Source organism: Aythya marila, assembly GCF_965140915.1.
Source record: "Aythya marila genome assembly, chromosome: 5".
NCBI classification, from domain to species: domain Eukaryota; kingdom Metazoa; phylum Chordata; class Aves; order Anseriformes; family Anatidae; genus Aythya; species Aythya marila.
Genome location: NC_139046.1, coordinates 10,417,401 through 10,546,629, shown reverse-complemented (window position 1 = coordinate 10,546,629; position 129,229 = coordinate 10,417,401). Strand labels below are relative to the sequence as shown.

Below are 129,229 nucleotides of genomic sequence, written 5' to 3'. Positions count from 1 at the left end.
ACAGTCTAAGAATCCCACTCCCATCCAACAGTAAACATGGAGCTGGTTTATCTGCTAGCCCTGATAAAGCTCAGGATATAAAACAAGATGTCATGTCACACTGCAAAAAGGTCAGTTTAAAAATATTTTTGCAATCTCTGTTTTCCGTATTCTCTCATCTCTAAACTATTGGACTTAAGCAAGATACAGTGATGGTTTGCTACAGGAACCCAAAACGGTCCTAAGAGAGAGCTAATCATCCTCTGAAACCACTGCAGAGAAAGTCTGTGTGATCACAATGAGAAGCATTAAATTTTTATCAGCAGGAGTTCAGGCTGAATAAAGCAGGCTTCCCAAATGCATGGCGATAAAACATTTACACTACACCACTGTGTTTTCTTCCACAATCAGAAAAGCATTTAGAGGAGATGTGGCATTAGAATATTCAGCACTGCTACACGATGTGGAAGCTCTGTGAGAGTCTTCAACTTTTTCTGACCCCTTCTTCTCTTGCAGGAAAGAAATAAATAACAAGAGGTTGGCAAAACTTTTGGGCTATGAGGAGGCATCAGATACAGGCAAGGTGAAGGAAAGGAAATGTGTCAGAATGTATCCCATCTTTCTGTTACTTCCTACTTCTCCACAAAGCACAGAGTGCTATATAAAGACTCAGGAACACTAACCCAGCTCCCAGGATCTGCACAGCACTGACTGTCAGCACATGAGCAGTGTTCATCAGCCGTGCTCATCACAACACCACCACCGGCATTCATCACCCACAGCAAGCTCTCCCCTGCAATGGAGAAAGATGTGGTCCTCAAGGAACAAAGATTAGAAAACTTTTTTAAGGATGTTTCTAAATTATCAAGAAAATAAAAATAAAAAGAATTTTTAATCCATCCTACACAAGCATGTTATCCATCATGTTGTTGTGACCTGAGATCTCCAGCACATGTTATTTGACTCTTGAAATTCAATTAATAAAAGCGCACTAAGGCCACATTCCAACAAAGGATTTAAGTGCACGACTGTTTCCTTTGGTTTCAAAGAGAACGTTCAGCCTTTTAGCTGTCCACATCTGTTTAATGAGCAGGAAGTCAGGCTGGAGTGCTGTTTATGTGCTCCATGGCTACATAACAATAACTATCTCAGAGACATTGAAAGTTACACAAATTGCAAACCAATTTAATATATCCGATCTTGATACAGCACAAAATCGTTGTATTTTAAGGCATCTGTCTGGAGCTTGATTGCTTGAATGATTGGGGTTTTACTGGAATTTTCTGCACACGTTTTTAATGTTGAGGTTCCAGGCACAGTAGTGGTTACGTGTTCACTAAGGTCTCCTTCACTGTTACCACACTGTTCACAGTTAAATACAACTTTGGTGGAAAAAGCAGCAGAAAAATTTAAGATTTCATGCTCAAAACCTTTTTTACATCAGGAAAAAGATGATTTTGTTGATGAGGATAAGAAGATGAACTGGGCTCTCCCTAGACCAGAATCCTACTAACCTTACCATGGGTAACCATTTAGGTCTATGCAAAGGGAAAGTCAAAAAACTGTAAAATATCTTCTGGATCAAAGCAGCTATGGATCACACTTTGTACAGGGGCTAATGGGGCCTGAGTCCTTCGTGTCAGCAATTGCCTCCCCGCACCCTTGCATGACCAAGAAAAAAAAAACATATTAACATTTTCTTTCTCCTTGTTCACAGTTTCAGGAGGGTCATCACACACATATATCAGGAACTCCAAGCTGGACCGTAGTCTTAGACAAAATATATAGCACAACAGATCTGCCTTGGTACAACTTGTTCCAGGAAGCAGATGTACCTTGTGATATTAATTTATTCTAACAGTATTGGAAGGGAAGAGTTGGAGAGAAATATTGGTTTGTATAGCAGGTACTGACTGATATTTAAAACCTTTGGCATTACCATATGTGCCTGGAAATAATTGCCAGTGTTATTAGTTGCTGTCATTAATGACAGCATGCAAATGACTATCTAATCTGCATATGCAATTACATAATTAGATGCCATATGTAAGAGCATATGTTATTTATAGGTGCAGAATCAGAGGCAAAATTTAAGCCCAGTCCTCATAATGTATTGTCTCATGAATCAGATCCTCCTGAAAATAGGTAGAGATCTTCATTACTGAGTGCCCCATCTTAGGTCAAAAGAAAAAAAAAAATCACAATTAATATTTCATATTATTGATTTTCCACTGTGATGCCCTGAATCAGTAATGGTGGCATCTAACCCGCTGACAGGAAGCTATAGCTGCTGTCCACAAAATGCCTGTCAACTTTAGAGGCTTGTTATGAACAAAACAAGCCAGGAAAAAAAATCTAGTCCTGCTGGAGACCCATCCACCCCGCTCAATGAAGGCTTGATCTATTCTTATGAACAGCTGACCTAGATTCTCTGCCTGAATGAGAGCATTTCCCAGCACTGAGGCTGCTCAGAGAGTCAGAAATTCATGTACCACTTATCATGAGAGAGGAAAAAAATAAAAAGGATATCATCTTAAGGGAAAGCAGCCGCACCAGTTAGTCATAAAAGAGCTTTATCCACATCCGCACAAAGCACTACCCAACATGCTTCTGCTCTCATTTTGGAGTCTGGAAAGGACCACAGCCTTATTTCAGCACATGCAGCAGGCTAGGCAGCCGCCAGCTCCTCAGAGAGGCTGGGATGTGCCAAAGCCATAGAGGACAGGACTGCACAGGCCAGCTTGCTGTTCCTGAGCCACCCGCAGCTTTCCGGCAGCTCAGAGGCAGCCCCTGGGCTGGCAGCTCGAGGACTGCTGGTTCATGCTGTGCCAAGAGGAAATAACCCGGCAAGATCTGCTGAGCCCAACACTGCCAGATCCTGATGGGATCCAGCTGCGCACGCAGCACACCTCCATCACCCCCTGGAAGCCAAGGAGGCCTTGATAAGACAAAGCTCTGTCATACCTACACAGTCCATGGGACAGGTTTCCACCTCCCAGTTCTCCAAGAGAAGGGGAGCAGGTCGTGTGGCACTCAGTAATGTGATAATGGTGGCATGTGGCTCAGAGGGACAGAAAGGATGGGCAATCCCAGAGTAAGGACCTTAGGAGTCCTTTTCTTCCTGCTTCTGCCCCTCCTCTCACTGAGATCCCAATAACCTTTCATAGTAACCAATAATACCCACAAGACTGGTATTCAGGGGACCCAAAGAGTGTCTCTTGCCACAAGAGTTGGCAGCTCGATGCCAGCCCTCGATGGCTGCGGTCACTGATGCGGAGCTGCCCACAGGGAGCAGCACCCCTGGCTAGGGTGAGAAGGAGCCAGCAGCAGACACAGTGCAGGCCTCTCGCAGCCCCACAGGGTCCAGCTCCCACCCCAGGGCCCTGCTGCAGTGCTGGCCACGGGGACAAGGGCTGCAGCATGGACCGAGTCCCCAGGCTAGGAGCTGGGCAGTCAAAGAACACCTCTGATACCAAAATGTTTCCATCTGGCTCTGCCTCATGGATGGAGATATAAAGCTAATTTCAAATACATAGTGCCCTCTGACCACAAACATGTTCTGCCTGTTCTCCAGCTCTGAACATCCTGGGCTGTGTCTGCAGAAGAGGATTTCTGCTCATATAGACCCTCAATGACTATAGCACACAGCACCCCACTGCTCTTGGAGCCAGGCACAATACCTACCTATAGCCCATGACCAAGGAAAGCGACTGCTCTGGGCCATCCTGTCAGCAATCACCCCCCCTTCCCCTCTTCCCTAAAGCCTCCAGAGGGGCCACCATATGAGAATATAACATCTAATTAACCACCTCTCAAATCAGATCTGGTTCAACAATTGCAAATATCACATCAGGCAATTGGGTTTTCCTCACTATCTTATCTTTTGCATGTGGTTAGCATGCAAAGTAGGTCAGTATTATTCCTACTGAAACACTTGCTATGGGTGTTATTTTTAGAAAACCATGTGATCGTCTGACTTTTATTTATGAGAGCACAGAAAGATCCACTGTATATTTTCCTGCCTGTCTTGTTTGGGGTGGTTTGTTTTTTCAGTTCTTTGGGTTTGTTGCTGAGATCTTTGGCCTCTTTTTAAAAGGCAAAGTCAGACTAAATCAAGAGACCAGGCAGTTCACATGCCTTAGTGGTCTATGAACACAGCGCACACAGCAGTGAGCAAAGCAAACCAGACAAGTGCACCGAGGGGCTATGAAAAGGCAAGGCAGTCGTGCAGGCAACGAGAGGTGAGGATATGGAGCAGAAAAGATGCCAGGGGATTTCAGGAGGTGGGGAATCAGGCAGAGTGAAAGATGACAGAAAGCATCGCGCTTAGATCTTTGTAACACCTGCAAGGATAGGCTCAAGATCTCAGCAGCCTGTGTAAAGTCAGCAGGAGATCCAAGCTTAACAACAGAAAACTCGTCCAGAGGTACAGATTTATTTTCCACGACTTCTTCTCATCTTCCTGCTGCAAGTGAAACAACTCAAGGCAACAAAACCCTACAGCAGTTTTGCATTCAGGAGGTGAGCAGTCACGACATCAACCAATACCCACAGAACAATCACCATGGGGTGGGAGGGATCAACCACGAGGGATCTGCCCTCAGGAGATCCCCATCCTGTGTTATATGGCCAGGGCCTAACAGGGACCTCTCTGGTCTCCACCTGGTTTTCACCTGGCCTATTGGGGAACCAGAGCCTTCATCCAGCGTGTGAGCTAACTCACAATTCACATCCTGGAGACACGAATCATTTCACTAACCTCATGTGGCCAGTGTGAAGAAGTCTGCATCATTACTGATAATCTAGTCTGCTTTTATAGCCAGCAAAAAGGTAGAGATTAGCCTGATAGCTAACGAGACTGAGCTCCTCAAGCTTCTTGTCAAGCCATTATGTTCCTGGGAGATCCCACTAAAATGTGCTTTCTTAATGATAGTTCATAATTTCTAATTGCATTTTGAGATAAAGTAGCCCAGTTGTATTCTATTTCAGAAATGCCATAATGATTTTAATACTTAGCATTCTTATTCTAAGTCAAATGCCCAGCAGAAAGTCTCTTATGTCAACCTACTTATTGCTTTACCAACTGAACTTGCAGTCCCATATTAATTGGCATTGCTTCTGTCATGCTCTCCAGCTTTATTAATTGGCATTGGTTTTATCACACTCTAATTCTTTATTAATCAAGTGTGTATCATCTGCCTTACTATATTTGAGATCAAGCACCAAATTACCTCAGTGTCCTGTTAATGCTTTTAAAAATAATTCTCCAGCTCTGCAGAATTTGCAAGTTTCTCAAGATATTTTAAAAATCTGGCTCATCTACTGAGAAGCTCAGCTAGTCTTCCGAAAATTGTTGATGTCATCTATTAGTTATTGGTAATTTAAAGCATCTGGTTTTAGCGGGTGTTATTTAGCATATCCTGAATTACTGTTAGATGGAGAGGACTTTAGTGTACTATTTTATGGTTGTGTTCTATGGCCTTTTCCCTCATTAGGAAATAGAAACTTTTATTGAAAACTTTTTTTTTTCTCTTTTTTTTTTTTTTTTTCCTCCAATATTGAAGTATCCATTGACAATTTCCATCTGGTAATGGTATCCAGAATTTTCATCAGTTCTCAAAGCCTTTGCCTGTCTAATATACCTTGAACATTACCCTTATAGCTCCTAATTCTATGGACCAAACACTTCTTTGGAGGTCATTTGGTTTTCCTTACTGACTTTCTGCAGTTATAACAATTGGTTTTTATTCATTACTATCACCTTTTTTCCCATGTTTCATGTGTAAGAATTTGCCTTTATTTTATTTTTTATAACTTCTCTCCACTTAGCTTGCCTGGACTTAAATTAGCACAATCCTCTCTGCACTTTGTTGCTTTTTGATCATAAACTAAAATATTCTTAGTCAGCTCTCACTTTTCACGCTTATTTATTCTTTAAGGTCTTCCTGCCACCTGAACCACCTCATGCTTATTTTCATCATTATAAAAACAGCTAATTAAAACATCGAGACTATACAGTGCTGTCCGCTGTTCTTTGTTCACATGTAGTTTGTTTACGTGTAACCATAATAAGCACCTGCATCTAGGCAACCACCCATTCTTCAGCCATCAATGCCTCCTCATCAGCTTGAAGCCTGTGTAATACAGAACAGGTTATGACACATTTTCAGCTAGGAAATTCCTGTGTATACTGTTTTAGAACTCCCCAGGCCACTTCAGCAGCAGCAGTGGAGCTGTGGACACGTCACTTCAGGGGCAGATGCAGCAGGTACCAGTCACTGTGCCTCTTGCATTATATCTTAGACCATTCATCCATAAGCATTCAAAACTGCTTTCTTCCTTGGAAACAAGAGTCATGCTGATTTTGAACCTGTCTTTCTCAATCCTCCTTAATATTACCTCCAGTGACTTCTGCATTCACATCAAACAAATCTGCCCACCAGACTGCAAGAGTATGGCTAGCTCTAATGAACAACTCGAGCTCTTCCTCATCCTTTCCTGTTTGTGAACCAGACTCCCTGAATAAGCTTACAGATAATGCAGCTATGTTTTCTTTCAGAGTCCTCAGTTCATTTTGTCTTCCTCTCACTGAATTTTGCTGTAAAGTTCTTATTTGTTCCTTCTTTCCATTCTTCCTTTGATTAGTAACACAAGAGGAATCAAGCACTCCTGATATTTTTCACTATAAGATTCCAAAAATCAACATGAAATGTTTGCCCACTTCCCCCCAGACAGCAGAATCAGCCCTCTCTCTGTATTGTCAAGAAGCCTGGGACTTTGAAGAATTATGTTGTATTTGGAATGAAAATGAGGGGAGCCAGGTAGCTATTTCTATTACCAGGATGTTTCCAACAGTGGGTTCAAACTTAAAGCTCTGAATTTCCCCAGCTTCTCTAAGTGAGGAATCATCATGCAGCAACCAGTCTGCACACACGCCTACAAAGCAGAAATCAAATGGTGAACATAACCAACAGAGCACTGCAAACCCCACAGTTAGACACTTCCACCAACATACTGTGTACACTTAAATTTGGAAAAACTGTTTTCTTCTGTCCTTATTAATTCATCTCAAGCTCTAAAGCTTGCATCACGGCCAGCCTGAGCTAACTGCTGGTACCGTCTAGGTGTCTACCCCCAGAAGAAACAACTCCAGAAGAAACAAGGTAGGCAGAGACAAAGATGACTGGAGCAGATCTAACTCAACTTCCAAGCTACAAATAACATTTCTTTCTCAAACAGAGACCAAGCTGTCATAGAGTGTTAGGTATGCACTGTAGCTAAAGCTGCACAAGCTGCATTCTCCACGCAGGGCAGGCAACTGTAGGTTTTCCTGCAAAGACAAGTGGTTCAAATGAATGAGGAATTGTAGGCTTCTGGCTAGGCGATCCTAAACACAGCACAGCTTGGGAACTCAACTCTGTGTTCCAGGGGTGAGTGGGAATCATATGCAGGGATGCTAAGAGGTGTTTTAAGAACGTGGGACATACCCTGCAAACTTGCTGGAATGGCCTGGGTGACACAAGCTGGCAGGATGGGCTAGTCATGCACTGCAGCAGCAGCACCAGGCATTGCTATGCCACATGATTCTAACATTGCTCCCAGGAAAACCAGTGTTTTGGGATAAAAATCATAAAGATGTCTAATTTTGCCCCAGACTTTCCATCCTTTTTCCCTACACCCTCACACAGACTTGCACATGGGTCACTTCCCCTACCTATCACCTGCAACACATTGTACATGACATGGAGCCAGCAGCAGGCTGAATTGCTGAGCAGGACAGGAATCTGCTCAGAAGTGCCTTCTGCATTGGACATTTCCGAAGTCTGGGCAGTAGGTCCTGTCTCCTCTTCCTGCAGCTGATTTTGACAAAATTTGTCAGAACTTTCATACTTTAGAGATTTTAACCCATCTGTCCAACCTGCCTGATACTGGCCAAAACACTGGAGGAAACAATCAGTTGGGGAGCTCAGATCTTTTTTCTTAAAGCCTTATGTTTTTCTGACTTAGCCAGAGCAACTGTGCTATCCAGGGAATAACCTTACAGGAGACAAACATGAGTTGCTTTGAATTTTCTGTAACTGTACTCTTTTGGGATCAATTCACACAAAAATAAAACATACTTTATCAGTCACTGACACATTCATTTTCCATCTTAATGTTAAAACCAGCAGATTAATCCTGCCTTGAAAAAGAACTGAAGGCAACAATAACTCACTGCATTCATTAATCGCAAAAACTGCTTTGCAGTTATTTCAGTTTCACCCTCCTGTAATTACACAGTTAGTTATTGGTGCCAGATTCCCATTTATCACAAGAACCTTTCATAACAGCAACAAACAATAGCTTCTTCTTAATCAGGTTTACCATGAAAGGAAGAACTCCTGTCACAAAGGAAGGGCCACATAATTGTTCCTCACTACCTCCAGGTACACGGGACTTTCACAAGCCCCTTAGAGATGCCAGTAATACACAATACCCAGGAAAGTTATGAACATCACAGGGAAAACTGTCTGAGCCTTGTAACAGAAGAAGTGCTAATGAGTGCAGGACAATAGAAACAGTCAGGCAAACAGAAAGCAGAAGCAGAAATGTAACGTGAGCCATGTTATCAGCTGTCCTGTAACTAGAGAGCTGGGCCACTTCTGCTCAGCCATCCACCAGCATCACGCACTGTGTCACCGAAGTTCACATAGGTGCCTCAGAGGCTGTAGCTACTGCAGCGGTGAGAAATGCAACTCTTTTTTTCCTGCCTATCAAAAAGCATGAGTCCTCTTCTAAGCCAAAGTATTGTTCCCTCACTGCTGCATTTCCTACAGGCAACATGCATGGGTCATCCCAGTGCAAAAATACTGGGAGAGTAGATTTAGGGTCACACCAGACTGGCAAAGGACAGCCCTGGATTCCCTCATTCTTTAAACATCCTTTCTTTGCTTTTTTATAAGCACAAAATGAAGACTTCATGTCTTTTTCAGGGACGGTAATGTTTTATTTAAGATGCCCTACTAACACCATGAATTTTACATGACAGCAGCTCCATCCCACATCATCCTCCAGCCTCTCCATGTTAGTCGGCAGGGCTCTGATCCTGCAGCCACGAGACGTGGCATCTCCCACGGGGAGCCCTGGCACGGGGCTGGGTCATGTTGTTCACCAGCACATCCCTTCTCCTCACCAACCACCTCTGAAATTCAGCCCAAACTGAAGTGTTGCATTAGAGACCTTCAAGGGAGACAGATCTGCTGCATCAGCTCCCCCTGCCCATGTTTCCCACAGAAATCCCCCTTGCAGGCTGTTCTGGGGTGCACAGGTGGGAGCAGGCCTAGCGGAGCACCCTAACCACTGCGGGGCCTCTGGTGCTCACAGGCAAGGGCAATGAAAGGGCACAGATACCTAAGCAAACCAAGACAGACAGCAGATCAGACGTACCTTCCTACGATTCTGGATCTAGTGCAGGACTCTGATCACATCTGTGGAGATATGTCTGGTAATAAGTGCTCAGGGAGGTAAGCTTTTACGGTAAACCAACCATATTCATGGTTGAATACATGCGAAACGTGTGAAAGAACTTCTTCACGGTGAGGGTGACGGAGCACTGGGACAGGCTGCCCAGGGAGGTTGTGGGGTCTCCTTCTCTGGAAATATTCAAGGCCGGTTTGGACGCCTACCTGGGCAACCTGCTCTAGGGAACCTGCTTTGGCAGGGGTGTTGGACCCGATGATCTCTTGAGGTCCCTTCGAACCCCTACAATTCTGTGATTCTGTGATATTCAACTCTCAGTTAGCCATGGAAGATTAACTGGGTTTGGGATTAACTGCACACTTCCTCCCCAGATCATGGCTACAGCACAGTGCCATGGCATACGTGACACAAGGTACCCGAACCTCAGGGCCACGTCCCACTGGGGGACCAGCAGCCTAAAGCTGTCCCTGCTCAGCACAGAAACCAGCAAGTTCATTACGAGCCTTTTAAAGGTAGAATACCTGACAATGCTCTTTCACCTAGCAAATATAAAGCCTGTACTAGCCAGGATTTGGTTTTATCCAGGCTACCCACCCCACATTGTCTTTGATGGCTGAAAGCTGCCGGTTTCTAAGTGAACCAGCCAATACCACTACGCTAAAACAAGAACATGCTGTGTAGCCTGCAAAAACCTTCCCAAGTGCCAGGCAGCTGGTGTGCTGACACCATTGCCTGTGTGCTGAGTAATGGTGTCTCGCTGTTTCTTTGTGCTCTCTTATCTCACTCCTTCCATCTGTTGTTCCTCGTCTTCCATTCGGATTGTTAGTTGTTCAGAGCAGGGCTTTCTTCTAGCACCCACCACCTAGGAGCTAATCTGTGCCAGGGCACCACAAAACCAGTCTGATTAACTCACCTAAATAAGTAATTAGTGAATTGGAATTGATGTTCAGGAATGTGTATATGAATGGATTAAGCACAGTGCACCTGGATGAAAAGCATGACTCAGAAGTGTTACTAACGTTATTCTTTTTCATGTCCATAAACCTGAGAAATGGGAGAAATGTGGGAGGGGGTAGAAAAAGACAAAAAGGCAAAGAGACAGCAGGCTGGCAGGCAAGCATCTCTCAGATACAAGTGCACTAAATGACTGGAACACAGACCAGATGCCGAGAAGAGCTGAGCATTTTGCAACTCCTACTCATATTCTCGTTTCTTCTTTTATAGCTCTTAACTTTGCATGCTTCTCCATTTTCTTTTTGCTTCATCTCTCACACGTAGCCCAAGACTTGGATCTTATCTTCATGTATCCAAGCGACTTACTATCATATCATGTGCACACACAGCTACACCCACAGGTCAAGGCATCTTTTTTGCTGCCTCCTGTACATGATGATAGTGCAACTACTCTGGTCACCAGGACAACAGTCACAGCCTGTCAGACTGATAAGAAGTTGGTCGGCTGGGCTCATGCTCTGAAGGAAAGCACGGAGGAAATAAATGTAATACACAGCAATGAACTGCAAATGTCATTTGGTTTTCCCCTTAGGAAGCTGGAATGAGGACAAATGTGATGGCAACAAAGAAAGAAGAGGGCCTAAAGAGAAGAGACTGGTTTAATTTTTAAAGCCCCACAGTTAATGGGAAATGGGAAGTATTAAATTAAGGCACAAGATTGGAGCGAACTCTTGGGGCTTATCTCAGCCTTCCCATGCAAAGGGAGTGACTTTGAGCCCACAGAGTCCCAAATTTCCTCAAGTGACCAAAGCTACTGTCATCCCAATGGGCTCAGAGGTTGTCTCTGCTAGACACCAAGGTAAGGGGTAATGAAAGGAAATAAGTATTACATTCTAGGCACTCTCTGTTGCTACAACTGCCTCTCACTATCAGCAGCCAGGATGGCTAAAGGACTCTAGTACCTTATGCCAACACTCAGCACTCAGCTGGCTGGACCTGAATTCCCTGCAGGACCAGAAAACTACCTTTTCCCACAAAACAGCCCCAACAAATACAGTTGAATCAAGAATCAGGACCTGTCACCCTAGAAAACTGTTTTGTAAAGCTGACATTTGGTTGATATGGAGGTCAAGCTATGAATCCAGACTTTCCAGTGCTGTCAAAATTCAGGGAAATATAGAATGGGTGTCTCTAATGTTTAGTCGTACAGCTTCAAGACTCACAGTCTGATCACTTCACCATCACAGGAATAGATACAAAAGACAGTCAGAAAAGAAAACTACTTGTAAATGGAAGCCAAATCCATTTTATCAGGCCATCTGTAGCCCATGGGGTGGGTTGAGGGGATATGTCTTAGGCAAAATACATCAAAGTGGTAAAGCCTAGTCAGAACAAGAAAGGCTTGTGCAAATCCAGCTGAAGTCAGAGAACTCTGATAAGACCATTCCTTGTAAAACTGATAAGAAGTGATGTCTTTGAGGGGTACTCATGGACACAGCAGGGCTTCTGCTGAAGCAAGGCTTTCATCAGCGATGTTCAAAATAAAGTCTGGAAATGCAGGTCACACTGGGCAAGATCTAATCTAAACGGGAAGAGGACAGCAATACAAATAGCCTCGTGCTGTATGACACGGGATCAGGCAGCCACACCAGGCAGCACTAAAGGGGCAGGTGATGGTTAAAGGTCTCCTCCCCACCTCTGCTCCCAACCCCTTCCTAGACACAGACAAAGAATTTCAGTCTCTTTATTCTGTCTCCCAGCTGTGATTCAGCAGTGAATTCTCTTTTTAGGGAGGCACTGCAGCCTTCAGCCACCCTCTCTATCCTCTAGCCTGCACTTTAGAGCAGGGAACTGCAAAGTCAGCTGTACAACTCTCTCTGCTTGGCTGGAGCAGAGAGATACACAACAGCCTAACATATTCAAGGCCTTTCTGAGCACAACAAAGCAGTGCCAAGAAACAGAGAAAAATGTCATCAAGGCCACATCGGTGCGTTTCTTGCATTTGTCCTGCATCCCAGACAAAACAGGCAGGCACAATGCACAGAGACAAAGAGGCCTTTCTCAGCAAGCAGTGCAGCGTGCGCTCCCGGGTCACACAAGCCGGCTGTGTGTCTGCCCAGTCCCCTTTCCCCTGTTTTGACTGTAGCTGCATCCTTTCTGTGTCAAGATGTGGATACTTAATGCGTTCTCACCTTTGCCCTCAGCTCCAAGCTGTTTCTGCTTAGCTAATGCTTTTCTTGGCAGGCTCAGCTAGGCAAGTCAGAGTTCAGTTTGCACCCTGATCAGCTGAAACACAGATGACTGGCTCTGGGAAATGCTGCAGAGATAGGGCCAAAACGAACCGGAGCCGCTTACATGTAGCTGCAAATTGCTCCGTGTTGGTTCTCAGCCAGCGAGATTCTGGGCAATGACCAGGCAGCCAGGCGCAGCCAAAGGACAAACGAAAATAAACAGAAAGGAGTTTCTTCCAGGGACATGTTACGAAGAGATTTTCAAAGCAGGATTTAACACAATCCTGTTGTTTGTCCTTAATGCCTTAGCACGGACTGTGGACGATGGCAGAGCCACTGAAAAGCTTTAGATGGTTAATGTAAGTGGGAAATGGGGAGGATATGAGGCACGGGATAAGAGGTAAGACAAGTAGGGCTTTTCACAGGTCTGGCACAGCTCTCATGTACAACTGATGCATGCCAAGCTTTCCAAAGTGGTCAGAATGAGTAGTTGAAGCTTAGCTGGTCCTGAGTAAAGACTTAAGAATTTGACTTCATTTCGTCCAATATTTTTGCTTATTTCTTGACAAGCTGCCATCCGTCAGCAATCCGTTAAAGAGACTGCTGTGGGAAACCCATGACTAATAACTCTCCTTTGATTCACTCATTTTTGTTAGCGGGTTTTGGGGGAAGAATGCCCATGTATGTACAGAGAATTTTCTCCACAATCCTGTTTTCCAAAGACCTCTCAGCAGCCCTGTATAGGTTAGAATCACTGTGGCAAACACAGCACTGCAGATCCAGATCACAACAAGCAAATCTGGCACAACCTGCAGTAAGCCACAGAGCTGCCTTCTTAAGACCTTTGCTAGGAAAAGAGAGAACGTTACTGAGCAGTTTACTCTGCAGCAGGGGATAAGGAGGTTCGGGCTGACTCTCAAGCAACCGAGCTAGCAGATTGTGACTTGGCAGCCCAGCGCTGCTTTGCCCCTTTCCCTGCTGCTCCAGGAATTGAGCAAACTGTGAGCGATCTGTCTGCACACGTCATAGCATATGGCTCCCCGTGCACCAGAATTAGCACCCTGCCGGACAAGCTGCACGGGCCAAATCGTTCACCCTCTCCTGCCCACCTGAACATCTTCCAGGGGGCAGAATGCGGTGGAACTGTCTGCACGGGACTGTCTGCAGGGAAAGCCATCCGAATCTTGCATCTGCAAGGGAAGATATTTAAAGCTTCGTCTGTATGAATCAGCTGCTTGCTGCAGGCCTCTGTGGGAGCAGCACTGGCACTGAGATTCATAATGAGTTATCTGTAAAGCAAGAAGTTTTATCAAATGTATACGACTAAACATTATCCAGAGTGCACTGACTCTCACAGAGGCTTGCCCTTGCAGCAGATAGACTGGACTATCAATAGTCCTTGTCACAGTACTCCTCGTCTCAGTGCACCCGAAAAACAAAACAAAACAACAACAACAAAAAAAAAAAGAGTGAAAGAAAAAACAAGCAGGAAAAATAAGGGCCTTCTTTAGCCACAGCAGGTGCTAATAGTCAAAAGAACCAGTGAACCGGTTACTTAAAAGGTAAAAATAACCTTTTATAAATACACATCTCCAGATATACCAGAGTTATATCTACATGGCATAATCCAGGATAAGTGAACAAATTGACTGCCAGGAAGGACTACCCAGAAGTACAGTCTTCGAGTTAAGCGGGTCCATCATCCACTGGTATTAACTGGCGCATCTCTGTGGGCTTGAATGAGCACACAAACATTTACATGGGCCCTTAGAGATCCCACCTGCATCCACACACCCTCCCTAACTTAATCCTGAGTGGAGAAATATTCTGAACTGGGTATTCATCCATCACCCAGTCATCCATTAATCTGTCCACTGTGCAAACAATCAGATATGAGAGGAGCTGTGTATTTATTACACATTTCTGAATAAGTCATGCCCAATATCTAGGATAAACAATACATTAAGCCCTAAAGAACCCTTTGAAAGCCTTTTGCCTGCTGGAGACAACAATGAAAAAGTAACGTGATAGAAAGGGAACAGTAAATCATTCATGAGAATGATTAAAAACAAACTCTGGGTGAGGTGCAGCCAAACAACCCTGGAAACAGCTCGTGTGTTCTTCCTGAGTACCTCAGCATTTACAGAGGGCAGCGTGGCTGTGAGCAACCCCAACAAGTCCCACTTTGTGGCCCGTGCAGGGAAGATGTACGAGATACAAAATCCAGGGAGATCTGCACGACTGCAAGTTGCCATTAATTTACACCCCCCATGACTCCATCGGGCACCAATGCAGAAAAACTACCGTGCCTGAAATTGCTAATGCAAAAAGGGCTGAACTGGCACGTCAAGGGCACTAGAGAGAGAAGAACAAATTAGATTCCCTGGGGCTGAATAATGTTACACACTCGTGATCTCTCTAATATGCACATGATCATTTTGGAATCCTTAAATCAGGCCCTGAAAGAGTTACTGCACCACAGCGTTCAAAAACACCGCCTAATCTGAGCTGGTGATACTCTGCTTTCCCAGATGAGTGTGGACAGAGATACTAGTCACAAATCATGTTATTGCCATTTATTTTAGATCCCTTCAACTCTCTGAAAAGGCCTGTTTCAGGGAATGCTTTTGAAGTTTGTTTCCTACAACCATTTCAGGTAAAAAGCTCCAGAATGATCAATATGGACTAGATTTGTTTTCTAAAGAAACATAGAATAACATCCTACAGCTTCAAGACAAAATACAGACTCCATTATGCATTTGAACATTCATTGACCTAACTGTGTGTGTCAAGAGCTTTCAAAAACTGACTTGGAGAAACAGTTCAAGGCAGTAATATTCCTGTAAGAAACTTCTGCCTTCAGTGTGTCCCCTGGGTCATTCTCAAAAAGAAAAATCTACATAAGGTCAATAAAACCATTGACGTGGATTCACAGTCAAGGGCATTTTCAGCCTGGTTTCTTAAATAAGGAAGATGTAAGTGACTGCATTCTGTGACTGTGTTAGCAGGCGTGCACACACCTGCCTGTCTCTTCAGTCCCATCCACCCGTTCCTGAACCCACCGGGCACTTCCAGCCACGCTGACACCCAGGTATGTGAGGCATGGGGAGCTGGGTACAGTGAGGCATCGTCGGTGCTTCAAGTCAGCTTTAATCAGCCGTCACAGAACCCAGATGGGCCGATGCCAGCCTTAATTCACTCCACCACTCTTGGAAACCGTGTGTGTTATCAGCTATATTCATATTGTCACTGGTTTGAGTAATAGCCTTAGCATACAGAACACTTGGCATGGGCAAACCGTAGAACTAAGTTGCTGTTTCTATTTTCTTCTTTTGAGTACCACTCCTTTTTTTTTTTTTTTCCAGTTTGGCAAATAATTTACATTAGTAATATAAATATTTGAGCTGCAAACCACCAGAGCATTCAAAGACTTTGGCACTGCATCGTAGCCATGTCTTATTTGCTTCATTACAAAAGGTAATCCCTGTATTTTTATTAAGCAGCTGCACCAGCTGTACTCAAGCTCAAGGCAAAACATATCAAACAAGCAGCAAATTCTAAATTACAGCCTACAAATTCAGCATTATCCGCCTAAAAGCCTGCAGTGCCCTGCAAAACACCTTTGATGTTGCAATACAGACAAGTCTGCAAGGGATATAAAATCAGACTTTAGAGACAAAACTTTTTCTGTTATCTCTCTAGCTGTCTGCTTCTAAATGCATGACTCTGCCCTCCTAGCCAAACAGCTCCTTTGAAGGTTTAGTTCTGGAGAACACAAAGATTCATCTTTGCCTTTAAAGCAGACCTTTCTTTGCTTTCAGCACGAGCATCAGGGGTATCTTCTCCTCTACCAGATCTGCCAGGAAAAGCATGAACATAATCACTAGCTGTTCCTCAGCACTGCCTCCAAACTCCAACTCTCCCAGCAACGTGATCGTATTATTTTAAAGCAGACGCTCCTCTGTGCCTGAATGAGCAGAACAGAACAGCAAAGGAAGATGTCATTTGTAGTGCAGACCCCTAAAAACTAGCTCTGCAGCCACATTTCTGCACATAAGGGAAAGGATTAATAGCATCTAAGATCTCTAAAGTGTCCCCAGACTGGGAAGAGTTTCTGGAGATATAGTCTCAAAATCAGAGGCAAAAAACACACTCCTCTTGGGAAAAATGGAAAGCCAATAGGTAACTCTAAGCACTTGTTACTCTTTTTCTACTACTTCAGAGTCAACATCTGCTGGGAAATCAATACTGATAATCACAGGACTGGTTGCCAGACCCTCAGAGACCAAAGGAAAAGGGTGGGAGAGGATCTATATGTGGAGGTGATGGCAAAGCACATGACAGCTGAGGAGGACCCGAGCAATTTGTTTAATGAAATGGAAATAAAAGTGTAAATGACTAAAATGCTACTGGGAGAGAGATTTAACTTAACTCACAAACACACAGATTTTGTTGTCTGAGACCCGACTATGACAAGCAGCGTGGAAATGTAAATGCAGTGGCTGCTAATGAGCATAACGAACAGGCAGGCAGCTCTGACAGCAGGTTCTCAGCTGGAAGCTATATTCCTCAAGGACTCCTTATCTTCCACATCCACTTCTTTCAGCAACCATATAAATGTTGCTGGCAGATTTGTCAACCACAAGCGTGCAGCTGCTGGATAATGCTAGTATTTGCCAGGTGGGCCTGTAGCCAAAGCTGCTACCTGGACAAAGCAGGGATACTTGGCTTCTCTGACTCCTATCACTGACACTTCCACCGATTGCTGAGACACAGGGATAAAAGACGTCTCTCCTGGTCAGGGCATCCCTCTTTTACAGACTCCCAAACCGTGCTGAATTCACCTCCTAATTGAACTTCCACCCCATTTGCACTCCCCATTCATTTCTGCGAGTTTGCCTTTGTTTATTTGCCTCTTTAAACACAGCCTGGTTTTATTTGCTCAAAAGGATACCTTATTTTGTCCTGTCCTCCAAAGAACTACTGTCTGTAAAATTCCCAACAGACTCCTCCCCCAGACAAAGAACCAGCCAAGCGCAATGCCAAAGGTAAAGGTACACGACTGAAAAATCAGGAATGGTAAAAATAGCAAGTAAAGCAAAGCACGCATACACATGTTAACAAAAAAAAAAAAAAAAAAAAAAAAGGAATACCACGGTGAAAATCTATGTTATCCTAGCCAACACAGACAGCAAGACCACTCTGATAGCCATTGGGTACACATAGCCCGAAAGCTCAAACATCCACTTTTCTAATGCATTGCTGAAGGCATGTGCTGCTTAAAATCCAGAGACGTGTGCTTAACAACGTGGGGGAGCTGCCAGTCCCCAGGCACTGTATTATTGCTCATGGGTTTTGTTAGAAAATTCATACTTGCACAGAGAGCACCAGTGAGGAGTACCCAGTGGTCAGGAGTCCACAACCACCCCGTGACAGCCCTTAGCCCTTCTCTCAGCACACACAAATGGGTATTGCCCATCTTTTCAGGAAGTTTGCTAGTTTTCCAGATGCATCAGTTGGTCTAAGAAAAGATCCGTTAGGACTGTTATTTAGGAAAGGGCATTCCAGCAAACTAACATCCAGAGGGAGTCAGGATATTCTCTGCCTGATTTAGATTTAGATTGAGATTTAGAAACACTGGGATACAAAAAAAAAAAAAAAAAAGTCCATTTCCCTTAACATTTACAGCTCTCAAGCACTAACTTATATTCTGCAGAGAAAGCTGGCTGCTGAGGCGCCTCCCTTACACACACAGCCACACGCTACAAGAGAAAGAGGGAGGGCAGGAGAGAGCTTCATGGTGTCTGCTGAAATAATAACAACAGATTTGGGGCAGAGCCTGCCTCGTGCTGCCAGCTGAACACCGAGCCCTTCTAGTGCACTCAGACCCAAACACGAGCTGGGATATTTTAGCACTTCTGCATAGATATAGAAGCCACAAAAATAACTGCTGGAAAATAATGGCTATATGTGTATTTTGCTCTCATCTTTTTTTTTTTTTTCTTCTCTGTTTACTAATTCCTGATTTACTAATGCGAATAGCTAACCATAATGTTACAGAGCATGGAAAGGAAGGCATTTTATGAAGCAAGTCTGCACAAAAGAAGAACAGCATGCTTGCTGCAGGGCAGCAATTATTGCAGAGCTCCTGAGCAGCAAGAACAGAACAAACCTCTGCCCTTGCCACTGATCAGGGTCCAATTCTGCTCAAAAGCAGGAATGACTGCTGAACAGTAAGGTCACAGCTATTCAATGTATTTATCTTCCAAATACCGATCCTGAAGGAATTTGGACTTGTGATTCCACAGAGGTTGCATATTCAAATCTGGCATGTAAATAATTAAACATTCTCTGCACATTTCCAAGACAGGCAGAAGAAATGGTATTGCTATTCAGGGTTCAGCACAATGTACATGATCTTGGCCTTCCATCTTCTGAAATTCCTAGAGATACAGCAGAAGCACGTCTGAGTGGCTTCCACGTATCAGCCTCCTCACTGTCAGAAATCAGCCACGTTTGAAGGCAGCCTCATCACCCTGACGGGCTGCATTTCAGTGCCTCCCAGGGCCCTGCTGCAGGAGCACGAGGAGCCCAGAGACACGGGGCACAGGAGAACCTGCAGCAGAGGCAGCACCGTGTGCCCGGGCACCCTGCAGCAGCAAAAGCTGCAAAGATGGCACAACGAGGAATCACCTCCTCAGCTGCTAGGGGTTCCTGCCGACCCTGGAAAAAATATCGGCTCTGAACCAGCCACTGGAAGAGAACGTACACAGCTTACAGCAGAGAAAAAATATTTTTCAAGAGCAAGGTTACCAGCTGAGTATTGAAAGGGGGTAATGTTTACAGCCAACCTCATCACAATGACAAACTAGCTGAAGAACAAACTGCAGAACAATGCACGGTTGTCTGTGTGAAAATATAAACACCTGTGATTAAATGACAATTTCTCAAGATTTACATTTTAAATATAGACATATTAATTCTTGAATGTTGGTTTTGCTGCCTTATCGCAGACATTAACTCTTTGGTATTTTTTAATAAAAACTAAGGCAACATAGAAAGAACTTGAATAGCCCAAGGCTGAACTGAACCATAATAAAGCATTCCTGTGATACGGAAACACACCATAAGATCCACTGCCGAAAACTTCCTGTTCTCAAACATTAGTCCACTTCCAAAACCTGACTTACTCATGCCATTTAAAATGTCTTTACAAGGGAGGATTATATACAAAAACTGCTTCGTTTACATCTGTGAAATGCAAAGCACACAAGTGGTTGTATCTTGAAGGTCACAAAAGCAATGCGAACTATGAACTTCAGGATTCATGAAACCATGACATTTTACAGTGGGAGGAGGATATTTTGTCCTGTCCAAGCCACCAGATACTAAAGCGAACAAACCATAAATATTATGATTCAGTAAAAGTATCTGGGATTCAACAGCAACTATCAATGAATTTTTCTGGTGAGAAAAACAGCAACTAGGGACTAAAGAGACAATAATCCACAAGTTTAGTCTATTTTGTATAATGTGAGAGAATATCTTCTGACTTCGTCTGTATGGGACTTGTTGTCTGAAGAAGGAAGACTATCTAAAAAGGTTACTCTTAATGTCAATTTATATACTATAAAATTTTTAAAAAATCCTTCTCTATACTACTAATCATAAATCTTCAGAGTTACTCATTATGTCAAATAGCACCAAATCCAGGGGCTTGTTTCCCTTTTGCTGTTCAATAAAGTGGTGTTGGCAGTGGTATGCTTTAACACTTGTAATTTATTAACCTCAGAGGTGTTGTAGCATGAAACTAAAGCCACAGAAAGGAGGCATTTAGCAAATTATACATGCTGCATATTTTTACAGCAAAGGAGTTCCTGCTGTGCTTTGCTTGCCTCCCACTTTTTTATGATTATTTTTTCTCCCTCATGATAACTTCCAAGCATCACATACTTTGGGGAGATACTTCCTTATTTTGTGCTTACACTCTTTCTCAGGTTTAAAAAAGTGTTGCTGTGTATTTATCAATCACAGAATCAGAGAACGGTGTGGGTTGGAAGGGACCTTAAAGATCACCCAGTTCCAACCCCCTGCCATGGGCAGGGATGCCACCCACTAGATCAGGTTGCACAGGGCCTTGAAGGAGGCAAGGAGGCATTTAAAGTATCCTGATTTTTTTTTTTAACTTTTTCAAATGCAGATAGTGAAGCCTAAAACAGACTTAACATAATGTTTTACAAGATGATATCCTGGCTGCAAAGACTTGTTATTCCATGGGCTGAAGGGAAACATACAACTAGGGCCATGATGTAGAGTGTCTTGTTAGAAAACATTGATGGATATGCACATTTATTTCTTCCAGGTCTGTTGCTCTGCTGCTCTAGCTGAAAGAGTAAGTTTTTTATTATTGTGTGTCCATAACAATAGCCCAGCTTTTCTTTTGAGATTTCTAGGAAAATCTCATTTATCAGTCACCTTACTATTTAAATGACGTATTTTTGCATATCAGACCAAAAATGTTCAAGGTATACTTAAGGCTCTATATGAGGGGTTTCCTCTGACCATGCCAACATGTTATCGAGTCAGATGGGAAAACTATGTTTCAAAACTAACTTAGGGAGAAATTTAGAGTATATGACAGTATATAATGTCACTACTCATTTTTATCTTCGTTACCTCTTTCTCCCTATACACCCACGTAGCCATCAAGAGGCTTCCCAACGTTGTTCACTAAGCCAGTGACAGGAACTGGAGTCTTCTTGTTCTGCCTGGCGGCATGGAAACAGGCAAGAGCATTGATTGATCGCTTGATAGGTAAAGTTTAAAAAAGCTCTTTGCCAACATTATTTATGTTCAGAAACACCCAAAATATGTAATTGTGTCATACTGGAGGGCTGAAGATGGAGGACGTGGAGAGAATAGAGCACGAAAAAGGACCCATGTTCCTGCTTTTAAGACATATAAATACAAAGTTGCTTTATCTAGGGTGCCGATTACGCTACGGAGGGCTGGCAACGTTTTATATTGAGAGCTGAAGCTAGGTGCACGCAGAATTTGAAGTATCCTCTGTAAGAGCCAAAGGTAGCCCTGGCACTCAGAGGTATGCAAAGCTGAGTTGCTGTGACAGGGACAATAAATAGGCCTTTTCCTGCACACGAAAGCAGGCCGTGCAGGAAAAAACACAACACATTCAGCATTTTAATTGTTTAGAAGTGTTTGTGACACCAATTAGCTGCCGCGATGCCAAGCTGCACCCCCCCAAATTGTCATTCCTCCAGCATTGCGGGTCGCGCTTCCCAACAAACCACGGCCTGCCCAGAGCACCCTCCCACGAGGGCCGGGGGAGTTTTTGTGTGGAAACAGAGCCGGGAGAGGGACCAGAGCCCTTCCACGGGGGTCTGTGTGTTTTTGGGGGTGTTTTTGGGGGTGCTTGTGGGGGACACGCGTGAGCGGGAAGGGGCCGCGGGAGGCGCGCAGCCCCCGCCTCAGCCCGCCGCCTCTCAGGGCGGTCTCGCGAGAGCCGCCCGCGTAGACGCGATGTCCTTTGGGGCACTGGCGGGGGGGAGGGCGGGGGGAGGGCAGCGAAGCGAGGGGCGGTTTGATTGACGGCGAGATGAACCAGTGAGAAAAGGGCAAGGCGAGCCAAGAGCCAATAGTTTCTCCCCGGGGCGAGCGGCGAGCCAATGGGAAGGCCGGAGGGGCGGGGCGCGCCGCTGGCTGATTGATCCCAGCTTTGGCGTTGTTCAGTCAGAGCGAGAACATTCTAGAGGTGAGTACGGGGCAGCCATTGCCGGGGTCCCGTCAGCCGCCCCCTCCTGCCTGAGCTGCGCGCCGCCGGCCGCCGCAGCTCCCTCCCCCCTTCCCTCTTCTCCCCCCTCCTCCTCCTCTTCCTCCTCCTCCTCCTCCCCCCCTCTCCTCACAGGTGCCGCCGCTAACGATGCCCCTGGTTGTGTCTTGCCCGCAGATCGCCCGGCACTGCTGTCCCTGCTGAGCACGCCCGCCTCAGGACGCCCGGACCCGGAGGCTGCGGAGTCCGCCTCCGCCTCCTCCTCCTCCGGCTGGATATAAGCGCCCCCACGGCCTCGTTCTCCTCGCACAATCGGCTTCGTCGCAGCCCGGGGCGAGCAGCGTTGGGTTTATGTCTTTATTGGACGAAAACGGTGAGCGCTGGGGGGCGAGGAGGAGCCGGGGAGGGCGGCTGGAAGGGACGGGGTCGGTGCGGGGCTGGGGGCGCCGCGTTGTTGACGGGGCGGGGGGCGGATTTATTTAACAAAACACCCAGGATCTTCCTAGAAATGAAGATATAGATACCTCAAACAACGATTTCTCACCCTTTATATTTTTTATTCGCTATTTTTTTAATTTTGAGCGCGGATTATTCCTTTGATCGTTGCCCCCCCCAGCTCCCCGCGCCATGCGACGAGACAAAATGGCGGCGGCTGGGCCGCGCCTCCCCGGGCTGGGGGGGTTGGGGTTGGAGGGGGGGGGGGGGGCTCGTTTTGGGGGGCTGTGCCGCAGTCACAGCCCCTCGGAGGGGGCGGGGGGCGCCCGATCGGCAAGGGTAAGCCCCGAGGAAGGGGAGGGAGGCTTTGGGGGCGGCCGGGGAGCTTCCCCCCTTGGTAGGGAGCGCATGCGTGGCTGGAGGTGACACCCACACCTCCCCCCCGGTTTTCTCCGGGGCTGACTCAGTGCTTAATTGCTGCATTTATGAGTCATCGCAGGCCTGAGCGGGGCGGGGAAACGGGGCTTTGAAGCTGGGAGGCTGTCTGCCTTCCCGCTTCTTGGGCTCTGCACAATAAATACGGGGGGTGTGTGCTTGGGATGAGGTGGCTTAGAGACCAGGAGAGGGAGCTTTAGTCTACAGCAGACAGACAAAAGCTGTAATATGGAAGGAGGGGAAACCACGCATTCTAAAAAGCTCATGCTTGGTCACCAAGATACCTGCTTCCTCAGTGCCGCTGCAAGCACGCGGTCAGATCACATGGTGGCTCTTTTTTAGACATCCTGGGGAAGGAAGCCTCGTGCTTGGAACGAAATCCGCGGTGCAGTTTTTGCTGAAGGGTAAAACTGCATCGGGGCTAATGTAGAATACATGGCATATGCAAAACACGCTTCTCGTGAAAGGATTTGTAAAGCTGACCAGAGGGACTCGGACTGTGTGGAATCGATAGGCACGCTCTTACACATTAAATACTAAGGAGGCTATTTTCATGTGTCAACACATCTGCCATTAACGATAACGTGATGACGTGTCAGAATAACCATGCTGTAGTCAGGGCTGCCTGTCTAGTCAACTTAACCAGTTGTGGTTTACGTAATGTTAGATCTGATTACAGGGACACGTGTTAATTTAAATATGTAAATACTGCTTAAGGCAACTTTAATAATAGGATTCATCCTCCTTCCCCTTCCTCCTCCCCCTTCCCCAAGAAAAAAAAACAACTGGAAAAGCTGCTGCACTGCTCTGTACCTCTGCATTGCTAGGCTTTCTACAGTGAAGCAACTTATGTCAGACTTTATCAGGCTTATTATTAAGTCAAAACTCAACAGAAGCTGCTATGAGAATCCATAAGTGAGAGGGAGAATTACCTAATTTTCAACTCTTTTCTACTCCGATCCAAAAAACTGGTAAGCCACGTAAAAATTATATTGGGCTAGAGATTGCTGCTGCTTCATCTTACTGACATTTCTCAACGTTCTGACGGGCTTCGGTTTATGTAATAGGCTCATGCTATGATGTGAAATCTGAAACCGTTCCAGATTTTTCTCCCACTTCTCTCTCCCCTGCAGCCAGAAACACACCACGTGACCCTCTCAGTGCGAGAGCCATTGGTCTTCCTAAATTGAGCAGTGTTCTTTCCCTTCCTTATTGATCACGGCACTCCTTCAGGAGTTAATTGTGCAGACAGTATTCTTAAGCTGTTCAATGGTTTGGGGGTTGTAAGAAAGGAGAGGGTGGAAAGCCATGTGGTGTAGGTGAGGCAGAGTTCCTCAGCAGTACAATTCAAGGCTATTGTCTTATGTTTCACAAGTTCATGAAAGCCACAGCATAACGAGGTTTACTTCCCCTTCCCAGAAATAGAGTCCCAGATATAGCTTTATAATAAGATTTCATTGGTGTACATAAAGATAAATTTCTCTTTTTTTTTCTGTTTATTAACACTTGCAGAGCTGTTGCGCAGCCACTGGTACCTGTATTGGGGAAACATAGCATACAAGCAAGAACCTTACAGCCTCAGTGGCGAAAATTTTTTCATGTCAGAGACCGAGAACTCTTGCAGTCGTTTATGTCATCCCGTCTTCTCCAGACAGAAGATACCAAAAAACTGCAATCAAAGATCTCTTCATCTTATTGATAAAGCTACTAATAAGGCAAAATGTCTGTCAACGTCAACCGCAGTGTTTCAGATCAGTTCTATCGCTACAAAATGCCCCGTCTGATTGCCAAGGTAACTTACTAACTAACCATTGGTCGTGAGTAGGCAGGGTGTTAGGTTAGTTGCTCTTCATGTAGCAGAACAGAGACAATGACACCGAGCTTAGCCAATGGTAGGGAGGGGGTGACTGCATTTTTCTGTCCAGAGTAAGCGCGCGTTAACTCGTCTTAAGAAGACACTTCAAAGCAGAACGTAGATGTAGCTAAATTAGAAGTATACGTGGGGTTGGGCTGTTGTGGTCATTTAAACTTAAAAGACTTTTTTCTTTTTTAGGTTGAGGGCAAAGGAAATGGAATAAAGACGGTTATAGTCAACATGGTTGACGTTGCAAAGGCGCTTAATCGGCCTCCAACGTGTAAGTAGTCTGCAGTGACACAGCATTTTTTTTTTTTTCTTAAGGCTTTCACTTTCGTTTGAAGTGATAAATAGGTAATAAAGTACTAATATTCTTTCAAGATTTTTAAGAAAAAGCGATTAAGGAAGAAGTAATGATCAGGAAGGAGCAATGGCTCCTAGAGTAGATATACTTGCAGTTCAATCAACAATAAAGACCCAAGGACTCCATTGATTATTATGATTTTTGTTTATTATTATTATTTTTTTTTGCAGATCCTACCAAATTTTTTGGTTGTGAGCTGGGAGCACAGACCCAGTTTGATGTTAAGAATGACCGTTACATTGTCAATGGATCTCATGAGGCGAATAAGCTGCAAGACATGTTGGATGGATTCATTAAAAAATTTGTTCTCTGTCCTGAGTGTGAGAATCCTGAAACTGATCTGGTGAGTGCTCTGTATTAATGGTGACAGTACAGAAACGCTGCATTGATGTTTGTGAAGGTGGTGCAGTGTTAAAAGCTGATTAAGATAACAATTAAGAGAAATCCAGTGACTTCTCTTTGTTAGTTTAGTTAATTTCTAATTTCTAGTGAAATTAAGAAATCTAAAACCCTCTCCCTCCAGGTTTTAGATTTACAGTCCTGAGCTAAATTGCTGTGTTTAAACTCAGATTTGTTAGGGCTGATTAAAAGCATGTAAATCTCTGGCTTAATGGTATGGAGATGATAAAGTAAATAGCAGGTCTAGTCTTTAATGTATATCTGTTCTCTAAATAGTATTTTAACTGGAGCTTATTCTCTCTTACAGCATGTCAATCCTAAGAAACAAACTATAGGTAACTCTTGCAAAGCCTGTGGCTATCGAGGCATGCTTGACACAAACCATAAACTCTGCACGTTCATTCTCAAAAACCCACCTGGTAAGTGTGTTCCTTTCTTTGTGGGAGTGGTAAAGGGAACATTTTTGGTGTGAGTGCTGTTAAGTAGAAGAGCAAATGGTTGGGGTCTAACAACTGTAAAACTGCTGTGGTGTACTGCTAGTGTACGTTTGTGGGTTGGGATGAAGTATATCAGCAGGTGCTCACTGCAGGTTTCCATTTAAGACCACACAAAGTGGAAGGCTAGTGTAGTTAACGTGAACTGTAATGGAGTTGTTTTTGCAAGCAACACTCTGTGGTAAGCATTTGGTTGCCTGCTGCAATTTAAGCTTGCTAAATTAGAAAAGTCTAACCTATTCCGGGGATCTCTGCTTTGTGAGGTCACTTGTTATATGGACTTGGACAGCCTTACACCAGGATGAGAAACAAGACTTCCACTAGAACCATGGCTTTAAGAGCTGTGTAGATTATCTTGTGAGTGCACTTGGAGACAGGCACTGTGCATCACCTGCTGTGAATAAAAGAATCTGAATCAGTTTACCTGCGAATTAGCAGAGGTGCTGTTGCAGGGTATCTGTGAAATCGAGAAAGCTAATACACTAATGTTCACTTTCAGAAAGTGGCGACACTAGTACAGGGAAGAAAGAAAAGGAGAAGAAGAATAGAAAAGGCAAGGACAAAGAGAATGGTTCTGTGTCCAGCAATGAGACACCTCCACCCCCACCACCAGAGGAAATTACTCCTCCACAGGTTGTGGTAAGTAGAAGGGAATGTGGGCAGATGAGGGTGTATGGTGTCAGCATCATATCAAAGTGGTACTATAATAAGAAGCCAACTGCTGCAATAGAAGTATCCCTGCACATCTGTTACAGTAGCTTTACCAACTTTTCAGTATACATGCTCCTTGCTGAGTGACAGCTGCATACTTTTTACTCCTCACAAGATTTGGATTGTATCTAAATGATGGTAGGAGAGAGTAGTGAGGCATGGCACAGTAACTACAGATGTCTACAAATGCACACCTAGTCCCCTGTTAGTCTCCTCTATCAATTCTTTCTCCCTCTCTGACTAGCTGATCATTGTGTAACGTTCTCCTTCTGTAGAGAAGAGTCAGAAATACTCCTAAAAATGCTCTCAGATCTGTATCTAGAGAAAACTCAACTGATTAATAAGTTTGTAGTAACACTGTGTGAATCTTGTTTTGTTTTTAGGAGGAGGAAGATGATGATGATTGGGGTGAAGACACAACAGAAGAAGCCCAGAGGCGCAGAATGGATGAAATCAGTGACCATGCAAAGAACCTCACACTTAGTGAAGACCTGGAAAGAACAGTGGAGGAGAGAGTCAACATACTGTTTGATTTTGTGAAGGTGAATATTTTATTTATTCACTGTTCAGCTGTAGCTGTGTAGAACACTAATAAGGAGATGAAGAGCAAGCTGCTTTTACACACACGCAGTGGAGTTTTAGGGCTTAAACTCATACAAAAGTACTGGTTAGACCATTGGTCAGGACGCGGAGTTCATTCGAGTGTTAATGCAAGCTCCAGTGGCTTTAAAATATGTATTTGTTCTATCTTCTAGAAAAAGAAGGAAGAAGGTGTCATTGATTCTTCTGACAAAGACATTGTAGCAGAAGCAGAGAGACTGGATGTGAAGGCCATGGGCCCTCTAGTTCTCACTGAAGTCCTTTTCGACGAAAAAATTCGTGAACAGATAAGGAAATACAGACGTCACTTCCTTCGTGTAAGCAACCTCTTGCTCTGCACTGAGTTTATTAACTTGTGTGTTTGGGATAACTACTGGAGTCAGTTCTGGATTGCTTTACTAGGGGAGGGATGGCTTTATTGCAGTTCTTAAACCAGTACTTCCCAGCTTGGGAAAAGTGCTGGGAGGAATAATAAAAGTTGTAGGTTTTGCTGCCTCATTGAGCTGTAAGCAGAAGCAGCAACTCATTTTAGAGAAGAAGGCTAACTTACCTGCTCTTGCTTTTCTCTCCTCATGATTGTAGTTCTGCCACAATAACAAGAAAGCTCAGAGGTACCTCCTCCATGGCTTTGAGTGTGTGGTAGCCATGCATCAGTCTCAGCTTATTTCTAAGATACCACATATTTTGAAGGAAATGTATGATGCAGATCTTCTGGAAGAAGAAGTCATCCTTGGCTGGGCAGAAAAGGTGAGTGGTGGTACGTAATGTACCGTGTGTGTTTTGCACCTGCTTCTGCCATTCTGGTCAAGTCTTTTGGGCAGATGTCTTCAGTCACCTACTTTAGCATGATTATCTGGGAGAAATGTCTTTAAAAAATGGCTTGTTCAAGGTAGCGGGGTGAGGTTAGGCTTGGTGTATTTCAGTGTGATCTGGTACAGATTGGGCTTAAATACTAAAGGGATTTGTATACTTGATCTTTCAGGCCTCAAAGAAATATGTCTCAAAGGAGCTTGCCAAAGAAATCCGTGTCAAAGCAGAACCATTTATTAAATGGCTAAAGGAAGCTGAAGAAGAATCTTCCGGTAATGAAGAAGAGGATGAAGATGAAAACATAGAGGTAGGAAAGGCTCACCTCCTGTAATTCTGGAATTACACCGCTCTGTATAGTTCTGGGCGCTTTCTTTTAGTACGCTGTAAAATAGCTCACTTAAAGTATTGCTCTGCATGTTCACAAGTATGAAACCTTGAGTTTTAGAAGAGCCTGGGGGGAGGTGTTAGAAAAGCTGATTAAGGAAGAAATGGCTGTTTTTCTTACAGTTTAGACCTAGGTTAAACTTGGTAGCTATATGCATGCATGTTTGTTTTTCTCTGTATTGCTTGCTCCTGGTTGAAACCCTGCTTCTTAAAGACGTGAGTATGCACCTCTAGTTGCTAAAGACAGGTGTGTTTGGGAGGGCTCACTAAGAATTCCTGACAGACAAGGGCAACAAAGGATGTTAGCAACTCGTGATATTAAAGCAAAAGTATTCCCTAGCACCCCCTGCCATTAAGTGCTAACAGGTAAATCTCTTGTCTTCACAGGTGGTGTACTCTACAACTGCCAGTGTCCCTAAAGTTGAAACTGTGAAGCCTGCAAACAGTAAAGATGATGACATTGATATTGATGCCATTTAAAGTGATGCAACATAGCTTCCAGCATAATCAAACTTCTCTGCGTTTTCTGCCAGAAGTGTGACTTGTATGTGCGCAAGCTGAAATGGCTTAACATCCTGCTACTCTTTGTACTCTAAAATGTATCTTTTTACTGTGACTGGTCTTGTGTAACTAAGCCTAATACCAAGGAGTCAGCACGTCGGTGAACGGCTCTAGTTTGCAAATGGCATGTTCTATTTTGTTTTTCTAACTTGTGTTGGACACATACTTGGAGCACATTTATACAGTTGTGGAAATAAAGGATTTGGTTTTGGTCAATCTTCACTCAGGGCTCCAAGCTTTGTTTCTTTTCCAAGTAAGTATACGACCTGGTGCAACTTACGTCATGGAATCAACCCTGCAATGGGGCTAGGTGTGACAGCTCTGCCTTGGACTGAAAAAGTGAAGTTTAAGAGGAATGTTACTTTAAAAATACATGTTTGGCACAGGTGTTTGTTTAATATGTAAATAATTCATTAAACACAGGTTTCAGTAGTTTGACTAGTTACATCACTGCCATTGCTCACTGAATTCAGTGCATGAATACCTAGCCCCTTCCTGAAGTGATTTGACGATGAGGAAAGGAAGGTGAGATCAGTTTCCTTGAACACAAGAAGCTGCAATGTTGACCTGCACGGCACTGGGCATGACCTTTGCAGTTCTAAAAGAACTGCCTAACTGAGGATTAGCGTTTAGGAATAGACTAACTTGTGTACCTTTTTAAGTAAGGAAACAAACGACTGAGCAGAAGCTTTTGACCTGGGAGAAGCATAGGCCAAGGCATGCCTGTTAAACACAGATAAACAAGTCACAGAGCCTGAATGTTTCTTGTAGCTAGGTCTTGGTGTGCCCAGACAGTGTAATTTTTGTCATCCACAACTCTGTTCTGGAAAGCAGAACCTCAACTTTTTTTTTTTTTTTCCTCCTTGGTGAGACTGTTGTGGCAGTCCAAGGCTCCAGAACACTGAGCTGCTTTTCCTACTAGCTTTAGCAGAGTTCAGGATCAGATGAAGAAAAAGGTGTTTGCTGGCTACAACAGGTGGAAGAGCTTTGACTTTTCCTCTCTAGGACTGTCAATACTATTGTATTGTATGGAATCTGGGAATCTAATTACATTTTTGTGCTAGCATATCTGGTAAATCATGTTACAAAGCTGGGATGAAGGTGCAATAGATGTTCTTCCTTTAGACAGCTATTTTGTTGCAGTTGTACAAAACATGACTAAATTTAAATGAGAAATTCTAAGAGCAAACTTGTTCTTTGTGTTTAAACGGCTTGTATTTCAAAAATATTGCTAATATTGGCTGGATTTGAAGAGGTATAGTAAATGGGGTTACTTAGAAACAGGCAGGTTTCCATGTACTAGAGTTCTCCAGGGCCAGTTCTCTTCAGTGTTCATAAATGATGCTAAGACGGGGAGGCCTGGTAGAGAGATCTTGACAAATAAAGAGGGCTGGGCCAAGGGGCTCCCTCACGAGGGGAGCGGAGGGGCAGGCGCTGAGCTCTGCTCTCTGGGGACAGCGACAGGACCCGAGGGGACAGCATGGAGCTGGGACAGGGGAGGGTCAGGCTGGGGGTTAGGGACAGGTTCTGCACCCAGAGGTGCCTGGAGTTGGACTCTGTCTGGATATTCTGTGATCTATGATACTTTGCAGTGGAGTTTCAGCCATGGTCTTCATGCTAGCTTATATCAATAGACTTAATGGGCCTAAGTAATGCTCAGAAAGTGAAATTCACAATTACCTCCCAGTCAGGTTGGTGAAACAGGCATAGGACTTCTTTTTTTTTCATGAAGTTCCCCCTAGTAGTCACTTAAATGTCCCAGTGGGAGGTGGATGCTTGTACATTGGCAAATTCCTTGGGCAGAGGTTTGAGCGTTCTTTGCCTTTCTGAGCAGGATTTCTGCTTGTGAAGGAAATGAGAAGCCTTGTGCATTCCTAGGGCCACTTGTCATCCCTAGTGCTGAGAAATGCTGAGGTCCCTTAATTGAGACCGCACGCGAGGTCTCTGCAGGATGGGCAGTGCCATCTCGGAGTTCATCAAGCCTGATTCCTAGTGAGCATAAGTCAGTGCTGTTTCCCAAAAATAATCTCTCATTCCACGCTGATGATTTGAGATGAGGCTTTGCAGATCCGGGTCAACTCCCCACGTAGAACATGACTGGGAGACGTTTGAGGCATGGCTGATGTGGAGTTGGGTGTTATCAGCTGTGACACCCTGAAGTCTCAGGGTGGTGGTAGTTTCGTTTTGGAACAGATTTGATTCTAATTGCAGGCTGCCACCGAAGGGGATTATCTGTTTTTTCCACCCCAGGCTCAGTGACCAGCAAGCTAGACCTGTTCCCTTCAGCAGGGAAATTGGGAAATACTTTCCTGTGGGATTAGCAAATTGATGAAATCATAGCAAAGCTACATGAGGTAGGCTTGGTGCCAACAGGGTGGGAGCGTACAGCTCTGTAGTAGCCCACGGTCAGATTAAGTGTTCACTAAAGCTGTACCCTCACATACAACATGTGGTTCTACAAACGATGCCCCCTTCACTAGCAGAGGGCAAAACTGCTGGCTCTGTGCTGCGTTTCACGCCCTATCCTCACAAACGTATCAATGTTTCCATCTCAGAGGGTTAACTGGGGATTCCACCAGCTAATAAACGCGGGGGTTCAGTTTGTTAGCATTCCTTTAGGGAAGGAAAAAGTCTGACTTGGGAGGTTCCTGAATTTATTGCTGCTGCTATCTGATTACAAGCAACAAGTACAAATTCAAAATGCAGCTTGGGATTTAGATGCAATCTTCTCGAAACTTCAAAGAAACTCCCGGTACCTGGAAAGGAAACCGTAGGTGTTGGGTGACCTCCCTCGCTCTGTGCCATAGTGAACGCACTGATTTCACAGGTGGAAGGTGTAGCAGCAGGTCTATTAGCTTGGCTTTACAAACCTACATCCTCCTCCAGGAGCCTGCGAGCTGGAGCTTTAGCGCACCTCAACAGCCTTCAGCAGCAGCCAGCACAACGGGAGTGGCTTGGGCACACTTGGGGCAGCACAAACAGGTGAAAGGAGCTCAGAGGGTGTGAAATCCTGATGGTGGTTGCGTGTATAAGAAGTCGAATTGCCTGCTTTTACTTTTAGCAGCTAGAGTTTAACATTTTTCATTAGAGGTCAGGGCCTCGCTCAGCCAGATACGACAGACGTATGCCAGGATGCTCTTTGCTCCCAAGAGTGTGTAGCTCAAGGCTTGTATCGAGAGAGTGGCTAAAGATAAGGGAGAAGTGATTTGAGGTGGTTGCGGTGCCATAATAACCCGCTCAGTGCTTTTATTCACTCTTGCTGTGGTAGAGGCTGTCCCAGCCAGCACAGCCACAGTGCAAAGCTTCCAGAGAGGTCGTCTACAGACAGGGTGTAGCTCTCAGGAGGCATTAAAAAAGCATGCACAAGACTATCCTATATTTTCATGCACAAGACTATCCTTCCTCCCTGCTCAGAACTTCCTTGTTCTTTGGGCTGAGATGCTCACTAGGAGATCCTAATCTGCCGATGTCTCCAGCCCAGCTGATATGTTGCTGTCCCGATACGCCCCAGAGTTAAGCTGATTTATGTCCGATGGGGTAACGCTTAGCACAGGGGAGTGTTCCAGTTGTGCAAGTTCGACACCCTGATGTTTGAAAAGCAGAGGTATTAGAGGAAAGTAGTTGATGTGGTGATCTGCAACAGAGCTGCCTTCTCATCTGATGGCTGCCATGCAGCAATAATCACAGCAACCCTGCATTCCCAGTGAATGGTGGTGGCAAGGATAGAAAGAACAGAAGCAGCAGACCCACCAATTAGTTTGCCAAAGTGTGGCAGCTCTTTTTTTTCTCAAACACTACTCAGAAAGAGCCTTGGAGGCTTGTTGCTGAGAGTTGACTCCTCAGCGCTCAGTAACACCACAGAGCCACGAAGCTGTAGAACAGACAACCCAGAAGGAAAGGCAATAAAAAGCAGCTTGAAAACATTGCTCTTTAAAGCCTTACCTGTGAAACTGATTGTGTGCTTAACTTTCAGCTTAGGTTTTATAAATTTGGTGGTGTCATTGGGATTGATTACTTACAGCAGGCTGATTGTGTTTGAAGGCACATTTTGAAGATTCTCACTTTATTCCATGGAGGTGCCGGACTCTGCTGGCCTGGAGCTGGTGAGGAGCAGTTGGAACAGAGTTGTCTGGTCACACAGCAGACCGAATTCTCCTTGAGGTGGCAGAGAAGTGTAAAATGGCAAGCTTCTGCAACTCCTTCATGTTTTTCAGAAGAAAAAAGCAACATCTTGGGTTAGGAACTCAAGAAAGAGAGGGTTGTCATTGCTAGTAAACAGGGAGCCATTCCTTCTGACGTCAGGGAAAAACATTTCATGTTAAACCATCTTTCTGGACACCAGTCTGTCTACTTGCACATGTTTCAGGACTGCTGTTAATTAAAGAGCTAAGTCTCTTTAGCCATTTGGCCTCGTCAAAAAGCCACCTGCTAGGTTTCTGTAAACAGGATGCCAGCAGCTTCCAGTGACGGCCCCACGGGTCCGCACAGAGGGAGCAGCGAGGTGTGGGGCTGGCACAGGCACACGCACAGGGGTCCAGCACTGCCACAGCTCTGCCAGCAAGGATGCTCGGCCCCAAGGTTACTTCGGTGCACGGTATCAGAGCTGGCCCTGAACACCAGCAGCCGAGCACCAGCGAGGCGAAGGGAGAGGCTGCAGAGCCTGTTCCTGCTCTCAGGGCCCCAGCGTTTCCTCAGGTTGCAGCAGGAGAGTGCTGTTTTTTCCACTTCTAATCTTATCTCTTCACCCTGATGTTAGATGCATTTTGTGCGCGGTATTTTCTTTCTCAAGAGGGGAAGAGATGATGCAAAGGAGAGCTCTGGTTTGAGGCTGGGGTCTGGGCACATAAGCAGCAGGTTGCAAATGAGGGAAGCAGCAGCACCGGGAGCTCCTTGGTGGGAGGTCTGTGTGGGTGTTTGCATTATTCTCTCTGAATTTTTGCTTGATACCGATTTTCATATCGATCTGCTACTAATAAAACCCAGCTAACAGCATTGACGTCAATGGAGTTAGCCTGGATTTGTATCTGTGTCATTAAGGAAGATATCCGGCATCTTTAGGGGAAATGTGAAGAAACATGTATATTATCCCATTCCTGCACTGACGGGGAACTGGTAGGTAAAGAATCACTCACAGGGACAAAATTGCAGGTGTATAAACTGTCAACAGAACTGAACCACACAGAAAAAAAAAAAAAAAAAAAAAAAAAAAAAAAAAAAAAAAAAAAAGATTAAATAAAGAGGCTAAGGCTTTTTCACTTGATCTCTGCTGCTGGGAAAGCTGGATTTAAGGGCTTCTGCCTCCTGCCTCAGCCTGCCTGTGTCGGTATTCTGCACTACAAGCAGGTGAGCTTGGTGGTCCCAGCTGGAAATGCCTTGGCTCAGAGTGGCCACGATTGGTGGCCCAGCATGTGAGGGGTTGAAATGGAAAGCAGGAGCATGGCTGCAGTCACAAGAAAATACCACTCTGTGGGGGAAAGTCACAGGATTTTAAATAATCTCTTTTAGATTATTTTTTTATCACCTGATGCCTAATCCAGGAGTTTGCATTCTCTGTGTTTTCTCCAGTATCAGGATGGGTACATCTTATTTTCCATTTATTCTGGTGAAGGACTTACATGTAAGATCCACAATACAGAAGGAATGGTTTTAAAAGTTGTTGACTTTCAGTGCAATTTTGACAAAATCAGAAGGATCAGTTTAAACAAGGCAAATGCTGTTCATTCTGAGGCTGGACATGCACCCACTTGAGCTGCTGCCAGGAATCCAGGAATGCACCTCTTCCAGAGGAGTGGAGTCCCTGCCTGGGTGGAGCTGCACAGATAAAGGGAAAGGAAACCTTGCTGTAGCAAAAGCAGGCTGGATCCTACCTAACAGATGTCACGGAGGACCAACACCTTCATGCAGCCAAAAGGAGTAGCCAAAAATTAATTATTAAGTAGCATGTCTTGCTGAATTCAAGACACCGGAAATAATATATATATATATAAATAAATAAATAAAAGATAAAAAGTAGTAATATGTAAGCAGAACTAATCTTCTGTGCAGTTCTCAAGCTGATTAAAAATAAACGGGATGAGGGGGGGATGAGTCCACCTACTCAGCTCCTGGTCAGTCCTGATGCCAGAAGAGAGCAGCAATCCCTATGGCTTTGGCAAAACAAATGCCATATAAGAGAAAGGTGCCTACAAAGTCTCCGAAGGCTCTGGAGCTAAACAGCCAGCCTTTCCCCAATAAATGCTCTTGGCAAACATCCTCACTTGCATGGACCTGGAGGTGCCTCCAGTTGTACATGAGGGTGAAGCAGTGCTGGAGGGGTCAGGAGTGGAGGAGGCTCAGGGGCAGCACCATGGACACAGCCAGCTCCATCCTGGTCCAGTGTGGTGGAGGAATGAAAGGTGACTTCCCATTCTGTAACGCAAACAGGCTTGTCCCGGGCGAGGGGGTGGTTTTATCTGAATCACCGAGGGGGAACGGAGTGTTCCTGGTGGGAGGAGATGTGTGAGAGCAGGTACCTGTCTGTTGTGCGAGCCTTTTCTGGGGGCGTTTGGTGATGCTCGCTGGGGAGCTGCGGTGCTTCGTGAGCGCAAGGTATTAACGACTAAGGATCTTTGTTAACGTAGTCTTTTATGATATTGTCGCCTCCTTTGTTCCTTTTTTTTTTTTTTTTTCAGTGGTGGGGGGGTTGGGAGTGGAAGCTAGAAGCAGTGGTATCATTAACAGCAGAAAACCTGTTCTTCAGGAAAGCCAGCAGCTGTGTGCTGGTTGGGGAAGGAGTGGCTGCGCTCATGACACAACCTGCCGTGCACATAGCTGCCCGGGAGGGTAATGCGGGATGGCAGTCGCCTTTCTCTGACCTCCCTTCCTTATCAGCGCACACCCGCCTTCAGCCTCGGATCAAAGCGGCCAGCTGCTGATCGGGGCCTGGCTCGGTGACCTGCGAGGAGCTGCTCGTCTTGGAGCACAGTGCTCACACTGCAGGGATGGCTCCCTGTGGCCTGCTCTGCTGTTTCCCACCCCACAGGACTTGCTTTGCTGTTGGAGAAAAAAGTCTCTGTCTTGGTCCAGAGATGGGCAGCAGCAGGGATTTTGGTGTCTGTCAGTGGGATGCCCGTAGCTAGACGAGATGTCATGTTATGGAGGTCCATGCCTTGGGGAGGTACCTGGCCATCAGAGAAACCTTTAGTCCTGGGAGTTTTCCATGACCTGCTTTCCCTCCCTAAATTCTCACCATATCAGAGACCCACTTCCCATTAACATCCCCCAGGCTGGAACACAGAACCCAGTGTGGGATCTCAGCCATCCACTCAAACCCACAAACACATATAAGCCAGCACTGCCTCATCTTCTCTGATGTGCTGCGGGAAGCAGATCATGGTGGGCGACGGAAAGGGAACCAGAAAAGGGTCTGACACCGCTGTCCCCACGGCCACCCGTGTCCCCGAACCCCAGCAGCGGCACAAGGAAGCTCCGCGGCCGCCAGGGGGTGCCCGTGCCCCGGAGCCGCCGCCCCAAGCCCCCCCGGTAACCAGCGGCAACGGCGAGAGAAAAGCAAAATACATTGAAAATTAAAAAAAAATAAATAAAAAAATAATTCCTCCATTCCTTCACAATTTTCTCACCCCTGAATATTTTCTGTCTCCAGAGCTACCGGGATCGGTTGCCTCCCTCCCAGCCCCCACCATTCGTTTCCTTTTCATGCCCCTTTTTAACCATCTGAGGAATAATTGCAAAATCTCTGCTAGATGGGGAAGGGGCTCCTGGCACCCGCTGGCAGCCTGCATGGGGAAGCAGGGTCACACCTGCAGCATGTCCCCGAGGGGTTTGGGGAGCCCGGGGACAGGAAGGTGGCACGGGTGCTGTGTCACCACCACCCCAAAACGCCTCACGGGGGAAAGCTGCAGGGAGTGGGGAGCTGCTTGTTCTGGCAGGCGGTGGTTGGAGATAGGGGTGGTGGAAATCAGCCTGTCCTGTCAGATGTGTCATGAAACCGCTCAAGGGATTCAGCTGCCTCTGCAGCACATGCAGACTGTACATCAGGAGGTGTTTTCCTTCTGGAAGGTATAAAGTGCTGAGTGCTCCGCCTGGGAAGAACTGCTCACTGAGCTCCAGCCTGTGTCCTGCAGGCAGCCTGGATGATCTTAAAACCCTGCTCTGTGTAATATTAGTTCACGTGCTCTGAGGGCAAAATGCTGCCCTTTCTGTGGGAGGACACTTTCAGGCTGTGCACAGCTGGCTTGTTCTTGGCAGGACACCGTCACGTCCCCACAGGGCTGAGTGGCTGCTGTGCTGTGGGTGCCCCAGCTCCCAAATCTTTTTCCAGGTGGCACAGAGAGGGAAGGAGCAGCTGCACCAGCAGCACTTGCTTGGATGCTTCCCCACACAGCTCTCCAGTGGAGGCAAGGGAGCCCCTATGAAACATTCGGGCACCTCATTGCTATGGGTGAGAACAGACGAGCATCCTCAGCCTGTCCCCAAAATGGGCTCAGATAAGCAGGAATCAGTCACCGTTGCTAGCTGGGCGAGGGGAGGGATTGTTCTGCACTGTGCTGGTGTGGCCTTGCTGGGTGCAGTTTTGGGCACTACAGTAGCAGGACAAAACTGTTAAAGAGTGCTTAAAGGTGGGCTAGAGAGATGGTGAAGGGCCTGGAGGGGAGGCTGTACGAGGAGCAGCTGAGGCCCCTTGGTTGTTCAGCCCTGAGCAGAGCAGGCTGAGGGGAGGCCTCATGGCGGCCTGCAGCTCCCTCACGAGGGGAGCGGAGGGGCAGGCGCTGAGCTCTGCTCTCTGGGGACAGCGACAGGACCCGAGGGGACGGCATGGAGCTGGGACAGGGGAGGGTCAGGCTGGGGGTTAGGGACAGGTTCTGCACCCAGAGGGTGGTCGGGCACTGGGACAGGCTCCCCAGGGTAGTGGTCACAGCACTGAGCCTGACAGAGCTCAAGCAGCGTTTGGACACCGCTCTCAGATATGTGGGCTGGTTTTGGGGCGGTGCTGTGTGGAGTCAGGAGTTGGACTTGATGACCCTTGTGGATCCCTTCCAACTCAGGACATCCTGTGACTCAGTGACCAGCAGCCCCAGGAGACACAGACAAGGGGCTCGCTCCTGCCTCGTCAGCGTGTGAGGAGCCCCCGGCTGCACTGCAGTGCCATGCGAGGCACAGGGCGAGGCTGGTGCCCTGCTGCTGCTGCTGCTGCTGCCGGAGCCTCCACACGCGGTCAGTAGGGACACGGGCAGCCGGCAAAGAGGGACAACCTTCAGGAGGCAGCTGGCGGTGTCTTTGTGGGGCTCTGAGAAACAGGAGAATAATCCTTCTTCATGATAAATGAGGATGGCAGGGTGGTTTGGGTTTTGTTTTGTTTTGTTTTATTTTATTTTATTTTTTCTTTCTTCTTTTTCTCATATCTCTCTATCTTCTTCGAAAACATGCATAGCCTGCATTTCCTGGGAGGGCTTTTGGGTGACTGTCAGCCCACTGAATTTATGGCTCTGCAGGTGTCAGAGAAGCAAAACCTGATCGTCTGAATCTGATTCAGGGAATTTTAATGTATCTGAGTATCGCTGGATACCTGTGGGACCCGCTGTGTGGGAAGAGGCTGTTTTGCCCCCAGTTTCCCAGCCTTGCTCTCTGGCAGAGGTGGCTGCTCCCTGGACGCTGTGCTCCTCGGGGCCACCGTCTCAGCAGCTTCACCACACCCCTGCTCCTTTGCCTCTTGCTGCCCAAGAAACTCAATGCTTAAATTTGAAGGGAAAACAAACAAACACATAAAAATGCTAAAGCAGAGACCAGTTGGACACCAAAGTCGAGAGCTGGGTATCTAGATCCCTATTTTCTTGTTTCTCTCTGAAACATTAAACCCACGTGGGGACATCAACACCCCCTTTGTCTCGGTTCTCTCTGCTGCATGGGCTTTCTCCTCCCTCTCCCTCTGGGGGAGGCTGCTGCTGAAGATGGCGTGTTTCCCCCTGCCCACTCTGCCCCCACCTCCCCAGGCTTTGATCACAGCAGCTGTGGAAGCCAGACTTTGAAAACGCAGTGATTTCACAGACGTGTTGATTAGGAAATGAAATTCCAAGAAGCAAATGACAACCCAGCTGTACTGCCAGGGTCTGTGAGACTGGAGCTCCCCACCAGGAAATGTATTTTCATATTTTTTGACACATCCAGGGTGTTGTATTATTAATAAAAAATGCAGACAGAACTTCTTAAGAGAAAATGACTTCCAAAGAAATTGCTTTTTTTTCTTCTCCCCTGTGAATCTGTAGTCTTCCTTGAAGACAGCTCAGCCCTTTCTCTCTTCTGCAGAACAAAAATGCAGCATATGAACAAAAATGAAATGTACATTTATCCCAGAGCAGGGAGCATCTCTTGGGCAAGCAGAAAGACTCCAGTGATTTCTCTCCCCTAGCAGGTTGTTAATCAAGGTTTCCAATTTCATAGGAAAATGGATTTAATGGAGGACTGAAAGAGGGCTGGGGACCTTCGTGGTTAACTCTAAAGAAAAATAACCCCAGCCTTGCTATCCTACGAGGACCAGATTATGTCTAGTCCATCCACCTGGGGGGAAAAGGAGTATTTGATGTGGCTGCCCCCCATCAGCTGTAATGCCACAAGAGGACTCTGAGACTTTCTGATTCAAAACCCTCCAAACCCAGTTCTGAAAAACATTCTTTTGTCTTCCTCCCATCTGTATTAACAGCATTATGCATTTCTGAGTGCCCCTGATGCTATTTGGAGTATATCAACCCAAGGGAGGGGTGTTTTGTGGCTAATCCTTCTCATTTTTGTTCTTGTGAAAGCAGTAATAGCCCTCAGTGGGGGATGAGCATGGGCAATGTTGCACTCCAGACCTAGGACAAGTGATGCCGAACCCACCCTGCCAAACCCACCCATCCGAGCAACAAGCCAGGCAAGGAGGCTTTGCAGTCATGCTGTGAACGCGGTGTGGCGGGGCACATATCACAGCCAGAGAGGCTAAAGCATATAAAATGAGGGGTGATGCTGGTCCAGGCTTGAAGGATTTCATCCTAGGCTTCTCTAGCCATCATTCAGAGATACCCAAGCAGGCTGGGTCTGACCTCCAAACACAGCAGAGGAAGACTTTGTTCCCGTGGGCCTCCTTCCCCACCAGCACAGGAAGGGTGAAGCTATTTCTCTCCACTGGTTGCCTTCCTGCTCTTGGTACTGCTTGAAAATCATTCGACAAATTAAAGCCAGGGCTCAGCCCTTACAGCTGGAGCTTGTTCTGCATGAGGTGCCCCACTGGGAATGGATTTTTCACGAAGAGCTGCAGAAAGCCCATTTCGTGATCCCTGGTGCCCGTGCTGTGGCAGCCACCCACCAAAAATGTGGGCAGCTGGTCCCTCTGCAGCATTAGAAGCAGGACAGAAGCGACCTGGTCCCTGCAGAGAGTGGGTGACACTGCCGGCACCCCAGGTTCAGCTTAGCTTTTATGTGTGGGGCTCCTGAACCCTCTCTACAGTGAATGCTCCAACCCATGTACACCTGGGAGACTTTGACCCACAGGAGCAGGCGTTACTGAGTTTTCCAGGGGCTGTCCCTTTCCCTGCTCCCATTGCCACCACCTAAGTCACCAGCCAGCAAGGAGGCAAAGGCACGTGCATGTTTCAGTGCATGTATCATTTTTAATGCGGGTATTTTTAGCTTGTTTTTGCAGCCGGTAGAGGATTCCACAGGAAATCCTGCAGCCAGGGGATCACGAAAAGCTCAGGTTCCCGATTGTGTTACATACATTAACAGAGATGCGATCTATATGGTTTTTATAAAAGGCAGCTATAAATACTTCCTCCAGCTGCACCGATATCCCCTCGTCCCTCTTCCCTCCACGACACCTGTTGACACTCGTGTACCAAATTAAGATTTGCTGCTCCGAGGGGAAGGGACACCCTGGCTCCAGCCCCGCGGCGAGGCGAGCCGTGCCGCAGCAGCACCTGGGCTGTGAGGAGAGGCTTCTCTCATCTCCTCGCTGGTCCTGGGGTGCTGCCCAGGATGCACATGGTTGGAAAAGGCACTGCTGGGAAGCTGCCCTGGGGGTTACAACCTCCGAGCTCCATCCCCAAACCCTCCGCATCGCCCATGCCCAGCAAGAGCAGAGGGAGTGCTGTGGGGCCCCTGTGTTGACATTTTGCCTTTCACAAGTTAGGTGGTGAAAATCCCCCTGCCAAATGCACTGTAAGACAGAGAGCCTAGTGCAGGAGGATTATTTTAGAGATGCGTTCAGCTCAAAGTTAAAGGAATTAGCAGTTTGGCCCTTTGCTTGGCAGCTCGGAAACACGGGGCCTTCTGCGCCTGGAGGAGGTCTTGGCTGAGGGATCGGGCTTAAGGAGGGGGAAGGAAAAGCAGCATTTGCTTCCTCCTTTCTGTTCCTACTGTCGCCCCTGTCAGGACTCCCGGCAGCCCTTTCAGCTGCAGCGTGCTCCAGAAATGCGTGCAGGTTTGTGTAAGACTGGCACCTTGCTGACTCACGCGCCGTGTCGCAGCACGCCGCTCCCCGCAGTCCTTGTGCAAGCTCCCCGGGGCAGCGGGCAGCCGCAGGAACCCTCTCTGCTTTGTGGGGTGAAGCTGCTGGAAGGACACAGGCCACGTCTGGGCGACTCTGTTCCAGTGCTGTGCGTGGCTGCGGCTTGGTTTGGTTTTCCACCCTGCCCATATTTCAATGTGCATGCCACAAATGGAGCGTGGATGTTGCGGTCCCCCAGGGGAGAGGCAGATCTGGGCAGAGACTGGGCATCGGTGAGTCTATGGGGAACGTCTGCTCCCTTGGGGGCTTGGGCCCATCCTGCCTTGTGCTAGCATCTCGCAAAGAAACCAGAGGCACTGAGCAGCACGATTCAGCCTCGGGTGCTGCCTTGTGGCTTTGGGGCCAGATCATCGGCTGGGACAAGTTGTTGTAGCTGCACCAAAGGCAGCGAGGATGAGCAGGTATTTTCCTGGTGTCTTGCCAGTCCTTGACTCCTGTCCAGGGCTCCACACCTACCCCAGCCTGCCTCCTGGTGCAAAAGTGCTCGGTTTGAGTCATCCGGAGGATCCGCAGCCTGGCTCATTAGCTGTAATGAAAAACAAAGTTAATAAAACTCTTCTCATTTGTGCCCGCCAAGGATCCGTCTCCCGGCGTTTAGCTGCTCTGCGGCGGAGTGACAACATATTGGGGCTGACTCTCAGCTCCAGGACTCCGCATTTAGACTAGTGTAAAATCACAGTAACACAGGCATCAGACTCATTATTTATGATGCAGTTTTAAATTATACAGTTTTGCCCCCTCAGTCCGTAGCTAGAAATCACCACTTCCCACATGCGGCATATGCAAAGTTTTATTTTTAAAAGCGTACTTCCATCTTTTGAAAGAGTAAAGGCAGAGCACCAAAAAAAAAAAAAAAAAAAAAAAAGATGAATTAATACGACCTGTTATTAAGTTATGAAACACTTACAAGCCCACAAAACCATTCAGCTCCCTTAGGAAAGAAGCGAATTGCGGGGCCGTGCGGCAAGTGGCGCAGGTGCCAGCACCCACCTGCAGGTAGCCAGGAGCGTCTCAGCGTGGAGCCAGCACAGGGAATGTCAGGAGAAGCTCAGGAGGAGGCAGCCAACTGTTTGCTGGGACCAACGGGGCAGAACGACCCACACGAGGTGTTCTTGCAGCCACAGCAGCACGGTCACAAGGAATGAAGCTGAGCGAGAACGCCCTGGCCTTTGGGGAGAGCTGTGGGATGAAGAGAGAAAGAGAAGCGGGTGTCCAAGGACAGAGGAGGAAGGTCTGGGATGTGGGTGGGAGGGACAAGGAGGAGGAATTCGGGGTAAGGAGGTGGGTGGGAGGAAGAGGTGGGCCTCAGAGGATGTAGGACAGATGGAGGGCACCTTGTCCCTCTTAGGAAGCGTCTCCTGCAACAGCCAAACAAGCTCTTCCCATCTGCACTTCTCTGCCATCAGCTGAAGCCTGCTGGTCCCAAATCCCGTGTTGGTCTGCAACCCAAGAATCTTGCATTGGGCCCCAGCTCTGCCCCGGCCCCATCACCATGCTCAGTCTGCTCCCCTGCAGCCCAGGAGTGCCCCCGCAGACGTGCAGGCAGCCTAGAGGAGGCTGAGGTTACCGAGTCAGCCGCTCCGGAGTTAGGAAACGCGGGCGGAAGGCTGCCTCTGCACGTTTCTCATTTCGTTATTTCCCCAAGGCTCCCCACCCAGGCTCCTTGCCACGCTCCAAATGGACGGCTCCCACCTGCGGAGCCACAGCTAAGCAAAAATCCTGCTCGGAGAGAGACCTGAAGTAGCCCCGTGTGAGCCCTAAAGCAGTTTCACTGCTGAGCTCGGGGTAAATCAGCGCACTCCAGTGCACTAATGCGTGCACATTGCTCCTGGTAGAGGCACCAGCTCCGGCGTATCCCAATGCACAGCTCCATGACTCTCCAAGCTGGCCAGAGTGCTGGCTCTGCCCTGCGTTTACAGCTGGTTGCACAAACTTCCCCTGGGCTTCAGTGCCCCAGAGCTGCACAGGCACTGCTGGGCTGAGCCTGGCTGCGGCTGGGGGAGGCAGCACAGCCAGGAACAGGAATAAAGAGAGACTTGGGTCAAAAAGTGTCCCTGCGCCCCGGGGTCAGGCTGCAGTACCCTGCGCACCCCCCCTCCCCTGCTCCCTGGCCTCACCAACTCCCGCAGCAAAGCAAAGGGGATTCCTCTGGAAATGCAGTGGGATCTGTAATTAAAGCCTGGATCCTTATGCGCGAGCACAGCGAGGCCACATGCCGGCTGATTTACTTTGTAGCTTGAAGAGCGCTCCTTTCATGTAGGAGGGTTGTTGTTGGTTTGGTGGTTTTTTTTTTTTTTTTTTTTTTTTTTTTTTACCATGCACAAGCAACATAAATAGGACTTCATCTTTTATGTATTTCCTTGTGCCTTGCAGACCCAGAGCTCCTCTGCATCACTCTCTGTTTTGATAGATGCACTTACTAGAAAAAGATGTAAGGATATTTTCATTGCAGTACATCATGCATCACATGCATAAAATATTAAGAGCAGTAGAGCTGAGCCCAAAAACAATGCGGTACTTTAGAAAATAGTATTAGTCTTCTCCTCAGGTATTAGAGAAGGTGATAAATCCTCCTCCGTTATGCATTACAGCCTCCACGGGTCCCCAAGGGGTGTGTGTGTGACACGGGTAGCAGGAGGGTCTGTTGTAAAGGCAACAAGAAGGTTATATATGCACACAGAGAGGGATATAAATATGTTTGTGTGTGTACAGGTTCTTGCATGGTGTTTGTCAGCAGTGCTGCTCTCTGCAGAGCACAGCACGCATTGCCAAAGTCCTGCCCCAGTCTGCGCTGCGTCTTCCCATGGAGGATGTGGGAACCTGGAGGACACGTGGGGCTACAGGACACGGCGGTGTATGGCGCACGCACACAGCAAATGTATGGAAAGAGCATGTTTCTCTGCCTTGGAGCAAATATTTTGAGGTTTAGTTTAAGCTCCCTTCTTCTCTACCGAAGGGCTTACAGCCCAGGCCCTTGAATGTCCTCCAAGTGTCCCCTCTCCTCTCACTGCGGTTGGACTTGGGCCCCAGGTGAGCTCAGGCTTGGTCTCAGGTGGTTGCAGCTGATGCCTCGGTCCTTCAGCAACATCCCCTGAGGCCAAGCACCCTGGCAGGTCATCTGAAGGTTGCTGAGGCAGTCAGTACTAGAAAATAAGAACTCAAAGGTAAAACGTCAAGGATCATACCCAATGTACCCTCTCAGTTCACTCTTCCTTATAAGAGAACTTACTAAAAAAGGAAAATCCTCCCAGGATTAGTGTCTGGGTGTTTTTCCATCCACCAGCTCTTTCCCTGTTCCTCAGGTCCGTGTGCTTTTCCAGCCTGTCAGATCTTCCCTCATGTCCCTCAGGTTCCTTCCCTCCCTGCTCCCCCCCAGCCGGTCCCTGTGCCGCTGAAGCTGTGCTGCAGCGAGCACCGCGCGGGGCAGGCGATGCCCATCGCCCGCCTCCTTGGGGCTGGAACCCTTCCACCTGCTATTGTAGAGGCACAAAAGTGCTTTCAGCGGGAGTTGTTTGAAAAATCGGAACAAACATTTGCTGAATCTTCAAAAATCTGCAAGTCCTTTTCATCCTGCTGTCTTCCAGAGAGAGGAACCTCTCCTTTGTTCAGAAAGTCTTACAAAAGGCTTACATGAAAAATTACGGGTGGCTCTTCTTCGTGGGTGTTTTCTTCCTCTCTTCTTCCTTTTCTCCACCTTGCTCCCAAAAAAAAAGAAAGGTAACTATAAAAGGTTTCTAAAGCATTAAAAGTCATACCCCTGAATTTCTCACCAACATTACTTCCCTTTCCAAAAGCAGCTTGAAAAATGTAAAACTCTTATGAAAGTTTTTAGCCAAATTTAAAAGGACGACTCCTTGACATCCAGGTGGCTCGAGCTACAGTAGGCACAGAAGAAAGTCAAACCAGAACCAACTGAAAATACAAAAACTCGTTTATAGCCAGAGAATGTTAGTGGGAAAAAACATTAAGGGTGTTAATAGTCGTATTAACGCCATGTGCAGCATCTCCTATAAATGGGTAGGGGAATGTTGCTGTTGGCAGTCTTGGGCAATGCTGGGAAGTATTTATGGGCTCAAGGGGATCCTGTACTTGTAAGGGTAAGTCCTGTTGGCAAGACTTATTGCTTTGTTGTAGAGAGAGAAGGTAGGTGGCAAAGGGGACATAAAAGCGCCCCCGTAACAGCCTTCGTGGGGTGCAGGAAGGCTGCAGCACCCCGGGGCTCCCCAGCCCTGCCCCCAGCAGCCTGTGGCTGCTCCTGCGGGAGAGGGGTTTTTGTGAATGGTGAAAGGAGACTTTGGTCAAGAAAGTCCCAGGGGAAGCAGCAGGCTAAAGCAGGGCAGGGTAAAGGTGGAGGGAAGGAAAGCAATGAATGGTAATTAACACAATATGTTTGTGAGCGCGTTTGCCCGTAAATCATGTGATTCTGCAGAAAGAAAACCGATACGAGATATATAGAAATCAAGAAAAGTCTTCAGCTCTACGCCGCAGGCTGAATTTTCTCCACAGAGGATACCTGCAGCATGCACAGACTTCACTGCCAGAAGGAACGAGTCATTTATTAGGTTTATATAGCACCGGGCACTTCGAGCAAGTCATACAGAGCCATGTGATTCATGCAAACCGCAGAGCTAATCCTGAGACAGTGTCATCAGTGAAGAAAAGCTAAGCTGCGACTGGCACTCCCAGCCAGGAACAAGCAGGGTCTCTGCCCTGGCTGTCTGGGGACGATGTCCCAGGGCTCCAAGCCCAGAGCTCACCAGGCTCACAGCAGCGGTGGCAGCAAGGAATCCAGCCATCGTCAGCGCCGTCCGACACGAGAACACAGGGCTTGAGTTGATTATTTGTGTTTGTTTCAACCGGGACAGTCCTAATTTTCAATTGCTGGTTTTTATTTCAGTAATCGGAAAGCACTCCTTCTAATTCATTTTGCTCTTTTCTTCTGTGCATCTTGAAAACAGCGCTGTGCTCAGACGATAAAACATCCTCTTGCTCTCCAAAAGTGTTTTTATGTTCTTGTGTGATGTGAATTCTAATCAGGCCTGTGGCAACAGCATTAATCTGATATTTTTCCAATTCCATTTGAAGCTGTTGACCTCCTATCAGATATTTTCAAATCAGCAGCTCATCTTTTCCTATGAAACAAGCCCAAATATAATATGTATTTCTCACCTCCTTGGTGCTCTGAAACTAAAAAAAAAAAAAAAAAAGTGATGAGGTTGCTACACATCTAGTGTAACAGCAGGGCTGCTTCATGGTTTCCTGGGTTGCTGTCAGCATTTGACAAGAAGGGAAGGCAAAAGGTGGTTTAGTATTGTAAGAGCAAAGGTGCTGTGAAACTCCATGCTGGGGACCATCCAAAAAATCCACCTGTGCTTTGCAGCCCCTACAAATCCTTCCTTAAAACTCATTCATGCATTAAAAAAAGATGTTTTGTAGTCTTGGTGCTATATCATGATAGAGAAACTCAAGATAAACAGGCAAAGTAAATCTTCCTGTGATCTTGTAAAGGTTGTTCACGGCTGTAACATTAATTCATTGTTCAGAAAGCCTTCCCTTCGGTGGAATATATCATCTGCCTGCCTTTGTCAGGCGATTGCTGAGGATGTATCCCCAACACATCAACGCAGCGCTGCAGCTGTGTGCGGTCACCGGTAACTTTCTGGACACTGGGGAAGCTCCGAGGGAAAGTAAATGTTGTGGAAGTTCATGAAGAAGGTAGATAGATAGAAAGATGTAAGTATTTATAGGCCTGTCTCCCTGACACGAGTCCCAGCAGCACAATGGAGTGACTCACATGGATCCCGATTAACAAAGAGGGAAATATAATTAATGCCAATCAACAGGGTTTTATGGGAAGGGACCCTTTCAAACTGACTTGTTATCTTTTACTGAGCAGATTGCAAGATTGAGTGATAAAGTTAACGAAGCTGATGGAAAAACAAAACTTTGACTTCTTTAAGGCCCCCGACTTGTGGCAGCAGAAGGATGGGAACGCCGTGTGGCACGTCCCCAACACCCAGCTGATTGCCTTACACCATCACCGTGCTGCTCCTGGAGGGGCTCTGGGGGCACCTCAGGTGGCAGACCCTGCTCCCTGCTCAGCTCAGCATCCTCCCAAGCTGGGTTTTGCACCCTCTGTCCTTGCACCCCGTCCCTTTGCTCATCCCCTGCCATCAGCTGGCTTTCCTTTGAGTTATTTTCACCTCCAGCCCTTCCCCACCCCGGCATGGCTGGTGCATTGAGTGAACATCCAAGGTGGCAATTTTTATGAAAGCATTTTTTTATTGGCAGAAAAATGCCATATGGCGCTGTAACCCAGCACAGCTGAGTCTTGGTCCGCACCAATTCATGTTTTTATCAAGGTTCTTGATCTGCACCGATTCACCAGTTTATCAAAGAGCATAAAGGAACAGAAAGGATCACTGATAAACCTTGCATATGATGACAAGAAATGGGAATTAAAAGATGTGTCACTGTGGCAAAGTAAAACAGTTTGAAAAACTGTGTTCAGGTGAGTGATACACGTTTGAGTATGACCAAAGTTTAACATCCTGCTTGTAGGAAAAATAAAGCACACTCTGAAGGCAGGAGAATCCATGTGTGTGGAGGGGAAGGGTCAGAGATACTGAAAGGGCATGTGAGTCACGGCCAAACATACGCTTCCAGAGTTCAGTTACTGTATCCAAAAGGGCTAAATGGGTTCTTTGACTGGGGCATCAGCAAAATAAGTTATATCACGTCTGTATTTGGGCTTCGTGTTATTACAGCTGGAATACCATGTTCATGTCTGGTATCCACAGCACAGACGGACTGATAAGGTGGAGACGAATCAGAGAAAGCGTGCATGCAAACCCTTACAAAACTGAACAGGGTGAATTTTGTTGACAGACCCCAGGGTTTAAATCTCTTCAGTCTCTGAAAGAAATGGCTATGGGGCGAGCCCAGTCCTGGTGGGGAGTGAACATCTGATCATCCAAGAGACAAATGTAGGAGAGATCCAGTAGCTGAAAGCTGCCATTATGTATATTCCTAGCAGAAGCAAATGTTTCTAAAGGTGAGGGTGTACAACGACAGGAACAGTTTTCCCAGATTGCTCATGGCTTCCTTGCCCCTGGCAATATGCAAATGAAGATGAAAGTTTTGTTGTTTTTTGTTTTTTTGTTTTTTGTTTTTTTTTTCCCTGAAAGATAAGATCTAAATCAAATGCAAGTTATTTCAGGGAAATCCAGAGAGGGACTTCAGGGCTTGGTTCTGCCAAGGCTTTGTGGATAGCTCGAGCAGGAACCTGAGCCTTCATCCGGGGCACCTTCAGAGACCACTGTGCTCAGCCTGAGCTCCTACCTCAGTGCACACTGTGGCATATGCAGTCAGGACATACAAGTGGGTGTGCATGTGCATTTTGTGCAGACACACTCAGAGGCCTCTGGAGAAGTGTGTAATCAACAGGGATGGCAGCTGAGAGGCTCCTGGACCATTAATTTGCCTGAAGGTGCGTGTGGTTATCACAAGCACGAGATGCTGGTTGGATGCCCGATGCTCTGGGCTGGAGATGGAGAAGGAAGCTGTGCCTAACATCTTCTTGGCAAGTCTCTCCTGGCAAAAACAGCTCTTGGGGCTTATGGTGGGCCCTAGGAAATTCAGCTGAGCTGCGTACTTTCCATTAGCCTGTCGACAATTTTAGATGTTCCTTTTTGAACAAGCGTGGGCAATACCATTTTTAGATAACCTGTGCCCAGAAAGCCTGGAATTTATCTCACTGCTACCAAACAATTGCTTCCCACTAACACTCAGGCACACCAATTATTAATTTGCACTTGAAAACATTACGTGCACTAGAGTCATCTATTCTTTTCCCATCATTGTGAATGGAGGCTTTGATTCAGGACTAACCACACAGGAAACGGTGTAGGAGGAACAGTAACACGCCTGACTCAGATCGCAAGGAATCCGAAAGGATTTGTGTTTGAGATGCAGCTCTGTTGGGGTCATGCACTAGTAGGAATAGAAGAGGGTTGTTATAAAACACCTATTCTAGCTTCACAGAGTCAAGTTCAGAGCATGACTGCCAACTGACTCCTTGTCCTGGTGTTTCCTTTATAACCCGCAAGGCATCAGGTTTATGGAAAGCTAAGGAGATTTTTTTTATTCTCTCACGTTTCCCAACACTGACCTTGTGCCAACCTGCCAGAACAGGCAGGCGTTGAGTCAAACGGTGGTGGAAATAGTGCAGCTCATGCACTTGAGAGCGATCCCATCGTGCAAGTTCACATCTCAGGTACCATGCCGTATGGCTCTGCAGGCAAAGCTTGGCCTGGCAAGTAAGGAATTACACGGAGCTCGCGATCCAGGAACCACCACTGCTTGCTCCTGTTTCCTCATATTCACAGCCTGGTGCCTGAGCTCTCTGGTATCTGAGGAACACGGAGCAATTTTGCTGCTCCCACTGTTCTGCTGTCCCCAGGGACTCGATCTTCCCCTGTATGGAAAGGCAAGCTTCGAAGTCAAAACCACAAGGGTCTAAGGAAGACAACAATACTCAAAACCTCATCCCACCTTTCAGCTCTCTTTATCTGCTGGTGTAACAGTGTGGACGTGAAACTGAGGAGGCAAATATTTTCTCTTTCCATTGTTTTTTCTGCTGTCAAAAACACATTTCACTCTGGCCTTGCAGTGGGTTGCACTTGGGCCTCATTATAATTGAGTGTGGACTATTGACTGAGGTTGTAGACAGTAATCAGTGCTTTTCTGTCAATAGCTTTGTCACCACCATTTTCAAAATCACACATTTCTCCTCCCTATTATAAAACACTGTTAAGATTTTTCTTTGGAAGTTGCAATTTTGAAAACACATACAAACAATGCTTTTAGCTTTAAAGGCAACTCTGATAATGAAGCAGTCCTGAAAATTATCCACTACATGGAATAATCTTAGAATTTCTAAGAAACAAACAAACAAACAAGGCATCAGAATAAGAATGCATAATACTGGCTACATTCCTGTGGCTTTAAAAATGTGTTTTTAAAGGCTTGAAGAAACACCAAAAAGTCACATCAGGTTAATAATTGTCAGTCTAAACTGGTATTTTTGTATAACTGAAAATGATTTAACATTTCGGCAGATTCCCAGGTGGTGTATACTGTCACAGCCGCAGTGCAGGACAAGGCAGCTCTAACAATTACATTAGCTGATTTTCTACTTGCCTCCACCAGCTGATGTCTTTCAGTCCCCAGCCTCTAAAGTGAGGTGAGGGGAATATAAATATCTCAGTCAGTTCTGCATATGCAGTCCCTTTTCCAGAATTAACACTGAAAAAAAAAACACCACAACATACATTTGAATACATTAAAATAAATCCTTGCATTTTGTCCACCAGTTGTAGCCAGTTCCATCATTTTTGCTCTGATCACAGTGTTAAAGTTAGGATCTACTATGTACGTGCAGTGTAATACTAAGAGATTCTTCGTGACTAGCCGCAACTTTTAATGTTCAGAAGAAAAAAAAAAAAATCTAAATGCTTTCACATAATGATGTTGTTTTGTATCATATTGTTTTCCTTTGTTTTCCATGTGTGGTGATAGCCAAAAAAGTGACATAAAATGGCACCTTAACTAGCAAAGCTGCTTCCTGTGTGTCTTTGAGTCATATTCTCCAACTTTACTGACAAAAACAAGTTTTTACAACTGTTAGTATGACAGAGTCACTACAGCTCAAAGCAAAAGTTGCAGCCTATTCTGGGTAATATATAATATACAAGCATTGTCATCGAAGTCCCACTTACAAAACCACTGTCACTATCACTAGCACAAGAACCAGAAAAAACAATTTAATTGTTAGATCTCTTTATGAGCTTTCTGAATGCTTAGATAGGAAAAAAAAAAATCACTTTTTTGATTTGTGAATATTTATGGGCAACAAAGAAATAGGAATCCCGTGCAATCATTTTATTTATTTTTTTTACTATGGCCAAATTTCTAAGAAAATTAATACACTTTGAAATGAACTCATCTTTCTAAACATGAGAGGCAGAATATAGCAACAATGAAATAAAAACTCAAGTAGCTGTTGTGTAATTTGTCATTTCCTGTGCAGGTTTTGCTACATGGGACAACCAACACTAATGTGGCCATTTATCGGCCATAAAACAGCAAAATGAGCTGCTGTTATTTTTGTGGTCTCAAGCATTTTCTTCAAAACTTCTTACTTCGAAATCACTTTGCCAGTCAGAAACATGACCCTGATAGAAACAAACATTTCTTCCCCCATGGCCTCTCTTCCCTCACCACCCCCTTCCACAGCCCCTTTTTATTTGGACAGCAAGCGAAAAAAGTGGACTCTACCAAATGCAACAGCAGAACTCCTATTGCATCCACGGGTCTAGGACTTTCACCTAACTCTCCATAATTATACAGCATAAAATCTGATCTGTGTCCATGGAATGGCAACACAAATAGATATAGCACCATACTTTAATGTCTCCTCGTTTATGTTTGTATGCACAAACAGCTCCAGTGATTTCAGCTCGCACTCTGAAAACTGCTCCCAGGCTTTGCTGCTTGTAGTTCAGCATTCCCATGCTAGCTGCAGTTCCCAAAAATGCAGGATGAGAGCATTCATCTGGTTAACAAACAAAGTAAATCTCTGTCTATTTTTACCTTTTTCTGCCTCTGCCATAAGTCAATTACCATTTTTTTTTCATAAACAAATTCTAGAGAACACATTCTACTGGCAACCGAAAAGAAAGCGATGAAGAAGCAGCCCTGTGGCAAACACAGAGAGTCAGGAGATCTGGATACTTTTCCTGGCTTTGCTTCAGGCTTTGTGACTGACCTTGGCACACCAGATAGAGGCAACTCCCTCGCTGTTCCCAGCGCAAAGGGTCCTGCGTGCTGCGGAAGGACAGCGGCTCCACCAAGGATGTGTACAAGCTGAGCATGTATGCACACAGACATATAGATGTGCATATATACGAACACACATCGTTTGCACAAGAGGCGAGTATTCTTCAAATTACCCCAAATTCCTGTCACTGACAGAGCAAGGAGTTAACTTAGCTTGGGAGTGAGCAAGGAAGATACGACCCCGTGTAAATCCTGAGTTTCTCCTTCTGCAGGTGAGCTGGTGTGGAGTTTTCTGGTCCTGATGATAGAGTAACAGGCATGCAACTTATTTATCGGGTAGTGTTCAAGGGCTATATTTCCTTGCTAGTGTCTCTAAAAGTGAGGAAAATATTACCTACATTGTAGGATGGATTTCAAGGCCAAGCTGGTAAATATTTATAAGAGGCATAAAGTTTGTCAGATAAACTATGCTTTAGAAAGACAAAATGTTATCGCTACACTGCCAGATCTCCAGAGACGCCAAGTTTCTACAAATCCCACCCGATCCAGCATTTTTTCTGCATTTTTTTCTGCCTTTTCTCCAGGAAAAAAAAAAAAAAAATGTTGTTTCTAAACCAACTATACACTGAATACACACAAGTTACTTCCTTTTCTCACTTTTTTATTCATAATTGTACCTACTCATAACATGCTTTCTTCCTTGTAAACTTGAAAATGACTGTGCAGAGTAACTGCTGGGCAGATGAAGCACGTTTAGATAGCACAGGCTTCCACCCTCCTCCAGCCAACGAACCCTTAAGCCCACAGCACGTCGCTGGAGCCTGTCTGCGCCAGGTTAGATCCCCTAACACCAGCCTCAAGCCTTCCCTGTGCATGAGCTCCCATCTTTATCACACTTGTGCACACCCTCTTTGGGGCCGGCGGCGGTCAACAGCAAGGATAGGCTTTGGCAGCTGGAGGCTCGAGGACCAAATCTTGGCCGTGCTGTTTGCTCTGAGCACCGTGATAGAGCGGACGAGTTTCCAGAGGGAGAGAGGTCCTCATGGGCTTGCTCCTCATGGAGGTGTTGTGCTCCTTCGTGCCGCACACCTCTTCCTTGGGCACTGCCTCTCCTGCCCTGCTCCTCACAGGATCACAGCGTGGCCGAGGCTGGAAGGGACCTCTGGAGGTCACCCAGTCCAACACCCATGCCGAGCAGGATCACACTGCACAGGATGGCATCCAGGTGGGTTGTGAACATCTCCAGAGAAGGAGACTCACAGGAGAGAGACGCAACCTCTGGGCACCCTGTGCCAGCGCTCTGTCAGCAATCAGGACAGAAGTGCCCCTCATGTGTCCGATGACCAGACAAGAGGCAATGGGCTAAAGTTGTGCCAGGGGAGTTTTAGGTTAGATGTTAGGAAGAACTTCTTCACTGAAAGGGTTGTGAGGCATTGGAACAGGCTGCCCAGGGAAGTGGTGGAGTCACCATCCCTGGAGGTCTTTAAAAGACGTTTAGATGTAGAGCTCAGTGATATGGTTTAGTGGATGACTGGTTAGCGTTAGGTCAGAGGTTGGACTGGGTGATCTTGGAGGTCTCCTCCAACCTAGATGATTCTGTGATTCTGTGATACTGAGCCAGGACATCCTGCTTGTTCCCGCTGCCTCTCCTATGCCTGGACCCAACCGCAGCGAGACAGACCCCATCCTTTTAACACCCCCCTCAGGTGTTTTTACACATTTACGAGGTCTCCCCTCAGCGCTCCCCCCCCCCACACACCCCAAGGGGCCGGGCCGGGATGGCGCCGGCTGCCCGGGGAGGGGCAGCCCCCGTCCCCTCACAGCAGCACCGCCCCGCTCCCCGCCGCCTTGAGGTGTGGCAGAGCCGGGGCCGCCATGGCCCCCGCTCCGCCCCGCCGCCCTTAGCAACACGCCGCCGGCACCGGCCTCCCCGTGGCGGCCGGGCTCGGGGCGGGCCCTTCCGGTTCATGTCGGAGCTGGGCTCGGCGCGGAGGAAGCCGGGCGGCCATCTTGGCTCGGCGGGGAGCAGGCAGGCAGAGGCGGGCGGGGAGGGAGGGAGGCAGGAGGGCGCCCACCGCCCTGCCGCGGGGCGCCGGCCTTCTCGGGGGCTATCGGGCTGGGCCGGCATGCGAGCGGCGGCCGAGCGGTGAAGAGGGGCCGCGGGGGGGACGGGACGGAGGAGGAGGAGGAGGAGAAGGAGAAGGGGAGCCCCCCGGCTTGCTCGGGAGCCCCCCGAGAGCCGCCGCCTCGCCTGGTTCTGCCCGTGCCGGCCCCATGAGGCGCCGCCGCTGAGCCCCGCGGAGCCCGGCCCGGCCGTCGGATGAGCCCGGGGCCGGCGGAGGAGGGGATCCCGGGGGGGATCTAGCTCGGCCGCCGCCACGCCGCCCCCCGGGGCTTCATGCTGGCTGCCCGCGACCCCCGGCTCCCAGAAGGAGAAGAAGAAGGAGGAGAAGGAGAAGCCCGGCCCGGCCCCAGTGCGTGTGTGCGGCCCCGGCAGCGCTGCCGCCCGAGCCCAGGAAAATGTCCACTCGCACCCCGCTGCCCACGGTGAACGAGCGCGACACCGAGAACGTGAGTGCCCGGGGAGCCCCCCCGGCCGGCCCCGCTTCACAGGGGGGGAAAGGGGGGAGCAGGGGGCAGCCCCATGGGGCTGGGGGACCCTCAGAGGGAGCCTCGCCTGCAGGGCTCTGTGCGGGGATGACGCCTCGTCACCTGCCCGGCTGGCGTTAGAAGGTGCCTTCTAGCGAAATCGGCTCCCTCATTAAGCATCCCACCCCCCCCCTTTTTTTTTTTTTAATTCATTTTTTCTAGACAAAGATAAGGTGTAGGAATCAGCGTTTGTTTACCAGGCTATAAGGCTGTATTAGCGATCGCACAGGTCGCATGCTAAAAAGGGAGGTGGGGGGGATAGTTGTACCGCATGAGCAGCCAGCCAAAAATGAGGCTCGGTGGGAGCCTCCCTTTCTGCACACAGAGCCGTGTTGTGGCTCCTGTGCTGAAACTCCCTCGATCCAGCACATCCCATCCAACCATTTATCCTTTTATTGCTGGGGGAAGATGTAATTGCCTGTGCAGAAGGGAGGTGTCAGTCCCCGTGGTCAAAAATGACTCGATGGGTGAACTTGGTGTTTAGCTTTCTACAAAGGCTGTCTGATGGCTTTTTTTTTTTTTTTACAAGTCTGATGCTTAACTGGACTGGGGGGGGGGATTTTTGTGAGGTCTCGGGTATGTTTTTGTCTGACATTAAAAGTGTGAACGTTGGTTAGAGATCAGAAAAAACTGTTGGGTTGCTCAGACCATAAATAGTCCAAGGAAAGTGATGGTAGCCCCATTGTTTAAAACAAGACCAGACAAAGCGTTGGAAAACATGCTGCATGGAACAATTACTGCATTACGAGGGATTTGGATTTTATTGACATAATAGGCACCTCTAACTTCTGTGATCTTTATTTGTTTTAGCACTAGATTCAACCTGCAGGCTAAGGGCTGCATTGAACAAAAAGCCAGCTAAGCATATTTGGTTGTAAAATCTCAATGAGCTTCCTGCCTTGTGGAAGAAAATAATTAAAGTACTATGTGGCTCTTCCTATGCCATGGGGAGAGGTGATGCAGCATACTTCAGAAAATACTTTACAGAGTTTATTCAGATAATTATTTTAGTCTAGAAGCAAGCCTGGCTGAGGTTTTCAGGCTCCACGTAAATGCATGGAGGTCACCCAGTAAATCACTTTTAAAACTGTTCAGATCGGGTTCTCCAGTGCAGTTAACTCTGACTCCACTACAGGTAACGCGGTGGTAGGAAGGCTTAGCATGTGCTTGAGGAAATACAAGCTGTGTGTTCTCCCACTTGAAGTTAGGTTTTACATATCCTCCACTTAAGGCACCTTGTTCGCACTTCAGAATATTGGTCTAGCACTCCTCTTTGGTAATCTCCATAATTTAACATGCAGGGATTTTCTTGCTTGCAGATGGATAGCCTCAGGTTTTGATTAAGGCGTATCTTTCAACTGCAGTAATTTGGGCTGGTGGCCACAGGAATACCTGTAGGTATTGGTATTGACAGAGAGTGATTAATCTGAGTAATTGCCAGATCTGTTGAATCGATGCCACGGTACAGTGCTGTATTCCTCAGAAAGCAGGCTCTCATGTTTTGACCATCAGGCTCACATGTTTTGACAAATTCACCAAAATGTATCCTGCCCTGCCTTGTTTACATTGAAATCCACCTTTAGTCTGCCTGAATTGCTGCTACAGCTGGAAATGGATACAAAATTACCCCGGGTCTGTTTTTTCTTTTTAAATACAAAATGTAACACTCTTGATGCTTCCAGTAATTGTTCTTCCACCCCAAAGCTTGATGTGCTCTTTTGGCAGGTAAATTGAGCCCTTGATATTCTCTCACTTGAGAAGTTCGTTAATGCTCCTAGGGCTCTTTGAAGCTCAGGTGGGAAGAGGCTTAAGAAGTGCCAAAGCATTCAGCCAGCCTTTGGGCTGTGGTCAGGGAGCCCCTGAACGCCTTCTCGCTGTTGGGAAGGTTACAGCTGCTGACGAAGCCTTGGCTGGTGTTGAATCTGATTCAAGTGTACTGATCATAGTTTATCCATGCCTATACTTGCAGTTCTGAAAATGAAGTTAGCCTCCAGAATGATGGTGAACATAAATTATCGTTGCCTATGCTTGCACTTAACCACGTTCAGCAGTTGGCAGTTCCTGTGAAGTAGTCATGGTCTAATTGTCAGTACTTTTATTTATTTTTTTTTTTCTTTTAAAGCAGTGTATGCCACTTCTTATCGAGACGCTTCATGCATACGCTGCTGAAGTGGAAATACTGTCACAGTGACTTTTCCCCAAAGCCACTAGCAGCTATCAAGCCATTAGTGCCTTTGAGATTAAAGAATTTGGCTACGAGTCACCTGGTTTTGAGAGGAAAGGCATCCCAGATGATCTGTGATCATCGGAACTTCACACTTGGACAGTTGGAAGCTGGCTGTTTGCCTGCAAACGAGCTGGCTCCTCACCACAAAGGTGGAACAACTCCTCGCTGGTGTTGTCGCTTACAGCAGTGGCTGCTTAGGGGACAGACACGAAGGAGAGGGTCAGATCTTCTCTGTCATCTGCAGAGTGACATCAGGCCTGTAGGAGAAGCAACAGAAGCAGCGGAGACCTCCTTTGTCCAAAACCAGGAGTGAAGGTAGATACAGAAGAAGGACCTTTAGGTGACAGAAGAGTGAGTAAACCTGTTTCACTAGTGATGAGGAAAAGAGGAGATGGATGGAAGAGGAAGGAGTGTGGAAACACAATGGAAATGAAGATAGATGGTGGAGAACAAAAGATAATAGGAGGCATGGAGGAACACACACGGCAGGATGGAGGACAACCAGTGACAAAGAAATAGGAGCAGAAGGAGCGAGGTTTTGGACTGTAGGACAAATATTCATTAAAGAAAAAATCCAGGAGTGGCAAGGCGATAGAGAACTGTAGGTAGAAGGAAGGAAAGAGAAGTGGTATGGAGGTTGGTTTGTTTTTTATTTTTTAACAGCATGAAATAAAAAAAGAAAAAATGTAGGCTAAAGAGTTTAATTTTAATTTGTGTTCATTGCACAGCTGTTTTTCTGGGGGGAAAAGGTAACTGCTTTGAATATTAGTTCTAGACCAATCTGAATTGAAAATGTAAGTAATTTGAGTAAAAGCAAGACTGAAATACGCTCTTATCTCCATGACTGTGCCTAATGTGAAAAATTTGCTATTGAAGAATGCCAGTGTGATGGCAACTGTGCTTGTACAAGCCTACACAAAAGGATTCTGTGCACTGAAAGTATCTCATTTATTTTTTTATTTAAAAAAATAGTAAAGATTAGATTCAAAAATTTACTTTTAAGATACTGCGAAGGTTAGCATTACCTCCTGATTTATTACCAATTAGATATGAAATGCATTAGAGCATTTGCAAAGAGTACACAAGCTTGCATTATTCTATATATTATTTATCAGACTTCTCCTGTTACAAATAGATCTGTAATCAGAATGTTTTCTTCCGTAAGTGATTTTTTTTTTTTGTAAGGGGGTTGAGGAAGTGTTCCTGTGGCCAAGAGTTGTGGTAGACTTTCTTCTACAGAGCCAGCTACCTTGTCTCTTATTTTTCACCAGTTATAAAAGTTCTGTTTTGAATTAGATTAAGTGAAGGTGGCAAAATAATTCCTAAAACATACTTTATTCCTAGTTAATCTGGGATGCATTTTTTCCCTATTTTTATTATTTATATTTTATTTTTATTGTTTTCAGAGAGCAGGAAATGGTTTTGGTGGCTTTCTTAGTGCCTGCGATACCTGATAGGCTCAGTGCTGCAGTGGTTGTACTCAAAAAAATACCTGATCAGGTGGTGTGATTCTGCACTTCACTGACTGCTAGCGTTTTCACGTCTTGAAGGGGGATGGTTTGTTCTTCAGCTCTGCTAAACAATCTGTGCTCTATCGTTTAATCATTCAGTTTCACTGTCAGCTTGACCAGGGTAAGGCTGCTGCAGGAATCAGCCTTGGCTGCCTCTTCCCACCTGTGGTTTGTGTTGGCAGTAATTATCATGTAGCTGTACAACAGGTCTGGTCAGCTCCGTGATCTGCCTAAAACTAATCCTCCAAAAAAAAAGTGGTTTTATCCCCATTCTGTGTGGCTGCAAATGCTGACACAAAGGAGAAGATGGGATTTACTGGTTCAGGTGGGAAAGGCTGGAAACACTTACTTGGGTTTTGTTTGCTTTAAGCCAGTCATAGTACAGCACCTAAAGGCTAAGATAACTCAAAGTAGGGGTTTTAAAAAGAGTTGACTGAGTGGTGCGCCTTTCTCAAATTGCCTTTCTGGGAACTAATTTTTTTTTTTTTTTAAATGTTATTTCAGTAGCTAAGAAAACTAAGCTATGGAACCTTACCCCAGAAGGAGCTCAGACTTTGTGTTCCTATGTTTTATCAAATGTGACTCACACGGTGACCTTAGAAGCGGTCTGCACAACAGAACACAACTACAGAAATTACTGAATGAAAATAAAAAAGAGGAAATATGGTTTTCAGTACACTAAACTTGGTAGACTTCTTTCTAGGCTTTCTTACCAAATCATTTAATATCCTCACCTGCCCAATTCTCTGTTTTAATTCTAGCTGAGAAATGCTCCTGTTGATGTAAGCAGGCAGCTCCCATTAACTGCACATCTCAGGTGACTTCAGCCTAAGGAATTTTAAGAGCAGAGGCATTTGTCTTTCTAGATCTCCATTTCATCTGATACAGAAGTAGCATGTGTCTGCAACTTCCCCTTCTCAGTCAAGTAATGCTGCCTTGTGGATATGTCAGCCAGATCAAAAACGGAGGTCACCTTTTTTTTTTTTTTTTTTTTTTTTGGCTTGTGGCCTGTCCAGGTCGGCTCCCCTTAATGCGGAGATCACCTGCCCCTAAAAATATGCAGAGTGGGCATGGCAAGTAGGTGCCTACTGCTGATAAAAGGTAGACCTGTGATAACTCTGCAGTGAGCCTCCCAGATTCAACCCTTAGGTATGTAAGTTCTTGGCCCGTACAGCAGCAGCTTGTTGAGCTCTGTGTGTGTGTGTGTATACATATAAACAAAAATTAACTTTCAAATAAAATTTGTTCCTGCAGGGATAAAGCCTAAACAAAGTTTTCTATCTGCGAGCTCAATGTGGTCTTTGAAAACCAACCGTGAGGTTTTTTTTTTGTTTAGCATGTAATTACTGACAATGATGATTCTGGAAACAACTTAGTTGGCAGTATTGTTGATGAAGGATAGAGTATGGTTGGCTCTTCAGCTATTATTCCCCCGGCTGATGTCAATAAATATCCGTTTTAATCAGCAGTAAAGAAACTTTGGCTTGAAAGATATGGTAAATGTCAGATCTTGATAATGTGAAGCAACAAAAGAGCTTTTAGAAAGCTTTTCAAACCAGCCCCAGCCTTATCTTTTTGACTGTATAAGCAGGATTTCTTCACTGTTGTGTGGTTCAGCACTAATCACAGAATTGCAAATTCCCTCTTTCATACGCTGCATAGAGTATGAACCCAACAATATCGAATGCATCAACGCAGCGTGTGGCAGGGAGAGCTGCAAAGGACTCCGCGCATCTGCGACGGGAGCGTCTTGCCTTTTCCACCAGCCCTGTCCCTGCCTGATCTGTAGGGTCAGCTCTGTCTCCGCTCTTCACGCAGGTTTTGGGATCATACAAGTGAGCCTCTTGTTCGTGGCATTCCGTTTCTAAAGCAGCAGTCCCTGCTGGCAGCCTCCATCAGGCTGCCCCGTGCAGGGAGGTGGGTTGCTGTGCTCGGCTGGGTTTGTAGCTGCCTGGTCCTGACACATTTCTCTTTTTTTCCCTCTTTCTTTCCCCCTTCCCCCACACAGAGTATTGGGCATGTGTGCCAAGAGGTATGGTCTGTGCGTGCTAAAGATGGTATTTACTCTCCAGGTTCTCCCTTTAAGCTGCTTGTTTGACAAATATGACCCAATTAAAGCGGCCGCTCGTTTTCATGAAGTGTCATACCAGTTAAATAAACGAGTACAACGGGCTGAGAACTGGGCAGTGAATCCTTCCCCTTCTGACAATGGAAGCATCCAAATTAGCGTTTTCTCCCCTTTACCAGCTCTAATGCATTCACAGAAGGTCTGTTTATCTCTCTTGCTGAGTTCTGACCCTCTCAATTGTTCCACTTGATCCCGGCAACCGTAATGGTTATCACTTCAGTGAATAAATCTGCCTTTGTGGACTGGTAACTGGAGTGCCACCTCGGGTAGTATTTTCCTTTGTAAGACAGCATTTAAAATTTCATGAGATGGAAGCCATGACTGTGCCTCCTTAAGATTGATTATGTAGCCAGCCAGTTTGAAAGCTGTCTTTTAATGATATGTGCTGGAACCAAAGAATTGGTTACACAAACATAAGCAGACAAAATCCACCTCCCCTGGTGTCCTGCCTCATGCTCTGGGCTATGGCAGGAGGGAAGTAAAAACCAGGATAAGCACAAAATATCCTTACCTGCTATCTTTCTACTACATTATTTTCCTGTATTTCCTATCTTTTATAATAATTTAAAATAAATCACGATTTAAGGATTCCCTGAGCAGTGATTTGTATTTAGACAATTGTGGCAAAACGTCTGCTGTGAACCCTCTCAGTGGTTACTAGAAATTCAAGTCTTTGTTTTGACTTTCCAGTAGAATTCCTTCGTAAGCAGTTGCAGGATGCCTTACTGTGCTTTTTCATGGCTATATCTGCACAATAAGACACTCCCTCTGTGAATATTTTTAGGGCTAACCTCTTTTCTCTTACACTGAGTAGTACTCAGCAGTTTGTGTGTTATTAAATATTTTAGTGATAAATGCAAAGTAAAATACTGTCCATTATTAGGATGGGCTGCAGTGAAATTAGTCTTCAAATATTTAATTTAAAATATATTGGTGTTTTAAAAACCTGTGATTTATGTCCTGATTTGTTGTTCTATAAATGAGTGCTATGAAAGGTGTGGGGGGTGAGAAATTCCCATGTATTTATATGTTGTGCCCAGGTTCAGGTAATGAAGAGATTTTCTCAGTGTTTCAAATGTTCACCATGTCCTGGAGTGTTTAGATTATTCACACTGTAAGGGACAGGCTTTAAAAATATTTTTTTTTCTTAATGTAAGTAAAAATGCTCAATCTGATGAGACTGTCATGGTTCTTGCTAGTCTGACAGCTCTCCAGGAAATTCTGTGATATAATTTCATAGCATTTCATACAAGTGTGATAACAGCTAAGGTAATGAATGTTCCTACAGATTTTTGTAAGATTAATTTTTCATAGTTCAATGGGTTGATCAGAAGGTAATTTTCACAATTGTGTACTGCTTTATAAATATTGATGCTGCTTGTCTTCCCTGGTTTAGAAAGAACGCTTCCTATTTACTATCAATAAACACGGATTTCTGCATGTCTCGGCCATTCTAATTTCTTAATGTTTTTCAGCTCTTCACATGGATATCAGAGGGTCTCTTCCAGGTGTTTTCTCAGCTGTTGGCACCACCTTAAATATTAGAAGAACTTTGACACTAGTCATCCCCTGTCCTGTGTTTCTAACGCTCTGGATGTTAAGAAACCTCTAAACATGCAGTTACTGGATAAAGCTAACACCTGCCAAAGAGATCTCGGTTACCAGCACCTTCATACCTCATTTGCTTTTTACTTTCTTTTCTTTTCTTTTTCTTTCTCTTCATGCTAATCATTATCTGGCTATGAAAGGATGTCGGCTCATCATTGGGGGAAGGCTTTTGCGACAAGGTGGGTTTTGTGTTGTGTTCCAAATATAGTTGGTCTTGGGCTCAGCCCCTCCCTCGCAGCAAGGTCTCTCACGAGCGGAGATGTTTTACTTCATTTCCGAGTCCTTCGGGGTTGAGTAATACCAGGGTGGGGTTGGGGTGGGGGGGCTGGGGAAGAATGCGTGTTTCTGGGAGAGGTTATTTCATTGGCTTGAAGTTTTTAGTTGTTTTTTAGAGGACCCTCCCTCCTACTATGTGCAAAAAAAAAAGTCTTTGAAGTCTTTAAAAGATTTTAAAATTGAACTTGATGCATACCAGGATGCTGAAGAACATGCTGTCTTGCTGTGAATGGAATTCAGAAGACTTTTCTTAATAAAGAAAAGAAAAAAGAGAGACACTGGCTAGCCCAGGGCCATACAATGTACACAGTCTCCTTGCTTCAGTTCCCATCTGCAGCATAGCAGTCTCCCCTGCATTGACTATTGCGTGAAGAGAGGTATTTTGGGAATCCCCCAGGCATGGTGTCACAAGTGTTATGCTTACAATGAATGCGCATCCAAAGAGATGATGCTCATCTACCACAACGTATAGAAATGTATTTAAAAAAAAAAAAAAAAAAAAAAAGCTTGTTTTAAATATTAGGCTTTTAAAGTAAAACCCCTTTCTCGTTGAAGGCTTTAGCCCTACAAATGTGGACCAGGGAAAAAAGTACGAGGCTGAGCAGAATCTAGGCGTTGGTGGGTTGAGGGAGGCAAAATCTGCAGTGCTGAGGGTCTGCTTAGGGAAAGACAAATGGCCCACATCTCGATGAAGAGGGCAGAGGATGCTATTGCTATTTCTTTAGGGCGAGGTAGGAACTGTTAATCTGTGGTGGCAGTTTTGCTGCCTCAAAGTAGCTGCTGAGGAAGCTACCCTGGGAAGTAGCCAAGTACAGCCAAATGCTGTGCAAGCCAGTGCCTGACTTGAACGTTTCCTGGACCATCTATATTTGTACTTTTTGCCTACACCATTTAAGTTTTCTTCCCATCTACCTGCCGTGGCTTCTCAAAAATGATTTGGGTGGGAGCAGCACTTTTTGCTGGGTTTTGAGTTTATGCCTTTTAGTACCGTATGCTACCAAGGCCTCTTCTTCCTTCATTTTCATAAGTTAAAAATAAATACATAAAAATCCATGTTGAAACTTGGAGGTTGTTTTCTGCAGTTTTTAGGAAGTTTGTCTGCTGTTCAACGTAATGATTCGGTATTTGACAGAGGAAGGACTTGCTGATGGATTTACTTAATGTGAAGTGAAATAAAAGTCCAAATTAGAAATTCCTGTAAATGGACAGATTTCTACAGAGCTGAATGCAGCTATGAGCAAGTCAGTTGGAGAGAACTGAACTGCTTAGGAACACACAGCTTGATATTCAAGAAACACAGCTGAAAAAGGTCATATTCTTGAAAAGAAATAATCAGAGTTGGGATGGAAATGCAAACCTCCATACAAGGAGATTGTGTTAAATTTATCAACACTAGTCCAAATAAGCTCACAGCTGTTAATTCTTCCCTTTAAGTGCAAAGCTAGAAAGCATGAAGAAAATGATAGGACACAAGAATTCATTCCTCTACAGAGGACAGTGAAGCTCCCAAGATGTGTTAATTGGCGTGTTTTGCTACATACAGCAGAGTATGTTAGTATGGGAATATGTTAATGTAGGAAAATTCTGTCATTCTGGGATGTCTTTTACCACGTGTATTGTTTATGCAGGGTAGAACATGAATAAGATCAGGTCTGAATAGTCTCTGCACAGATTCCTTGGTTGGGAATACGTCGTACCCACTGCCCATGTCTGAACTGCACCACGAGGTAGCTGAGGTCTGACGGTTGTTAGTTCAAGCACAAGGCAGCAGATAATGTTTTCTGGTTTCTGTGTGGTTTAAAAGCTGCCTTCTCGTTGAGTCCACATGCTGGGGAGCTTAAGCTAGGAAGTAGTAAGCCCTGCATGGAGGTAGGCTGGCTCTTGCTAAAGTGTGTGTGCCTGTACTGCGTGCCCAGGTGTGGAAGGGCTCTAACCTGAGCAGTTCTGCTGTACAGGACATCACACGACATGATTGCTGGGGGTAGCAATGGAAGAAGACGTTCACATCTAGCATCAGCAGTTGCTGCTTTTTTTTCTAGCTGGTCTGAATAATGTGACGCTTGAAGGTACCAAAGGAGCTGACAGAGAAGTTGTCTGCGTTGTCTGTCGCAAGGTTTGGTAGAAGTCTCAGTTTGGGGAAGCACAGAGGGTTGGCACTGATTTGCCGCTGCATGTAGGGATGAAGAGGATGGCCTGAGCGACTAGCGCCAGCCTGGCATTAATGGCATGCAGAACAGTGACGTTGTTGGTACAGGATTTCACTGGCTTCAGTAGTGCCTTCGGCTGGGCAGTTGGTCTTGTCGATCCTCTCCTTGAGAATGCTCGCTTGGTAGGCGCTTACCCAGTTGTCGTGGGTCTCGAGATAGGATTGAAACCAAGGAACTGTTATCAAGCGCTTGCATTTCTCCTGGATCTTGTTATGGATGCGCTTTTTGTTTCTGTGCCTTTTATCAGTGGTTTGGAAGAATTGTGTACTGCTGCTCGAAAAACTAGGATAGAGATTGCTAGAATATTAAATAGGGCAGCATGGCAGATCACAGGAGCACATCATCAGCTCTGTGTGTCAGGAAGCTCTGTATTTCACTACAGCCCAATGTACCAGCATTCCTGGTTTCTCACATGTATGAAAATTGTGCTGAGGGACTGGGAAGCAATAACTCTTTTTAAGAGTCGAGGTTAGTTTGGGGTGATCAGATACAGATGCCCTTCAGCAGAGCATTGAACAGAAGATGTAATCTGTGCTTAATCCTCTTGCGACTGCTGTCGGCATGGCTTGTCCAAGTTCTGGCACAAAACCTACAGAAAGATGTTGGAAAAATTGGAGATGGTACTTAAAAAAAAATAAAATAAAAAAAAAATACAAGAAGTGTTTCCTAGTCATTAATTATTCTTACAGCAGTCTGTTTAGGGAGTTCAGTGTGTATATATATATATATGCATATATATATATATATATATATCTTACTAAAGTGAAGGGGTCTTGTGACCAGAGTAATTAAGTGCTATATTAGAAGTAGAAATCTGGTAACAATGTAATAATGAGGCCATAAAGACAAGCTAAAGCCAGATTGATACTAAAACATTATACACACCACAGTTTTTGTTCTGTTTTTTAATAGTAACTATTGAAACAATTTTCCAGGAGTTGCTGTAGCCTTCCTATCCGTAGTATTTCTTAAATGAAATGAATGTCTTTTTAAAAATAATTTGATCACAGCTGTTGCACTCAAATTAACAAACCAAGGAACTTAAGATGCCAGAGTGTGTGGTCACAAGGTTACATCAGGTTATTAAATATTGTGAACTTGCCAAGTGTCATGCAAGCGTGTATTTTTTTCACTTGTGTCTGTACCATGGTTGTTGGCTCTTCAGTTCTGATCTGTCATCCCTTTGCTGCAGTGATTTGTCAGATTGGGTGCTGCTGTGTGCCATGGTTCTGGCTGTTGGGTTTCAGCAAGAGCAGGAGTAGGAGAGCTGCAACTGGCACAAAAAAGAGTTGGAAGGATAGGTAACTGGATGGGGCCCTTTGGGGCTGAAATAAGCACCATGGGAAGCATTAGAAAGAACAGAAGGGAGTGCGGGACACATGGAGGTAACATTGTGCTGCTGAGTATGATACAGGCCTCATGGAAAGGGAGAGAGCTATTGCAGTGTTGGGGAAATACCAGGAAAGGCTACGGTACAATGCAGAAAGTGTACGTAGTCATATAGGAAATGTAGGGTTTGTTTAAGAAACAGGACAGCATGCTTAGACAACTCGAGGAGAAATCACCTCTAAATGCTGTTATTGAACATTCTTGTCTTGTAGGCTAATGTATCTGCTCTATTTTGTCTTGAATTCCCATAGTAGAATAGATGTGGAACAAAACATACTTGGTTCTGCCAGTGGATAACAAGACAGATATCGCCAATACAAGCTCAATATAATCTCACCCTGTGTTATGTGGTTAAAGACCCTCTTCTCTAAAGGCGATGCTTTACAGAAAAGTTGAAGCCACCTATAATATATTGCAATTAAATAGGTCACTGGGCACACTGATTGGTATTCTTGTTGCATATTGATGTAACAGATACCTAATAATGATGTTTTTCTAAATAAGGGGGTATTTGATACTAAGGCACTGAAACAAATAGCATCTTAACTAGCCCTCTAAATACTTAGGACTATTTTGAAGGAACCTTGAAGCTTTGTCTTCTAAACTGAGCTGTGTTCTTGGGTAGAGTTCAGACAGAAAGTAGGGCTGCTTTGGCATTTGGGTTGTAGCAAAGGTTTAACTGAGGCTAATGCTTTAACTTCTTGATGAATGCTGTTGCTTCAGAGAACTGTATAATCAACGAAAAGAACGAGCAGAGAGAGCTGGAAAACTTAACATTTCAAGAGGGAAGAATTAAACAGCAATATCTTCTGCTTTTTGTCCTGAACCTCCTCTGGGTGTCTTCAGGCAGGCAGCACGATGCGGGAATTCTGGGATGGCAGTAAATTTAGCATGTCATCTCTGTGTAGCGAACACTTGCTCCACATTTGCAGGCTACTGAGCATTTCTGAGTAGTGCTTTAATTAGTGAATGTGGTGCGGAGACCTCAAGCACGAGCTGAGAGCTGAGGGACACGAGGGGCACCTGCTCTTTCAGAAACAGGCTTCCACCCAGGCAAGGAAAAGGGACTTTGCTGTTACCCCAGCCATGTGATCTGATGAATAAATAAAGAATATTATGGATATCTACCCAATCTTTTTACAATTAATAGCTGTTCAGAGAAGCTAAGAGGAAGGAACTTAACAGTTTCCAGGCAGCGTCTCAGGTCTCCCTATCTGATGCTCAGCCTGTTAATATCCGAGGTTCCTTTAGACTGGGTGAGATTTCTCCCCTTGTTCTCAGGCTGTCTTGAGTATTTTCAGTCATTAAGTTTTGTAGGAAAGAGAATCCCAGCAGAAGAGAGAAAAAACACCTCTCAGAGAGGAATTTTATTTTATCAGCAGTACTAAAGTGTCCAGTAAGGATGAACCTTCTACTGTCTGCTTGTGGCAAAGCTTTGTTCGTGTCTCCTTGCACAAAGCTTTCCTGCTCTAGTTGGGCAAGGTAACTCAAACAGGAGATAACATCAAACACCTCGGTGTTCCCTGATGCTGATTCTGCACTCTGTGAATGCTAAAAATGCTTCCCTGTTCCTGCAGCTCAGCCAAAATTGCACTTGCTCTTTCCCAGGTTGTGGAATAAATAGTGTTAAGAAGTGAGAGCCTCCCTGTCCACCTTACAGCAAAGTTCAGTGAGAAGCTGAAGTTTGAGCTGGATCCTTTGAAGGGTTTTTCAAAGGAGTAGTTAATCTATTTGCATGTTGTATGCTGCTCATTATTGATGTCTTTTTCTTTATTTCTCAGCCTTATCTGTGTATGTTTGTATTGCAGCACACGTCCCACGGAGATGGACGGCAGGAAGTTTCCTCTCGAACTGGGCGGTCCGGAGCTCGTTGCAGGAATTCTATAGCTTCCTGCGCCGATGAGCAGCCGCACATTGGAAATTACAGACTCCTCAAAACGATTGGAAAGGGGAATTTTGCAAAAGTAAAGCTGGCAAGGCACATCCTTACAGGCAGAGAGGTAAAGTGGTGTGAGTGTAAACAACAGTGAATTGCAGTGGGTTTGCATATTCTCTCAGAATGGTCTTGTCCAAGTCTGTGAACGTTTAGCACTTCTTACTGGACCTACTGTCACTGATGCAGGAAAAAAAAATCTAAAAAGAAAATCCAGTTTTCTATTTCTGATGACCCCAAAACAACTCCTCTTGAAAATGGTCTCAGATTTGCAAGTCCCTGCACTTCGGAATTGTGTTCAAGTTTGCTACTAGAATTCTCCGCTAAATCCTCCGTTCCTGAAAAAGGGCTGAATATATTAAATAAGCTAAGTATATTAAATAAGCAATATAATAAACTAAATATATTAAATAAGCAATTAAATGAGCTTGCTGGAAAGATTGCTTCTTGGTGTTGTTACACTGCAGAGCTGTATTGGAGGTGAAATTAGGAATGGCAATTAATACACCTTATTGATTATTCTTGATCTAAGTAGCCTACCCACAGTATATCCTGGACAGAGCCATACACCTCCCAGTTCTGCTGGTGTCTGCAGTGCTAGGCTGCCTTGGGAAGACATCCCAGTTTGTTTGGGGCTGGTTTGTGGGTCTGCTGTTCGGTTGTGTGGTAAAGACAAGCTTTCTCTTGTATCTCTTCATAGTGTCTAACTCAGCCCCATAATTAGTTTCTGCATGCTGTTGTAATGTAATTAATAACTTGTACCTAATGATGGTTCTGATTTGGTGAGCCATATTGCTGTTTGCTTGTTAGAGCAAGGTGTAGCTTGGTGCTGTTCTTATTAATAGCAGCACTACATGCTGAAAAAGAGGGAGAAACTTCTTGTTGACCTAGTCTTGACAAGCGTGTCTAATTAATTAAACGTTTGTTGATATCAGCAAAAATCTTTAAAGAAAGCTAAGTAGTTGACTACAGCACTTTAACCCTGGAAAAAGAAATTCCCCTAAAGTGGAATCCATAGGAGGAACTGAGGAGGTATCATTTTGCAGGAGTTGCTGAGAGGGATTTTTGATTTGATTTTGTTAAGCTGTCAGTTCTGGTGATCAGCAGTTGTTTTCTGCTGTTAAAGGTAGTGCTCTTTTCTAGATAGAGTTTACAGTTAACTGCTTTCCACTTAAATTTCCTTTTTTAATGATACTTAACACAGGAAATGCACAGTTAGTATTTCTTTGCTGTTTTTATAGGTATGGGTGTAGGAGAGAATCATGTGGCCCGTTTGGGGCTTTGCAAAAATTTTGTTATGGTTTCTTTTCTTTGTGCAAAACTGTGTGTTGGCCTCTGTCTTGTTATTGTTTGAAATTCCAACAAATCAAGTTATGGTGTAAAATCTTTGACAAAACTTGGAAAGATTTCGATACGAAGTTTCCGTAATTCTCATGGGATAGATGTCATTCAATCAATTAAGAGCATAAAAACTTCCAAGGATCTGGCCATTGGTCCAGGTTTCCTTTGGAGGAAACAAACTATTTTTACAGGAGTATCTTGAAGATATTTTAAACAATATTTCTAGGAGAGATGTGCAAAAGTTTCTCCTACTAGCTGAACTATTGATAGTTTTCATATTTTGGATGTGTGTGACCAGGATTCTTCACAACATGCTGGATAACTATTTCCCTGGTGTCATTAATTTATTCTTGCCCCTACAGAAATATTAATCTGATCCATCTTTGGATTGCGCTCACATTTTTTCGTAGCTGGCACACTGATGTTTGATTTGGTTGTGATCATAACCAGCACCTTGTACTTTGCTGAATCTCACTTTCTTTGCTGGTTTTCATCTCCAAGGTTGTTTGTATCACTTTTCCAATGTATGTGACAGTGCCTCTTAATAATTAAGGTTGTTGAAAGAATTATGGTCTGACTTCCCATGTCAAGGCCACTGATACAGATATTAAACAAGATCGGTCACAAGTCTGATCCTTGAAAAACTCTTACTCATTTATTTCCAACCTGGTATCTCTTTACCCAGTTGTGGTTTTTGTTAATTAATTGATCTGGGCACATTTCAGCTTATCTAGTTCAATAATTTGTGTCCTCCTAAATGAGCTTTTACGATAGTCAAGATAACCATACCTGGTGTGTTTCCATCAAGCGCAATTAACAGTAGGAAAGTAGGTTGCATTTAACCCTCTCTCTTTCCCTGTTTTTTCCCTGCAAGCTTTGAGCTCAAGAATTTGATGAGAAATGGCTCAGCTACAAGGCTTGTAGGTGCCCTATTTACTTCTCCCTTAAAAATAAATTATCAGATATTTTCTAAACCTATGCTGCCATTTTGCACTTGATAATGTTAGAAATCTTTGCAGCAGGAATGCCTTTTTTTTTTGTTTTTTTTTTAAGCCACTCTTAATTCTGGGATAATTCTCTCTGTCTGGCCTCAGACAGCACTCATCTTCCTGAATTTGTGACTTCCTGCCTTATACACTCATTCCTGCTAGCTATCCTGTCTTTGTTCCTGTTCCTTTTTCCACCTTATATATGGAAACCTAAAATAAAATATTTATTTTCAGGAGTCACATGTGAATAAGCTTTCCTCTCTACAGTATCCTTGCTGTTTTTTAACCCTGCTTATCTTATCATATTATCTGTGCGTCTGTTCCTGATATCCTTTTAAGAGTCCAGTTCCATTTCACTTTATGACAATTCCTTTTTTTTTTTGTATCTCCGCCCTGATTAACTTCTAACTCATGCATCAGATCAGCACTTCTCCGTCGCTTCTTGGGGGAAGGGTATGTTTGTTCAAGCATTCCTCTAGGGGAGTTACTCATCTCCTTACCTCTGGAGTCCTTCCCTACAAATTTTCCTTTTGCTTGAGATAACAGCTTTTTGTTTCCAACTGGAGTAAATTCCTGGATTTTTTTTTTCCATTCCCATCTTCAGAATATCTGCAGAAGGAGAGCCTGCCCTCAAATTACAGGGAGGGAGAAATGTGCAGCCCTTTGGGGGGGATGAGCAGAACATCAGCCTAACCTGGGGGGGGGGGTTGAATTGTCTGGCCAAGGAGTCAATGTCCTGTTCACAGCAGAGGTACAGAGGGAGGGTTGGCTTCCCTGCTTCAGAGCTGGGGTCTGGAAATACACTCCTTTGAGATCCTTTGTCAAGGAGGATATTATTTGTAGTCTGTCTGCCCTTTTAAAATCAAGAATCTTCATTGTAAATCTGCTTTTGTTAATTCTTTGACTTTAAGCCATGTCTTTTCTGTTGTAACTTATCTGGGGTTATTTCCTCTGACAAATTTTCCATACTTGCCAAAATTAATCTAAAAGATAAAACTACCTTTTGCTGTTTCCAAGGTGGTTGGAATTGCAGCCAGAAACATATGGATGCCTCTGTGCAGTGAAGGCAGTATTGAGTTAATTGCCAGGAGGTGAAAGTTTTCTGCTAAGACAAAATTCTTCCAGGACCCAAGCCTGACTCCAAGGAATCCATTGTCATCTTTTTTTGTTGTTGTTTTGTTTTCCCTTGGAAAAACTGTGAAATTTAAGAGGGAGAAAATAATCTGAATGGTAGCAGTTTGGTCGATTTGCTCAGTGTCTCAGCTTTTTTTGACCACTTTAACTAACGTAGGAGGAATTTTTCAAGTCACATTATCATCAATGGCGAAAGCAAAGTCAGTTTTAATTCTGCTAATAATCTCTCGCAGAATATTATGGCTCCTGCAACAATGTAATGGTGTAGGTGGACTTTCATTCCTCCAACATTGGCCGCTGCACACAATGCTTGAAATCGTTCCAAATTTGCTTTGTGTAAAGAGAGCAAAGTCTCTGCTTTAGAAGGCAATTTGATGCTTCACTAACTGTGCTGAGTAAAACAGGATTTTCTTTCTCAAGCTCATCGGGAATATTCTTGAGGGCAGCCTCCCTTTGTTTGTGGTTTGGAGGCCTTATCAAGGGGCCTGAAATTGTCCCGTTCTGGTGAGCAGTTCGAGCTCTCCAAGTCCGTGTTAACACATTGGACTACCAGTGTTGGAGTGGATAGGAGTTCTCTGAATTCACCCTGCCTTTAAGGCTATAATTAGTGGACTGACCAGTCCTGTGTATCTACCTTTCAGAAAATTGAGGTGTGTTCCTTCCCTGTATCTCCAGGGCTGAATTTGTTTGCCAGTGTCAGGGAGCTCTCGGTTCATCCGGCACTGACGCACAGAGCGAGAGGTGAGGAGTGTCTCTGAAACCAAGTGCCCTGAGACTCTGGGGGTTGAAACAAGCTTAAATCTTACAAAGGCTGATGAGAATAGTAGAGCTTGGAACACAAATACAACTTTTGAGTGACGTGCACTTCAGCAAACAGCCATGTTCCACAGCACAGGTAGTCTTGGGACACCAGATGCCTATCAAATGCCATCATCTGCTGTTGGAAAAGGCAGTGGGCTACGTCTAGGCTGAATCTGAGAAACTGCAGAAAGTAAATAACTGGTAACCTGCGTAACAACAGTTCAGCAGGCATAAAGGTAGAGATAAAAATCTTTCTTGGTTTCGTGTACAGCTGCTAATATAAAAATACCTGTTGCTTAATGTGTATGTCTTTTGTTTGTATTTTTGAAGGGATTTCTCAAGATTTTGTAATGGAATTTTGCCTTGGGAAATAGTCATCTGTAATTTCAGTAACATACCTTAGGACAAAATATTCTCTAAAGCAAAAGTATTCTTAAATAGTTTCTTGGTAATATTTTACCATATCTTGAATCTAGAGGGCTGAAACTGAATCTTGAATTTCAGTTTCAGAAGAAAAAAAAAACAACAGCACATATATATATATATATATATATATATATATATATATATATATCTGTCATGTAAATCTGTGACACACCCAGGCACTGAACACTGTTCATTTCTTACCCTTTCTATCATGAGGGCCCATCCATGTGTTTTGCACTTGAACTTAGGGAAATAAATTTGTTTTGGTGTAAGATTTTTTTATATTCCATATGCTACCAAGCCCGCAGTAATGAAATGGCAAAGATGGCACAAAGCGATGCAGCAAAATGGGAGCTGTGGCATAGGAAGGAGCAGTGTCTACTCTTTGAGCCAAAAATTCAAGGGGCATTGAGGGCCCTTTCTTTGTACCAGTGAAGTATGATAATCAGCAGAGTTGCAGCATCTTGCCTTTTTGAGAGGCACCATCTCCTTGGCTTCTGCAGAGTTTCTTCTGGTATGTTTAGCCTCTAATTTAGAAAGGAAAAATACCAATTGGCAAGTAATTCTAGAAAGATTCCTTCTTCCTGTTTTAACTCAGCCTGTATCCAAATTACACTGCACTGGGGCTCATCTCTGCCTATTCATTGTCTCAAATCTTCAGGCTCTGACTAGTTACCATGGCACTGAATTTCTTTTGATTATTTTGTGAAATTTTCATTCTGTTCCTTAGCATTTCTGTGATTTACCAAGAAGGTGAGAATCAGGAAAGGAACTAACTTCACAAGTTGTTGCAGTATAACCAATGGCTTTTTGATGACACAAAAGTGATATTTCCTTTCATACCCATCAGGAAGCAAACTGATATAAATATTCAGTGAATTTCCAAAGGTGAACTTAGTTCTTGCAAAAATTTATGTTGCATTACTTTCAATTTGCTCTGAAGTCCTTGCTTTTAGAAGCATCTTCATAAACTGCCAGTGTGCAGTTAGTACTGTGTAATCTGAAGTGTAATTATACTGTGTAAATATCATCTGTAGGCACCCTGCTCTCTGTCTGGTATTGGAATTTCCACTGTAATATGTGATGATTTTATTGTGAAGCAAGACTAAGTGAGCTTCCCTTGTCTTAATTGTCTCAAAATGCCATTTTTTTTCCACTCTCCTTTTTAATTTGTTGAAATAGAAATAAATTATACTTTAATCATTAATTCCAAATGCTTTCAGCTTAAAACCGAGTACAGGTACATAATTTTCTGAAGAACCTTGAGTGTATTTGTATAACTTTCGTGCTTTCCATTTGTTACTGGATTTGTCCATTTTGTTGTAATGCTACAGTAATTCATATGGAAAATACTGATTATGAATTCTTTCTTTAGGTTGCCATAAAAATAATTGACAAAACACAGCTGAATCCAACTAGTCTACAAAAGGTAGGTTTTTGCATTTAATTTTTCAACTGGTATTATAACTTGTTTCCTTTTACCACCTCCTCCCATTGAGGTGAATGCCTATGCTGTAGAATCTGAAAATGCTGCACAACTTTCACACATCTGACTACTGTATTTAATAATTGCATTTTTACCAGATATTTTTGACGACTTAGCAGTTGTTCAAGATGCATGTACTGTTTTATAGATGACCTCATACAGAGCTGTAAAGAGAAGACAGTGGTGTTAGCGGCTTCCTTTCCCACAAATGTAGTGTGACTGTAGCGAGGATGTTCGTGGTTTGGTGTCATGCCTCCGTGTCTCTTTCACATTGGTCATTTTGTTGAGTTTAAAAACAGAAAGCGTATGTTCTGTCCTCTTAAGCTGGCCTTGAAAACATTGCCTCTGGACCGAAGGCCAAGCAGTGTCTATGGCTTTCACATAATTTTCAGCAGAAATGGTGTTACAGTTTTATGGAAGAACTTGAAGCACGGCTATTCTGGTTTCTTCCTTCTAGTCTCAAATGTTTTATGTGCCGTTACAGTTGTATCGCCTTATCTATTTTAGTAAGTAGTGATAAATCCTACTCTTTCATCAGGCAAGCCAATCTGCTTTGGAGTGCCTGCAGGAAGTACATTTAAATGTCACTTTTACCTAGGACTTTTCTAACTCTGTCCTTTTAAGTGCTGCAGTCAGTCTTTTTATTTACTTTTAAGTACTTTGATTTAAAAAAAAAAAATAATAAAGCTCCTTGCAATATTTCTGTTTGAACGAGAGAATACCCAGAACTTAACTGCAAACAATATTAAATTGCATAACCAGAGTAAACTGGAGAACATATACATTTGGGTTTTATGCAAATACTGAAAAGATTGCGTGACAAGATGGTTTTATCAAAATTAATGGTGTAAAAGTAAATCGGAAAAATACACAGGTCCTTGCATTGTATGGTTTGGTTGAGAGGCAAAGAACAGCCTACAGAAGAAAGCCACCATCATTTTAGCAAGAAGCAACATCATTGCCTTCTACTGCCCCTGTAGGCTACATAAAAATAGATAATACGGTTGCAGTTTTCTCAGATTTTTTCAGTTTAATTCTTGACATTATTATTAATTTCTGGCTAAGCGGAGAAGAAATGAAATGCAAATGAGGTCATGTGATGATTTACATACAGCGGGTTTGTGCAGCAGATCTGTGCAAATTGGAGTACCTAAAAAGTTATATTAACTTTGGGGTGCATTTGGAAAAGAAGAGCTGTGGTGGTAAGGGGAAGGGTCACTGAGCATGGAAGAAAATGGTCAGGGAAAAATAGAGAAGATGTGTTTTGAGAGGAAAAAAAAAAATCTTACTCCTTCAAATAGTGTTATCTGGAGACTGTGTCTTAATGCCGCTAGCTTGAGCTAATAGTCAGGTACAAAGCCAACCTTTCACCAGTCGGCACTGGCTGGAGGTGTGCTTGTTGACCCTTTGGTTCCTGGTTTCAGCCTCTTTGGTCTCCACTCTCATCTCCCTCTCAGTTGTCGTTTCATTTTTATTTACAGTTAATAAAATTAGATTGTAAGGTGTGATTTCTAAGTCAGTGTTTTCTACCATTAGGTTCTTAAAATGGGAGTCTGGAAGAATAGTTCAAAGTAGTGGGGTAGAATTCCAATCAGAGTTGGGGAGGGATTGCTAATATGTTCACTTCTCTAAGCTCACTGGCTATATAAGCACTTAAAAAGGTTTTGCAAGATATCTCAGTGTTCTCAATTCAGAAGTGGAAAGTCATTTTCTTAATTTTAAGCACCTGCTTATAGTAAACAGTACATACACAATGCATTACTTATTGATTTTGCTTTATCAGGGCTTTTTTTTGAAAGAACTTGCCTGCTTCCCCCCAGTGCTCTTAGCACTGCTGTAGTCTCAGCACATTTGAAGCAAGCTGCACGCATGACCTGTGGAGTCAGGGCAAGCTGAGATGAAGTGCTTCTCATCAGGGCTTCTGGAGGGAGGGATGAAATATGCGAGGTATGGTGGGGAGGGAAGGGCAGTGCCGAGAAGAGGGTGTGGTGTAGAGTGTCTGCATACCCTACTCATCCTCAGGTGGCGAAACGAGTGGTGATTAAGGTTTCTGATCCTGATTTCTGTCTTGTATCGGTGTGGAAGACTCCAGCTGCCAGAGGGGAGTTACCCTTGCTAAGGGGTGCCGCTCTCTGGAGCAGTACTGTGCGGTGAGCTGCGGGTGGCTGCAGCTTTGATGGATTTGTTTTCAGAGTGCGGTTCTTCAGAGGGGCTCTGTGCTGCTGGGGAAGTCAGTGGTAGCCACATGCAGCTACTCTAGTTTTAGGAGCTTATTACAGCTCTGCTACTTTTGCTTAGCAAAGAGGAAACTAAGTGTTACTTTCCTGCCTTAAAAGAAAAGAGAATTCTCGGGGCTTTTTTCCCATGCTAGTGTTGTTAGTCATAATCATTATTCTCCCAAAATGTACTTTGTACCCAATCACAGTGAGTATCAGTCTTGCTCGAAATGAGTGTTGATGCTACAGTAGCTCACTTCCTTCTAGACAAAAAAAAAAAAAAATTGTTTGTTTTTTTTCTTTTGAATCAGCAATGCCATTATACGCAAGATTTTTTTTTTCCTAAGCCCATGTAATAGCACTAAATAACTTCTCATTTTCCTTTTTTAGAACTTGGCTCCTCAGCCAGATTTTTTTGTTCATTATGTGCAGATGTTTTGCCACTTGTTTGGACCTTTTTGTGAAATCTTTTTAGAGTTCTTAGCTACAAATCTGAATATGAACCATGTTCTTCCTGACTTCTGATCAGTCTGTTTTTAAAAAGTGCAAAGAAGGTATGAAAATTTAAAAGACACAGACTTCTTTTGTTTATAGCACATATTTTGTGTGTTTTCAAGTTGTGTGTTACTTGGTACAAACTTGCATTGTGTAAAGGCTTCCTGATTGAGGCTGCTAACTATATATAGGGCCTGTTTCGGTGAGCAGTTATCAGGAGGAGCCTAGTACACAGTTAAAGCTTGAGCTGGCTTGGGAGAACATCTTGTGAAAAGCCTCCCTGCTTTGAGGGGAAGGAGGCCAGGAAATGTGCTCTGCATCTGACTAGCGTACTGACTTGCTTTTTACCAAACTTTTCTTCAGTGTTTTTTGAAATCCTTTGTTACTGAAACTCTTGCAATAGCTAATGCAGGAACACTTTGTAATCTGTCTTTCAGCTTACTCAAAGGGTTGGCTTGAAAGCTGGTTCGCTATTTCCCCAATCCATGTTGTTTTAGATGTATCAGCATAATAAAGTTCAAGTAAAATTGGTTCAAGATTATTCCTCAGTATGTGTCAGTGTTTCCATTGCTACTTTTCTTTTTGCTCTGTTTGTCCACTGGCAGTATTAAATTCTTTCCCTGTATCTAACACGACTTACAGTCAAAGGACGAGACCACAACAAAGCTGAGAGACATTTGTTTGGCAGACTTAGGATGTTTGTCTTTCCCTAGAAACATTTGCAGAGCTCCTGTTGACGGAAAATGAGCTATTCAACAAGTTGGGAGTAGTTTTCAATCTCTGTATTAGAAATTAAACTGATAAGCACTGTTTACAGTTGATAGTCTGCCTCTATGGTCACATTATGACAAGTTCCTGAAACCTAGAGAATTATTTTCTGAGTAGAGAACCTTATGTTGCATGTTATGATGTTACACGTTCATCTGCGTTCCTGTGTCAGAAAACCTCAGATGTGTGGGCTTTTGCCAGACCTTGCTATCTATAATGAACTGTGCTGTGGGCTTTAAAAAGTATGGCAATAATTAATGCTTCATTTACTGGAGGTTGATGCAAATAGCATTTTGGGGGAATTAAATGTAGAAAACCTTTCAGTGTAATATGTGAAAGTTGTATCATGTTTTACGTTCTATTCCTCTATCAGAAATAGAATATAATACAATGCCAGACATTTGCAGATGTCCCTGCTGAAGTTGCTGTCTGTGTCAAAATGCCAAATATAACATTTAAACTGTCTACAGAACACAATCTGAAGTGCATTTATATAACTAAAATTATGATAAAACATTTGGTGGAGTTTGTATCCTATTCTCAAGTATTTCTATTTTGAACTTCCCCTAAGACAAAAATAACTATTTTTAAAGAGCTTGTTTCTAGTCAGCAACTGCAAATAGCTCATATGTAGACACCACTTTTTGATGGGCTTCATCTGGGTTAGTAAGGCAGAGTAGTCCTGTGGAACAATGATATATTTACAACAGCCCAAAATGTGATATGAGCCTGCCTTTATCATATTAGCCCATCAAACTGCACGCTGCAGCGGAGGAAGTAGCTGGCTCCAGCCAAGTCAGCGTTCTCTATAAAAAGATTAGATTAATGAGTGTATTTGTTTACATGATGATACCATGAATTTTGCCCTCATCTTTATTGTCCTATTCTCTATTGCCTTTGTTTGTTCTTGTTTGGTGGGACTAATTATGATTTTGGTCATTGCTGATACTGCCATTCGTAATCCCCTGAACATACCTTGGTAGGTAGGTGAGGTGGTGATAAATGGGCTGACAGCTGAACAATAGGCAAGGGCTGCATCTGTGCAGCAGTGGGGTTGCACTTGATCAGTCTGACCCAACAGACCTTGATCTGGGGGTCAGAAGGGAGTCCAGAGGAAATTGACGGTCAGTTGTGAGCAAATTCTGCAAGCTGTCTTCAAAACAGGCTGAGTGGAGGCTTTTAGTTATACAGGCTGCAATAAAAAATATGAAGTATTCAGAGTATATTTATTACAGGCTATTCCATCTGAACTGGAAAAAAAAAAATAGATTCAACTGCATTTAAATGTCTTGTGTTTAGAGAGCTATGGTTACGTGCTCTACCTCATTGAACTACATATGAAAAAAGCTCCAGAAACAATGTAATAAAATAAAAAAGGCAATTTACTTATCTTAGGGGGGAAAAGAAAACATGCCCACAGCTTGTGAAACTGTCTTCCATGGCCAAAAATTTAATTGATCAATCAGTCTTGATTGCGTTCAGGCAGTTTATCATCTAGAAAAGTGTCAGGCATAGATCTAGATAATGAATATACTGTAATTAAAACTATTTAAAAACTGTTTAGTTTTATTCTGTGTTCAGGTACTGTGCCTTTCACAGCTGTGGCTATGGCATAGGGGAGAAATCCTTTTAGGCATTTTAATGAGTTGCAATCCAAATGGTAGCCTCCCAGAAGCACTGGAAAGCAAAGAACTGTTGGAAATGGTTTCCATATTGTGATTTTATATTTTTCTGCAGCTTGTTTTATTAAAAGGCAGAAAGGTGGAATGGTTCTGTTTTGTTGGCTTTGTTTCTCTTTTGTTTCCCGTGTTTTACTTTTTTTTTATTTTGAGTAACTACACCTTCAGTTTTTCAGAGTCATTATTAATAAATGTAGCCATTAAATGTCCTCACTTTGTGTGAAATCTGACCTAAGGAGAATCTTAACAGCACCTTTTGCTTTCCTACTGTTAATAACAGTGCTGTTATCTCTTACTTTACAAAATCCCTTTCTTTTCTTTCTTGTCTGCTCTCCTGTGGAGTCGTGTACTTTCTTTCTGCTTCAGTCTCTTTACATTATGTTCAGTACGACCTGTTACGTTACTGGTATTCCTGTAGATGTTGGTGTTAGGTTTATAATAAAACCGCTTGATTACTCCCTCGTTTGGAAGCATGCTGTTAGAAAATAATCAAGGCTTAAGAATGTCAGCCATCTGGAGGCTTAGGCTCTCTTGGGGGGAAGCTATAGAGGGAGAACAGTCACACACTATATAGCTCAGAAGTGCTACCTCAGAAGATCCTTTTTTTTGGTAAAGAGTGGCTGTAGGAAGATAAGGGAATCTGAACACAACAGTATTTGCACTTCAAGGTGTTTAAGTAGAAGTATACAGGCCTGTAGTGTAGGAAGGTAGATGGTGAAGAGGGTGGCTGATCCCTTTGAGATTGTACCTCCAAGCAGTGGTGTGTCTGCTGGGGTTTGTTTGCTCAGGAAAAGGCTGTGTTTTGCCCCGTTAATTTTGGCTAACGTTCAGTGTACTGCATCAGCAGTCTTGGAGGCTAGGTGTCTGGCAATGAAAGTAGTTGAAGCTGTGGTGACAAATCCAGAGCTAAATGTTTTTGTGCCTCAGTCGTCTTGAAGGAATGCTTCTGAAGGCCCAAGAAGTAATCTTGCCTGACCATCTGTGCTTAAAACTTGCTTGTTGCTGGTTTAGTTGAATGACACATTTTTTGTGTGATATAAGCAGCTGATATTTCACCTCTCAGTTCCTGTCACGTAGGAGAGGATTTCGGTGGTGTTCTGTGGAAGGCTAGGCTCTGACACAGAGCTGAGGAGCCCATACCACTAACACAGCACGGTGGTCTTCAAACAATGCTCTGGAGGGGGGTTCATAAAACTTTGAACCCAGGATTTTCTATGAAGATGTGAAAGAGTATATGAGATGTGATGTACAGTGGCCATCAAGAAGCTGCTTGGGCTCATAGTGGTCTTTTGGCCCCAAAAGTGTGAGAACCACAGAGCTGAGAACACTTGTCTCTTGAGCTATCTGCAGCACTTCTGTGGGTGTTGGCAGGTTTTTGAGGGGAGGCTTAAAAGAAGCAAGCACTTAACTGTTCTCTCCAATAAGTTGTTATGAACTTCCTTGAAACGCTAATAAAGTTTGCCCTTTATGTTTAAAATGAAGCAAGTATATCAAAATGATCAGGCTTTACAAAGGAAGAGTGTTACCTATTATTTTCGTTAACTTATTTCATGTTTTATGTTTATTTCAGCTCTTTAGAGAAGTAAGAATAATGAAGATCTTAAATCATCCAAATATAGGTACCATGTTTGTTTCTCGTTATGTTCAAATCCGGTGAAATGTTACCTCTTTTTTCCACCATTAAAAATGTTATGTGATAATTGTAAAATAATCTTAAAATAGGGGGGTAATTTACTGTAAAATAGCAGTAAGAAATTCATTGTCATAGCAGTGTGTTTAAAAACAACAACAACAAAAATTTAGGCCCTCTCCACAAAATAGTTATTTCATAGCCGATTGCTCAAAAGGAGCAAAGTTATCATAACGCTGATTTTTTATTGGATTCAGGCTCTCATTAAAAGAATTTTGTACCAAAACGAGAAATGGTCAAGAAATTGAACTGGATTGTGAAGTTTAAACAATGTACTATTGTTAGGGCACTGTCAGCCAACTGACTGATAACTTATTTGTCGCCATGTATGCCAGTACAGTGTGTAAAAATGGCCATTACTGACACTCAAATTTATGGAAGTTTTGTTTAATGTAGTTGCTTTTCCCATATAATCACATCAAATGATTGTATTTTATGAGTTGAGTAAATATGCTATTGTATTTTCCATTTAGGACAGAAAAAGCTGTTTTAGAGTAATAATCTAGTACTGTCAAGAATCAAGAAAATTGTGGGTTTTTTTCCTGACAGAATTCCTTATAGAGTTAATACTTCTGCAACTAGTTAACTGATTAATAAGTTGCTTTCTCTTCCAGTGAAGTTATTTGAAGTCATTGAAACTGAAAAAACTCTCTATTTAATAATGGAATATGCGAGTGGGGGTAAGTACCTCTCTGCTGTGATGACAAACGTAAATAAATTGCCAAGTGGCAGAAAGCACTTTTTTTTTCCCTTGAAGTTTTACCTTCCTGTTTATCAAATATTAATGTTGTGGTAGGGTAAATTTTTTAAGCAATGTCTTTAATATTCTCAAGTTACTCATTCAGGCTCCTTAATTATAACTTGTAAAACTTCATTCCAAACTTACTGCAATTTAGTAACATTTGTTTTGCTTTTACAACTTAAATTTTAACTGGAATCTTTGTTCAGCCTTTGATTAGTTCTGTCTATAATAATAAATGTCAACCTTTCAAAATTTTTTGTATTAAGCTCCCTAGGACTGGTGTCTTGTCTTATATAAGACGCTTGGTTAAAATAAAATAAAAGAGAAACACTTTTATATTTTTAACTGTTGCTTTCAAAAGCGTGAGTACTGAAACTTCTGTTTTTTTTAAAGTTGATGACATTTGACATACCGTAATCACAGACCTTCTACTGTCAAGAGTTATTAGGCTTAGCCTTATGTCCATTTCAGGAGGGAGGTTGTGGAGGAACTTTAACATTTATTCTTGATTGCAGAGGAGGAAGAAAAAAAGACTGCATGATGCAGTGTCAGATAGTTTCACCAGAGCTAGAATTAAGATATTGGGGATTAAGTTACTCCTTGCTGGCTAAAACCTAATAGCCCTCTGTTTGTCAGTGTGACTCTTTAGCATCAGCATCTGGGAATCGCCAATAGTTGAGGATTTTCTTCAGTTGTAGGAGTGAAATACAGAGTTTTTTCTCAGATGATAGTTTCAGCATTGAATTCTAACTCTGCTAGATTGTGTGAAGTTAATTCTTAAATCAGGTAAAGATCCTCTAACTGCCTCAGTTGTCTTCTAGTGGGTCCCTAAATGCTCCACCAAGCTTTGTCTAACCAGAACCAAGGCGGCTGGTAAAATGCTGTTAGGATATTGGCTAGTGCATGTTTGTGAAGGCGTCTCCGTGCAGTTTGTTGGTGCTAGACTTAAAAGTGAAGTCTTGTTGCCATCTAGTGATTGGCCTCCACAAGGTAGAAGGGCCAACAGCGCTCTAAAGATCTTAGAATAATGGAGAAATGCGTGCAGGTCTGGAGGGCTGTGAGCAGCGCCCTGTGCATGTGCAGTGTTGTGCAAGACAGGCATGGCCAGTGACCTGAGTGACGGGGATCATTTTCCTTATTTCCTCCTTGAAGTACTGGTCACACGTGAACTGTATAAATTCTGTGGTTGGAGGATGAGAGACTGTATTCCTAGAACTGCAACATTTGCCTAAGTTGCCTATATTTCTTTCTCTGGTATCGTTTTCCCCTGAATTATAAAGGCATGTTCAGCTTTGCTCCTTCAAATTTTCTCAAGAAACAGCTGTGAAATACACCTGAGAGAATTTTCTGACTTGGGTATTAAATGTGCTACAGAGGAGAGCAAGACTATTTTGTAGAAAATCCTGACACTCTCTCAGATAGCTCAGTTGTTGATTTTCCTGCTGTAAGACTCTTACATTTTTTTTATTATTATTTAAAAGCAAACAAAAAACAAAACATCAAAAAACCACAGCTCTTCAGTACTACTTTATTCGCCTTTAGACGTATGAACCATACACCACAGGGCTTGTTCAGAAGTGGTGTTTCTCTTGTGTGTCTTACCTATCTGATGCTTGTGGGATGGATTATCTCAGTGTCCTACTGGCCTCATTACTGAGAATGTCATTGCAGATACCTCTTCCAAGCCTAGGTTAGAACTAAGATTTCTGTGTTGGTTAGAACTCTTGTATACACACGTACAAAGAAAAATTCTGGTGCTGATATAACAATATTACAGATATCATCAGATGCATTCATGTATGAGGCTTATTTTTGTGGTGCAAAAGATACCCATGTGAGAAAGTCTGTGAAGGGGTATAGGTCATCTTTATTTACAAAACAGAAGTATTGCTGCTCAGTTTTTGTCCTAAACAATTGGAAGGAAATGTTTGTCTGTATCCAGTCTTTCATTAAGCCTTATTGTTTTCTTGTGTAAGAGAGAACGTTGTAGTAAATTGTTTGTATTCACATCATTTACGCCTTGTTCTCTTGAGCTAACCTGTAATGTTAAACCTAAGATTAACCTGAAGCATAATCATCCAGTGAAGTTGCTGTGGGTAACTGCTAGAGAGGAATCTCTACATCCTGACACTGTCATTAACATGTCTTGTTATTGACTTGTAGGGGAGGTGTTTGACTATCTGGTTGCACATGGAAGAATGAAGGAAAAGGAGGCTAGAGCTAAATTTAGACAGGTATGTATAACATCCCTATACATCAGCTTCCTGCCCCCCCCACACCCATTTTTAGTGGTGAAATGGGTAAAACAGCTGTCCTATGTGTTTGACTCAGCATGGTGTGTGGACTTGTAGCACTGAGTAAGAAGAAACTTGGTTCCAGTAGTGCTTTGAAGGGGTTAGTAGTCCAGTCAGCAGTGCTAGCTTCCTTAGTGTTTGTGCCAGGGTGTCCAGGAGTGCCAGAACACAATGACTGCTTGATTTGGACATGGATTCTGTTCCAAAATTCATTTCCTCTGGGTTGATTTCACATATTCTACGTTCAGCTTGTCTGTAACCTTTTGGAAGTTGTTCAAGTGTAACATGCTACAAAACAGGTCAGCAGTAAACACGGGCAGTGCCTGGTAGAGGCACCCGTTTACAACCATGCACTTGCACAAAGAGATGCAATTTAACAGCTGTTCTAAAAAATAAAAATAATTTAAACAAACAAACAAACAAAAAACTAGGCTTTCTTGTTTTCTTTATGATGGATAAACTGGACTTGCAAAGATGTTGGAATATCATTGATCTGTAAAAAGCATTTCTATGCTACAGTCAAAGCAGTATTGAACGTATGCACATAATTTGGCATAACTAGTTAAAAATCCAAGTCTCTGCTCTTGCAGCATTTGAAGTTTCATTTGCAGATCTATTTGGTCTGATATACTTCGGTTTCTGCTCATGTGCTGAAACTTGTGAATGCTTATGTTATTTCTATCCCATTGGATAATTTAAATATTTTTTCTCACAACGTTAAAATTATGCTTCTGTTTCATGACACTTTAAAATAATGAATATGGGCAAGAGGGTTTGCTTTAACTGTATGTGGGGGTTTTCAAATTGTGTAAATGACGTGGCAGTTTCACTGCTGGAGGGAAAAGCTATGGTAGTTTCACATCTTAAAGTGCAGCCATACAAAAATAGAAGTAATTTGATATTAAGTATGAACCTTCCAGGAAATTAATTACTTTCACAAAATGCCATATAAAGAAAACTTTTACAATTCTCTAGAGTGGATAGTGTGACCAAAACAAATAATATGGGAACTAGGAAGCTGTCATAACTTGTGGTAGTAAGATTTGCTAAAGCAATATAATAATAAACTCAAAAGTAGCAGTTAAAATAAGGAGAAAAATAGAAACTCTTTTAATCCAAAATAAGGATGCAACAAACTCATTTCTATAAAAACCTAGTTTCTTTTTCTCTCATCATTTTAAATCTTGTACATATGTTCTTTGATCTTTTGCAAAAATAATCATAAAAATAAAAACAAAAAACAAGCCCTCAGAAAAAGCAGCTGCAGACTTTATATTCCCAGAAGGAGTGATTTGTGTGTACTAGAGTAATATTCAGCTTCAGAGTAAGGAACATTTTTTTCTTGTTTAATAAAATCTTATGTCTCTTTATATCTTATGTTCTGTTAACTCTAGAGTGCTTTCCTTTGTGATTAAGAATTTCTTACATGCTTCTGTGCTGTGTGTTGGAATAGATGTGATCAATTGTACTGGGTTTTAAAGCAGTCATTTCCACTTTAGCTGTCTTTTTCTAAATCCCAGACCATAACCTTTCCTTTTGTAATGTCACCTGGAATACTTAAGAATAGTTTGAGAGGATTTGCTGCTCTCTCTCCCGTGAATGTTGAAAAGTACCACTGGTATGGTTCTTTGCTCTCTGTGCTACCTTTCTTTTATCAGGAACTGCATGGAAAAAGATCTTGTAGTAATTCCACTGCACATTTGTTCAACAATTGCCTTTTTTGTCTAAGGATTCAACTTGCCTTTACATGAAAACTTGTGGAACCATGTCAGACTTATTTTACAAGTACACTTAGCACTTCATTTTATGGAATAATATGTGTAGTACAGGATATATGTAGCTTTAAAATAAATAACCTGTTTCAAAAACAAACACGAAGGAAAAGAATTTAAAAGATAGTTAACTGCTAAGCTGGGTGTTTGACCCATCAAATGTTTTACTACAGATTCCCTGCTTTATTTCTGGACTTCAGTAGGATAAATGCTGTTCGTAAAGACAGATAGACGGCTGCTCTTCAATCTACTGAAATATGTTTTCAGTTTCTTTTTATAAGTCTGATTTACTTTCAGAAACCTGGAGGAATTAGCTACCTATCCTTCCTGAATAGCTGACTTGCTGGTTACTAAATTTATCCAATTATAGAGGATCTTGATCTCAAAGATAGGGGGTTCTTGAGAGCATCAAAAGCGTGAGTGTCTGGGTTATTACTAGGATTCTCTTTTTTTCCCAAGGAGAGAAGCTATAGTGTAAGCTCATCATAGTTTGCTAGAGAAATGAGCATGCGTGTGGGACAAAAGTCAGAAAACTTTGATCAGAGCTTGACATTTATTCAACACCAGGACTCTGAGGGACAGATCAAACCTAGATCTTACTAGGTTTATGGGTCATGAAACTATTCACTTTGCTGTAGTCTCACAATAGCTTCGTGTAGCTTTTAGCTATTGCTGGAGGGAAAACACTGTGTAGAACTTTTATCTGATTCAATGCAGCTGTTCTTATGTTAGACTAGGACATAATAGGGATTTAAAAAAAAAAAATCACTAGCTAGTTTAACAGGCAGGGGCCTTTTTAAGCTGCAGAAAGAGTTGTGCTGTGCTATTGAGCTTGGTACATACAATAGGTTATATTATTATATTTTCAGATCCTGTTTCTTCCTTCAGTAGATGTGATTTCTGCATAAAACATCTGTGTTTTATCTGAGGAGGCATTTTAGCGTCTCCCTCTCTATCAGGCAACGATGAATTTGCTAATTCTCCCATCTTCATTTATTTAAAAAAATATATATATTTTTTTTGTCCATTCTGTTATGCATATTCAGGGCTTTTAGCAGGGGAAAAAAGCCCTGTAAAAGACAGTGATCAAATTATTCCAGTAATGCTTGACAAGGGACACTAAAAATACAGCCATGCTCTGCAGTTCTCCATTTCAGTCTTCTTTTGTGCAGCCGTGTATGAGAAATTCAAATCCAGAATGTTTTGCATTCTTAATGTCACCTAGCTTTTCTTTCCCTAGAAGACTTCCACGCAGTTCTGGTTCAATCTTAGCATCCTTACTCCGTACGGAAGTCTGCCCATCTGGATGAGAGTGAATGCAAAAATAGGGAGTCAAGTCTCAGGGGGGTTGAAGGGGAGCTCTCCCACCAACAAAAATTGAAAATGAATATGTATTATTTCCCTCTCCTCCTTTACTGCTGCAGATTAGATCTGGATTCCTTCAGTCTTCTCAATTCTTTCCTGTAGAAGCAGATTGTAGAATTTTTAATATTGGTAGGTATTAGGACAAGTCTTAAATTTATATTTAAAAAAATCCACAAAATAAATCTTACTGTTGTATGTTCCAGTTAAGAAGATAAATGCTCATTGTAGCACTGTGGAAGGGACCTGGAGAGGTCATTTTTCTCTCCTTTTCTTGTTTTGTTCTATCAGCTAATCCTTAGGAAGAATAGTTTGTCTTCTTAGAGGTAACTTGTTCTATCTTGTTCTTAAAATCCTGTGATTATACAAATTTTTGAAATCCCTCCAAAAGAAAGTCTTTAAATGCTCCTATTGTTACAGGTAGAAGTCTTCTGTTTCTCCCCCGTTCTCCCCACCTGCCCAAGTGTCAGCAAATTTCTCACACTCACATAGGTTGGAGCGAGGGGGCTGTCAACAGAAGTAGTGATGGAAGGTGGAAGGCAAGGAACTCAATTCAGTGAAGCCATGCTTTATGCTGTTGGTTTTGTTTTTGTTTTTTTCATTCAGTTTTGACTGCTGTTAATCTTTCTTACACATATTGCATTATTTCCCTTCGTTTCTGCAGTCTCTGTGCTATCCTTTTGCAATGCAGAGTAGTTCAGAAGCATCCCCAGGGAAAACAACTGATTGATAATCTGCTAGACTTTCTGCTCTTAGTTAGTCAAAGTAAAAGCAGTTCAGAAGCGAGCAGCTAGTGCCGTGTCTCTGCAGTCCTGAATAAAGCATGAGGTCTTTGTCACGCTGTCAGCCTTGGAAGCACCTGGGAAAGCGGGCTGGTGGCTGGAGCTGAGTAATTTCAGCAGGGAGGAAAGGAAGGAAAACCACGAGGATGGTACAAGTGGTGGCATGGGAGAACTTCAGCAATTTCACTAACTGTAAAAAGCTGAGCTGGGAGTCTGAAAGAGGGAGTCAGTGCATAAAGGAACAAGTGGAAGCAGAATGAAACTGTAGGGAATAGAAATATTTCAACTTGTCATCGAATACTTGGCTCCTAAGGTGGCACTTTGTGCATATGCATGATTCAATAATGCAGGGGCACAAAGATTAAGATAATGTTGGTTGCTTAAGTTTTAAATGCAAAGTGACTGATAGGTCAGTTCTTTGACCTACCAGGAACCTTACCTTTACTTATTCTAAATACTGAAAAAGAAGCATTGCTTCCTACAGGGACAGGAGGATTCCTATGCTAAGCTGCAATACTGAGTTACTTTTTGTGATGTTAATGACATCTCATCCTTCTGGACTAGAAATGTTAATCTTGAACAAAGAATAGAAGCATATCTAAGTGTAGTTATCACAGTAAATTATTGTTCTGTGCAGTTCCACTTACTTTTGAGAAGTCATAACATCTGCCTCAGTTCTGACCACGTTTGCATGACAATAAAATGTATTCGACAGCATTTGTGATCGCACAGCAATATGACCTTACCCGGCTTTTCTATACGTGCAAACTTCCCTGGTGATGCTCATAACTCTAGAGCAATACACTAGGACAACTGCATAAGCAGCTTATATAGCTTGCTATATAAAGCAGAAAAAAAAAAAAAGGTTGGAAATTATGATGGAAGAAATTATTCTGTTACATGTGAGAGACATAGAAGTTTTTTCCATTGTGATTGCTACTCTTGTGCAGGATACAAATACAATACAGTATATGCAGTGTAGACCTCCTGTCAGATGCATAGTCGTGTCTCACCACGTAAGTGAAATTTCAGCAAAGAAGCTTTTCCCCCAGTAATTTCTTCAGTAGCCTTTTCTCTTTTTCATGCCATGCTGTGGCATGAAAAATCACCTTTGCATAAGGACTGGAAAACATCAGTCTCGATGGAAAGCTTTTGTAGCTGTATACAGTATTGGAATGGAAATACTTCAGTAACCTTTCTGAAAGTCATTGCTTCTACTGGTCTATAATTAGCCACGCTGGAGAGAGCAAAATGCTCTTTCAAATGTAGCAGAAACCAAGTAGATTGAATAACAAGCACCTAAGTTATGTAGCAGCTTTCTCCCGAATATGCTGGTCACTGTAGTAGTTTGTAGCTCTGAACTGATAAGTACCTGTCAGCTTTAGTAATAAATGTTGAACTTCTTAATTAAAACTTTGTTTCTTTGAGATGTCACTTATATAATTGGCCTTGTTTTCTATCCAGATAGTATCTGCAGTGCAGTATTGCCATCAAAAGCATATTGTTCATAGAGATCTCAAGGTGAGTAGGGAAAAGTGTGTGATGTGTGTGTCTGTGTCAATCAGTTTATGTACTTGTGGGTGGGATCTTTATTGTATCTGTAAAATGTAGCATATATTAAGCTATTTGGAGGGATTTTTTTCTTGTATTATAGCAAGTTTTGATAAATGTTTAAGGTATAGAACCATTTAAAATAAAAGGAAAAGGATTTGTAAGGCTTCTCAATATTGAAATGTAATGATTTCTGAAAGATAGTCTTTTACCCTCAGATCAGATTTAAATCTGATGCAGCTCAGTATTAGCTGAGGGTTTTTTTGTTGTTGTTCTGTTTTGTTTTTTAAGTACTTTGATAGAGGTGTGTCAAGTTTTGGTCTTGAAAGAATGAGTTATCAGTTGTGATGACAAAACTTTGCCAAGAAGAAGCCATATTACAAAGTGGTATATCCCTTCTTTAAACTGTGCCTTTTATATTAATAATGTTGCCACACATCTTGTTCAAAACAAAAAAAAAAAAAAAAAGAGAGAAACATTTAAAGGTTGTGTGTATTACCGAACTTATGAAGGAATGTCATGTAAAGTATGGATAGTGAGTGTTCTTGTTTTTAGCTTAATAGATGAACAATGTAAGTTACAGCATCTCAAGATGAATTTCTGTGGAGAAAATGGATGGTAATAACACAGTTTTCAGTTATCATAACAGCTACAATAGACTAAAGCCATTGTACAGACATTTTTTAAAACAGAATATACGAATGACAGACATATCAAAATGCCTTGCAAGGAAGAGAATTTTAACAGATGTTTCAGCTTTTTGTATCCTAAGAATGACTAAAAAATGGTGGTAGCTTTTTAAGTAAAGTGTTTTAAATTCATTTTACAAACCATTCTTTCTCTTCCAGGCTGAAAATCTATTGCTAGATGCAGATATGAACATTAAAATAGCTGACTTTGGTTTTAGCAATGAGTTTACAGTTGGAAATAAACTGGACACCTTTTGTGGCAGCCCACCATATGCTGCTCCAGAACTTTTTCAAGGGAAGAAATATGATGGACCTGAAGTAGATGTCTGGAGTTTAGGTGTTATTCTTTATACCCTTGTGAGTGGATCTCTTCCTTTTGATGGACAGAACTTAAAGGTGAGTCTGTGTAGAAAATGCTGGCCCTCAGGGGGCCTGTTTACCTCATGGTTTAGTTATGTACTGCTTACAACTTACTCTCTCTACTTCTTACTCTTTTACCAAGGAACTTAGAGAAAGAGTACTAAGGGGAAAGTACAGGATTCCTTTCTACATGTCCACAGACTGTGAAAACCTCCTCAAACGTTTCCTGGTGCTAAACCCAACGAAAAGAGGCACTCTAGAGGTAATGGCACAAATAAACTGCCTCAGTAAGCTAGACATTATGTTTTGCAAACTTGATTTTTTGAGCTGATCAATAAGTTGTTATTGTCATGCTGTTCATGAATAGTTTATTTGGAGTGGGTTCCAAGGGGACTGAGTAAATGGCACGACTTTTATTTTTTAAGGTTTCATTTGCAGGGATTGCAAAGCACCTAACCACACAGTTACTTCCAAAATGAATGAGACATTACACAGAGACATCATGCAATTTTTCATGATAGCTGATTTTTGGATTCCTGCATTAATGGGTGATCTACCAGGACGTAACATAAGTGATCTGGAAGTATTCAGTACTAGGCTATGCTGTAGATGCTTTCTGTTTGCATTTTGTACTGTCATGGAGAAGAAAGGTGAAAATAATGCAGGCGTCCGTATGCTTCCATAGTTTGGTATGAACCTACTAGCACAGCTTCTGGTCTGTGTTGTTGGGCTTTTCACTTTTCAGCTTTGTGCAGCTGATTGGAAAGTAGCTTGCCTTGATGTGCATGGTTCTTTCTCCTCACTGGAGCAAAGCAAAACTAGCGTAGGCACTGGGACCTATTCTGAAAAAGAAAAATGAGAAAAAGCGTTGCTGTTGATAGATGGGGGAGTTGGTTTTTCCACAATTTGCTTTGCTAATAAGTATATTATAATAACTTTTTTTTTCTTTATAGCAAATTATGAAGGACAGGTGGATCAATGCAGGGCATGAGGAGGATGAGCTCAAACCTTTTGTTGAACCAGAACTAGACATCTCGGACCAGAAAAGAATAGGTAATTGAGGATTTTTCAGAATTTTATTTTTTTTCCACCACTCTGTATTTGTTTCCCATTTGGGAGAAGTAACTAATCTTTTAATATTGATGTTTCATCAAGATTTTGTTCTCATGCTTAACAGTTTCGTTCTTTACATGTTCCATTCTTTCTCTTGAACTTAAACACTCAGACAGTGTAAGCATCAAAGTGTTTGTTACTTACAGAGTATGTATTTGTTTTTAGATATTATGGTAGGAATGGGATATTCTCAAGAAGAAATTCAAGAATCCCTTAGTAAAATGAAGTATGATGAAATCACAGCTACGTACTTACTGCTAGGAAGGAAATCATCGGAGGTAAGTATTGCTCTTCCAAATGCAAAGAAACAAAGGAATCGTTGTCCATAGCAAAATCAGAAGCAAAATTTAAGTCAGTAACTATAGGCATAATGTTCCTGTAATGTACACAAGTCCAGTACAGTTGAAGTTATGTTATTCTCATCATCAGTGTCAACTGAACTGTCCAAATCATGTTGTGTGTGTTCTCAGCATGATCCTATTCAGTAAACACTTGTCTTTAGGCTCCCAAGAACTGTTCTGCTTGGGCAGCAGGTATTCCTCTTAAGGATTGTATGACAGTTACTATATTCTCTAGGAGCTCAAGTGTGAATGTGCCAGTTACAAATATTTTAAGAGAACTGAAGAATAGGACTGATCACCCTAAAAACATTCTTGCATTGTAGACTACTTTTCCACTTGATGCTGAGAGGACTAGGCATCAGTAAATTGCTCTTGGTTCCTCTGCTGGAGGAGTTGGTGTGGTATCCTGAGTGTATTCTCTCTTCCTGTTAAAATCTTACAGAACTGAGGAGAGAGGATGGGAAGTATAAAGATAGGTTTTCTGGATCTGACTGTCCTTTCAGGAACTTCAAATTCTGCTGAACTTCACATAAAGCTTCACATAAGACTGTTACAAATAATTTAAGAGAAGTTGGAGTTGGCATAGTGAGGCTCTGATGCCTGGGCTCCTAAGCAACTTCTTGCTATCACAAAATTTCTTACATAGTAGAGGCATGTTGGTGGATGTTTAATCTGTTTTGTCTGAACTCCTCGTTTTAATATTTGTATTGTAGTTGGATGCAAGTGATTCAAGCTCCAGCAGCAATCTTTCACTTGCCAAAGTTAGGCCAAGTAGTGATCTAAATAATAGCACTGGACAATCTCCTCATCACAAAGTTCAGAGAAGCATATCTTCTAGCCAGAAGCAGCGGCGGTACAGCGATCACGGTGAGCAATTCTCATTTATGTTGTTGTGGCATATGGTGACTGCTGGTCATGTTTGGTTTCTGAAATTGTCTCCATCCCCCAAAGGTAAAGAGAAGGATGACAGTGTAGTTTACAGCGCGGTGATTAAATAATTTATTGAGTAAGTAATATTTTTTAAAATCAGTTTTGTTAGAAAGCCTTCCAAAATAGCTTCTGGAGGAATGCTGAGTACGTCAACTTAATTTTCTTGTTTTGCCTTGTGTCTTCCCTTGCATTCCTGACCATTCTGGGCATCTTGTTACACAAATTGAAGAGAATCTTGCAACAGCCTTTTTAATGAAAAGCACAGCACTCCTCCCCCATACACTTGTATGCCTGGTCAGCTTTTGTTTTCTGTTGACGCTAGTAGGTCAGCTGGTGTCTAAAACTTGTAGAAATGCCAGTTTGCCAATATTGTTTCCTGTTTCCTGAGGATAGCATCATTTGATTGTCCTGCAAAAATTAAATTTCTAAAGATCCGTGACTCAGACAAACTTAGAACTCTTCTGCTTTGTGAGTGTGCAAGACTGTGCTTAGGGTTTTCTAAATATCTTAAACATCTTCCTGCCTAGACACTACCTCATAAAAAGAGTCTCCGTTTGGTCTACTTGTAAATAACCCTAGTGCATTCAGAGGTTGCTTTTCCTGGAGAGTCTCTTAGGATGACAGTTACTGTGTTTTGTGATCCTGTCTTTCATTTTTACATATATGTAATGTATGTGTGTGTACACACACGTGCATGTTCTTGATTAGCTGTTATTGAAAATACTAACTAGAGAGTTAATGCATCTTGATGTATCCTCCTCTGAGGAAATGCAATTGGGAAAACAGAAGAAAACAAAATCCTGACATCCACACAGGCTTTTTTCCTAGTGTCTAGGAACCTATTTATGCAAGTGGGAGTTTGGGGCTGTTGAATGGCTGCATCACTCTCAGGTGTGCCAGAACAGTTTTCTGCGCCTCCCAGTTGCTCCTGGCATGCCTGGGGAGGTTTGTGGCAAACCGAAGCCATTTCTGGGCTGTTCTAAGAACACAGCATCCAGGCCATTTGTACTGCTGGTAGTACGGGGTTGCATCTCCAGGTACATGTCTCAAAACTCCATTTTTATTAGATACTAGCTTGTGTGTGCCAGGTTTGTGCTAGCGAAGGGTCATCAGATCTGAATGAGTCAATTACTTGTTAAGTGTCTTTAAGGTGATTATTCAGTGTTGTTTTTTTCTACCAAGCTAAAACAGTGTCAATACTCAAACACCAAAAGACTCCATGAAATTCTTAATTCTTCCATTGAAATCAAATAATATCTTCACCTAATAAATTTAAAGAGTTTTCTGTTATGGCCCTCCCTGCCTTTAGCAAACTGAAGTGTTGCATATCTTTGAACTATAATGCAAGGGAAGGCCCTACCAGAGGTAACTAGAATTTCAAATATGTCAGATCTTAATTAAAAAAAAGAAGCGTGAGGGGATGGGGGGAAAGCTTGTTTCAGGTTCCCCTTCAAAGAGCAAAGGCAAACATGAAGATACAAATGTTTGATTTTTTTTTCTTTTCACAATATTTTACTGTCTTCTAAAATGTGCATATTATAATAATTTCAAGAACAATGACCTTTTTTCAACTTTGATTTCCAGTGTTCATTATTTTGATCCTTATGTGTGTGAATAAATTTACGTAATAGGGAAAAATATCAACTGGACTTGAGAAGAAAAATCCATTTTCTTTGTCTTTTGTTTGCTTTTTAAGCTGGACCATCCATCCCCCCAGTAGTGGCATATCCCAAAAGAAGCCAGACTAGCACTACAGACAGTGACCTCAAAGAGGAAGGAATTCAATCAAGAAAATCTAGCAGTAGTGCTGTTGCTGGAAGAGGAATTGCACCAGCTAGCCCAATGCTTGGAAATGCCAGCAATCCAAATAAGGCTGATATTCCTGAACGTAAGAAAAGTTCGGCTGTTCCTAGTGTAAGTAGAAGCGCTTACTTATCAAAACCATTAAACACTTATTTTGAAGGGGGGGAAGTGCTAAACCTGTGATTTATCAGTGGTGTTGGCTTTACTTTTCATCTGATGTAAATGTAGGTGTCTCATACTCTTCATAGTCTTGCCTTTTTCTTCCCTCATCAGTCAGCTACACAAGTTATCTGTTAAAAGTTATCTGTTAATATTCCTGAAGTAATTGGTAGGTATTAGTAATTAGCACTAGCAGCTGTTAGTGAGCAGTAATAGTTTACTTATTAAAATAAAAAAAAAACATGTACAAAAAAAAAAAAATTTAACCAGGCTGTCTCCTGAAACTTAGTATGTATTACGATATTTTTGATATCCTCAATTACTCTTTTGTGGCCTTTTGTACAGAAGAATGAAGTCCCTGTTTGTATTATCCTGTTTCATATGTTTAAGGAGCCAGTTCATCTTTGTCCTCAAACAGGCTGTTCCAAGTCATAGTTACGTATATTGAGATTTTCAAATAGATGTTGATCTAAAAACTTCAAAGGGTGTCTTTCAACCTTTGCTTAAAAGCACAGTGTCTGACTTTGTCCTTATGAGCTTTCCTCCATCACCAAACAACAACAAAAACCACCCTAAGATGCATAACTAATGAATTTACAGGGTCAAATAGTAGGTGGAAGGGAAAAACCTGGAAAATCCTTGTTCAGTTTGGCTTTAACTTGTATACTTTGTGGTGCCTCTCCACACAGCAAAATTGGAAATGTGTTTTCATATAATAATGGCTTGAGTTCTGTAACATTTAGTTTGTAGAACTTTGAGATTTTGTATTGGAAGATTTCCTTCTTTTCAGAAGTAACTTCCCAGTCCTTTATTCAATTCACTATGGAGTGATTTTTTTAAGCTGTTATCCCACAAAGCTGTCTTATTTGGTCATATGCTCAGCATCAATCATTAGTTACAACAAAAGGAAAACAGAACTTTGTGAGCTTGGAGATTTTTTGACAGTATGAAGTAATAGAAATGAAGTAAGATTTTCTTGTTTTTCTTCATTTTGGTTACATATTGTCAATTGGATCAGTGGCTGAAAGTGACGTGGCTGGAGGATCTCAGTCAGAGATTCCTTAGGAAGATCTGTCTTCTACTGCATCAGCTCTTTATAAATGTGAACAAGAGCTCATGATTTGGGTGGATCCTCTTCTGATTTTTCTGGTCCCCTGCCCTTCCTGGTTTTTGATCAGTCTAGAAACTGTTCAGATTGTTTCTTCTTACATGGCAGTTCTTGGCTATCAAGTCCCAAAATTGTAGGACAGTCAAACTGGACCTCACTCAGTATTATCTGATGTCTTAGTCAAGAGCTTTGCCTCGCAATTGTGATATGTTTTACATTTAGCATCTTCAATATTTTGATCTGCTCTGTTACAGCACTCCCAAATCCTGGGGATTTATTCCAGTTGTTTTATTTCCAACTTCGTACTACTGTAATGGAAGCAAAATTTGAGCTCACAGCAATAGGATACTTAGGTCTTCTGTGTGCAACTCTGATCTTGTACAAGCAGTACTACAAACTGAACAAAACTGAACATGTAACCAGACTATTGATGTCACTTGGTGGTTAAAATTGTCCCTATTTACAGCTCTTCATGTCACTATGCAAACACCTTTTTACTTTTTTTTTTTTTTTTCCCCCTCCTCTGTTAGGGATTAGTCTTTTCCTTTCTGGCTGTTGGGGATGGAGGGGAGCACTGATTTTTTTACACAATTTCCAAAACTGATTAGAGAGCTCTGTTTGTAATAATATTAGTATGAATCTAGAAGGAAGAAGGATGTTAGAGGTACCACATTGTCCTGATGTAGGAAACAAAAGTATTCTGAGGTGGAGAGAGCTGGTGTTCTTACCAGGTGTTTATGTCCAAAAATCAGTAATATGATCAGAAAATCACTGAAGAGACAGCAAAATACCATGTTTAAAAGTACTTACTACTTTGACAGATACTGCAAAAGTAGTAGAACTGGTCTGCACTAGAGACTCGTGTTCTCTTTTGAGTTGTTAGGACCTTTAGCCAGCTGCGTGCTACTCATTTAACAACAAAGCTTACAGGCATGCACTTAAGGATAAGAATTATGCTTGTAGAGCTGATAACTAAGTCTGGTATTGGAGTTTGAGACTCCAAGATGTACTTTGGAAGTTGAAAGAGCATGTGAACTCTTGCAAACTAAATAGTTCTGCAAGCTGAACAAATGTGTGTGAGAGAGCTTCAGGTTTACTCGGCAAATAACAAGTTAGTAATGAAGTCCTGCTACAGAAGAGGCATAGTTAGCAGCAACTAATAATTGCTTGTTTATCACTCTCAGCTTCAGGTTTTTCATCAGTGCTTGTAATAAGTTTGTCCCAGAGCCCTTAGCTTAGAAAACTGGAGAGAAAGAATGGGTGGCATGTTTGGAAAATGATTTAGGCCAAAAGCCATAGTAGTGCTCTTAAGTAAGTAGATTGATTCCTTGTTTTAAGTCAGAAGCTGACTCTTTGAAAATTTTTCATCAGTCCTCATCTTGCTGTCTCCTAATGTGAAAATCGCCCGTCTAAACAGTAAGCATAAAACTTACTCTAGGAAGCGAGGAGGTCTTTGTACCACAAATTCATCCTTTATGCTGTGATGGGACTTTGTATATGTGCGCAGAAGCCTTAAAATGCACCTTTGCACTGTCATCACCTCCTGAAAAGAAGGCACCCAATGCCACGAGGATGAACTTAGCTCGATTCTGTCTTGTCGTTCCATCAGTGTGTGTGATGCTGTTGGCACCAGTTTCAGGCGTCCTGTTCTGTGCACCTGTGCGAGTTAGTCATGTCCAGAGATCAGTAATCTACAGACTGGCTGAACCAAAAAAAATAAATAAATAAAAATGTCACAGCTGAAGAGCTGCCTAAATCAAATCATGAAAGGTTGTACACTAAAAAGCGTAAAGGCTCCTATACCAAGACTGTATTCTTGCTAAAACTGAAATTTGAAAGCTCGAAATGCTTAGATCTCCTATCACAACCTCTGAAATCTGAGCCAGACAACAAAAAGTATCCTGATACTTCTGTCTTAGAACACAGGCAAAGACTAGAAAAAGAGCTGGGTAAGTGCTCAGTTCTGCTAATCTAAGATATTCTTCATGCTCTTAGTACTTTTTAATGCTAGGAGACTGCACAGTTCACTTTTTCATTTGTTTGTACATTCATGCAAAGACATTTAAGAGGTTGTCTGTCTTTTAAATAGACAAGATGACTTCATTCCTAAATCCGCAACTCAGGAATTGTGCTACTTGAGACTCACTGACTGTATAGCCAATATTTTGCCTTAAGGCAGCAAAAGCTGTGTGTATAGAAAGCACAGGAGGAGCATTTGCTTGTTGTTAAGAATATTCCAGTTAACAGTTTTATTTCAGGTTTGGAAACAAAAAAAGGTTTGGCTACTCTCCTGTGCTTGATCTACCTTTTCCCTTTTTTTTTATCCTTCCTCCCACAATGCTGTAATGTAACCAGTTTGTGACATGTTTTCTTAATGCTATTTTAAAAGTCCATTGAATTTTCCTTGCCTATCATAGCAGTAATTCTTCAAAGAACTCCAAAAGGTTAGTTGAGCATGAAGTCCCCTGCCTGACTCTTAGTGGCCATCCTTACTCAATATGTGCTTATCCAGGTGCTGACCAGTCATTCCCTTAAGCTAGCCTCCAAGATGTTCCCCAGCAGTGATGTTTAAAGTTAATATCCTATTTTGCTTCCTGCTTTGCCCTGTGATCCTTTTCTTTAAAGAAAATTTCTAAAGGTTTTTTCTACTTTCCAACCATATGCAGTTTATTGTGTTATGTCCTTGGGGTGGGGAAAAAATAAACGGCTTGCCAGCTTTTACTTCCTCTACAACCTGGGGGTGCATGTTTATCTGGACCACCATACTTTTCCTACAGTAATTGCATCTAACATTTTATAATTCTGTTATCTGTGAATTACCTAGCTTCTCAGTCGTTCCTGGAAAATTGACCGCCAACTTGGGCATATCTCCACCCTCTTTCTCTGTAAAGACAGAGGCAAAGTAATTCTATTTCTTTTCTCCCCTATAAAATAAGGTCTGTAGCTTAAATTCCCCTGGTTCTCTTGTCCTCAATGTCTTATGCTTGTATTTATACATGTATATTTTTACAATGTCTTATTAAAATTCTCTGCAATTTGTCTCTTTTAATTTGACTTACTCTTCCCTGTTTTTCAAAACTTGTCAAGTGTTCTCTAGTATTTTAATATTTAAAAGTCTGTGTTTGCTTTCCCACTGAATTTTACCATATCTGTTTCTTAAGCCTTCACTTTTGCTATCTTGTTTAAGGGTATGATCATAACTTAAAGGGAAATTCCACAATCTACAAGTGGTAAAGTATTTCAAAAATAGGCTCTCCAGATGTGGATGAATGATATACATGCTGAGAATTTGTAATTCAGAACATTGGTAATTAAGAACTTTAAGCTATACTGATTTTGAGCCATCAACATGAAATACAAGAACAGCTTGATTTTTTTTTTTTTTATTGCATTATTTAAAAATACTGGAAGGTGTTCGTATATTAACTAGTTACTGAGTGATTGCAAGTTTTATAACTCTGTAGAAGTAGCATGAAGTAAAACAGCCTTAAATTATATGTAGTATTAACACTAGAAAAGCCTTTTTGCAGGGAGTAACAAGCCTATGTTTTTTAATTGTAGAATAATACTGCCCCTGGAGCAATGACACGGCGCAACACATATGTTTGTAGTGAAAGAACCACTGCTGATAGGCATTCAGTGATACAAAATGGCAAGGAGAACAGGTATATGAAATGTCTTCCTATGGTGTACGTCCCTTGTCTTCACATTTCCAAAATATTGTAATGCCTAATTTAAAAATCAATAATATTCTAGAGTAATTCCTAAAGGTGAGTACAGATCTTTGGTTATGGATCACCTGTAAGTATGTTTTTTTCTATGCTTAACTCATGCAGTCTTTATACACAGAATGAAGATCCTAATGCTTGGTTAAATACATTTCGTATTTGTACAGCCATCATCTGAAGTGAGTGGTTAACTCCTGTGGTCAAACAACATAAGCTTGCAGAAGAGGTTTATTTAGTGTCAAGCTACAAAGTATATCTCTGCTCGGCCATTCTGTTTTTACATTTCACTCTAAACTTTGCTTGCAGTTGCGATTATTTGGAATTTATTTTTTCCCCCTGTAAAGTCGCAAGGAAAAAGTCAATTTTTTTAAGCAAAGATGAAACAGTGATAGGCCATTATCTTGAACTGATAATGTTCAGTAGTGATATTCTTGAAGTCTGAGTGCTTCCTAGTATTTACAGAACTCATCTTGAGAAGGAAAACATTGTTCCTCTCTGTTTCCACTCAGAATATGGAGATATCAATGTGTTTACTGTTACTTCATTGAAAGCCTGACTAGAGCATGTAGTGAAATTGGAGTCATCTAACTTAAGTGTTAGCACCACAGCCGCCACTGGTGCCATCCTTTCCTGTGCACCAAGCCCTGAGGGGAGCTGCAGAAAGTAGATATTACAGTGAATATAGACATTAGCTGTAGAGTAACACTTGTGGAGAATACCACCGAATTTGCTGGGTGGCAGAACTGCTTTAAGTTACAGCCAACTGTTCTTCACAGAATTTTTGCTGGTGTCAAAAGCTGGTTACAATTGAGTAGTTGACTGTTGCCAGGAGAGCACTAAGATAGCTAGTACTTAACAAAAATGCTTAAGCTTGGAGGAATGTACGCTTTCTCCACTACTCCCCAGTTTTCTCTGCCCCTTCATAATTTTATGTTATATAATAAAGCATGGGAAGAAAATACTTTTTTTCTACTAGCTTCTTTTGAATTTGGTGAAAGATTTGCAATTTTTTGCACATATTTTTCCCTTTTTTTCAAAAGCATATTAGGAAGAGTGATGAAGTTGTGATGTTGAATGGAAAGTTTGTCCCTTGTTTGACCTCTGGAGCCTAGGGTAAAGAACATGATTTTGACCCTCTCTCTTCCTCCTAGCTTTGAAGAGTGCCAAAAGTCTTAGCTGGCCAGCTGGGCCCACAGTCAACTGTCTTGTGAAGTACAGCACAGCTATTTGGTACTGTCTCTTAGTGTGTCTGTCTCAGACTTCATTGGTTAGTCCTTGTTAATGTTACCAAGTTTGTTTAGATTGAAGTTCACCATCCTTTATTTCATTCGAAATGTTAATAGTTTTTTTTCTTTCCCAACGCATTTTGAAAATTAATCTTTTCATCCAGAATAGTTTTGATCAGATTTGATTACTTGATTTCTTGGTTTGTTAACAACATTTTTGTTCACCGACTAATATCTTTGCAATATCTTGACGATTTCTTTATTATATTTCTTCCAAGTTGTTATTTACTAGGAATGCTTGAGGATCAGGTATGGTCTTTATTTAGGAATAACGTCATACTGCTAAGGAGTTGTCTTCTGGAGTTGTTTTTTTCCCCAGCCTTGACTTTCTCAGCAAACTTCTGCCTCTCTAGTTTGTCATATAATGGTTTGAAGTTCAGAGTTTACATTGTGTACTTGGCAAATGTGTTCTATTTTAGTTCTATAATTGGTTATCCTTATGTAACTTACCTTTTATTGTCAATACGATAAATGGTATCAAAACATCATTTGCTCATCTTGCAAATTCTACCTCTGTTTGAATCACTTAAAATGTCTGAGCATTTACATTTTGGCTATCAGGGAAAAAAAAGAAAATACAACTTTTATCCCATGTTTTTGCTTACTACTTTCGTGACTCTTTATAGTGTGTTAAAGAAGATAAGAGGAGACTGTATTGCTAATTGCTTTAGAGTTGGAGGCTTCTCATTGTCTGAAATGCTTCAATGTTAAACTGCATGTTCATTTCGGCACAGTTTCAGAGTTCTTGTAGAGGTTTGCAGAATTAAAGCTGAATGTATTTTGTTGCTGTAACTGGGCGAAGGCTTGACTGATCACATGAAATGCAGACCTTTAATGCAGGTTAAGCAAACATGGCTATTGATGGGACTGGCTCTTCAGAATGAATTCTGCCTTTCTTCAGGTGTGTTTTTGTAATATCAATATTTTTCTCTCAACTTGGTAAAAAGTAACTTTAGAAACTTGTAATGTTTTTTTCTCTGTGAAGCAAGATCTGAAGTAGATTCTAGGCTTAGTAGAAATCCAAGGTCTTGTTAAAATTGCTTTCTGTGCTTTTGAAATGTCTGTTGGTAGCAAATGTTAAAGGCAAGAGTAATTACTTTAAATCATTTGTTGCAGATTGGATTTTTGATTTTCTGTAGCTAGATGCTGACAGTGACCCAATTAAAACTTGGGAGACCTGCTTTAAAAAGGCAAGATGCACAGATTTAGTCTCCAGTCTTTCTGTAGAAAAAGTAATAAAATGTTCTGTTTTTATTTTACACACTGAATTCAGAGAAGGTGCTGGTTTTGGAGGTATGGAAACTTTCAAGAATTGGTAGTCAGTTAGTGGAGCTGATGATCAAGAAAGCAATCTTGAAGACCCCATGCCAGACTAATAGAAAAGGGTTTTTAATTTCACATCCCATCTTCAACACATTGTGTGGCCGACACAGGTATTCTGCTGGAGATGGCTCTTGGCTCTCCTCCAAAGCCTAAGCATTAATTAATGCACTTGGGGACTCATTAAATGCTCTTCATAATGATAGGCAATTGCTTTAAATCATTTGTAACACAAATGATTTACAACAGCCTTAGATTTTAGTAAGCCTTAGTGTTAATTGATGAATTTAGCTTCCTGTTTCTACGATCCCAGGCTGGTAATCCAAGGAAGTTGATCTCCAGCAAAGCTTCAGAGAAGGAACTTTCATGATTTAGTATGTGCTCTGGTACCTTATCGATACCTTGAGTTACCACATCTTTGGAGGTAGATGACAAAAGGTATCTAAGGCGAGGTAAAACTTGGGTTTAATGTGTTGTAAAACTAGATTCTTTCTCCTTTGTCCTTTGCAACAGACTGCTAGGAAAGGAGCTATAATTGTGAAATGCTTGAGTGGCTAGTGACCAGATATTTGAGGATTACTTTGGGGTATTGCTTTTGGGATGAATGTTCATTTCCTTGGAATTTTGTAATACCTTGGTACAATGTAAAAGCTGGACTGTTTTGCAAACCTGGTTTTAGCAGTGATTGTAGCTGGCATCTTGCTGGATTCAGCAGTGCAAAGAGATGCAGACATGACTCAGATGAAGTTCTTGTGTTTTAACTTCTTCAGGATCTGCAAGAGGGAGCACATTTTGTTAACTGTTTTAGCAAGGAGTTCTGATGTCTGAATTCTGAGGTATTTTCTACTTAGCAATTTGAGAGCTAGGTCCAAGAAATGGGTCAGCTGATACAGCTGGACTAGCATTCTCCTCTCCAAATTACCAGAATGCAACAACAGGACTTGAATTTCAGAGTATGTAGCTATGAAGTAACTTGTAAGTGAAAGTGCAGTGTCATGAAATGCGCTGACAATTACTGATTTCTTAACCTTAAACAACATTTTGAAGTTATAACTGACTTACTCTTAAAGCAAACTTAAGATGTATGATATGATGTAGCCCTTTGAGTGATACCTCATGTGGCCTCTCAGGTTTCTCTCATCCCCTTTATTACTAGATAATGTGAAGGCTGCAAAGAGTGCTTTGGCGCAAAGTAAGAAAAATATTGAATGTTTCTATTTTAGCATGTTATAAGGCTGACAGATCACTGGCCAGCACTGTAGACCTTCCTTCAAATCCTGAATGTTAACGTGAGGAATTCAGGGTTCATAGCCAACCAATGAGATGCTCTTCAACAGTCGTACCTTCTCCTTCAGAGAACAAGAGCTACTCATTTCTTCTTATAAATGCAGGTTGATTAATAGTAGCTTTTTTGTTTGGACATCTCTGGACTTGTTAAATGTCATGATACTGTTCTTGGTTGTGCCCATGAAGTGTCTGAGCTGTTAGTTATAGATCAAGATGTGAATACTTGTCCGACTTGCATTGATTTCTCTCAACGTGGATACTTTCTGGAAACAGATTATTTCACTGCAGTAATGGAGCTATCTATCTTTGGTCAATTTTGGAAAATGCACTCGGTGTTTTTTTTTAATGCATTTCTTTAATGTTGAGACCAATACAAATTACATTAGTAATAAAATATACTTGTGCATGAGCTCAGAGCAGTGGGTTGTTCAGGTTCTGTACACTTGCCCAGCTAAGGAGGGTGGCACTGCTAGCTAATGCTATTGATACGAGAATTATCACTTCACAGATGTCAAGTGCTATGTATAGTAAGGATGCTTTCTGAGAGGAGCTTAGGGTAGTTACTGCTGTGTACATATAAGATGGCCAGTAGAGTTCATGTTCTTTCACAATCTGGTTAATAGAAGGAAAAGTTTGCTTTTTTTTCTATGCAGTAGTTTGTTGTTGGTCCATCACGCTCTTCTTTCTGCCTCTGCCTGAACCCAAACCCCCTCACAGCCTGACAGAAATGTTCGCTTACGCAGCTAGCCCTGCTTCAGTTTGTACTACATCCTTCTCCAGTGTTCGGCTGCGACATCAGAAGTCGATGTCCATGTCAGCCTCTGTGCACACGAAGATGATGTTGCCTCCAATAGACAATGGCGCAGATAACTTCAGGCCTATGTAAGAACCTGAAATCGTTGTGAAACTAACTTATACCCACTGCTTCTTAACTTTGTGCTGTGGAATTTTAGTCCTAGAGTGTTCTAGTATATATTGCCCACAAGATGTGTGTTTCCTCATTTCTAGTCTCGTTTACATTTGTCTTGTGGTGTGTCAGGCTGTCTGTGACATAATCCTGCAATAATGAACGTTATTTTTTTTAGCGTTAGGAGTATTGGACATGCCCTATTGTCAAAGTTTGTTGGGAGACTGTAATCTGTGTATTCTGAAGGACTTCACTACTTGGAACCGTTCGCATGTAGACAATTTTCTGTAGGATATTTTCAAATTAGCAAGTTTTTCAAAGATGGATAGATTGTGGAGGGAGAGGTACTAAAGTTATCCATTGCTTCTCTTTCCTGGAAGGAAACTTGGCTCATCTATTCTTTTATCAGTCTTCTCAGTGAAACACTGTATGCCTAGTTTATCTGGTCTTTTCCAGGACACTTGTGTTGCATTTTTCTGCCTATGTAGGTTTCTGTTTCGACAGCCTTTTAATCCTAACTTACGAATTTTGATTCCATACAGTGCTGTAATAGTGTTGATATTTCCAACCCTGGCCTATAAAAAAGTGTCTGCTTATGCTTTACTGTAGAACTTAGTGTTTTGTGTTTCCTGCAAAACGGTCGTGCTTCCGTAAAGAAGTTCTAGCGTTGTCTTTTTGTTTTCTGCTCTAGCACTATTCCCGATCAAAGAACTCCTGTTGCTTCAACTCACAGCATAAGCAGTGCAACCACACCTGATCGTATTCGTTTCCCCAGAGGAACGGCTAGTCGGAGCACTTTCCACGGCCAGCTCAGGGAGCGTCGCACTGCTACCTACAACGGACCCCCGGCCTCCCCCAGTCTGTCCCACGAGGCGACGCCGCTCTCTCAGACTCGAACCAGGGGTTCCACTAATCTCTTTAGCAAACTAACTTCGAAACTAACAAGAAGGTAAGTGATTTCAAGCAGTAATGCTATCCAGAAACTTCTCTTTTTGTCAGATAGTAGAAATTACCAAGTAGCTCATTAGGTTGTTTTGGCCATGTTCCCTGGTCAACAGCCGAGCTATGTATCTGCAACTTAAAATGCACCTGCCTATGTGTGTTTTTTTTTTCAGTTCTTTATAGTTACAGAAAGCCATTTGGTTTTATACCACTTGATTCAATTGCTAAAAACTGAGACAGCTTGGTCTGTGCTGATTATGCTGGGCTCATAATCCTCACGTCTGGGGTACAAATGTTGCAGAGCTGAAATACTGCAGCTCAGTTCAAAAGCTGCTCACTCTGTCTGTATAGTCTTTCAGTAGAATGTATAAACTAGGATCCCAGTCTTGATAATTAATGTGTTAGAAGCTCTGGCTGTTTCTCCCAGTCTCAGGTTATTGATGTTTCCTCAAGGGTAAAAATATCAGAGGTGAAAGGATGGGGGCAAGAGACAACAACTTCTTTTGGCAGCAGTACTAGCGTAGGTCATCCTAAAGTAATGGCAGTACTACAGTTTCCATCTAGGCAGCAGTCTGGTCAGGCCTTGAAAGATTTAATCCTACTTTGACATTTAGTTCATGTGCAGGTTCTGGTTTTGGTGTGAAGATGTGTTGGGCTAGCCAAGGCTTGGCTTAAGCAGCTGCTTATTCCTGACAGTTTTTATTCTAATTGGATTCTTGGTTTCACATATGTATGATTTCATTAGCTCCCACAAGCACTAAAATAGTCGAGGTGAGACCACAAGCTGGGAAAAAACACCTATTTTCCTTACATATTTATAACCTGCGGGGTTCATATATCACATGCTTGAGACCACTCAGATATCCACAATTTGTGTTTGCAGAAGTTTCTTATCTTTTGTTTTAAGATAACCTCCATATTTTTATACCCTCCTCACCATATGAAACTTTTGAAATACATCATTCTGATCCTGGTATGCTTGCATTTATTTTAGGCTTATCATATTGGCACCAAGCCATTTCCCTCCTGTACATTCTGTGACTGTACATTACCTCCCCCCAGCATCCTCTTCCTAGTCTCCCATTTCTACAAAATAATGTTAAGCCAAACTTCCAATTTTTCACAACTGGCTGATTTCAATTTAGGGAATTAATTTATAAAAAAAAAAAAAAAAAAAAAGGCAAGGGGAAGTTCTAGTTCTGTGAAAAAGGGCAGCCTAGCCCTTTGGTAAATGTTTTATGCTACTCAGCATTCTCAGCAAGCACTTTTCTGGGAAATAATGCACTGTAGGAAGTTGCTTTTTTTTTTTTTTCTCTTTAGAGATAAAAGATGAAATTCATTTTTTTTCCCATAAAGCCTTATGCTTTTTGTCAAGTCTTAATCAAATGCATCCTTTTGGCACGTCTTTCCCTCTATACTTTTGTTTGTAATACCCTTACTTAATTTTCCATCTGACATTCCAAATGTGGACAGTCAAACTGTGAACATGCAAGCTTTTTACTTGTGCTGCTGGAACACAGTCTTTGTCATTCAGAGTGACGCACTTGTTTAGACAGCAGTCAAACTTCTATCATTACCTCTGATTTTCAACTTCTGCAGTGCAGTGTGGTTTGCTTTAAAAAGTTTTTCCCCCAGTACTGTAGCAATAGTTTAAATTCCATCTGGACTTGATTAAATAACATGCAATTATAACACAATAGCACTGCTACAGATGGTTAAGTTTGTATTTGGAGGACCTCTTGCAGTTGGTGCTCTGTTATAGTAGGTACGAAGTGCTTGGGAAATGGACAGTCCCATCAAAGTATACACAGTTATATTTCTTATCTTAAATTAAAAAAAAAAATGTTATTTGATTCTAGTTTCCTCTATGGGTGATCAGAATCATTCTGCTTATTAACTATGTATGTTCTGGTGTAGGCAACAGTTACAGCTTCTCTCACTGAATTAGCTAAATATTTAAGGCAGTTTTTAGCACAACATGGATGACAGTGTTAGGAAGGAAGGAAGAAATCTAACTTTGAAGGTACTCAAGATCTAATAATAGTTGGAGTTACTGATTTTACTTTCTATTTGAATTATGTGAGGAAAATCCAAACACGTTTTTCTGTAACTTTGCACGTTTTCAGTTTTAAGGTATTTTGAAACCAGTACGTATGTTAACATATAATAACTACTGGTGATGTATTTCCTAGAAAAAAAAAAAATGTTTGGAAATATTCATGCTAAAAAAAAAAAAAAAGTTCAGAGTCTTTAGACCTTAAATTATTTGCCTAATCTTAGAATGTATTGAAGTGTAATTTCAGTGTGCATTTAAATGAGGTCTTTTTGCATGCTTCACTCTAAATGGATTTTTCAATTTATTTTGTACAAAACTTTTTGTTAATTATTATTTTGGCTTAATTTCTTTTAGAAACATGTCATTCAGGTTTATCAAAAGGTAGGATTTATTTATATTTAAAAAAAGCGGCTCCTGCAATTAACAACAGATTTGGCTTTCTAGCCTTGGTTTTCTGAAAACTAAACTTTCTGCTGAGAACTAAATACTTTCTTTCTTGAGAGGAAAGCATAGAATAAATCCATTAACTCATGATGATTTCTAAGAATCTGTGGCACCTGTATAACAAGATGCTAAGCATGCCTTGTGAATTCTTCTTTCTTTGATAGAGTTGGTAGTACCAAAGTAATTCTGTTCTTCGTACTAATACACTTTAGCATGCTTATGTTTGAAAAATGAGGTGTTTGATAACAATGATGAAAATATAAACAAAACATAATGTTACAAGCAAATGAAGGTAAGTAATGCTAAACTTACGTTCTCTGTTTTATGGTATTGAAAAAAGTCATTGTGAAGCTTTATCTGTAGTTGATATAGTAGGAAGCAAACTGAACATGGCTGTGAATCTAACACAGCATGGCTGTGAATTGTTTTGTATGGAAGATTGAAGATCAAATAACTATTTTAAAATGGGATGTGTTTGCTGAAGTGAATTGCAGCTGAAGTGCAAGTAGAGCACTTCAGTTACAAGCAAAGTATAATGTCTATACTAATGTATTAACAAAAGGAAAAAGCTGAGAAGTGTAATTCACATTTCAATCCCAAAGGATTGAATTTAGCCTTACAATTTGGGAATGTTATGTCTTTTTAATCCATTATGAAGCATTAAAGTTGATTGCACAATTTTGATCTGCGTGTAGATTTTGCAGCAGAATCTTCATTATTTATCAGCAATATTCAGTTATGTTGAATCATTCCTTGGAGCTCCTTAAAGGATGATGCTTCCAATTTACAAATATTGATCAAAAATAGGTAATCAGTGCCAAAAAAAAAAAAAAGTAATCTGTTTATCTTTCAAACTGTAAGGCTTTGTGCTACTAATTTGAAATTAGTCAGACCATTTCAAGGAAATATTTAGTATTAGGGAGACCTGAGATATGTTAATAGCTGCTTAAATTTGGGTTTATTCAGTTCGTAGTCTAAAGGTACTCCCCCCAACTAAACAAGAAAATTTCATTTCACTTTATAATTACCAGGGCACTTCCAAACATGCCAATGTTTAGAACTGATGTTGGTTGGTTTGGTTGGCTGGCACTGTCATAGCTAGCTTGAGAAAAGGAACGTGCATGAACTGACAGCTAAGGGAAGGAAAGATCCAACAGAGTATAGAGATGAAACTGAGCAGAGGCAATAGTTCTAACCCATCATGCATAAAGAGCTACAGGGCACATACCACTTGGTAAAAGGGAGCTTTTGTCTCTGTAGTTGCATTCATTTTAAAACAAAGTATTGTGATCTGTGTAACCGCCACAACTGGATGCGTGTAAGTTTGTTATCCTGCTGCTCTGAAGAAAAATGAAAAATGCTAAAATGAAAAATGTTCAGATCTGAACTAGAATGCTATTCTTCAACTTTGGGATTTAAAAAACAACAGTAACCTCTAATTATTTAAAAAAATAATAATCTTTAGTTGGCCAGGAATTTTAGGCTATAGTGGAAATACATTCAATGGAAGCTGCAGCAGCTGTCTTTTGAATAAGAGATTTGCAGAGTCTTATACCACCTACGCAGAACCAGGCTGTGCTTTTTAAATTCTGTTTTACATGTGCATTGTATCCCTCTGCACCTGATGCTGTATGTAGGTACAAAAATAAATTGAAAATGTTATTTGTTAGCAGTTTTTTCCTATTTCATGTGCTATGAATCTTACCTAAACTCACTGTCTTTAATACTGCAAGAACTACTGTAACCCACGTGTACAGTACTGCAGCATCATTCCTGAGGAGCTGGATAAAAGTAGATATATAGTCATTCCTTTTTAAACAATGTAGTTCTACTAGTGTAGAACTGGTACACAAAGCTACTGTATACATATACATTTGTATATATACATATATGTTTGTATATATATATATTTGTATACATGTGTGTATATATACATATATAAAATCTTGTACTATGCACTGTGCTTGCCAATACGCATATTGTGGAAAGCTAACTTTTTTCTGACAGCAAAAACTCACTTTCTGTGTTCTAGATTTTACTGCAGCATCTTTTGTCCGTTTCCGTAAATTAATGTTATTTTAGTCTTGCCCTCTTTGCTGTTTTTCTATATCATTTTAGACAGTTCTCTTTTGTGTTTAGTGGGATTTTTAACAAAGAGCATACAAAGATGTAAAGAACAGAAAACACAGTATAATAAAACTCAGGACAGACATGCAGAAACATTCTTATTTTTGAAAGCCTTTCAGAAACTCTATAGCAAAAATAAAAGTGTTATAGGCATTGCCTGACAAATGAGGATGTAACTTTTCTATATATTTGTTCCATTCTCAAGACGAAGGAGCATCTTGGTCCGTAAAATTAATTTATGTAACAATAAAAGCAAAACCAGAAAACTTGGAATGTAACACAGCAACTTGCGGTTTCTACAGAAGTGACAACTGTGGTAGCAGTGAGGAGCCCTAAGGGCTACATCTGAGCTGCAGACCCACCAAAACAATGCTGGCAGCACAGGAAGTTAATGTTCCCAAGGCATGAGTGCTGTGCTGTAACCATTTCCTTGGTGAAGGAAGAAGCATTTACAGAGACGGGCACCCCTCTCTGGCTGGTGTTTCGTATTTGACAGTGAGTGTCACCGCGTACGAGTTCCTGGTGCTAAATGAGTGGAACCCTGATGCACGGAAAAATTTAATAAAGTAAGATTTTTCAAAAAGGTTCCCATGAAGTAGTGTTATTATTCAAAGGTGGCATGATCAGGTGAAAATGATCTTTCTTTAATTCAGACTACAGTGTTTCAGAACCTGAACCATTCAACCTAAAAAGGTCTGAGAACATCCTCAAACTGGACAGGTGCTGGTAACAGTAAGGCCGTTCCTCATTGGGAATTCTGGTTATCATCCCATTTTCTACAACCTTTGGCAAGTTTAAAATCAAAATAAATTGAAGTAAAATGAGCTGCAAATGTTTGCAGCTCTTAAAGATGTTGCCTACACTTTGTAGGAACACAATGTCACTTTAAAGTCCAAGTACTCTTAATTTCTCTGTCGAGCAGTCTTCTCACTTGTTAGCTTTCCCTAGTAAAAAGAGCCTCTCTTTCCAGCATCTGGAAGGTGTGGTGGATTTGTTCAGTTGGTACAAGTAATAGTTCTCTCCCTGACAATCTTCTCCTAATTCAGTCTTACAAAATTGTTGTAGAAGATGAGTTCAGGGATTGTGTGTGCAGACCTAATCAATCTTTTTGTACATTCTCTGGTATCCACCATAGTGGAATATCACATGATCTTAATGTGCATACCTAAATGATCATCAGTGCTATTGATGTTTTAAACTGTTAACATGGGTTTCAGAAATCAGATAGAAGTATTGGCTGCAGTCAAGTAATAAGGACGCTGGGAGGGCTGCAGCCTTTGAGTCGGTCATCCTGCTGTGTTACTGGGGGGAACTGGAAGTTTCCCCCTTTAAGAAAGTTGAATTTTAACATTTGAATATAAAAATATGATGAAATGGCTACCAATAAAGCACATTTTGAAGTGCTAGATTTATTTGAGGACTTGCCAGCTGTTTTCTTCTCACTGTCTTCCTTATGTATCCCTTTTGCTTGTTACAGCTTTTTATTAGTCAATGGAAAACATTTCCTAGCAGAGGAACCAGCATCTTCCCATGTGCTGTGCAGTACCTCACAGAATAGGGATGTTCTGGTGATGAACAACATGATGAGTGACCTAGCATTTTTTTAAAACCTATATTTATATTGCAGTATGGATTTTGAACTCCATATCCTGCACAGCAAGTGCTATCACTGCATTCTGCAGTGCACTCTTGCAGTCTGTTCCATTGCATCAAGACTGTACTCTTTCCACTCTTTTCCACTGATCTTAAAGGCCTGTTTCCTCACCACAACCCCTTAAAAGGAAGAAAATGAGGAAACTAAACCTCGTAACACCTCACACAACCTAATATAAATCTCATGTGCATGAAAAAATAAGCTTGTTGTCCTACATTCTTGTCCCTAGACACCTGATAGCCGAAGTGTTTTAATATATTTACTTTACTGAGTGAAGCCCTGTACTAACTTGGAGTAGCATGGATTAAGAGTTTTATAAAGATGACTTCCCTACAAGCAGAATTAACACTGAGATGTAGAGACATGGTACTGCAATAATAGGAACATAGAGGAAGATGATGATTTTCCCTGTAATAATTCTCCTTGATACTGGTATGTTAGTGATCAGCAACATAGCTTTAAGTAGTACAAAAAGAAAGCTTAGGCTTTCTTTTGGATGTAGAAGATGCATCAGCATGGGAATTAATAGCTATCACAGCATAAGAAATCTCAGATTTACCTCCGAACTTTTATTAAAATGTATATGCATGTTCTTTTTTAAATGGTTTGGTATTGTTTAAACATCTAATATTTTGGTATTTGGTGTGTGTGCAAGCACCATGATTTTTTTAAATAAATAGCTTAATGATTAGGAGACGTTTATCATTTAGCAGGTACTTATTAAATGATAAAGTAATTTTAATATATTGTAATTTTAGCTTAATGTTTTATACTTTTAGGTATTCGGCTTTATTTGATGAGTTCTACCACGTAAAGCATACAATGTGAAAAGTAGCTAGGGGTCTTTTTAAAAACTGTAGTTAATAGTTTTTTTTTCACTTCGGCAAGATGCTCTGTTCTGAATTTGTTCTAATCTAGTAAGTTCATTACATCTTTGTTGCTTTGTATTTTAACACAACTTCAGTATGATTACGGTGTCTTTGAGCAACTATTCAGATATTGTATATTGTAGTGTAAGATTTGTCTTCTCTTTCCCACTTCCTTTTGCTTCTGCATTCTTTTCAATGAGGCTCCCGACTGAATATGAGAGGAACGGGAGATTTGAGGGCTCAAGGTGAGGGTAAAATTTTTGTTTAAAATGTTACTTAGGTGAGTTTGAACCTTTCTCCCCTTGATTATGTGGCACAGTGGCTTCAGGCAGCAGCTTTTGTTTTGTTTAAGGCTTTGAAACTAAACAAAGAAGCATTTTTGTCTGCGGAACAGCTATTAAAGCATTGACTGGCTTGTTTCTAAACTTTCATCTTCCATGTTGCCTTTTCCCTTGTGTGTTTTTGCATTTTAGTATTTATAATTTGCTGTTGTCTTGTAGATCTGTAGGTAAATGGTGTCTAGTGAGACTCCAGATGTGTGGGATAACCGCTGAAGGACATTAAAATACATTTTTCATCTCCAAAATCACAAATGGCTAAGCTATTTTTCATGTTAAACTCTTCCTCAAATCTTCATATCAAACAATACTAGAAATCAACAGATTTGTGTTCATTCCACCAACTGTTTTCAAGTAGAAAAGGCTTTCCAAAATAAAATGAGCATTGAATAAAAGTTGGTGTTCCTCCCCCTATCCCTTTTGCCAGTTCTTGCAGCTTTATTAAATTAAAACCTTAAAACAGAATACTCTTTAATTTGCTTGCTGATGTTTGTAACATCTGGCAAACCACATAGCTGGATTTGACAGCATAATCCTATGATTCTCATAGTTACTGGAAGTCTTTCTAATAGAATGTGAAATTATGAAATGTGTTATCTTTGTGATAGATTTATTTTGTTTTGACTTTGCTATTGCTTTTTATGTAACTTTTTCATAGTTGTCTGCTTAATGCTGGGAGAAGGAAGGGATCATGTAACCAAAAATTCATTGCCAAATATTTTAAGAAAGAGCTTGACTTATTGTAAACTGAACTTTGAAGTTCAACATGAGGCCTAAATTGCATGGTTTAGGGTCAATTAGGTTGTGTGTTTTCAGAAAATATTAAAGCATCATTGTCAATATATTAAAATCTCTTGCCCTGGGAACAATAAAATTTGAAGAGATGACTGACAGCATGTAGACATTCCTAAAGTAAATCTGTCATTTTTTATCCTAAAGGTCCAAATGTAGCTCCTTACTCTTTAGCTGCACAACCACTGATTTTAATGAAAGTAGAAGAATCATTATGAACTAGAAATTTCTGGAACGTTTCTTTTTCATTGTCCTGAATAACCTTATTTCTCCTTACCAAGGGAAAAGCTTAAAAAAAAAAAAAAAAAAAAAAGCTTTAAAAAAAAAAAAAAAAAAGGCAGACCTGGGAAATGCAGCCTCAATATTTTGTACTTTCTTAAAACTGCAGCCGTAATAGGAAAATAGGAACCCTTTTACCTAGGTTCTTTGCTAACAATGTGAAGATGTTTAATAGTGACTTCCAACTTTCTCTCCTGCATTTCAAGGTGCTTAGTTCCGTAGATCTAGTAGTGAAACACTTCATCACTTTAATACCAATAACTGATGTAGGTAAACAAATCAGTGACCAACTTAAAGACAGACTATTTCCACCCTGTTGAAAGTAACCCCAATATCCTACAATATGGTGGGTCTTCAGTGAACCCCTCAAATCTGTGAAAATAATGATTTCAGAGTGAAACCCATCTAGCCCAGAGCTGGGCGGCACGCGTTGGGCCTGGGTGAGCAGGCGGGTGACCCAGCGCAGGGCCCCGAGCTCCATTTTCCTGCTGGTTGCCTCCGCTGAGGCACGCCATGGCCCTTCCAGCCCTCGGTCCCCACCCTGCTGGACAGGAGGAGATGCTGAGGAACAGCTGGTCACCGTTGTGTTTGTGTGGGTGCTTCCCATGGCCCAGCGCTCCCGTGATGCAGGCTGGGCGCCGTTTTGTCACAATATTTTGTCACACGTCACCAAGCAGCTGTTTGATGTTCCAGAAACTTCTAGCACCAAGCCGATGCTGGGTGCCCCGGGCCACATGGCCCAAGAACAGGGCTTTGAGCAGCACCCAGCTTAAAACTGAATCATAGCTGGTGTGTGTAGTTTTACCACACTAAGGTAACTTACCTCATGCTCCCGACTCCAGTGACTTCCAGTTGTTTCACAAGTCGAACCTTACCTTTGTTTCAGCCCCAAACGCTAACGCTTTATCTTCACTGTGTGTTTGTGTAGCTGTGGGGAGCACGGGGCGCTGCTCACAGCCCCTAGACACTGCTTTTGTACAAGTAGTGTGTGCTGAGTGTGAGTTCGCTTCACTAACACGCAGCTCGGGGGAGGTCTCTTGCCCTGCTGACTAAAAACTTGCTGTCTTTCAGCCGCAATGTAGCTGTGGATCAGAAGGATGAAAACAAGGAAGCCAAGCCTCGCTCACTGCGTTTTACGTGGAGCATGAAAACCACCAGCTCCATGGATCCCAATGACATGATGAGGGAAATCCGGAAGGTCCTGGATGCCAATAATTGTGACTATGAACAAAGAGAGCGTTTCTTGCTTTTCTGCGTCCATGGAGATGGGCATGCGGAAAACCTTGTACAGTGGGAGATGGAGGTGTGTAAACTGCCAAGACTGTCCCTGAATGGAGTTCGCTTTAAGCGGATATCGGGAACATCCATAGCTTTTAAAAACATTGCTTCCAAAATTGCCAATGAGTTAAAGCTGTAACAAGAAAAATAGTTAAGTTGTAAATTAGTTAGCAAGTGTTTTTGAGAATTCCAATGGAAATGTATAGAATAACATTTAGGCAATAACTTCTGCATCCTTCTGAATAGTGATATTAAAAAAAAAGCTGCTGAGCTGGGAGGGAGAGTTGGACTTTTTTATAAGTGCACTACAGCATTAAAGTTGCCTACTATGTAAAATATTACCCCTTCTGCTTTATTTCCATTGCTCCTAAGTCTTTGACAACAAATTGAAACACAGAATATATTCATTTAAATATGCCTCCTGTTTGTGTGGACGTGTGAATGTACAGTATGTGTGTATAATATATAAAGTATTATATGTAAACAATTCATTTACAACATCGAGCTGTACCAGTACCTCTTTTTGGGCTAATTTTGGTGCTAAAAATTGAAATGGCCAAGGAGGAAACACTTGAGTTAATATTTAAAATAACTGAAGAGATAACCAGTAAACGCAGGTTTACAGTTCACTGCTGTGTTAAGGAAAAAAAAAAAGTGTGTGAAGGGTTTGGATTTACGGTTGTGAACATTATTAGTCCTGTTTTCTAAGTAGAGCTCATGAGATTATTAAAAGTTCACTTTTACTGAGTAAGTCTTGCATTATATTTTGCCCACCTATTTATTATTTAAGTCTGAATCAAAATTTTAAAATGTAGTTGATTTGTGCATTAAAATTTGGGTAAATGCTTCCATTCTTCTGCTTCTGCTAAACTACTAAAATTGTAACTTTGTCCTTTTGGTTTACGAGTATTGATTGCAGCTAAGAGCATTTCTCCGTTGCTCCACAGTTCCTCTACAGAACAATGCAGTGCGCTAAACATTGACTAGTGACTTTTTCTTTCAGACCAAGTTCTCCACGTTAGACTAGGTCAGGCTGATACAAAGCACAAAAGGACTCTCAAACAGCAACCATGTTTTGATGCAAGTCACCACGTCCGAGTCAGTGCCGTTCTGAGGTATTGCTGCAGGTGTGGCAGTACTTTGCTTTCTGGGTGTCTGCAGTATTGAAACCCAAAAGTGGGAATATAATTTTGCTACTGATCTCCTCCGTTGTAACATCCAGTGTACTAAACTACAGCCATAGGCAGCAGCAGTTGAAACTTTTCCTTGCAGCTCTCTTCCAGCGTGCTTCCACTTGGCTCTGGTTGTATTGCTTTTGATGGCTTTATGCCAGCTGTGTCTCTAGATTCTGCTGAGGAGTCTGTTGTCACTTTTGTGACATACAGTGTGGAAACCTACCCCGATGAACTCTGATGGCCAACTAGCTTCCTGTAGGACATGAAGCTACTATCGGATGGTCCCTGCTTCTTAACCATCACTGTGGTGAGCTGGATTTGATTTTTGCAGACTAGAATCAAGAGATTTCTTCAGGCTTTGTTTCCTAGTGATACTCAATTTCTTTCATGAAGGACTTCTGTAGATAATACCCCGCATTATCTACTTGACTTTTTGTATTGATGTTTTATGGCTATATTTCAGTGAGGCACTTAAGCATGTACTTCACATGTGCTTTAAACTGGAGCCGAAATTTGCATTTTAAATTTGCAGTGAGCTAATAGTTATTCATAGTACACAGTTCAGATTTGACACGAGGTGAAAATGCAAACCCCTTAATATTTTGCAAGTTAGTTCTTGTGACCTGTAGTCTGTGAAGGCAGCAGACTTCCCCCCTCTTTCCCTAAGCATTGATATTGATTATGCTAGTTTAAAGGGTAATCATAGTTGTTAAATGTAGTAAATATTCCTGAATTTGCATTTTATTCTCTGTATATTCTGTATCCTGCCATGGCTTTAGAACTCCAGGTGTTCAGTTGGAGTTCAGTTGGCTTTCAGTGCTCTGCCCGTGCCTGTGCTGCTCGGTATGGTTTTTGCCATGAAAACTCCATTTTGTAATAGCAATAAGACATTTCAGGGCAATCATTGTACTTTCTCAGGTGAAGAGTCACCTATCCTTTCACTTCCTACGTTTTAAGCACTCCTCCAAATGTATTTTTTTCACCTGGCAGTGCACTTTGTTGTCTGAACTGAAAAGTATTCTGATAAATGATGTAAATCTGTATTTGATGGAAGTTCCAAAAGGTTTCATATTAAATGTTTTCTGAAATGCTCCATTCCTACTTCACCTGTTAAGTATGTAATTGTTTCTAAAAAGTGCACCAGTATCATACTTTGGATATTTGAAGTTTGTACTTAAGTATTTTTCTTAAGGTGTTTTCAAAAGGTTCTTTCAGAGTAAATCTGTATTTAAGGTATTAAAAAAAAAAAATGACTTAATATGATCAGAAACAGTTTTCAACAGATTCCTTCCCAAATACCTTGTGAAATTACCAATTTGCAAGAACATACCCTTGTTTCTTTGTCATACTGCACGCTTACTGTTCAAGCCTCTAGGAGCTGCCCGGAAAGGAAACTGCTTCCTTCAGATCTGCAAACTTCTTCAAATCTTCAACTTCTTCCAAGAACGTAGGCCTTTTGTTTATTCATCTGCTTTGAGGAGCAGTGTAGGTCTATCGGTGCTGCTGCTGATACAGCTTTGCAGCACTACAGCTGTTTTCTCGCTGCATAAGAGATGAGCTTTAAAATTAATCAGAGGCCAGCATGTGGTAAGGATGTAGCAGTGGGTCTAGGCATTTTAAGATGCATGTCTAGCAGCCCAAAATGTGTTTTTTTGTAGTAATATGACTGGTGTCCTGGCATGTGTGGTCTGAAGGTAGTGTTGGGATGAGGGGAGGGCTTATAATGGGCTTGTGAATGAAGTTTTGCATGGCTGAAACCCATGTCCTCTGATTCTGAAGATGTCTTTTGGTTAATGGGTAGAGAAAAATGTCTTCAGAGTTATGGGAGAGGCTGACTGCTTTAAATTGAAGGGTTTTTTATAGATAAATACATGGTAAAAATGAACACTGAAGAGGAATAAATAGGTTCAGATAAACTTTTCCTCATATAAATTCTATCTATACTTGGGCTTTTTAAAATGCCTTGGTTTATTTTACTTGTCATGGAATAAACATAAGACAAGGTTTAAGGTCTTGGACCATGTTGAAAAACGGGGAGAGGTGGTTCAAAGGAACAGCTAGTGCTGCTGGTCTAAGTGCTTTGCACACTGCTTTTATTCAAGCTACAGCATTTGGTCCAATCTTTGTAGATTGAAAGGTTTTACTACAGATTTGGGCAAGGTTCATATTTTTTTCTCTTGCATTGTGGTGCAGTTTCAAGATGAAATACAGGAAGATACTGGATCACAGATTTTTTAATTATAATATTTTCTGTCAACATAATCTAGATTTAAAAATAAAATAAAATTTGGACCTAAAATTAAGATTCACATATCTGTTAAAGAAATAAAGCTAGAAGTTCAGTCCTTCCAGTCATATGGGAAGATTGCAGCAGATCTGGAGTTTAAATATTGATCTCCCCACTTCAGTTATAAGCCCAAATGTACGGGGACCTATTGGGATAACATGCAGAGGCTTTAATCATCTTTCCCATAGCTGCTGTGTCATACAATGTATTATGTATTGCAATTTAGTTAGGACTACAGCCGACCCGGAGAACCCTTTTCTCTGTTAAAGACAGCGAGAGCAGCAGTACATGCATGGCTTTGGGTCAAGACCCACTTGCTCTGGCTGGCTTAGGTTCAAGTGCTCTCTCGATACCTGGCTGGGTATGGGCAGAGGCTGCCAACAAGCTACCATAGTGGTCTCTGTGTTTCAAAGGTGGTTGAGTGTTTCTTGCAGTGCATTCTTGACCAGCTCTCCAACACCAGGTCTTTTCGTAGTAACCTGAAGAGTTAAACATTTAGAGTATCTTGACATTAGATGATATTTTCTACTATTTAGGGGGTTCTTACTGATGTAAAATTGTTCTCTAATTCACATTGCAGATGTTTAGGAAGCATTAAACAGTTTTTGGAAGGCTGATCCCACTGTACATTAATATTTAAGCATGTAGATTTGCAATTTCCTGTGTTTCTGTCAGCATGATCTCTTTGTAAGTTTTCATAGAAGGGCCCTGGTGCTTTCCTATCAAGCTAAGTTCATGTTATTAGAAATCACTAATACTGCCAACTGAACCCCCAACCTGAAGTTCTGATAATGTGTGGTTGTGACAATTCTGTGTTTGACCAGAAATTTTCCCTTCATAGTAAGTTGTTTCGTTGACTTCACCACTGACCATTGCTTTGAAGGCTCTGTTGCTTCAAAGAACAGACTGTTAGCCAGCAGGAAGGTGTGTAAGTTGTGGATGAAAGCTCAGACTAATGTAATAAGAATTATTTAAAAGTTATACTGCTACATACCAAAGGCCCATCAGTGTCCAGTGGTACAGCAGCAGTAAATGCTTAAGGAAGGGAAGACAGAAGACATACAGCAGCCCTGTGCGTGCACTCCTTGCTACCACATAAACTCACTCAAATAACTCTGGTTTTCATGTTCCTATTTCTTCTGGTCTGCCCTTAATATACCACCAGGTACTACCTCCAAGCAAAAGGGCTAGATAAAATTAGCAAAACCAGGAAGAAATGGTCTTTTCTGAAGCTGAAACAGTCCTGCATTTGAAGCAAAAAAAATGAAAGACTCCTAACCCCTCTTTTTCAGCCTTCTAAACTTTGCTATGAACATTGGGCTTTTCATTCCAGCAATAACTGCAAACAGAAATGTGTCAATACTGACTGACGCCTGTAAGTATTTGTGTACAGAAGCTATTTTCAGGGTATTAATTGCCAGCTGTGAGTTCGTGCTCACCTGCAAGTGCCATTAACGCCCTGTAGCGGATGTGATTTAGCAGGTAAGATCGTTCTAGCTGGAGAAAACAAAACGGCTTTTGCTTGTCTTTTTGCTTACACGTGTTGGGTGCTCAGAACTGCGTGATCAGAGACTCGGCCGTGAGATTCGTGTGAAGTGTCCGTGGTTGTGGTTGCTGTGGGAACCACGGCGCTGAATTTCGAGGCACGGAAACGCCGCCGTTCTCAGCCACCGCTTTAACACCGGTCTGCGTTGTTTAATATCGATTATGAAATTCAGGGCACAAAAACAAAGTGTTCGTGCACTTCGTATTTCCTTGTAGTCGCTGATGGGATCACGCTGGATGTATTACGTGAATAAAATCAGCTCTTCGACTCTCATTACGAAAATAATTCTTTGTAAACAAAAGGGGATGCAAACTGAGAATGCAAACCTCTACCGCTGGTGCAGTCCCAGGCTTTTCCACCCCCTGCCCTGCTGCTCGCCCGGGGGCCCTGCTGGGCAGCCCGAGCCCCCAGCCCCATGCCAGGGGCCGCAGGATGGAGGCTGCAGTGCCGGCAGCGGCCGCAGGGTGCCCCTCCAGGGCCGGGGCTCGCCAGGAGCATCCCCAGGGCTGGCCGGCTCCGCAGGGCACCAGCACAGCAAAACCCCGGTCGCTTTTCTCCGTTTTCCCCAAAAGCCACCCTGCTGAGCGGGGCAGATGTAGTGCCCGGCAGCTAAACGCCTTTCCAGCTTTTGGGAGTCCTCGGTTTCCTGTTGGGAAATGTAATTAATGAAGCTGCTCTGCTCTTCATCCTTTGGTAATCGCTCTCATCGAGGCTGGAAGTTGCAGCCAGCCCTTTCTAAAATAACCCGGGATGGCTTGCCATTTATACTGCGCTGTGTTAAGTAACTCCGTAAAGCCTTACGCCTGGCATTTTCCATGCCTGGAGTCTGTTTTAATCTTCAAACAAATCTTGTCACTCGTGCTTTGAGCGAGCAAGAAATGAAACTTCCTTATTTGCTCAGGAGTTTTTCATATTCCATATTTTGCTGAGGCTTTTGCTTTTATTGTAGCCGAAGTTTGCGGTCGGGGGATTAGCAGTGACTGGTGCTAACGTTTATGGCCCTGATGTTTGCATTCCGGGAGTGGAAGTGTAGAAGCTGCTGCTTGCAGCTGATCTCAGCCTTCATGTTCTTTCTACAAAAAGGACTCCTTGCTGCAGATAGAGCCAGGAGGAGCACCAAGCCCCTGTGTGCCTTGTGAGGCTGCTGTGTACTGGAGTCATGGCATCAGTGAGCAGAGCACTTTGGGCACAGGGACACGGGAGGAGCGATGAGCTGAGCTTTGCTCTCAGCAAGTTCTGCTCCTTGTCACCGAGAGACGTGGCAGCTGCCACCAGGTGCAAATGTTTGGTCAAATACGTGTACTTCATTGGTTTTACACAACTGACCCCTTTGTCACCGACATCTGAAATTTCTTGCTGCCTCCTCATCTTTGGGAGAGATGAGCATTGGCTGAACCCTCCTGGCTGAATGCTGCTTCTAATTAAAGTCTAGATTCGAGTAACAGTCAGTTTTTGAGGTTTCCTCTGCTGTCAGAGCTCTGTGAATCAGTCCAGACAGGGTAAGTGCTGTTCTAGCTGGGGAAAGAGTACAAGTGCTCCAGGGCCCGCTTGAGTGTCTCAACACAAGTCTGTAGTACAGAGCTTGGCAAAGGGAAGGCATCTCCTCAGTGTTAATCCTTCCACCTGGAGGGCGGCTGAGCTCAAGGAAGCACAAAACTGTAATGAATTGCTGAATTCACAGCAGTGCCTGGGATGAAGAGGAGGGGAAGTCATCCTGTCTGAATGCTTTTTGCCCCTCAGCGCTTTCCAGACTTCCCCTTAGGGAAGAGAACACTGCACCACCAAATGCTCCCATTTTTCACCTCTGTGGCCCTTTGGATCTGCACAGGACAGACATTGCAATTGCAAGCAGTTCTCACAAGTTGTGAAGGGAAAGAGAGCAGGCACTGGTGGTGGAAGAGGAGCTCCGTGAACTGGGGGTCATATGGATTCTCAGGCCCAGCCACAAACCTCCCTGCACTGTCTCAGAGTGGTGCAAACAGCTCTTGAAGTAAAGCTGAGGCTTACAGGGGCTGCACAGAAAGGTCCCTTTCTCCTCTGAGCTCTCAGGTCTCACAGGGCTTGCAGGGACTTCTACTCAGATCCATTTGACAAACCCAGCCAAAGCCAGCTTGCAGGTCCACGTCACAAGGAGGACAAATCCAGCAGATGGGTACATGTGCTCACACAGTGCGTGGTTGCATAAAGCCTATTTCTCCAGGAAACTGGGCAATAAAAGCCCACGATGGTTCACAGCAGAGACCAGATCCCACAGCTGAGGCAGCTCTCCTTAAAAGGTCTCTTTTCAGGTCAGAGCCGTACTCGGGGTGAATTCTGGTAGAATAGGGATGGATTCAGCTGAGCACAAGAGAGCTGAGGTCTCATTTGTGTACCTAATGATGCTGGTAACTTAAAATATTTACAGCAAAGGCAAACATAAAATTGGGAAGGATGAGAACTAACATGTAGAGGGAAACACATTGTTTATACCATCTACTACGTGCAGCCAGCATCTCTCATTAGCTTACTGTTACCTTTATCCTCCCCTTCTGCCCTATGACAACATGTGAGAACAACAAATATTTCAGTCTTACCCTTGCATGTCACCTGGATGATGCCATTTTCCAGTTTTCTGTATGTCTTGGAAGCAGCAACATTCAGCATTTGGACCGCAAGGCTGAGTTTCATTGATTTAGCAGCTGAGTTAGGGGAAGGGAGGGGATGAAAACAAGTCCTAAATTTGGAATGAGCCAAACATAGACATGTTGCTAATGGCAAACCAAAAACTTGGAAGTCAAGCTCTGGATCAGCATGAAAATTGGTGGTTTGCTGACTCTACCTGTTGCACTCATGGCTGTAACTTGCCCTTTTCTCTTTACTAACTGCTCAGATACATGTCCTGGCTGGGGGTGTGTGGGTCTTACCGGCAGTCATCTCTCATGCAATGTTGTCTGGTGGCAGAGAAAGTGAGATTTGTACTGAGAAATTCACTGGTGATACGGCAACCCTGTGAGTAGGGCTTTGCAGAGGATGAAGACAAATGAAACCAAATTCTGACTTCAAAAAGGGGCCTGATTCTCCCCCCCCCCCCATGGATGGTGCAGGGCGGTGTGCTGGAGCTCTCCTTTCTTGTGCCCCCACTGCTCGACCTTTGCAGCCTGGAGACAGTAAAAGGTAATTTCTTGCCCTTACCAAGTCTAGGCTGCACTGGCCTGCTCCAACAGCTGCAGAAGCCCCACAGCTCGAGGGGTGGGAGACCTCAATTCACCCTGACAGTAGCTGCCCCCAGAACGCAGTAACCCTTCTGCTGTTAGTGCAGAGATGTAAACAACTGGGGGCGTTGGCCCATCTCTGCTATGAGTTCAGTAGCATTTTTCCAACACCTCAACCCTTTTTAAAACAGACAGCTCAAATTTACATGTATTTTTAGAATTATATCCAATTCTTTGTTTAACAAAGATGGGATGCCTAAAACCATGCCTTCTGCCCAGCCTGGGCACCCTGCAGCCTGCTGGGGGGCAAATCCAGGAGCTTCCACTTCTCAGCATCCCCAGCAGTGTCTTGGAAACAGTGCAGTAACTCCGTCTTTTCAAACAAAATTACCACTGGAAACAGCTCTGAGGATTACAGCAAACTGAGCCTACAAAGTCCTTGCTTATCACTGTACCTTGCCCTCACTTAGCTACCCTGTGGACAAGCAGGCAGGCTGGAGACATCTCCAACGCGTGGGTCATGCTGGCAGTGACCTCTTTTGCAGTATTGGTTGTCAAAATGTCTGTGCTAGAGGAAGATTTTCTGGATGCTTCTCGTGCTGCTGCAGTACTCCGTGAAGGGGACAGGCTCCATAGGCATCTGTAAGTGCAGTGCAGAAGAGGTAGCTTCCCCAGGTGCTCTTTGTGCAGCTTAGGAGGACTTCAGGCCACTCTCTGGCACCCTGAAGAAGGGCTTGTGCTCCTGTAGAAACCTTCAGTGTGCACACAAAGAGAGTATGGCCATCAGCAAATTTGAGCTCCCAAACCAGTGCCTCAGATCATAGCACAGCGAGTTGTCTGCGCTGCCATGGAGTTGTACAATTTGCTGTTGAGTCTAAAAGGCACGTGGCCTCCTTTACCCACATTTCTGGGGCATACGGCAAAGGAAACTAGGTGTTAAACCATGTAGGAGCTAGAATGCAGCCCTGCTCAGCCTTGATGCCATCAGAGACAAAAAGGCCTGCCAGCAATCCCACTCAACAGCTGCGGTGTGGAAAATCCCAGAGTGGGCAGAGATTCAGGAAAAGGTACTAAATTCTGTCTCTGAGAGTGATGGGGTCTCTAAGTAGGCCATCTCACTCCGGAGAATCCACGCAGACTGCGTGATCCCAGCACATGAAGGACAACGGGACTCCGAGAGGCAGAGCACAGCCTGAAGCCTGTCTACACTGTGCAATTAGTCATCTACTTCTGTGTGCGGTTTTGGGTACTGCAATATAAGGACATAAAACTATTAGAGAGTGCCCAGTGGAGGGCTACAGAGGTGGTGAAGGGCCTGGAGGGGAGGATGCACGAGGAGCAGCTGAGGCCCCTTGGTTGTTCAGCCCCGAGCAGAGCAGGCTGAGGGGAGGCCTCATGGCGGCCTGCAGCTCCCTCATGAGGGGAGCGGAGGGGCAGGCGCTGAGCTCTGCTCTCTGGGGACAGCGACAGGACCCGAGGGGACGGCATGGAGCTGGGACAGGGGAGGGTCAGGCTGGGGGTTAGGGACAGGTTCTGCACCCAGAGGGTGGTCGGGCACAGGGACAGGCTCCTCAGGGCAGTGGTCACGGCACTGAGTCTGACAGAGCTCAAGCAGCGTTTGGACACCGCTCTCAGACACAGGGTCTGATTTTTGGGTGGTCCTGTGTGAAGTCAGGAGTTGGACTCGATGACACTTACGGTCCCTTCCAACTCAGCATATTCTAAGATTCTATCTCCAGAACCAGGAGACTGCACAGAAATAGAGCGGAGACCCAAAGAGGACAGGCTGCAGCACTGGCCTCCCTGAGGGAAGGACCCACTTCGCTATTTTTTGTGTTACAACCCAAGCCTATTCACCAGCATTCGCTGCTGCTGCCTTCCTGCCCCCAGGAACCAGCCCGGCAGGTGTGGGAGAAGACGCACAAGAAAGAAGTTCCCACCCCTGGCACATCCTTCTCTAGCTGTGCTTTTCCACAGATGAGCACCCTGCTCTGCTGCCACCTTCCTCTGTCACAGTGGCCGTGGCTGGTGGCAGTGGAGGAATGCTGCCGAACCATAGCAAAAGCCTCTTCCCATCTCAGCTGGTTTCATTTCTCTTTTCTGGCCTGGGGCCAGGCTGGGTTGTGGCCAGGACATTTCCTAGCCCACATTTCTCGACTAGTTGCCAGACTAACTTCTCCTTTTGCTGGCTGTTCTGCTGGCTGCTACGTGGCCTTGCTTTGGAAGGCCCTTCCATGCTGGCCAGGCCAGGGACTGTGTGAAAGAGGAAGGGCAGGGCCTGGCTGCGCACATGGGGACTGGTGCTGCTTGTGCAAGTTTGTCACCAGGCAGGAAGAGCAAGAGTCAAACTTTCCTAAGGCTAAGTCTCTTCCTGGCTGTCTCAGCCTTCTGGATGAGTCTGGCTGACGTGGAGGACAGCAAAATCTCTCTGTTGGTAGATACGAGCAGAGGAGTTTGTGAGAAGATCCCCAATTTTCTTCTCAGTGAAGTAAAGCAGTAACTTTGCACAGTGTTGTGAGAATTTTGCTGAATTTGTTTCTCTCCTGGAGAAGAGAAGGGAAAGGGGATCATAGCATCCAAGGACACCCAGGAGGACCTTCGAGCTTGCATTACAGTCATGGAGCTCAGAGAAGAACTTGGAGGAGGGACATTTTTTTCATCTTCCATGGGAATGATTCATCAACCCCATGATTATCTGTCCTGTGAGTAAGCTGCTGCTCTGCTTTTCAGAGGTCATAAATATTCAGTCAACTCAGGCAGATGCTTGGCCAGCCATGTCTCTGGGGAGCCAGAAAATCTCTTGAATCCTCACCGTAAGGCTCTGATATCTGTCTGAAGCTGTGCTGAAAAGGGCAGTTCTCTTTGACAGCTCGGGCTACAGCCATGGCGTGGCCGCCTGTGTCAGCTGGACCAGAGTTGTCCTGTGTGCATCCAGGAGAGGAGAGCAAGGAGATGAGATCCGGGAATATTGTGTCTGAAGCTGGGGGACGTGTCCTGAAGTCTCCCTGGCTGGATAACTGTGGCCATCTCACCACCACTGCAGAAGGAAGCAGCAAGGTTTTTTTATGAATCTCTTACCCAGCAGCAACCAAGAGAAAAAAAAAAAAAAAAAGGAGTGTTAGCTCTTGCTTGGGCTGTCACACACTTGAATTCGATGTTTTCTCCCTTGGCAGAGGAGCGAAGCCGCCCTCCAGTTTGGCTCTAACCGAGAGCGTCGCTGCTTCCCCCTGGTCCCCAGAGCAGCTCCTGCGGTGCCAGCTGGGCTGCCCGGTGCCACACACTGCAGGAGGCGTCCCCAGATGATCCGAGGGAAGGAGCACTTGTCACCAGGAAGCACAGGTCTCGCAGATGCCTTTTGAAGGCACTTGGGAGCAGGCAGGGCTGAAGTACTGAGTTCCTGGAGCAGGAACGTGCCGGAAACCTGGAGGAAAAGCGGTTACGGAGATAATAGCAGCAGTGACAATCACGAGAGAGGGGACTGAGCTCAACACAAAGACAACCCGTCGACTGAAGCAGACATCTGTTTCCGTGGAAAAAGTCTTCTGTCGCTGTGATGAGCCTGTGCCCCTCCTTGCCTTCGGGGAGCTGGGAGGAGGAGAAAAGAGGGAAAGGAGGGACAGGGGTTTCCCAATGCACTGCTGGCCAGGCCTGGCTGAAGGCAAAACCCCATGCTTCAGTGTGCACGTATGGAAAAGGGCTTCTGGTCCATGGGCAAGGTTTTCTGAGACGTAGCCCCATCCACTGTTCCCAGATATCCCTATGGCTTCTGTGAACCTCTGAGCCAAGCTGAACCTTGTCAGGGTGGCAGGGTGAACACGTCAGCACAAACCCTAATGCTCTGCAGGAAACAGCACGGCAGGCTTGCAGGTCTTGTTGCTCCAGAGAAGCACCACCCAGGTGGTAGGGAGGGGGAATCAGTTCCTGGGACCCACCACCTCTGCCACAGGCTGCCCCGTTTGTAGCAATGCCCTGCTGCACTCCAGAGCTGAGCCCTTCACGAACTGAGAGCATCCCCAAACACACCCGAGCTCCTGATGCGCTTGCCAAGGGTTGCTGCCTCCAGCCTGCACGAGCACCAGGACAGCCCAGAGATTAAACAATATCCTTTAATAGGAACACCGGGCGGCCGCTTCTAGCACAGGCAGAAAGGAGCATTCCCCATTCAGAGCCTGCACACGGGAAGCGAGAGCACCGAGGGGGGACCGAAATGCCCTGATTTGGAAGTCTCTACTAGAAAGGCGGCCGTTCCCTGCGCCTGGGCCAAGGGAGATATTTTTACTCAGTGTCTGCTCAGTGTAGAGACGCCAGCCCGCGCTCCTGGCCCCGATGAACGTGACTTTGACCTACGGCAAGCGCGGGAGCTACTGCCAGCTCCTCAGCACCTTAGCTCTTTGGGGCCAGGGTTTGCCGGTGATGCCACCCAGGGGGCTGCAGCCCTCACCCTGCACCTCGAGGGGCTGCCCTGCTCCTGGGGGCCCACCCCAAATCCTACACACCGTGGGGCCAGGAAGGGGGATGCTGAAGCATAAACAGGCGGCGTGTTTAAAAATAAGCTGAGAAAACAGCGAAGCAGGAGGGCATCGCTCCCGTTTCCATGAGAACGAGGGAAGGAAGCTGCCAGGAGAGCCTGGCTCTGGCTGCAGGTTTCCTACCGCGCTGTCACGCGCTGATGGGCTTTCTCCTTGGCTCGTGCCTGCTTTTACCCCCTTTCCTTATTCGGGCTGCTGAGGATGGAGCCTGGCTGCCATCCCCATACGCTGTAAATGCTCCTGCCAGCCCCGAGCCCTTCTGCTGCCAGTGCCAGCACCCGGACACGAGGGGTCCCATGGCCCCCAACAGCTCAAGGGCAAAGCACAGCCCCTGAAACTGGGGGCTAGGAGAGGGCCAGGTCTGCTCTGGGGTGTTAGTGCTGGGAAGTGAGGGGCTGCA

General features: G+C 43.1%; 2 protein-coding genes across 12 annotated transcripts; both read left to right on the top strand.

Annotated features, from left to right (window-relative positions):
* Positions 1-22,374: 22,374 nt before the first annotated feature.
* On the top strand, positions 22,375-29,680 carry EIF5 (eukaryotic translation initiation factor 5). Of its 2 annotated transcripts, XM_082762526.1 has the most exons (12): positions 22,375-22,392; positions 22,588-22,783; positions 24,793-25,072; positions 25,334-25,415; positions 25,670-25,842; positions 26,206-26,317; positions 26,892-27,031; positions 27,487-27,645; positions 27,859-28,020; positions 28,286-28,450; positions 28,686-28,820; positions 29,285-29,680. In XM_082762526.1, the coding sequence occupies exons 3-12, from the start codon at positions 25,001-25,003 to the stop codon at positions 29,375-29,377; spliced, it is 1,293 nt and encodes a 430-aa protein (XP_082618652.1). In that variant the 5' UTR covers positions 22,375-22,392; positions 22,588-22,783; positions 24,793-25,000; the 3' UTR covers positions 29,378-29,680. The 2 variants fall into 2 exon arrangements, with proteins under 2 accessions (XP_082618652.1, XP_082618651.1); XM_082762525.1 differs by lacking the exon at positions 22,375-22,392 and having other exon boundaries at positions 22,495-22,783.
* A 25,233-nt stretch (positions 29,681-54,913) lies between these two features.
* Positions 54,914-118,377, top strand: MARK3 (microtubule affinity regulating kinase 3). Of its 10 annotated transcripts, XM_082762297.1 has the most exons (20): positions 54,914-55,406; positions 63,099-63,137; positions 68,639-68,830; positions 74,830-74,883; positions 81,669-81,717; positions 82,403-82,468; positions 84,694-84,764; positions 90,205-90,261; positions 91,140-91,376; positions 91,483-91,602; positions 92,294-92,393; positions 92,619-92,731; positions 93,508-93,661; positions 95,421-95,638; positions 100,356-100,459; positions 105,133-105,297; positions 106,014-106,271; positions 108,675-108,701; positions 113,615-113,659; positions 115,895-118,377. In XM_082762297.1, exons 1-20 carry the CDS (start codon positions 55,356-55,358, stop codon positions 116,238-116,240), a joined length of 2,466 nt encoding a protein of 821 aa, XP_082618423.1. In that variant the 5' UTR covers positions 54,914-55,355; the 3' UTR covers positions 116,241-118,377. The 10 variants fall into 10 exon arrangements, with proteins under 10 accessions (XP_082618423.1, XP_082618426.1, XP_082618427.1 ...); XM_082762300.1 differs by lacking the exon at positions 113,615-113,659 and having other exon boundaries at positions 54,915-55,406; XM_082762299.1 differs by lacking the exon at positions 63,099-63,137 and having other exon boundaries at positions 54,916-55,406.
* The last annotated feature ends 10,852 nt before the right edge of the window (positions 118,378-129,229 follow it).

Excerpts from the sequence above, each read along its gene's own strand:
- EIF5 (XM_082762526.1), top strand. The coding sequence starts at position 25,001 with ATGTCTGTCAACGTCAACCGCAGTGTTTCAGATCAGTTCTATCGCTAC. Across the intron at positions 25,843-26,205 it reads AGAATCCTGAAACTGATCTG|CATGTCAATCCTAAGAAACA; the intron begins GTGAGTGCTCTG and ends TCTCTCTTACAG. Across the intron at positions 28,021-28,285 it reads ACAGACGTCACTTCCTTCGT|TTCTGCCACAATAACAAGAA; the intron begins GTAAGCAACCTC and ends TCATGATTGTAG.
- MARK3 (XM_082762297.1), top strand. The coding sequence starts at position 55,356 with ATGTCCACTCGCACCCCGCTGCCCACGGTGAACGAGCGCGACACCGAG. Across the intron at positions 74,884-81,668 it reads ATCCAACTAGTCTACAAAAG|CTCTTTAGAGAAGTAAGAAT; the intron begins GTAGGTTTTTGC and ends TGTTTATTTCAG. Across the intron at positions 90,262-91,139 it reads TTGTTCATAGAGATCTCAAG|GCTGAAAATCTATTGCTAGA; the intron begins GTGAGTAGGGAA and ends TTTCTCTTCCAG.